The following is a 144179-nucleotide window of genomic DNA, read 5'->3' as shown; positions in this document are numbered from 1 at the left end:
TAAGATTTTTTTTATTTTATGAGACTGAGGGATTTAATTAGGCGTTTCTGGATAAATGTATGTACGGGGGGCACCAATGCTGTGTGTAGTATATGTGGGTCACGAATGCTGTCTGTAATATATGGGGTTCACTGATGTTATCTGTAGAATATGGGGGTCACTGATGCTGTGTGTAATATATGGGTATCACTAATGCTGTCTATAGTATATGTGGGTCACTAATGATATCTGTAGTATGCAGGGGTCACTAATGATGCCTGTAGTATATGGTGCTCGCCGATGCTCTCTTTAGTATATGGGGGTCACTGGTCCAGGCTATAGTATATGAGGGTCACTGATCTGGGCTAGAGTATACAGGGGTCACTGATGCTGTCTAGTATGTGATGTCAAGACATGACTATTTTTGGGGCGTGCGTAAATGCCCCATTTTGGGAAGGGGGTCCAAACCATATTGTCACACTTGGGCCACCAGTCACTAGTTCCGCCACTGCATAGAGAAGGTAGTAGGGAGCTTTCACTAGCTAAAAGGGAAAGCTATTGGATTTACACCCTTAATACTCTTGTTCCCAATGGGCTTAACGAAAATGTGGACATTGTTTCATTCCTTTGATAACCATCAGTTTTGCAATGTTATTGAATGCAAAAAACAGTAAGATCTTTATGGTTGTAAATGCTGAGGTGCCTATAGAGTAAGCAATTACTGGATATGAGCATCCAATGGTATAAGACCTATAGGCTATATAGCATGTATTTGCCCTATGGGCCACCTATACACCATCCTCTTTGTTCCTTTTTGATATTACTAAATTTGTGATATCATTATACAGTATGTTAACAATTATACTGTATGATATTGGATTCTTTAAACATAAGAGTCATTACAAATAGACAGATGTGTCATACCTGCTGATTATAACATGGTGGGCCAGATGCATCATCGCTTGGAAAGTGATAAAATGGAGAGTGAAAAAGTACCAGCCAATCAGCTCCTAGCTGCCATTTTTCAAACACAGCCTGTGACATGGTAGTTAGGAGCTGATTGGCTGTTACTTTTTCACTCTCCATTTTATCACTTTCCAAGTGATGATGCATCTAGCCGGGTATCTTATGCAGATACTGGATATGTATCTTGAATCAGACAGAAGAATTATATACTTCCTTTAATATTATATTATGAGCAGGCAATGCATATACACTTTGAACCAGTGTTATGTTACATGAGCTAGCTTTCAAGTTGCCACAGGTTAATCGGGACCCTCCCCTCCCCATAGCACAAGTGGAAGACATGGCGGAAGCCGTAAATACGTTCCACTGGTTTCAGGTGGAACGCACACCGGAAACCAGAAGTGCGTTCCACAAGCTAATGACGACCGCCCCGAGTGGAACGTACACTTCTTTAACAGATAGCTTTCATTATGCCACCCGATAAGGTTTGAGCCTTTCGGTCTAGTCTTTGGAACACATGGCACTACTGTTTGTTGTGTGTTCCTTTATTCCATACTTGCTTGTTCCATCAGTGGAGGAACAGCACTTCCACCTGGCGCCATGCATTCCATTATTATGGAGAGTACAGCACTTCCAGTTAGCATCTGTTGTGCGTTCCGTGTGGTTGATTTTTACAATTTTATGTGGGTTATGATTAGAGATGAGCGCCTGAAATTTTTCGGGTTTTGTGTTTTGGTTTTGGGTTCGGATCCGCGGCCGTGTTTTGGGTTCGACCGCGTTTTGGCAAAACCTCACCGAATTTTTTTTGTCGGATTCGGGTGTGTTTTGGATTCGGGTATTTTTTTCAAAAAACCCTAAAAAACAGCTTAAATCATAGAATTTGGGGGTCATTTTGATCCCATATTATTATTAACCTCAAAAACCATAATTTCCACTCATTTTCAGTCTATTCTGAATACCTCACACCTCACAATATTATTTTTAGTCCTAAAATTTGCACCGAGGTCGCTGGATGACTAAGCTAAGCGACCCTAGTGGCCGACACAAACACCTGGCCCATCTAGGAGTGGCACTGCAGTGTCACGCAGGATGGCCCTTCCAAAAAACCCTCCCCAAACAGCACATGACGCAAAGAAAAATAAAAGAAAAAAGAGGTGCAAGATGGAATTGTCCTTGGGCCCTCCCACCCACCCTTATGTTGTATAAACAGGACATGCACACTTTAACCAACCCATCATTTCAGTGACAGGGTCTGCCACACGACTGTGACTGATATGACGGGTTGGTTTGGACCCCCACCAAAAAAGAAGCAATCAATCTCTCCTTGCACAAACTGGCTCTACAGAGGCAAGATGTCCACCTCATCATCATCCTCCGATATATCACCGTGTACATCCCCCTCCTCACAGATTATCAATTCGTCCCCACTGGAATCCACCATCTCAGCTCCCTGTGTACTTTGTGGAGGCAATTGCTGCTGGTCAATGTCTCCGCGGAGGAATTGATTATAATTCATTTTAATGAACATCATCTTCTCCACATTTTCTGGATGTAACCTCGTACGCCGATTGCTGACAAGGTGAGCGGCGGCACTAAACACTCTTTCGGAGAACACACTTGTGGGAGGGCAACTTAGGTAGAATAAAGCCAGTTTGTGCAAGGGCCTCCAAATTGCCTCTTTTTCCTGCCAGTATAAGTACGGACTGTGTGACGTGCCTACTTGGATGCGGTCACTCATATAATCCTCCACCATTCTTTCAATGTTGAGAGAATCATATGCAGTGACAGTAGACGACATGTCCGTAATCGTTGTCAGGTCCTTCAGTCCGGACCAGATGTCAGCATCAGCAGTCGCTCCAGACTTCCCTGCATCACCGCCAGCGGGTGGGCTCGGAATTCTGAGCCTTTTCCTCGCACCCCCAGTTGCGGGAGAATGTGAAGGAGGAGATGTTGACAGGTCGCGTTCCGCTTGACTTGACAATTTTGTCACCAGCAGGTCTTTGCACCCCAGCAGACTTGTGTCTGCCGGAAAGAGAGATCCAAGGTAGGTTTTAAATCTAGGATCGAGCACGGTGGCCAAAATGTAGTGCTCTGATTTCAACAGATTGACCACCCGTGAATCCTTGTTAAGCGAATTAAGGGCTGCATCCACAAGTCCCACATGCCTAGCGGAATCGCTCCCTTTTAGCTCCTTCTTCAATGCCTCCAGCTTCTTCTGCAAAAGCCTGATGAGGGGAATGACCTGACTCAGGCTGGCAGTGTCTGAACTGACTTCACGTGTGGCAAGTTCAAAGGGCATCAGAACCTTGCACAACGTTGAAATCATTCTCCACTGCACTTGAGACAGGTGCATTCCACCTCCTATATCGTGCTCAATTGTATAGGCTTGAATGGCCTTTTGCTGCTCCTTCAACCTCTGAAGCATATAGAGGGTTGAATTCCACCTCGTTACCACCACTTCTTGCTTCATATGATGGCAGGGCAGGTTCAGTAGTTTTTGCTGGTGCTCCAGTCTTCTGTACGTGGTGCCTGTACGCCGCAAGTGTCCCGCAATTCTTCTGGCCACCGACAGCATCTCTTGCACGCCCCTGTCGTTTTTTAAAAAATTCTGCACCACCAAATTCAAGGTATGTGCAAAACATGGGACGTGCTGGAATTTGCCCATATTTAATGCACACACAATATTGCTGGCGTTGTCCGATGCCACAAATCCACAGGAGAGTCCAATTGGGGTAAGCCATTCTGCGATGATCTTCCTCAGTTGCCGTAAGAGGATTTTAGCTGTGTGCGTATTCTGGAAAGCGGTGATACAAAGCGTAGCCTGCCTAGGAAAGAGTTGGCGTTTGCGAGATGCTGCTACTGGTGCCGCCGCTGCTGTTCTTGCGGCGGGAGTCCATACATCTACCCAGTGGGCTGTCACAGTCATATAGTCCTGACCCTGCCCTGCTCCACTTGTCCACATGTCCGTGGTTAAGTGGACATTGGGTACAACTGCATTTTTTAGGACACTGGTGAGTCTTTTTCTGACGTCCGTGTACATTCTCGGTATCGCCTGCCTACAGAAGTGGAACCTAGATGGTATTTGGTAACGGGGGCACACTGCCTCAATAAATTGTCTAGTTCCCTGTGAACTAACGGCGGATACCGGACGCACGTCTAACACCAACATAGTTGTCAAGGACTCAGTTATCCGCTTTGCAACAGGATGACTGCTGTGATATTTCATCTTCCTCGCAAAGGACTGTTGGACAGTCAATTGCTTACTGGAAGTAGTACAAGTGGGCTTACGACTTCCCCTCTGGGATGACCATCGACTCCCAGCAGCAACAACAGCAGCGCCAGCAGCAGTAGGCGTTACACGCAAGGATGCATCGGAGGAATCCCAGGCAGGAGAGGACTCGTCAGAATTGCCAGTGACATGGCCTGCAGGACTATTGGCATTCCTGGGGAAGGAGGAAATTGACACTGAGGGAGTTGGTGGGGTGGTTTGCGTGAGCTTGGTTACAAGAGGAAGGGATTTACTGGTCAGTGGACTGCTTCCGCTGTCGGCCCAAGTTTTTGAACTTGTCACTGACTTATTATGAATGCGCTGCAGGTGACGTATAAGGGAGGATGTTCCGAGGTGGTTAACATCCTTACCCCTACTTATTACAGCTTGACAAAGGGAACACACGGCTTGACACCTGTTGTCCGCATTTCTGGTGAAATACTTCCACACCGAAGAGCTAATTTTTTTGGTATTTTCACCAGGCATGTCAACGGCCCTATTCCTCCCACGGACAACAGGTGTCTCCCCGGGTGCCTGACTTAAACAAACCACCTCACCATCAGAATCCTCCTGGTCAATTTCCTCCCCAGCGCCAGCAACACCCATATCCTCCTCATCCTGGTGTACTTCAACACTGACATCTTCAATCTGACTATCAGGAACTGGACTGCGGGTGCTCCTTCCAGCACTTGCAGGGGGCGTGCAAATGGTGGAAGGCGCATGCTCTTCACGTCCAGTGTTGGGAAGGTCAGGCATCGCAACCGACACAATTGGACTCTCCTTGTGGATTTGGGATTTCGAAGAACGCACAGTTCTTTGCGGTGCTACTGCTTTTGCCAGCTTGAGTCTTTTCATTTTTCTAGCGAGAGGCTGAGTGCCTCCATCCTCATGTGAAGCTGAACCACTAGCCATGAACATAGGCCAGGGCCTCAGCCGTTCCTTGCCACTCCGTGTGGTAAATGGCATATTGGCAAGTTTACGCTTCTCCTCCGACAATTTTATTTTAGGTTTTGGAGTCCTTTTTTTACTGATATTTGGTGTTTTGGATTTGACATGCTCTGTACTATGACATTGGGCATCGGCCTTGGCAGACGACGTTGCTGGCATTTCATCGTCTCGGCCATGACTAGTGGCAGCAGCTTCAGCACGAGGTGGAAGTGGATCTTGATCTTTCCCTAATTTTGGAACCTCAACATTTTTGTTCTCCATATTTTAATAGGCACAACTAAAAGGCACCTCAGGTAAACAATGGAGATGGATGGATACTAGTATACAATTATGGATGGACTGCCGAGTGCCGACACAGAGGTAGCTACAGCCATGGACTACCGTACTGTACTGTGTCTGCTGCTAATATAGACTGGTTGATAAAGAGATGTAGTAGTAGTATGTATGTATAAAGAAGAAAGAAAAAAAAACCACGGGTAGGTGGTATACAATTATGGACGGACTGCCGAGTGCCGACACAGAGGTAGCTACAGCCGTGGACTACCGTACTGTACTGTGTCTGCTGCTAATATAGACTGGTTGATAAAGAGATGTAGTAGTACGTATGTATAAAGAAGAAAGAAAAAAAAAACACGGGTAGATGGTATACAATTATGGACGGACTGCCCAGTGCCGACACAGAGGTAGCTACAGCCGTGGACTACCGTACTGTACTGTGTCTGCTGCTAATATAGACTGGTTGATAAAGAGATGTAGTAGTAGTATGTATGTATAAAGAAGAAAGAAAAAAAAACCACGGGTAGGTGGTATACAATTATGGACGGACTGCCCAGTGCTGACACAGAGGTAGCTACAGCCGTGGACTACCGTACTGTACTGTGTCTGCTGCTAATATAGACTGGTTGATAAAGAGATGTAGTAGTAGTAGTATGTATGTATAAAGAAGAAAGAAAAAAAAACCACGGGTAGGTGGTATACAATTATGGACGGACTGCCCAGTGCCGACACAGAGGTAGCTACAGCCGTGGACTACCGTACTGTACTGTGTCTGCTGCTAATATAGACTGGTTGATAAAGAGATGTAGTAGTAGTATGTATGTATAAAGAAGAAAGAAAAAAAAAACACGGGTAGGTGGTATACAATTATGGACGGACTGCCCAGTGCCGACACAGAGGTAGCTACAGCCGTGAACTACCGTACTGTACTGTGTCTGCTGCTAATATAGACTGGTTGATAAAGAGATGTAGTAGTAGTAGTATGTATGTATAAAGAAGAAAGAAAAAAAAACCACGGGTAGGTGGTATACAATTATGGACGGACTGCCGAGTGCCGACACAGAGGTAGCTACAGCCGTGGACTACCGTACTGTACTGTGTCTGCTGCTAATATAGACTGGTTGATAAAGAGATGTAGTAGTAGTATGTATGTATAAAGAAGAAAGAAAAAAAAACCACGGGTAGGTGGTATACAATTATGGACGGACTGCCGAGTGCCGACACAGAGGTAGCTACAGCCGTGAACTACCGTACTGTGTCTGCTGCGACTGGATGATAAATAATGATATAAAAAATATATATATATCACTACTGCAGCCGGACAGGTATATATTATATAATGACGGACCTGCTGGACACTGTCTGTCAGCAGAATGAGTTTTTTATAGAATAAAAAAAAAAACACCACACAAGTGAAGTCACACGACGAGTGTTTAACTTTTTCAGGCAATCACAATATAGTATGCTATACTACTAACTATACTGGTGGTCAGTGTGGTCAGGTCACTGGTCAGTCACACTGGCAGTGGCACTCCTGCAGCAAAAGTGTGCACTGTTTAATTTTAATAATAATATGTACTCCTGGCTCCTGCTATAACCTATAACTGGCACTGCAGTGCTCCCCAGTCTCCCCCACAATTATAAGATGTGTGAGCTGAGCACAGTCAGATACGAGTGTTTAACTTTTTCAGGCAATCACAATATAGTATACTATACTACTAACTATACTGGTGGTCAGTGTGGTCAGGTCACTGGTCAGTCACACTGGCAGTGGCACTCCTGCAGCAAAAGTGTGCACTGTTTAATTTTAATAATAATATGTACTCCTGGCTCCTGCTATAACCTATAACTGGCACTGCAGTGCTCCCCAGTCTCCCCCACAATTATAAGATGTGTGAGCTGAGCACAGTCAGATATATACATAGATGATGCAGCACACTGGGCTGAGCAGTGCACACAGATATGGTATGTGACTGAGTCACTGTGTATCGTTTTTTTCAGGCAGAGAACGGATATATTAAATAAAACTGCACTGTCTGGTGGTCACTGTGGTCAGTCACTAGTAAACTCTGCACTCTCTACAGTTCTACAGTACTCCTAAGCTCCAGTAAATCAGGTCAATCTCTCTCTCTCTCTCTTCTAATCTAAATGGAGAGGACGCCAGCCACGTCCTCTCCCTATCAATCTCAATGCACGTGTGAAAATGGCGGCGACGCGCGGCTCCTTATATAGAATCCGAGTCTCGCGAGAATCCGACAGCGTCATGATGACGTTCGGGCGCGCTCGGGTTAACCGAGCAAGGCGGGAAGATCCGAGTCGCTCGGACCCGTGAAAAAAAACATGAAGTTCGTGCGGGTTCGGATTCAGAGAAACCGAACCCGCTCATCTCTAGTTATGATGTCATTTTTTGGGGATTAAAATTCATAATACAGGTTGAGTATCCCATATCCAAATAATCCAAAATACGGAATATTCCGAAATACGGACTTTTTTGAGTGAGAGTGAGATAGTGAAACCTTTGTTTTTTGATGGCTCAATGTACACAAACTTTGTTTAATACACAAAGTTATTAAAAATATTGTATTAAATGACCATCAAGCTGTGTGTATAAGGTGTATATGAAACATAAATGAATTGTGTGAATGTACGCACACTTTGCTTAATGCACAAAGTTATAAAAAATATTGGCTAAAATGACCTTCAGGCTATCTAGGGTATACAATTAGCCGCAAATTCGCGGCAATTTTTAGCCCGAAAATTTTTCGCGGCAATCGGCCGAAAATTGCCGCGAAAACGCTCCGTTTTTCGACCTATTCAATTCCGACCGGGTTTCACGTGAAAATTCTTGCAGTGAAAAGTGCAGGTGAAAATGGGAAAATCAGCCTGTACCCCAAAAAAATGCTAAACTAACATAGGAAAACAGAAGAGAAGTGTGTTAGAGATCACATTAGAGAGTTTTTGGGGACTTAAATTGTGTGAAATGGCTGTTATATGCATTTTTTTTTAATGCAAAAAAATGATAGAAAGCAAGTTTTTTTGTGCAAAATAAATGCTCTCATTAAATTTGGGGTACATGAAAATGGGTATAAGTATATATTTGGGTAATTTTAGGGTACTTTAAAAAAAAGTGGAAACAGACCGATTACTCCCATCTGCAAGCCTAAAAAACACCTGTCCCACTCATAAAGCACCCCAATATACCTGTCCCATACCTTGAACCCCAATTTCCATCACTTTTTACTTTTTCACCCCAAAAATGACATGTCATTATTGGCCAATTAAAAATAATTAAAAACTTCAACATGCCTAATTAGTCATTAAGGGGGGTGTCCCAGGAGTTCTGTACCATATCCAAACATTTTTACCTTAAAATAGTGACTTTTCCCAACTTTTCACCTGCTTCAGAGAAGGTGAAGTGAAATAAGTGAAAAAATTATCACCGATACATTTTCCAGGATAATTGAATAGGCTGTAATTGCGTTTCACGTGAAAAGTCCGGTTTTTCACCCGAAAACCGGACTTTTCACGTGAAAAGTCCGTTATCACTGCTAATTGAATATACCCCTGTGTGTATAAGGGCCCTCATTCCGAGTCGTTCGCTCGGTAAATTTCTTCGCATCGCAGCGTTTTTCTGCTTAGTGCGCATGCGCAATGTTCGCACTGCGACTGCGCCAAGTAAATTTGCTATGAAGGTAGTAATTTTACTCACGGCTTTTTCTTCGCTCCGGCGATCGTAGTGTGATTGACAGGAAATGGGTGTTTCTGGGCGGAAACAGGCCGTTTTATGGGCGTGTGGGAAAAAACGCTACCGTTTCCGGAAAAAACGCGGGAGTGGCTGGAGAAACGGGGGAGTGTCTGGACGAACGCTGGGTGTGTTTGTAACGTCAAACCAGGAACGACAAGCACTAACTGATCGCAGATGCCGAGTAAGTGTGGAGCTACTCTGAAACTGCTAAGAAGTTTGTAATCGCAATATTGCGAATCTTTCGTTCGCAATTTTAAGAAGCTAAGATTCACTCCCAGTAGGCGGCGGCTTAGCGTGAGCAACTCTGCTAAAATCGCCTTGCGAGCGAACAACTCGGAATGACCACCAAGGTGTATATGAAACATAAATGCATTCTATGCTTAGATTTAGGTCCCATCACCATGATATCTCATTATGGTATGCAATTATTCCAAAATACGGAAAAATCCGATATCCAAAATTCCTCTGGTCCCAAGCATTTTGGATAAGGGATACTCAACCTGTATATGTATACACACACACACACACACACACACATGGAAACCCCACTGAGTAAATCCAGCGTTTGGCCCTGAGTCTATAAATTATAGCAAGAATAGGATTGGTTACTATGGACAAAACGTCCCATCTATAAAGTTTGATAAATCTCAACATAAGATTCTAGCCTATGGAATCCACCATCACTCTCATGAATTGATTTGATAAAATACTCCTATGAATTTTCCTCCACCACTTATCAAGGATCAAAAACTGATTCCATCTGAAATCTCTCCACAGGAGTTGTAGTTTCTTTATGGAACTTCTGCTACATAGCAATTTGAGAATACACTACTTAGTATCTTAGTATAACATTTCTTTTTGAGCATTGCCTTTGACATATACAGTACCTCTGACCAGGGGCTGGCAAGCTGGCAACTTTTAGCCTCTAGTGCTCCTACCAATGCACTGCAATTAAAAAAATGGTTATGCCAAAAATCCTGCAGGTGTAGTTTGTATAAAAAGTGTCAGTAGTTTTAATAGCCATAATTAAACTTCCACAATTTAGATCTGTCTGTAGATTGATCGAACAACCAGAATGTCACCAAATTCCATAGGCAAAAAAAAGTGTGCAAAAAGTAGCAATAGGGGAAATATGTGTAATGTGAATACAGAGTGAACAAGGACAAAACAAATGTTTATTGGAGGTATTATCATTAGTGTAACAATCACACATTTTAGTTTAGTATTGCTATTCATTTGTCTGGGATCACCGCCGGACGGAATATCGGCGGTCAGAATACCGACGCCGGGATACCGACTGGCACAATCCCGACAGGGGGGTGAGCGCAACGCAGCCCCTTGCGGGATCGCTGTGCTCTCCACGCTGCGGGCACACTCATTTATTCTCCCTCTATGGGTGTCGTGGACACCCACAGAGGGAGAATATGTTGGGATTGTGCCGGCAAGATCTTGACCGCATCCCATTTGTCTGTCCATTTTCACGCTGTTTTCACATTGTAAAGCGCAATATTCCACCTACAGTACTAGTGAATTTTTGCACTTAATTATTTTCTACTCAGTCTTGCTTTCCATATCCTAATTATGGCCTAATTCAGACCTGATCGCAGCAGCAAATTTGTTCTCTAATGTGCAAAACCATTGGCCTAATTCAGACCTGATCACAGCAGCAACATTGGCCCTCATTCCGAGTTGATCGCTCGCAAGGCGATTTTAGCAGAGTTACACACGCTAAGCCGCCGCCTACTGGGAGTGAATCTTAGCTTCTTAAAATTGCGACCGATGTATTCGCAATAATGCGATTACTAACTACTTAGCAGTTTCAGAGTAGCTCCAGACTTACTCTGCCTGTGCGATCATTTCAGTGCTTGTCGTTCCTGGTTGACGTCACAAACACACCCAGCGTTCGCCCAGGCACTCCCACCGTTTCTCCGGCCACTCCTGCGTTTTTCCCGGAAACGGTAGCGTTTTCAGCCACACGCCCCTGAAACGCCGTGTTTCCGCCCAGTAACACCCATTTCCTGTCAATCACATTACGATCGCCGGAGCGAAGAAAAAGCCGTGAGTAAAAATACTATCTTCATTGTTAAATTACTTGGCGCAGTCGCAGTGCGAATATTGCGCATGCGTACTAAGCGGAATTTTACTGCGATGCGATGAAATATACCGAGCGAACGACTCGGAATGAGGGCCATTGTTCTCTAATGGGCAAAACCATGTGCACTGCAGGAAGGGGGAGGGGGCAGATACAGTATAACATGTGCATAGAAATTTAGATTTGGGTGGGTTTTTTGTTTCTGTGCATGGTAAAAACTGGTTGCTTTATTTTTACACTGCAATTTAGATTTCAGTTTAAAGTTTAAACTAACTCTTTATGCCCATGTAATATTTGCCCCACATGCACATGTTATATTCGCACTGCGCTCTCCTCCCCTCAAATACCCAGCAGCAGCAGCCAGAGCAGCAGTAGCAGCACTGGGGGGGGGGGGGGAGGGGGGGGGGGGCATAGGTGTACCTTGCACTGTGGGGAGATGTGTGTACCTGGCACTGTGGGGGCATATGTGTACCTGCCATTGTGGGGGGCATATGTGTATCTGGCACTGTGGGGGCATATCTGGCACTGTGGGGGCATATTTGTGTCTGGCACTGTGGGGGCATATGTGTACCTGCCATTGTGGGGGGCATATGTGTATCTGGCACTGTGGGGGCATATCTGGCACTGTGGGGGCATATTTGTGTCTGGCACTGTGGGGGCATATGTGTATCAGGTACTGCGGGGGCATATTTACATCTGGCACTGTGAGGGCATATTTGTATCTGGCACTGTGGGGGCATATTTGTATCTGGCACTGTGGGAGCACATCTGGCACTGTGGAGGCATATGTGTATCGGGTACTGTGGGGGTATATTTGCATCTGGCACTGTGGTGGCATGTGTATCTGGCACTGTGGGGGCATATCTGGCACTGTGGGTGCATATGTGTATATGGCACTGTGGGGGCATATCTGGCACTGTGGGGGCATATGTGTATCTGGCACTGCAGGGGCATATTTGTATCTGGCACTGTGGGAGCATATCTGGCACTGTGGGGTCATATGTGTATCGGGTACTGTGGGGGTATATTTGCATCTGGCACTGTGGTGGCATATGTATCTGGCACTGTGGGGGCATATCTGGCACTGTGGGTGCATATGTATATCTGGCACTGTGGGGGCATATGTGTATATGGCACTGTGGGGTCATATCTGGCACTGTGGGGGCATATGTGTATCTGGCACTGCAGGGGCATATGTGTATCGGGTACTGTGGGGGTATATTTGCATCTGGCACTGTGGTGGCATATGTATCTGGCACTGTGGGGGCATATCTGGCACTGTGGGTGCATATGTATATCTGGCACTGTGGGGGCATATGTGTATATGGCACTGTGGGGTCATATCTGGCACTGTGGGGGCATATGTGTATCTGGCACTATGGGAGCATATCTGGCACTGTGGGGGCATATGTGTATCGGGTACTGTGGGGGCATACTTGCATCTGGCACTGTGTGGGCATATGTGTATCTGTCATTGTGGGGGCATGTGTATCCTGCACTGTGGGAGCATATCTGGCACTGCAGGGGCATATCTGGCACCATGGGGGCATATGTGTATCTGGCACCCCATATGTGTATCATGACCCTATTTTCATTGGCCATGCCCCATGTGGCATGTGGCCACATCCATTTTTTGGAACACACACACAGTACCAATAAGAATTTTTTTTTCTACTTTTACCACTTGTAAAGTGAGACATTGCACTGGCCCAGACTATGATGCATGCTACCCCAATTTTGGCAACTCTGCCATATCAAATCCAGTCAGCCTGTTATCTTCTTTATCTGTCACCAACAGCAGCACCAGTCACAAATCAGGGGGCGAACGCAGTTAGTCAAGTCAGCAAAGCATGCCTAGAAGTGCAGCCTGCCCTGACTCACTGCTACTGCTTTCTGATTAAATACAAATTGACAATTGATGTGAATGACCCACAGACCACCCTCTTGCAGACTACCCTGTCACAGCCCACATGTACTGAACCAGAGACATTGCAGCCTACAGAGATCCTTGCATAGCGTCAAGATTGTAAATATAAAGCTTTTTTTTTTAACCAAAAATACTACATTTATCTAAGAAAATTCACAATTTAATTCAGGCAAAAGAAACTCATATATAATTTTTCACTTAAACCAGTGTAAAACACACATAAAAATTCTTATCTAAAAATAACATTGCATCTGCTGCACAGTGTAGCAAGCATGCTGTTGGGAATAGGCCAAAAACACATGTATGCTACCTTTGCTATGTTAATTTAATTTCTCTGACGTCCTAGTGGATGCTGGGAACTCCGTAAGGACCATGGGGAATAGCGGGCTCCGAAGGAGGCTGGGCACTCTAGAAAGATTTATGACTACCTGGTGTGCACTGGCTCCTCCCACTATGACCCTCCTCCAAGCCTCAGTTAGATTTTGTGCCCGGCCGAGGTTGGATGCACACTAGGGGCTCTCCTGAGCCTGTAGAAAGAAAGTATAGAAATTAGGTTTTTTATTTTCAGTGAGACCTGCTGGCAACAGGCTCACTGCAGCGAGGGACTAAGGGGAGAAGAAGCGAACCTTCCTGCTTGCAGCCAGCTTGGGCTTCTTAGGCTACTGGACACCATTAGCTCCAGAGGGATCGACCGCAGGCCCAGTCCTTGGTGTTCGGTCCCGGAGCCGCGCCGCCGTCCCCCTTACAGAGCCAGAAGCAAGAAGAGGTCCGGAAAATCGGCGGCAGAAGACATCAGTCTTCACCAAGGTAGCGCACAGCACTGCAGCTGTGCGCCATTGCTCCTCACACACACTTCACACTCCGGACACTGAGGGTGCAGGGCGCTGGGGGGGGGGCGCCCTGAGAAGCAATAATAACACCTTGGCTGGCAAAAATACCACAATATATAGCCCCAGAGGCTATATATGTGGAAAATACCCCTGCCAGAATATAGAAAAAAGCGGGAGAATAGTCCGCGGAAAAGGGGCGGAGCTATCTCCCTCAGCACACTGGCGCCATTTCTCCCTCACAGCTCCGCTGGAAGGAAGCTCCCTGGCTCTCCCCTGCAGTCTACACTACAGAAAAGGGTAAAAAAAAGAGAGGGGGGGCACTAAATTTAGGCGCAGTATACATTATATAGAAAAAGCAGCTATAGGGGACATAACTCAGTTAGTCCCTGCATTATATAGCGCTCTGGTGTGTGCTGGCATACTCTCACTCTGTCCCCCCAAAGGGCTTTTGTGGGTCCTGTCCTCTGTTAGAGCATTCCCTGTGTGTGTGCGGTGTGTCGGTACGGCTGTGTCGACATGTTTGATGAGGATAATGATGTGGAGACGGAGCAGATGCCTTTAGGAGGGATGTCACCCCCTGCGGGGCAGACACCTGAGTGGATGTGCTTATGGAAAGAAATGAGTGCACGTATAGACTCTTTACATAAGAAATTTGACGACATGCCAAATGTGGGACAGCCGGCTTCTCAGCTCGTGCCTGTCCAGGTGTCTCAAAGGTCATCAGGGGCTCTGAAACGCCCACTACCTCAGACCGCAGACGCAGATGTTGACACTGATACTGACACCAGTGTCGACGACGATGAGTCTAACCTGATGCCCACTAAGGCCATTCACTGCATGATTGAGGCAATGAAAGAGGTGTTACACATTTCTGATGTAAATACAGGTACCACTAAAAAGGGTATTATGTTTGGGGAGAAAAAACTACCCGTAGTTTTTCCCCCGTCAGATGAATTAAATGAAGTGTGTGAAGAAGCGTGGGCTATCCCTGATAAAAAATTGGTAATTCCTAAGAAGGTACTAATGGCGTTCCCTTTCCCGCCAGAGGATAGGTCACGTTGGGAAACACCCCCTAGGGTGGATAAAGCGCTCACACGTTTGTCTAAAAAGGTGGCACTACCGTCTCCGGATACGGCCGCCCTCAAGGAACCTGCTGATAGAAAGCAGGAGGCGATCCTGAAGTCTGTATACACACACTCAGGCATTATACTTAGGCCAGCTATTGCGTCAGCATGGATGTGCAGTGCTGCCGCTGCATGGTCAGATAAACTGTCAGAAAATATTGACACACTAGACAGAGACACGATCCTGCTAACCATAGACCATATCAAAGACTCAGTCTTATATATGAGAGATGCACAGAGGGAAATCTGCTGGCTGGCATCAAAAGTAAGTGCATTGTCCATTTCTGCTAGGAGAGGCTTATGGACTCGCCAGTGGACAGGAGATGCAGATTCTAAAAGGCACATGGAAGTTTTGCCTTATAAGGGTGAGGAATTATTTGGGGATGGTCTCTCGGACCTAGTTTCCACAGCAACGTCTGGGAAGTCAGCATTTTTACCCCATGTCCCCTCACAACCTAAGAAGGCGCCGTTTTATCAGGTTCAGTCCTTTCGGACCCAGAAAAACAAGCGTGGAAAAGGCGGGTCTTTTCTGTCCAGAGGCAGAGGTAGGGGAAAAAGGCTGCAACAAACAGCAGGTTCCCAGGAGCAAAAGTCCTCCCCCGCTTCTTCTTCCAAGTCCGCCGCATGACGGTGGGGCTCCACAGGCGGAGCCAGGTACGGTGGGGGGCCGCCTCAAGAATTTCAGCGATCAGTGGGCTCGCTCACAGGTGGATCCCTGGATCCTTCAAATAGTATCTCAGGGGTACAAACTGGAATTCGAGGCGTCTCCACCCCACCGGTTCCTAAAATCTGCCTTGCCGATTGCTCCCTCAGACAGGGAGGCGGTGCTAGCGGCAATTCACAAGCTGTATTCCCAGCAGGTGATAATCAAGGTACCCCTACTTCAACAAGGCCGGGGTTACTATTCCACACTGTTTGTGGTGCTGAAACCGGACGGTTCGGTGAGACCCATTTTAAATTTGAAATCCTTGAACACATACATAAAAAAATTCAAGTTCAAGATGGAATCGCTCAGGGCGGTTATTGCAAGCCTGGACGAGGGGGATTACATGGTATCCCTGGACATCAAGGATGCTTACTTGCATGTCCCCATTTACCATCCTCACCAGGAGTACCTCAGATTTGTGGTACAGGATTGCCATTACCAATTCCAGATGCTGCCGTTTGGACTGTCCACGGCACCGAGGGTATTTACCAAGGTTATGGCGGAAATGATGATACTCCTTCGAAAAAAGGGAGTTTTAATTATCCCGTACTTGGACGATCTCCTAATAAAGGCGAGGTCCAAGGAACAGTTGTTGGTGGGAGTAGCACTATCTCAGGAAGTGCTGCACCAGCACGGCTGGATTCTGAATATCCCAAAGTCACAGCTGGTTCCGACGACACGTCTACTGTTCCTGGGTATGATTCTGGATACAGTCCAGAAAAAAGTGTTTCTCCCGGAGGAGAAAGCCAGGGAGTTGTCATCTCTTGTCAGAGACCTCCTGAAACCAAAACAGGTATCGGTGCATCACTGCACACGGGTCCTGGGAAAGATGGTAGCTTCTTACGAAGCAATTCCTTTCGGCAGGTTCCATGCCAGAATCTTTCAGTGGGACCTGTTGGACAAATGGTCCAGATCGCATCTTCAGATGCATCGCTTAATAACCCTGTCTCCAAGAACCAGGGTGTCTCTACTGTGGTGGCTGCAGAGGGCCCATCTTCTGGAGGGCCGCAGGTTCGGCATACAGGACTGGGTCCTGGTGACCACGGATGCCAGCCTTCGAGGCTGGGGGGCAGTCACACGGGGAAGAAACTTCCAAGGACTATGGTCGAGTCAGGAGACTTCCCTTCACATAAATATTCTGGAACTAAGGGCCATTTACAATGCCCTAAGTCAAGCAAAATCCCTGCTCCTACACCAGCCGGTGCTGATCCAGTCAGACAACATCACGGCAGTCGCCCATGTAAATCGACAGGGCGGCACAAGAAGCAGGATGGCAATGGCAGAAGCCACAAGAATTCTCCGATGGGCGGAGAATCATGTACTAGCACTGTCAGCAGTGTTCATTCCGGGAGTGGACAACTGGGAAGCAGACTTCCTCAGCAGACACGACCTCCACCCGGGAGAGTGGGGACTTCATCCAGAAGTCTTCCAGATGCTGGTAAACCGTTGGGAAAAACCACAGGTGGACATGATGGCGTCCCGCCTCAACAAAAAGTTAAAAAGATATTGCGCCAGGTCAAGGGACCCTCAGGCGATAGCTGTGGACGCCCTAGTGACACCGTGGGTGTACCAGTCGGTTTATGTGTTCCCTCCTCTGCCTCTCATACCAAAGGTATTGAGAATAATAAGAAAGCGAGGAGTAAACACAATTCTCGTGGTTCCGGATTGGCCAAGACGAGCGTGGTACCCGGAACTTCAAGAGATGATCTCAGAGGATCCGTGGCCTCTGCCGCTCAGACAAGACCTGCTACAGCAGGGGCCCTGTCTGTTACAAGACTTACCGCGGCTGCGTTTGACGGCATGGCAGTTGAACGCCGGATCCTGAAGGAAAAGGGCATTCCGGAGGAAGTCATTCCTACGCTTATTAAAGCCAGGAAAGATGTTACGGCAAATCATTATCACCGCATATGGCGGAAATATGTTGCATGGTGTGAGGCCGAAAAGGCCCCAAGAGAGGAATTTCAACTAGGTCGATTTCTGCATTTCCTGCAAGCAGGAGTAAATATGGGCCTAAAACTAGGCTCCATTAAAGTACAGATCTCGGCTCTGTCGATTTTCTTTCAAAAAGAACTAGCTTCAGTACCTGAAGTTCAGACATTTGTGAAAGGAGTGCTGCATATTCAGCCCCCGTTTGTGCCTCCTGTGGCACCTTGGGATCTCAACGTGGTGTTGAGTTTCTTAAAATCACATTGGTTTGAGCCACTAAAAACCGTGGATCTGAAATATCTCACGTGGAAAGTGGTCATGTTAATGGCCTTGGCTTCAGCCAGGCGAGTGTCAGAATTGGCGGCTTTATCATGTAAAAGCTCTTATCTGATTTTCCATATGGATAGGGCAGAATTGAGGACTCGTCCCCAGTTTCTCCCTAAGGTGGTGTCAGCGTTTCACCTGAACCAGCCTATTGTGGTGCCTGCGGCTACTAGGGACTTGGAGGACTCCAAGTTGCTAGACGTTGTCAGGGCCCTGAAAATATATGTTTCCAGGACGGCTGGAGTCAGAAAATCTGACTCGCTGTTTATCCTGTATGCACCCAACAAGCTGGGTGCTCCTGCTTCTAAGCAGACTATTGCTCGCTGGATTTGTAGTACAATTCAGCTTGCACATTCTGTGGCAGGCCTGCCACAGCCAAAATCTGTAAATGCCCATTCCACAAGGAAGGTGGGCTCATCTTGGGCGGCTGCCCGAGGGGTCTCGGCTTTACAACTTTGCCGAGCAGCTACTTGGTCAGGGGCAAACACGTTTGCAAAATTCTACAAATTTGATACCCTGGCTGAGGAGGACCTGGAGTTCTCTCATTCGGTGCTGCAGAGTCATCCGCACTCTCCCGCCCGTTTGGGAGCTTTGGTATAATCCCCATGGTCCTTACGGAGTTCCCAGCATCCACTAGGACGTCAGAGAAAATAAGAATTTACTCACCGGTAATTCTATTTCTCGTAGTCCGTAGTGGATGCTGGGCGCCCATCCCAAGTGCAGATTGTCTGCAATACTTGTAAATAGTTATTGCTAACTAAAGGGTTATTGTTGAGCCATCTGTTGAGAGGCTCAGTTGTTTTCATACTGTCAAACTGGATATAGTATCACGAGTTGTACGGTGTGATTGGTGTGGCTGGTATGAGTCTTACCCGGGATTCAAAATCCTTCCTTATTATGTCAGCTCGTCCGGGCACAGTGTCCTAACTGAGGCTTGGAGGAGGGTCATAGTGGGAGGAGCCAGTGCACACCAGGTAGTCATAAATCTTTCTAGAGTGCCCAGCCTCCTTCGGAGCCCGCTATTCCCCATGGTCCTTACGGAGTTCCCAGCATCCACTACGGACTACGAGAAATAGAATTACCGGTGAGTAAATTCTTATTATATGCTATGATCGTCTGTTCATTGAAAATGTAAATATCCATTGAACATATATACACCCACAGCATGGCAGCAAATAGGGAGACGGAGGGCTATGGTGTCCGGCTCCTAAGTTTGGCCAGCTGCTCCTTCAGAAGCTGGGTAACACCTAAGGAGACTTGGGAGCTGTGTCTTCTCGCAAGAACACCATTAGGAGTCGGGAATGGTCGCGTGCTTGCAGAGCTCCCATCTTGGCTCCAAGGTTCCCACTTTCCTCACCTGCAACCAGCCACCTGCTTCTCAGGACACTGCCATACCAGTGACCCACAGAGCCATCACCCAGATTTAATTAAAAGACCACACCTACATCTCGGACCCCCTAATCAGAAATGCCTGGTGCCTGCAGTGATGATGTGGGCTCAGGATCAGGAGTCCAGACAGCCTGGTGTGCACCCGCTACCTGTGGAGAGCCTGATGACCACAGGATGAGGGGAGCTGAGCAGTAAAGGTGCCAGGACAGGGTCGCTAGTCACGGGGGTGCCAACTTGCCACCGGCACGCTGCCCTCTTTTAACAGCTGGAGAGGCCACAAGCGCAGCTTCGGCAACACTTACACCATACATCTATTGCTGCATCCTGCTTTGACTGTGCCTGGCTAGGAGCAGTGAGTGCAGCTCACCATCTTGCCTCACATTGCACTGCCCTGCACTCTTTCACGCAGTAACACCAGACCAGCTAAAGATGGGTTAAATCCAAACCAGAGACCCTGAAAGGGACTTATCCTTTTTAAACCACCGCACCAGCCAAAGAATGATTACATTTACACTTGAGACCCTGAATGTGACCACCCTTTTAACTACCTACTGGTAAGGAACATAATCGGATGCCACCGATATATGTGTTTATTTTTACCCTTTCATATATATAAAAAAAAATTCTACTAACCAAAGAACTTCATCATCCTATTCGAGGGTTATATAGGATTGCATGTCACCCCTCTCTCTCTCATCTTTTATCTCTCCCTCACCTCTGTCTCCCCTTTCTTCCTCTCCTCTCTCCCATCTCTCCCTCACCCCTTTCTCTCTCCCATCTCTCTCCTCTCTCTCCCATCTCTCTCTCCTATCTCTCTATTTTCTCTATCTTTTCTCTCCTCCCCTCTATCCATCACCCCTTCATCTCTCCTCTCTCTAACATGGGGCAGCACTATGTTACTGAGGGATACACCGGTGCAGTGTAATGAGAATAAGGTTGCACTATTGCGTGGCATAGTTTGAAGTTGTTTGTCACTTTTTTTATTTTTAACCTTTAATTTTTCTTAATTTTCTATTGTTTTTTTGGGGGGCACCAAATTACTACCTTGCCCTGGGTACCAAAAATCATAGTTGCAGCCCTGCCTACAGGGAATGCAAAGGTCGGAGCAGCAAGTAATAAACAAAGCTAAATCCCTGCGCAAGATGTTTATCAAAGTTCAGAACCCACAACTTATATTAAAAAATAAAATGTATATATCGATTGCAGTGGGTAGCTTTTGTTCAGGTGGTATAATGCCACAAACACATGTATAGAGATGAGCGCCTGAAATTTTTCGGGTTTTGTGTTTTGGTTTTGGGTTCGGTTCCGCGGCCGTGTTTTGGGTTCGACCGCGTTTTGGCAAAACCTCACCGAATTTTTTTTGTCGGATTCGGGTGTGTTTTGGATTCGGGTGGTTTTTTCAAAAAACCCTAAAAAACATCTTAAAACATTGAATTTGGGGGTCATTTTGATCCCATAGTATTATTAACCTCAATAACCATAATTAACACTCATTTTCAGTCTATTCTGAACACCTTACACCTCACAATATTATTTTTAGTCCTAAAATTTGCACCGAGGTCGCTGGATGACTAAGCTCAGCGACCCTAGTGGCCGACACAAACACCGGGCCCATCTAGGAGTGGCACTGCAGTGTCACGCAGGATGTCCCTTCCAAAAAACCCTCCCCAAACAGCACATGACGCAAAGAAAAAAAGAGGCGCAATGAGGTAGCTGTGTGAGTAAGATTAGCGACCCTAGTGGCCGACACAAACACCGGGCCCATCTAGGAGTGGCACTGCAGTGTCACGCAGGATGTCCCTTCCAAAAAACCCTCCCCAAACAGCACATGACGCAAAGAAAAAAAGAGGCGCAATGAGGTAGCTGACTGTGTGAGAAAGATAAGCGACCCTAGTGGCCGACACAAACACCGGGCCCATCTAGGAGTGGCACTGCAGTGTCACGCAGGATGTCCCTTCCAAAAAACCCTCCCCAAACAGCACATGACGCAAAGAAAAAAAGAGGCGCAATGAGGTAGCTGTGTGAGTAAGATTAGCGACCCTAGTGGCCGACACAAACACCTGGCCCATCTAGGAGTGGCACTGCAGTGTCACGCAGGATGTCCCTTCCAAAAAACCCTCCCCAAACAGCACATGACGCAAAGAAAAAAAGAGGCGCAATGAGGTAGCTGACTGTGTGAGAAAGATAAGCGACCCTAGTGGCCGACACAAACACCGGGCCCATCTAGGAGTGGCACTGCAGTGTCACGCAGGATGTCCCTTCCAAAAAACCCTCCCCAAACAGCACATGACGCAAAGAAAAAAAGAGGCGCAATGAGGTAGCTGACTGTGTGAGAAAGATAAGCGACCCTAGTGGCCGACACAAACACCGGGCCCATCTAGGAGTGGCACTGCAGTGTCACGCAGGATGTCCCTTCCAAAAAACCCTCCCCAAACAGCACATGACGCAAAGAAAAATAAAAGAAAAAAGAGGTGCAAGATGGAATTGTCCTTGGGCCCTTCCCACCCACCCTTATGTTGTATAAACAAAACAGGACATGCACACTTTAACCAACCCATCATTTCAGTGACAGGGTCTGCCACACGACTGTGACTGAAATGACGGGTTGGTTTGGACCCCCACCAAAAAAGAAGCAATTAATCTCTCCTTGCACAAACTGGCTCTACAGAGGCAAGATGTCCACCTCATCATCATCCTCCGATATATCACCGTGTACATCCCCCTCCTCACAGATTATCAATTCGTCCCCACTGGAATCCACCATGTCAGCTCCCTGTGTACTTTGTGGAGGCAATTGCTGCTGGTCAATGTCTCCGCGGAGGAATTGATTATAATTCATTTTAATGAACATCATCTTCTCCACATTTTCTGGATGTAACCTCGTACGCCGATTGCTGACAAGGTGAGCGGCGGCACTAAACACTCTTTCGGAGTACACACTTGTGGGAGGGCAACTTAGGTAGAATAAAGCCAGTTTGTGCAAGGGCCTCCAAATTGCCTCTTTTTCCTGCCAGTATAAGTACGGACTGTGTGACGTGCCTACTTGGATGCGGTCACTCATATAATCCTCCACCATTCTATCAATGGTGAGAGAATCATATGCAGTGACAGTAGACGACATGTCCGTAATGGTTGTCAGGTCCTTCAGTCCGGACCAGATGTCAGCATCAGCAGTCGCTCCAGACTGCCCTGCATCACCGCCAGCGGGTGGGCTCGGAATTCGGATTTGGGATTTCGAAGAATGCACAGTTCTTTGCTGTGCTGCTTTTGCCAGCTTGAGTCTTTTCATTTTTCTAGCGAGAGGCTGAGTGCTTCCATCCTCATGTGAAGCTGAACCACTAGCCATGAACATAGGCCAGGGCCTCAGCCGTTCCTTGCCACTCCGTGTGGTAAATGGCATATTGGCAAGTTTACGCTTCTCCTCCGACAATTTTATTTTAGGTTTTGGAGTCCTTTTTTTTCTGATATTTGGTGTTTTGGATTTGACATGCTCTGTACTAGGACATTGGGCATCGGCCTTGGCAGACGACGTTGCTGGCATTTCATCGTCTCGGCCATGACTAGTGGCAGCAGCTTCAGCACGAGGTGGAAGTGGATCTTGATCTTTCCCTAATTTTGGAACCTCAACTTTTTTGTTCTCCATATTTTATAGGCAGAACTAAAAGGCACCTCAGGTAAACAATGGAGATGGATGGATTGGATACTAGTATACAATTATGGACGGACTGCCACGGTTAGGTGGTATAAAAAAACCACGGTTAGGTGGTATATAATACAATTATGGATGGACGGACTGCCTGCCGAGTTCCGACACAGAGGTAGCCACAGCCGTGTACTACCGCACTGTACACTGGTTGATAAAGAGATAGTAGTATACTCGTAACAACTAGTATGACACTATGACGACGGTATAAAGAATGAAAAAAAAACCACGGTTAGGTGGTATATATTATAATAATAATACAATTATGGATGGACGGACTGCCTGCCGACTGCCGACACAGAGGTAGCCACAGCCGTGAACTACCGCACTGTACACTGGTTGATAAAGAGATAGTAGTATACTCGTAACAACTAGTATGACACTATGACGACGGTATAAAGAATGAAAAAAAAACCACGGTTAGGTGGTATATATTATAATAATAATACAATTATGGATGGACGGACTGCCTGCCGAGTTCCGACACAGAGGTAGCCACAGCCGTGAACTACCGCACTGTACACTGGTTGATAAAGAGATAGTAGTATACTCGTAACAACTAGTATGACACTATGACGACGGTATAAAGAATGAAAAAAAAACCACGGTTAGGTGGTATATATTATAATAATAATACAATTATGGATGGACGGACTGCCTGCCGACTGCCGACACAGAGGTAGCCACAGCCGTGAACTACCGCACTGTACACTGGTTGATAAAGAGATAGTAGTATACTCGTAACAACTAGTATGACACTATGACGACGGTATAAAGAAAGAAAAAAAAATACCACAGTTAGGTGGTATATATTATAATAATAATACAATTATGGATGGACGGACTGCCTGCCGACTGCCGACACAGAGGTAGCCACAGCCGTGAACTACCGCACTGTACACTGGTTGATAAAGAGATAGTAGTATACTCGTAACAACTAGTATGACACTATGACGGTATAAAGAATGAAAAAAAAACCACGGTTAGGTGGTATATATTATAATAATAATACAATTATGGATGGACGGACTGCCTGCCGACTGCCGACACAGAGGTAGCCACAGCCGTGAACTACCGCACTGTACACTGGTTGATAAAGAGATAGTAGTATACTCGTAACAACTAGTATGACACTATGACGACGGTATAAAGAAAGAAAAAAAAATACCACGGTTAGGTGGTATATATTGTAATACAATTATGGATGGACGGACTGCCTGCCGAGTTCCGACTGCCGACACAGAGGTAGCCACAGCCGTGAACTACCGCACTGTACTGTGTCTGCTGCTAATATAGACTGGTTGATAAAGAGATAGTATACAATACATACAACAATATACTACTATACTGGTGGTCAGGCACTGGTCACCACTAGTCACACTGGCAGTGGCACTCCTGCAGCAAAAGTGTGCACTGTTTAATTTTAAATTAATATAATATTATGTACTCCTGGGGGCTCCTGCTATAACAACCTGCAGTGCTCCCCAGTCTCCCCCACAATTATTATAAGCTTTGCCTTTTATACATTGATGTGCAGCACACTGGGCTGAGCTGAGTGCACACAGACTGAGTCACACTGTGTGACTGGCTGCTGCTGTGTATCGTTTTTTTTCAGGCAGAGAACGGATATAGCAGAGAACGGATATATTATATTAAAATAAATAAAAGTTAACTAACAACAACTGCACTGGTCACTGTGGTAAACTCTGTCTGACTCTGCACAATCTCTCTCTCTCTTCTAATCTAATTTCTAATGGAGAGGACGCCAGCCACGTCCTCTCCCTATCAATCTCAATGCACGTGTGAAAATGGCGGCGACGCGCGGCTCCTTATATAGAATCCGAGTCTCGCGAGAATCCGACAGCGTCATGATGACGTTCGGGCGCGCTCGGGTTAACCGAGCAAGGCGGGAGGATCCGAGTCTGCTCGGACCCGTGAAAAAAACATGAAGTTCGTGCGGGTTCGGTTTCAGAGAAACCGAACCCGCTCATCTCTACACATGTATGCTTGCACCTCTTCTAGGTCTATATATGCTCAGTACAGATTCTAATGTTGTTGTTTTTTTTTTTGTTTACCCCCTTTGCAGTGTTCACTGTGTCAAAGCAAAAGAAAAAAAAAATAAGATTTTAAACCTACCGGTAAGTCTTTTTCTCCTAGCCCGTAGAGGATGCTGGGGACTCCGTAAGGACCATGGGGTATAGACGGGCTCCGCAGGAGACATGGGCACTATAAAGAACTTTTAGCATGGGTGTGCACTGGCTCCTCCCTCTATGCCCCTCCTCCAGACCTCAGTTAGAGAACTGTGCCCAGAGGAGATGGACAATATGAGGAAAGGATTTTGTTAATCTAAGGGCAAGATTCATACCAGCCCACAACAATCATACCATATAACCTGGAATATATGCAACCAGTTAACAGTATGAACAAAAAAAAACAGTATCAGTCAAAGACCGATTCCAACTGTAACATAACTCTTATGTAAGCAACAACTATATACAAGTCTTGCAGATTTAGTCCGCACTGGGACGGGCGCCCAGCATCCTCTACGGACTAGGAGAAAAAGATTTACCGGTAGGTTTAAAATCTTATTTTCTCTTATGTCCTAGAGGATGCCGGGGACTCCGCACTGGCTCCTCCCTCTATGCCCCTCCTCCAGACCTCAGTTAGAGAACTGTGCCCAGAGGAGATGGACAATATGAGGAAAGGATTTTGTTAATCTAAGGGCAAGATTCATACCAGCCCACAACAATCATACCATATAACCTGGAATATATGCAACCAGTTAACAGTATGAACAAAAAAAAAACAGTATCAGTCAAAGACCGATTCCAACTGTAACATAACTCTTATGTAAGCAACAACTATATACAAGTCTTGCAGATTTAGTCCGCACTGGGACGGGCGCCCAGCATCCTCTACGGACTAGGAGAAAAAGATTTACCGGCAGGTTTAAAATCTTATTTTCTCTTATGTCCTAGAGGATGCCGGGGACTCCGTAAGGACAATGGGGTTTATACCAAAGCTCCCAACCGGGCGGGAGAGTGTGGATGACTCTGCAACACCGACTGAGTAAACGCAAGGTCCTCATCAGCCAGGGTACTGGACTTGTAGAATTTAGCAAAAGTGTTTGAACCCAACCAAGTTGTAATGCCGAGACACCTTGGACAGCCGCCTAAGAAGAGCCCACCTTCCTAGTGGAATGGGCCTTTACCGAATTTGGTAACGGCAATCCAGCCGTAGAATGAACCTGCTGAATCGAGTTACAGAACCAGCGAGTAATAGTCTTCTTAGAATCAGGAGCGCCAACCTTGTTGGCTGCATACAGGACAAACAGAATCTCTGTTTTCCTAACCCTAGCCGTCCTCTTGGCTACATAAATATTTAAGGCCCTGACTACATCCAGGGACTTGGGGGTATATTTACTAAAATTCGTATTTTTCCGAAAAAGGTCAAAGATCAATCACGAATGACATCGACAGTGTAAAATTGCAACTTTTTGAATTGATTATGTCTAATTTACTAAGCTGCCGTATTTTGCCTTTTCGGGTTTTCCGATGTTGATGTCATTCGTGTTTTTTTTCTGTTTTTTACGGCAGTGATTAGCAAAACACTGCCGACTTTTTCAAAATGAATCTCGGCCGGATCTGTGTGATCCGTGCTGGGGTTCATTTTTTTTTTTTTTTTTTAAATAAACACTGTAAAACTTAAAATTAGAGATGAGCGCCTGAAATTTTTCGGGTTTTGTGTTTTGGTTTTGGGTTCGGTTCCGCGGCCGTGTTTTGGGTTCGAACGCGTTTTGGCAAAACCTCACCGAATTTTTTTTGTCGGATTCGGGTGTGTTTTGGATTCGGGTGTTTTTTTCAAAAAACACTAAAAAACAGCTTAAATCATAGAATTTGGGGGTCATTTTGATCCCAAAGTATTATTAACCTCAAAAACCACAATTTACACTCATTTTCAGTCTATTCTGAATACCTCACACCTCACAATATTATTTTTAGTCCTAAAATTTGCACCGAGGTCGCTGTGTGAGTAAGATAAGCGACCCTAGTGGCCGACACAAACACCGGGCCCATCTAGGAGTGGCACTGCAGTGTCACGCAGGATGTCCCTTCCAAAAAACCCTCCCCAAACAGCACATGACGCAAAGAAAAAAAGAGGCGCAATGAGGTAGCTGTGTGAGTAAGATTAGCGACCCTAGTGGCCGACACAAACGCCGGGCCCATCTAGGAGTGGCACTGCAGTGTCACGCAGGATGGCCCTTCCAAAAAACCCTCCCCAAACAGCACATGACGCAAAGAAAAAAAGAGGCGCAATGAGGTAGCTGTGTGAGTAAGATTAGCGACCCTAGTGGCCGACACAAACACCGGGCCCATCTAGGAGTGGCACTGCAGTGTCACACAGGATGTCCCTTCCAAAAAACCCTCCCCAAACAGCACATGACGCAAAGAAAAAAAGAGGCGCAATGAGGTAGCTGTGTGAGTAAGATTAGCGACCCTAGTGGCCGACACAAACACCGGGCCCATCTAGGAGTGGCACTGCAGTGTCACGCAGGATGTCCCTTCCAAAAAACCCTCCCCAAACAGCACATGACGCAAAGAAAAAAAGAGGCGCAATGAGGTAGCTGACTGTGTGAGTAAGATTAGCGACCCTAGTGGCCGACACAAACACCGGGCCCATTTAGGAGTGGCACTGCAGTGTCACGCAGGATGTCCCTTCCAAAAAACCCTCCCCAATCAGCACATGATGCAAAGAAAAAGAAAAGAAAAAAGAGGTGCAAGATGGAATTGTCCTTGGGCCCTCCCACCCACCCTTATGTTGTATAAACAAAACAGGACATGCACACTTTAACCAACCCATCATTTCAGTGACAGGGTCTGCCACACGACTGTGACTGATATGACGGGTTGGTTTGGACCCCCCCCAAAAAAGAAGCAATTAATCTCTCCTTGCACAAACTGGCTCTACAGAGGCAAGATGTCCACCTCATCATCACCCTCCGATATATCACCGTGTACATCCCCCTCCTCACAGATTATCAATTCGTCCCCACTGGAATCCACCATCTCAGCTCCCTGTGTACTTTGTGGAGGCAATTGCTGCTGGTCAATGTCTCCGCGGAGGAATTGATTATAATTCATTTTAATGAACATCATCTTCTCCACATTTTCTGGATGTAACCTCGTACGCCGATTGCTGACAAGGTGAGCGGCGGCACTAAACACTCTTTCGGAGTACACACTTGTGGGAGGGCAACTTAGGTAGAATAAAGCCAGTTTGTGCAAGGGCCTCCAAATTGCCTCTTTTTCCTGCCAGTATAAGTACGGACTGTGTGACGTGCCTACTTGGATGCGGTCACTCATATAATCCTCCACCATTCTATCAATGTTGAGAGAATCATATGCAGTGACAGTAGACGACATGTCCGTAATCGTTGTCAGGTCCTTCAGTCCGGACCAGATGTCAGCATCAGCAGTCGCTCCAGACTGCCCTGCATCACCGCCAGCGGGTGGGCTCGGAATTCTGAGCCTTTTCCTCGCACCCCCAGTTGCGGGAGAATGTGAAGGAGGAGATGTTGACAGGTCGCGTTCCGCTTGACTTGACAATTTTGTCACCAGCAGGTCTTTCAACCCCAGCAGACTTGTGTCTGCCGGAAAGAGAGATCCAAGGTAGGCTTTAAATCTAGGATCGAGCACGGTGGCCAAAATGTAGTGCTCTGATTTCAACAGATTGACCACCCGTGAATCCTTGTTAAGCGAATTAAGGGCTCCATCCACAAGTCCCACATGCCTAGCAGAATCGCTCCGTGTTAGCTCCTCCTTCAATGTCTCCAGCTTCTTCTGCAAAAGCCTGATGAGGGGAATGACCTGACTCAGGCTGGCAGTGTCTGAACTGACTTCACGTGTGGCAAGTTCAAAGGGCATCAGAACCTTGCACAACGTTGAAATCATTCTCCACTGCGCTTGAGACAGGTGCATTCCACCTACTATATCGTGCTCAATTGTATAGGCTTGAATGGCCTTTTGCTGCTCCTCCAACCTCTGAAGCATATAGAGGGTTGGATTCCACCTCGTTACCACTTCTTGCTTCAGATGATGGCAGGGCAGGTTCAGTAGTTTTTGGTGGTGCTCCAGTCTTCTGTACGTGGTGCCTGTACGCCGAAAGTGTCCCGCAATTCTTCTGGCCACCGACAGCATCTCTTGCACGCCCCTGTCGTTTTTTAAAAAATTCTGCACCACCAAATTCAAGGTATGTGCAAAACATGGGACGTGCTGGAATTTGCCCATATTTAATGCACACACAATATTGCTGGCGTTGTCCGATGCCACAAATCCACAGGAGAGTCCAATTGGGGTAAGCCATTCCGCGATGATCTTCCTCAGTTGCCGTAAGAGGTTTTCAGCTGTGTGCGTATTCTGGAAACCGGTGATACAAAGCGTAGCCTGCCTAGGAAAGAGTTGGCGTTTGCGAGATGCTGCTACTGGTGCCGCCGCTGCTGTTCTTGCGGCGGGAGTCCATACATCTGCCCAGTGGGCTGTCACAGTCATATAGTCCTGACCCTGCCCTGCTCCACTTGTCCACATGTCCGTGGTTAAGTGGACATTGGGTACAGCTGCATTTTTTAGGACACTGGTGACTCTTTTTCTGAGGTCTGTGTACATTTTCGGTATCGCCTGCCTAGAGAAATGGAACCTAGATGGTATTTGGTACCGGGGACACAGTACCTCCAACAAGTCTCTAGTTGGCTCTGCAGTAATGATGGATACCGGAACCACGTTTCTCACCACCCAGGATGCCAAGGCCTCAGTTATCCGCTTTGCAGTAGGATGACTGCTGTGATATTTCATCTTCCTCGCAAAGGACTGTTGAACAGTCAATTGCTTACTGGAAGTAGTACAAGTGGGCTTACGACTTCCCCTCTGGGATGACCATCGACTCCCAGCGGCAACAACAGCAGCGCCAGCAGCAGTAGGCGTTACACGCAAGGATGCATCGGAGGAATCCCAGGCAGGAGAGGACTCGTCAGAATTGCCAGTGACATGGCCTGCAGGACTATTGGCATTCCTGGGGAAGGAGGAAATTGACACTGAGGGAGTTGGTGGGGTGGTTTGCGTGAGCTTGGTTACAAGAGGAAGGGATTTACTGGTCAGTGGACTGCTTCCGCTGTCACCCAAAGTTTTTGAACTTGTCACTGACTTATTATGAATGCGCTGCAGGTGACGTATAAGGGAGGATGTTCCGAGGTGGTTAACGTCCTTACCCCTACTTATTACAGCTTGACAAAGGGAACACACGGCTTGACACCTGTTGTCCGCATTTCTGGTGAAATACCTCCACACCGAAGAGCTGATTTTTTTGGTATTTTCACCTGGCATGTCAACGGCCATATTCCTCCCACGGACAACAGGTGTCTCCCCGGGTGCCTGACTTAAACAAACCACCTCACCATCAGAATCCTCCTGGTCAATTTCCTCCCCAGCGCCAGCAACACCCATATCCTCCTCATCCTGGTGTACTTCAACACTGACATCTTCAATCTGACTATCAGGAACTGGACTGCGGGTGCTCCTTCCAGCACTTGCAGGGGGCGTGCAAATGGTGGAAGGCGCATGCTCTTCACGTCCAGTGTTGGGAAGGTCAGGCATCGCAACCGACACAATTGGACTCTCCTTGTGGATTTGGGATTTCGAAGAATGCACAGTTCTTTGCTGTGCTGCTTTTGCCAGCTTGAGTCTTTTCATTTTTCTAGCGAGAGGCTGAGTGCTTCCATCCTCATGTGAAGCTGAACCACTAGCCATGAACATAGGCCAGGGCCTCAGCCGTTCCTTGCCACTCCGTGTCGTAAATGGCATATTGGCAAGTTTACGCTTCTCCTCCGACAATTTTATTTTAGGTTTTGGAGTCCTTTTTTTTCTGATATTTGGTGTTTTGGATTTGACATGCTCTGTACTATGACATTGGGCATCGGCCTTGGCAGACGACGTTGCTGGCATTTCATCGTCTCGGCCATGACTAGTGGCAGCAGCTTCAGCACGAGGTGGAAGTGGATCTTGATCTTTCCCTAATTTTGGAACCTCAACATTTTTGTTCTCCATATTTTAATAGGCACAACTAAAAGACACCTCAGGTAAACAATGGAGATGGATACTAGTATACAATTATGGACTGCCTGCCGAGTGCAGACACAGAGGTAGCCACAGCCGTGAACTACCGTACTGTACTGTGTCTGCTGCTAATATAGACTGGTTGATAAAGAGATGTCTATGTAACTATGTATGTATAAAGAAGAAAGAAAAAAAAACCACGGTTAGGTGGTATACAATTATGGACGGACTGCCTGCCGAGTGCAGACACAGAGGTAGCCACAGCCGTGAACTACCGTACTGTACTGTGTCTGCTGCTAATAATATAGACTGGTTGATAAAGAGATGTCGTAGTAGTATGTATGTATAAAGAAGAAAGAAAAAAAAACCACGGTTAGGTGGTATACAATTATGGACGGACTGCCTGCCGAGTGCAGACACAGAGGTAGCCACAGCCGTGAACTACCGTACTGTACTGTGTCTGCTGCTAATATAGACTGGTTGATAAAGAGATGTCTATGTAACTATGTATGTATAAAGAAGAAAGAAAAAAAAACCACGGTTAGGTGGTATACAATTATGGACGGACTGCCTGCCGAGTGCAGACACAGAGGTAGCCACAGCCGTGAACTACCGTACTGTACTGTGTCTGCTGCTAATATAGACTGGTTGATAAAGAGATGTCTATGTAACTATGTATGTATAAAGAAGAAAGAAAAAAAAACCACGGTTAGGTGGTATACAATTATGGACGGACTGCCTGCCGAGTGCAGACACAGAGGTAGCCACAGCCGTGAACTACCGTACTGTACTGTGTCTGCTGCTAATATAGACTGGTTGATAAAGAGATGTCTATGTAACTATGTATGTATAAAGAAGAAAGAAAAAAAAACCACGGTTAGGTGGTATACAATTATGGACGGACTGCCTGCCGAGTGCAGACACAGAGGTAGCCACAGCCGTGAACTACCGTACTATACTGTGTCTGCTGCTAATATAGACTGGTTGATAAAGAGATGTCTATGTAACTATGTATGTATAAAGAAGAAAGAAAAAAAAACCACGGTTAGGTGGTATACAATTATGGACGGACTGCCTGCCGAGTGCAGACACAGAGGTAGCCACAGCCGTGAACTACCGTACTGTACTGTGTCTGCTGCTAATATAGACTGGTTGATAAAGAGATGTCTATGTAACTATGTATGTATAAAGAAGAAAGAAAAAAAAACCACGGTTAGGTGGTATACAATTATGGACGGACTGCCTGCCGAGTGCAGACACAGAGGTAGCCACAGCCGTGAACTACCGTACTGTACTGTGTCTGCTGCTAATATAGACTGGTTGATAAAGAGATGTCTATGTAACTATGTATGTATAAAGAAGAAAGAAAAAAAAACCACGGTTAGGTGGTATACAATTATGGACGGACTGCCTGCCGAGTGCAGACACAGAGGTAGCCACAGCCGTGAACTACCGTACTGTACTGTGTCTGCTGCTAATAATATAGACTGGTTGATAAAGAGATGTCGTAGTAGTATGTATGTATAAAGAAGAAAGAAAAAAAAACCACGGTTAGGTGGTATACAATTATGGACGGACTGCCTGCCGAGTGCAGACACAGAGGTAGCCACAGCCGTGAACTACCGTACTGTACTGTGTCTGCTGCTAATATAGACTGGTTGATAAAGAGATGTCTATGTAACTATGTATGTATAAAGAAGAAAGAAAAAAAAACCACGGTTAGGTGGTATACAATTATGGACGGACTGCCTGCCGAGTGCAGACACAGAGGTAGCCACAGCCGTGAACTACCGTACTGTACTGTGTCTGCTGCTAATATAGACTGGTTGATAAAGAGATGTCTATGTAACTATGTATGTATAAAGAAGAAAGAAAAAAAAACCACGGTTAGGTGGTATACAATTATGGACGGACTGCCTGCCGAGTGCAGACACAGAGGTAGCCACAGCCGTGAACTACCGTACTGTACTGTGTCTGCTGCTAATATAGACTGGTTGATAAAGAGATGTCTATGTAACTATGTATGTATAAAGAAGAAAGAAAAAAAAACCACGGTTAGGTGGTATACAATTATGGACGGACTGCCTGCCGAGTGCAGACACAGAGGTAGCCACAGCCGTGAACTACCGTACTATACTGTGTCTGCTGCTAATATAGACTGGTTGATAAAGAGATGTCTATGTAACTATGTATGTATAAAGAAGAAAGAAAAAAAAACCACGGTTAGGTGGTATACAATTATGGACGGACTGCCTGCCGAGTGCAGACACAGAGGTAGCCACAGCCGTGAACTACCGTACTGTACTGTGTCTGCTGCTAATATAGACTGGTTGATAAAGAGATGTCTATGTAACTATGTATGTATAAAGAAGAAAGAAAAAAAAACCACGGTTAGGTGGTATACAATTATGGACGGACTGCCTGCCGAGTGCAGACACAGAGGTAGCCACAGCCGTGAACTACCGTACTGTACTGTGTCTGCTGCTAATATAGACTGGTTGATAAAGAGATGTCTATGTAACTATGTATGTATAAAGAAGAAAGAAAAAAAAACCACGGTTAGGTGGTATACAATTATGGACGGACTGCCTGCCGAGTGCAGACACAGAGGTAGCCACAGCCGTGAACTACCGTACTGTACTGTGTCTGCTGCTAATATAGACTGGTTGATAAAGAGATGTCGTAGTAGTATGTATGTATAAAGAAGAAAAAAAAACCACGGTTAGGTGGTATACAATTATGGACGGACTGCCTGCCGAGTGCAGACACAGAGGTAGCCACAGCCGTGAACTACCGTACTGTGTCTGCTGCGACTGGATGATAAATGATATAAAAAATATATATATATCACTACTGCAGCCGGACAGGTATATATTATATATTATATAATGACGGACCTGCTGGACACTGTCTGTCAGCAGAATGAGTTTTATTTTTATAGAATAAAAAAAAAAACAACACACAAGTGAAGTCACACGACGAGTGTTTAACTTTTTCAGGCAATCACAATATAAGTATACTACTAACTATACTGGTGGTCAGTGTGGTCAGGTCACTGGTCAGTCACACTGGCAGTGGCACTCCTGCAGCAAAAGTGTGCACTGTTTAATTTTAATATAATATTATGTACTCCTGGCTCCTGCTATAACCTATAACTGGCACTGCAGTGCTCCCCAGTCTCCCCCACAATTATAAGCTGTGTGAGCTGAGCAGTCAGACAGATATATAATATATATAGATGATGCAGCACACTGGGCTGAGCCTGAGCAGTGCACACAGATATGGTATGTGACTGAGTCACTGTGTGTATCGCTTGTTTCAGGCAGAGAACGGATATATTAAATAAACTGCACTGTCTGGTGGTCACTCACTATATAATATTATGTACTCCTGGCTCCTGCTATAACCTATAACTGGCACTGCAGTGCTCCCCAGTCTCCCCCACAATTATAAGCTGTGTGAGCAGAGCAGTCAGACAGATATATAATATATATAGATGATGCAGCACACTGGGCTGAGCCTGAGCAGTGCACACAGATATGGTATGTGACTGAGTCACTGTGTGTATCGCTTTTTTCAGGCAGAGAACGGATATATTAAATAAACTGCACTGTCTGGTGGTCACTCACTAGTAAACTCTCTGCACTCTCTACACTTCTACAGTACTCCTCCTAGTCCTAAACTCCAGTAAATCTCTCTCTCTTATAATCTAAATGGAGAGGACGCCAGCCACGTCCTCTCCCTATCAATCTCAATGCACGTGTGAAAATGGCGGCGACGCGCGGCTCCTTATATAGAATCCGAGTCTCGCGATAGAATCCGAGCCTCGCGAGAATCCGACAGCGTCATGATGACGTTAGGGCGCGCTCGGGTTAACCGAGCAAGGCGGGAAGATCCGAGTCGCTCGGATCCGTGTAAAAAAAGCTGAAGTTCGGGCGGGTTCGGATTCCGAGGAACCGAACCCGCTCATCTCTACTTAAAATAAGAATTTACTTACCGATAATTCTATTTCTCGTAGTCCGTAGTGGATGCTGGGGACTCCGTAAGGACCATGGGGATAAGCGGCTCCGCAGGAGACTGGGCACATCTAAAGAAAGCTTTAGGACCATCTGGTGTGCACTGGCTCCTCCCCCCATGACCCTCCTCCAAGCCTCAGTTAGGATACTGTGCCCGGACGAGCGTACACAATAAGGAAGGATTTTGAATCCCGGGTAAGACTCATACCAGCCACACCAATCACACCGTATAACTTGTGATCTGAACCCAGTTAACAGTATGATAACAGATGAGCCTCTAGAAAAGATGGCTCACTACAACAATAACCCGATTTAGTTAACAATAACTATGTACAAGTATTGCAGACAATCCGCACTTGGGATGGGCGCCCAGCATCCACTACGGACTACGAGAAATAGAATTATCGGTAAGTAAATTCTTATTTTCTCTGACGTCCTAGTGGATGCTGGGGACTCCGTAAGGACCATGGGGATTATACCAAAGCTCCCAAAACGGGCGGGAGAGTGCGGATGACTCTGCAGCACCGAATGAGAGAACTCCAGGTCCTCCTCAGCCAGGGTATTAACTTTGTAGAAATTAGCAAACGTGTTTGCCCCTGACCAAGTAGCTGCTCGGCAAAGTTGTAAAGTCGAGACCCCTCGGGCAGCCGCCCAAGATGAGCCCACCTTCCTTGTGGAATGGGCTTTTACAGATTTTGGTTGTGGCAGGCCTGCCACAGAATGTGCAAGCTGAATTGTACTACAAATCCAACGAGCAATAGTCTGCTTAAAAGCAGGAGCCCCAGCTTGTTTGGTGCATACATGATAAACAGCGAGTCAGATTTTCTGACTCCAGCCATCCTGGAACATATATTTTCAGGGCCCTGACTACGTCCAGCAACTTGGAGTCCTTCATGTCCCTAGTAGCCGCAGGTACCACAACAGGGTGGTTCACATGAAAAACTGCTACCACCTTAGGAAGGAATTGGGAACGAGTCCTCAATTCCGCCTATCCATATAAAATACAGATAAGAGCTTTTGACAAAGCCGCCAATTCTGATACACGCCTGGCCGACGCCAAGGCTCACAGCATGAACACTTTCCTCGTGAGGTATTATAGCTCCACTGATTTAAGTGGCTCAACTCAATGCGACTTCAGGAAATCCAACCCTACGTTGAGATCCCACGGTGCCACTGGAGGCACACACGGGGGCTGACTATGCAGCACTCCCTTAACAAAAATCTGAACTTCAGGCAGTGAAGCCAGTTCTATTTTGGAAGAAAATTGATAGAGCCGAAATCAGGACCTTAATGGAACCCAATTTTAGGCCCATAGTCACCTCTGACTTGTAGGAAGTGCAGAAATTTACCTAGCTGAAATTCCTCCTTTTGGGGCCGTACTGGCCTCACAGCACGCAACATATTTTCGCCATATGCGGTGATAATGGTTTGCGTTCACTTCTGTCCCAGCTTTAAATAGCGTAGGGATAACTTCCTCCGGAATGCCTTTTCCTTCAGGATCCGGTGTTCAACCGCCATGCCATCAAATGCAGCCTGCGGTAAGTCTTGGAACAGACAGGACCCCTGCTTCAGCAGGTCCTGTCTGAGCTGCAGAGGCCATGGGTCCTCTGAGATCATTTCTTGGAGTTCTGGGTACCAAGCTCTTCTTGGCCCCCCGGAACAATGAGTATAATTCTTGTTCCTCTCCTTCTTCTTATTCTCATTACCCTGGGTATGAGAGGCAGAGAAAGGAATTCATACACCGACTGGTACACCCATGGTGTTACCAGAGCGTCCACAGCTATCGCCTGAGGGTCCCTTGACCTGGCGCAATATCATTGTAGCTTTTTGTTGAGGCGGGACGCCCTCCTGTCCACCTGTGGCCTTTCCCCCCGGTGTACAATCATTCGGAAAACTTCTGGATGAAGTCCCCACTCTCCCGGGTGGAGGTTATATCTGCTGAGAAAGTCTGCTTCTCAATTTCCCACTCCAGGAATGAACCCTGCTGACAGTGCTAACACATGATTTTCCGCCCATCGGCGAATCCTTGTGGCTTCTGTCATCGCCATCCTGCTTCTTGTGCCGCCCTGTCGGTTTACATGAGCGACCGCCGTGATGTTGTCTGACTGGATCAGCACCGGCCGGTGTTGAAGCAGGGGTCTAGCCTGACTTAGGGCATTGTAAATGGCCCATAGTTTCAGAACATTTATGTGTAGGGAAGTCTCCTGACTTTTCCATAGGCCTTGGAAGTTTCTTCCCTGTGTGACTGCCCCTGAGCACTCTGCAGTCACCACCACAGCGACACCCTGGCCCTTGGAGACAGGGTTATCCGCCGATGCATCTGAGGATGCGACCCGGACTACTTGTCCAACAGATCCCTTGTATGGGAATTGACGAATGGAAATTCTTCGTAAGAAGCTACCATCCTTTTCAAGGCTCGCGTGCATTGATGCACCGATACCTGTATTTGTATTAGGAGGTCTCCGTCTAGAGACGCCAACTCCTTGGACTTCTCCTCCAGGAGAAACCCATTTTAACCTGTTCTGTGTCCAGAACCATATCCAGGAACAGTAGACGCGTCGCAGGAACCAGCTGCGACTTTGGAATATTCAGAATCCAGCCGTGCTGTTGTAGCACTTCCCGAGATAGTGCTACTCCGACGAACAACTGCTCCCTGGACCTCGCCTTTATAAGGAGATCGTCCAAGTACGGAATAAGTACTTCGGCCATTACCTTGGTAAATACCCTCAGTGCCGGGGACAGACCAACGGCAACGTCTGGAATTGGTAATGACAATCCTGTACCACAATTTTGAGGTACACCTGGTGAAGAGGGTAAATAGGGACATGCAGGTAAGTATCCTTGATGTCCAGTGATACCCTGAAATTTTCCAGGCTTGCAATAATCGCCCTGAGCGATTCCATTTTGAACTTGAACCTTCGTATATAAGTGTTCAAAGATTTCAATTTTAGAATGGGTCTCACCGAACCGTCTGGTTTCGGTACCACAACATTTTGGAATAGTAACCCCGGCCTTGTTTAAGTAGGGGTACCTTGATTTCACCTGCTGGAAGTACAGCTTGTGAATTTCCGCCAGTACTACCTTTCCGAGGGCAGCAGGCAAGGCTGATGTGAAGGCAACGGCGAGGGGGAGTCGTCTCGAACTCCAGCCTGTATCCCTGTGATACTACTTGCAGAACCTAGGGATCCACCTGTGGGCAAGCCCACTGGTCCCTGCAGTTCCCGAGACGCGCCCCCACCGCACCTGTCTCCACCTGTGGAGCCCCAGCGTCATGCGGTGGACTCAGAGGAAGCGAGGGAAGAGATTTGATCCTGGGAACTGGCTGACTGGTGCAGCTTTTTCCTTCTTTCCTTGTCTCTGTGTCGAAAGGAAGCGCCTTTGACCCGCTTGCTTTTCTGAAGCCGAAAGGACTGTACCTGAAAATACGGTGCTTTCTTAGGCTTTTGTGAGGAAACTTGAGGTAAAAAATTTTTATTCCCAGCTGTTGCTGTGGATACGAGGTCCCAGAGACCATTTCCAAACAATTCCTCACCCTTATAAGGCAGAATCTCATGTGCCTTTTAAATGCAGCATCACCTGTCCACTGCCAGGTTTCTAATACCTTCCTGGCAGAATGGACATTGCATTAATTGTGGATGCCAGCCGGCAAATATCCCTCTGTGCATCCTTTATATATATGACAACGTCTTAAATATGCTCAATGTTAGCAAACATTATCCCTGTCTTAGCTATTATCTGACAGGGTATCAGACCACGCTGCAGCAGCACTATTTATGCTGAGGTAATAGCAGGCTTCAGTGTATAACCTGAGTGTGTAATTACAGACTTCAGGATCGCCTCCTGCTTTTTATCAGCAGGTTCCTTCAAGGTGACCGTATCCTAAGACGGTAGTGTCACCCTTTGACAATCGTGTGAGCGCCTCATCCACCCTAAGGGATATCTCCCCACGTGACCTATCCTCTGGCGGGAAAGGATATAATGCCAATAACATTTTAGCAATTATCAGTTGTTATCGGGGGAAACCCACGCATCATCACACACGTCATTTAATTTCTCAGATTCAGGAAAACTACAGGTAGTTTTTCCTCACCGAACATAATACCCCTTTTTTTGGTGGTTATTATCAGAAATGTGTAAAACATTTTTCATTGCCTCAATCATGTAACGTGTGGCCCTACTGGAAGTCACATTTGTCTCTTCACCGTCGACACTGGAGTCAGTATCTGTGTCGGCATCTATATCTGCCATCTGAGGTAACGGGCGCTTTAGAGCCCCTGACGGCCCATGAGACGTCTGGACAGGCACAAGCTGAGTAGCCGGCTGTCTCATGTCAACCACTGTCTTTTATACAGAGCTGACACTGTCACGTAATTCCTTCCAACAGTTCATCCACTCAGGTGTCGACCCCCTAGGGGGTGACATCACTATTACAGGCAATCTGCTCCGTCTCCACATCATTTTTCTCCTCATACATGTCGACACAACGTACCGACACACAGCACACACACAGGGAATGCTCTGATAGAGGACAGGACCCCACTAGCCCTTTGGGGAGACAGAGGGAGAGTTTGCCAGCACACACCAGAGCGCTATATATATACAGGGATAACCTTATATAAGTGTTTTTCCCCTTATAGCTGCTGTTTTATTAATACTGCGCCTAATTAGTGCCCCCCTCTCTTTTTTAACCCTTTCTGTAGTGTAGTGACTGCAGGGGAGAGCCAGGGAGCTTCCCTCCAACGGAGCTGTGAGGGAAAATGGCGCCAGTGTGCTGAGGAGATAGGCTCCGCCCCCTTCTCGGCGGCCTTATCTCCCGTTTTTCTGTGTATTCTGGCAGGGGTTAAATGCATCCATATAGCCCAGGAGCTATATGTGATGCATTTTTTTTGCCATCCAAGGTGTTTTTATTGCGTCTCAGGGCGCCCCCCCCCCCCCCCCCAGCGCCCTGCACCCTCAGTGACCGGAGTGTGAAGTGTGCTGAGAGCAATGGCGCACAGCTGCAGTGCTGTGCGCTACCTTGTTGAAGACAGGACGTCTTCTGCCGCCGATTTTCCGGACCTCTTCAGTCTTCTGGCTCTGTAAGGGGGCCGGCGGCGCGGCTCTGGGACCCATCCATGGCTGGGCCTGTGATCGTCCCTCTGGAGCTAATGTCCAGTAGCCTAAGAAGCCCAATCCACTCTGCACGCAGGTGAGTTCGCTTCTCTCCCCTTAGTCCCTCGATGCAGTGAGCCTGTAGCCAGCAGGTCTCACTGAAAATAAAAAACCTAAAACTAAACTTTTCACTGAGAAGCTCAGGAGAGCCCCTAGTGTGCACCCTTCTCGTTCGGGCACAGAAATCTAACTGAGGCTTGGAGGAGGGTCATGGGGGGAGGAGCCAGTGCACACCAGATGGTCCTAAAGCTTTCTTTAGATGTGCCCAGTCTCCTGCGGAGCCGCTTATCCCCATGGTCCTTACGGAGTCCCCAGCATCCACTAGGACGTCAGAGAAAAAAAAATTGCGTGGGGTCCCCCCTCCTAAGCATAACCAGCCTCGGGCTCTTTGAGCCGATCCTGGTTGCAGAAATATGGGGAAAAAAATGACATGGGTTCCCTCATATTTAAGCAACCAGCATCGGGCTCTGCGCCTGGTCCTGGTTCCAAAAATACGGGGGACAAAAAGCGTAGGGGTCCCCCGTATTTTTAAAACCAGCACCGGGCTCCACTAGCTGGACAGATAATGCCACAGCCGGGGGTCACTTTTATATAGTGCCCTGCGGCCGTGGCATCAAAAATCCAACTAGTCACCCCTGGCCGGGGTACCCTGGGGGAGTGGGGACCCCTTCAATCAAGGGGTTCCCCCCCCCAGCCACCCAAGGGCCAGGGGTGAAGCCCGAGGCTGTCCCCCCCATCCAATTGGCTGCGGATGGTGGGCTGATAGCCTTTTGTGAAAATGAAAAGATATTGTTATTAGTAGCAGTACTACAAGGCCCAGCAAGCCTCCCCCGCATGCTGGTACTTGGAGAACCACAAGTACCAGCATGCAGCGGAAAAACGGGCCCGCTGGTACCTGTAGTACTACTACTAAAAAAATACCCAAAAAAAGACAAGACACACACACCTTGAAAGTAAAGATTTATTACATACATCCACACAAACATACAAACATACTTACCTATGGCCCCACGCAGGTCGGTCCTCTTCTCCAGTAGAATCCAAGGGGTACCTGTTGAATAAATTATACTCACCAGTTCCAGGGTCCCAGGCTCCTCGTAGCATCCATTTGTAATCCACGTACTTGAATAAAATAAAAAAACGGACACCCGAGCCACGCACTGAAAGGGGACCCATGTTTGCACATGGGTCCCCTTTCCCCGACTGCCAGAAACCCACTCTGACTTCTGTCTAAGTGGGTTTCTTCAGCCAATCAGGGAGCGCCACGTTGTAGCACCCTCCTGATCGGCTGTGTGCTCCTGTACTGACTGACAGGCAGCACGCGGCAGTGTTACAATGTAGCGCCTATGCGCTCCATTGTAACCAATGGTGGGAACTTTCTGCCCTGCGGTTGACCGAAAGTGACCTCACCGCTGAGCAGAAAGTTCCCACCATTGGTTACAATGGAGCGCATAGGCGCTACATTGTAACACTGCCGTGTGCCGCCTGTCAGTCAGTACAGGAGCACACAGCCGATCAGGAGGGTGCTACAACGTGGCGCTCCCTGATTGGCTGAAGAAACCCACTTAGACAGAAGTCAGAGTGAGTTTCTGTCAGTCGGGGAAAGGGGACCCATGTGCAAACATGGGTCCCCTTTCAGTGCGTGGCTCGGGTGTCCGTTTTTTTATTTTATTCAAGTACGTGGATTACAAATGGATGCTACGAGGAGCCTGGGACCCTGGAGCTGGTGAGTATAATTTATTCAACAGGTACCCCTTGGATTCTACTGGAGAAGAGGACCGACCTGCGTGGGGCCATAGGTAAGTATGTTTGTATGTTTGTGTGGATGTATGTAATAAATCTTTACTTTCAAGGTGTGTGTGTCTTGTCTTTTTTTGGGTATTTTTTTTAGTAGTAGTACTACAGGTACCAGCGGGCCCGTTTTTCCGCCGCATGCTGGTACTTGTGGTTCTCCAAGTACCAGCATGCGGGGGAGGCTTGCTGGGCCTTGTAGTACTGCTACTAAAAACAATATCTTTTCATTTTCACAAAAGGCTATCAGCCCCCCATCCGCAGCCAATTGGATGGGGGGGGACAGCCTCGGGCTTCACCCCTGGTCCTTGGGTGGCTGGGGGGGACCCCTTGATTGAAGGGGTCCCCACTCCCCCAGGGTACCCCGGCCAGGGGTGACTAGTTGGATATTTGATGCCACGGCCGCAGGGCACTATATAAAAGTGACCCCCGGCTGTGGTATTATCTGTCCAGCTAGTGGAGCCCGGTGCTGGTTTTAAAAATACGGGGGACCCCTACTCTTTTTGTCCCCCGTATTTTTGGAACCAGGACCAGGCGCAGAGCCCGATGCTGGTTGCTTAAATATGGGGGAACCCCTGTCAATTTTTTCCCCATATTTCTGCAACCAGGATCGGCTCAAAGAGCCCGAGGCTGGTTATGCTTAGGAGGGGGGACCCCACGCAATTTTTTTAAAGAAAATAACCACTTTCCCACCCCTTCCCACTGATATACATGCACGGATCTCATGGATCCCTGCATGCCTATACAATCACGGATTAAAAAAGCAGGTCTGTTTTTTTTTAGCACTTTTTTACGAGTTGTAATTTTTCACGGCAGTGTTTTATTTTTTTTTTGCTTTGCACTTCTTAGTAAATGACCGAGATTCATACTTAAACAGCCGCGTTTTGACCGATGGTGTATTCATTCGTAATTATTTTCATGGACTACCCAAAAAATACGAATGCCCTCATCACTGCCGTGATTTGAGTTTAGTAAATTACCGAGATGACACTTTGATGAAAAAACGGCATCTCGGTCAAAATCGGGACCTTAGTAAATATACCCCTTGGAGTCCTCCAAGTCCCCCGTAGCCACAGGCACCACAATATCTTGGTTCATGCGACAAGACGAAACCACCTTAGGTAGAAATTGAGGACGAGTCCTCCATTCCACTCTATCCACCTGGAAAATCAGATAGGGGCTCTTGTGAGACAAAGCCGCCAATTGTCCTTACGGAGTCCCCGGCATCCTCTAGGACATAAGAGAAAATAAGATTTTAAACCTACAGGTAAATCTTTTTCTCCTAGTCCGTAGAGGATGCTGGGCACCCGTCCCAGTGCGGCCCAAGTGGAAACCTTCCGTAGGAGCATTCCTGGCTTCACACCAAGATACAAACTTTCTCCAGATACGGTGATAATGTTTCGACGTCACTTCCTTCCTAGCCTTTATCATAGTAGGAATGACTTTTTTCGGAATACCCTTCTCCGCTAGGATTCGGTGTTCAACCACCATGCCGTCAAACGTAACTGCGGTAAGTCTTGGAACATGCAGGGCCCCTGCTGAAACAGGTCCTCTCTGAGAGGAAGAGGCCACGGATCTTCTGTGGGGCATCCCCTGAAGATCTGAATACCAGGCCCTTCGAGGCCAATCTGGAACAATGAGTATTGTCTGCACTCTTGTTCACCTTATGATTCTCGATATTTTTGAGATGAGAGGCAGAGGAGGGAACACATAGACCAACTGAAATACCCATGGTGTCACCAGGGCGTCCACCGCTACTGCCTGAGGGTCTCTTGACCTGGCGCAATACCTCCAAAGCTTCTTATTGAGGCGTGATGCCAACATGTCTATTTGAGGAAGCTCCCAACAACTTGTTATCTCTGCAAAGACTTCTTGATGAAGTCCCCACTCTCCTGGATGGAGATCGTGTCTGCTGAGGAAGACTGCTTCCCAGTTGTCCACTCCCGGAATGAATATCGCTGACAGAGCGCTTACGTGATTTTCTGCCCACCGCAGAATCCTGGTGGCTTCCGCCATTGCCACTCTGCTCTTTGTACCGACTTGGCAGTTTACATGAGCCACAGCTGTGACGTTGTCTGATTGAATCAGAACCGGTAGGTCCCGAAGAAGATTCTCCGCTAGTCGTAGGCCGTTGTAAACGGTCCTTAATTCCAGTATGTAGATGTGTAGGCAAGCCTCCTGGCTTGACCACCGTCCCTGAAAATTCCTTCCTTGTGTGACTTCTCCCCCATCCTTGGAGGCTTGCATCCGTGGTCACCAGGACCCAGTCCTGAATGCCGAACCTGCGACCTTCTAGAAGATGAGCACTCTGCAGCCACCACAGGAGAAACACCCTGGCCCTGGGGGACAGGGTTATCTGATGTATTGGAAGGTGAGACCCAGACCACTTGTCCAGAAGGTCCCACTGAAAAGTTCTTGTCTGAAACCTGCCGAAGGGGATGACCTCGTAGGTCGCCACCATTTTCTCCAGTACTCGAGTGCATTGATGGACTGACACTCTTTTTTGTTTTAACAGGTCTCTGACCCATTTCTGTAGTTCCTGGGCTTTTTCCATTGGGAGAAAAACCCTCTTCTGTTCTGTGTCCAGAATCATGCCTAAGAAAGACAGCCGAGTTGTTGAAACCAACTGTGACTTTGGTAGATTTAGAATCCAGCCATGTTGCTGCAGCACTCTAAGAGAGAACGACACGCTTTTCTGCAACTGTTCCTTTGATCTCGCTTTTATCAGGAGATCGTCCAAGTATGGGATAATTGTGACTCCTTGCCTGCGCAGGAGTACCATCACTTCCACCATTACCTTGGTGAAAACCCCTGGGGCCGTGGAAAGCCCAAACGGCAACATCTGAAATTGGAAATGACAGGCCTGTACAGCGAATCTCAGGTACGCTTGATGAGGAGGATAAATGGGGACATGAAGGTATGCATCCTTTATGTCTAGTGACACCATAAAATCCCCCCCTTCCAGGCTGTAGATCACTGCCCTGAGCGATTCCATCTTGAACTTGAACCTTTTTAAGTACAGGTTCAGGGATTTTAAGTTAAGAATGGGTCCGACCGAGCCATCCGGTTTCGGTTGCCCCAAACAGGGTTGAATAGTACCCTTTTCCCTGTTGCATTAAGGGAACCCTAATAATCACTTGCTGTAGACACAGCTTTCGAATTGCAGCCCACACTATCTCCCTCTCTGAAGGATACGCTGGTAAAGCCGATTTGAAGAATCGGTGGGGAGGCACGTCTTTGAATTCCAGCTTGTAACCTTGGGACACAATTACCATCGCCCATGGATCCACATCCGACTGAACCCAGACGTGGCTGAAGAGTCGAAGATGTGCCCCCACCGGAGCGGACTCCCTCAGTGGAGCCCCAGCGTCATGCGGTGGATTTAGTAGAAGCCGGGGAGGACTTCTGTTCCAGGGAACTGTCCGTAGCAGGCATTCTTTTTCCCTCTACCCTCACCTCTGGCGAGGAAGGAAGAGCCCCAACCTCTCCTGGACTTATGCGACCGAGAGGACTGCATCTGATACTGCAGCATTTTCTTTTGCTATGGGGGAACATAAGGCAAAAAAAGGTAGATTTACCCGCGGTAGCTGTGGAAACCAGGTCCGCGAGACCTTCCCCAATTAAAAGCTCACCCTTGTAAGGCAAAATTTCCATATGCCTCTTTGAGTCGGCATCACCCGTCCATTGGCGGGTCCACAGCATATATAAGACTGCGTCTTTGATGTGACCTAAGGTCAATAAAATGGTATCCCTATCTAAGGTATCAATATCAGCTGACAAGGTATCTGTGCAAGCTGCTACCGCGCTACAAACCCAAGCCGATGCTATTGCCGGTCTGAGCAAAGCCCCCATATGTGTATAAATTGATTTTAAGGTAGTTTCATGCCTACGATCCGCAGGACCTTTTAGTGTCACTGTGTCCGGAGACGGTAGGGCCACCTTTTTGGACAAACGTGTTAAGGCCTTGTCGACCGTGAGTGATGATTCCCACCGTAACCTGTCCTTTGAGGGGAAAGGATACGCCATAATAATTCTTTTGGGAATCTGAAGTTTTTGTGTGGAGTTTCCCAAGCTTTCTTAAATAATGCGTTCAGCTCATAAGATGGGGGAACTGTTACCTCAGGTTTCTTTACCTTAAACCTGTGTACCCTCGTGTCAGGGACAGAGGAGTCATCTGTGATATGTAAAACATCTTTTATTGCAATAATCAAATAATGAATACTTTTTGCCAACCGTGGGTGTAACCTTGCATCATCATAGTCGACACTGGAGTCAGAATTCGTGTGTCGGTATCAGTGTCTACTATTTGGGACAGGGGACGTGTTTGAGACCCTGAAGGGCCCTGTGACACAGGCAAATCCTTGGACTCTACTTTGTCCAATCTCTTATGTAATAAATTTACATTTGCATTTAAAACATTCCACATGTCCAACCAATCAGGTGTCGGCGTTGCCGACGGAGACACCACAATCATCTGCTCCACCTCCTCCTTAGATGAGCCTTCCGCTTCAGACATACCGACATACACGTACCGACACAACCCCACACACACAGGGATATTTATATGGAGACAGATCCCCAATAAGGCCCTTTGGAGAGACAGAGAGAGAGTATGCCAGTACACACCCAGCGCCACTGACACCGGAAATAGAATTCACAGATAAAACAGCGCTTTTATATAATTATATATATAATCATATTATATACACTCACTGCTGCTAATAAGTGACCCCCCCCCCCCTCTGTTTTGCCCTGTGTCTTCAGCAGGGGAGAGTTCGGGGAGCAAGCTCCATGCTGTGGAGAAAATGGCGCTTTCCGTGCTGAGGGACCAAGCTCCGCCCCCTCACCGGCAGGCTTCGGTCCCGCTCCTTTTTACAATACTGGCGGGGGTTATGATATATAGTGCCTCTGCAGCCTATATATGTATGTTTGCCAGCCCTAGAGGTTTATTGCTGCCCAGGGCGCCCCCCCCCCCTGCACCCTGCACCCATCAGTGCCTTGTGTGTTGTGTGTGGGAGCAATGGCGAGCAGCGTTACCGCTGCGCGCTTACCTCAGTGAAGATCTGAAGTCTTCTGCCGCCTTGAAGTCTTCTTTTCTTCTTATACTCACCCGGCTTCTATCTTCCGGCTCTGTGAGGAGGACGGCGGCGCGGCTCTGGGACGAACAGCAGGGTGAGACCTGCGTTCCGACTCCCTCTGGCGCTAATGGTGTCCAGCAGCCTAAGAAGCAGAGCCTATCACTTAAGTAGGTCTGCGTCTCTCTCCTCAGTCCCACGATACAGGGAGCCTGTTGCCAGCAGTGCTCCCTGAAAATAAAAAACTTCACAAAATTATTTTTCAGAGAAACTCAAGAGAGCTCCCCTGTAATGCACCCTATCTCCTCTGGGCACAAGATCTAACTGAGGTCTGGAGGAGGGGCATAGAGGGAGGAGCCAGTGCACACCCATGCTAAAAGTTCTTTATAGTGCCAATGTCTCCTGCGGAGCCCATCTATACCCCATGGTCCTTACAGAGTCCCCAGCATCCTCTAGGACGTAAGAGAAAAAAGAACAAATCTGAAGAAATGGTGAAAGCAATATCTACCCTCCTGGTGGAACAGCTCTATGAAATAGACTGAGCAGTGCAGTCTCATGAGGGTGCAAGCAAATTACGCTCCCTTGCAGCAGAAAAAGAAATGCAGCATTCCATCATACAGATCACGTGTATGCGAGAACGCATAACTAGGAATTCACAGAACGTACATTTCTATTTCCATGAGCACTTAGTAAATAGGAACTCCACACAACCACTGTACCAAGCCCCACCACAGGTGCACCCTTATCTCCTATATAATAGAGGGCAAAGTTTATATGACCCTGCTGCCACACCATAACATTCAGTACACAAAGCCAATATTACTCAATCTACAGGCAACTGCCATAACTCTGTCTGAAAACATATTTGGCTAAAAATATAAGTTTACAGTTTTAAAATATAATATTAAAATATTTTGGTCTAAAGCTTATAATATTTATGTGGTTATTTTCTAAGTGCTATTTTTGATGCCCCATTGAAACCTATGGAGCGAATGCCAGCTGCGACCAGACACAGCCAGGCATGTTCGCACTATGCTGTGATGCGTATGCCCATGTATATGCATTGCGGCATAGATGAGCATGGCTATATCTGTATATCAATATGCCCTCCCCACTAATTTGGACACTACACCTACAGTGTACACTACAACACACTCACACTTATGTTTATAAAAACTTGCTATTCTGGTCCACTTGCATGCGAGTTAACTTGTTAAAAATGTTTCTGTGTATTTAAAAATTGTGGCTGAAGTACGCCTGTTTTTATGGCCTTTACAATAATGATGATCACTCATAGTGGCAGTATCCTGATTAGTAGGAATGGCTTATTGATAATGTCGGAGTGCCAGGTGTGATGTGTCAAGTGACCACAGCTCGCTACTTGCTACAGATTTTTAGAGATATATCATTATGCCCTCCCCACTAATTTGGACGCTGCACCTATAGTATACACTATTTCACACTGACACTTACGTCTAAAAAAACTTGGTATGAGTTGCCGGCAGCCGGATTCCCGGTGTCCAGCATACCGGCACCGGGATCCCGACCACCGGCTTGCCGACAGCAGGGCTAGCACAAATGAGCCCCTTGGGAGCTCGCTGCGCTCTCCACGCTGCAGGCACGGTAGCGTGCTACACCTGCCACGCTATCTATTCTTCCTCCAGGGGGGTTGTGGACCCCCAATAGGGAGAAAAGGTGTCGGTATGCCAGGTGTCGGGATTCCAGCGCCGGTATACTGTGCGCCGGAATCCCAACAACCAGTTTACTGAATACCACCCTCTGGTCCACTTGTGTGTGAGTAACTTGTAAAAAATGTTTATGTGTGTTTTAAAAATTTTGCCCAGACATTCTCTTTGAAACAACCAGTTTTTTTTTTAAAACAAATGAAACGACTTTGTGAACAAGAAGTGATTTGTGTCCTCTATAACATTGAGGGACGGTTTGTCACCAGGGTTTCCTGTATTATTTTTGCACTGCTGTGACCCCCTTTAGAGACCACAGAACCAGGGGGGTCATTCTGAGTTGTTCGCTCGCTAGCAGATTTTAGCAGCATTGCACACGCTAGGCCACCGCCCTCTGTGAGTGTATCTTAGCTTAGCAGAATTGCGAATGAAAGATTAGCAGAATTGCGAATAGAAAATTCTTAGCAGTTTCTGAGTAGCTCGAGACTTACTCCTACACTGCGATCAGCTCAGCCCGTTTCGTTCCTGGTTTGACGTCACATGCACGCCCTGCGTTCGGCCAGCCACTCCCGCATTTTATCCTGGCATGCCTGCGTTTTTCCGCACACTCCCAGAAAACGGTCAGTTTCCGCCCAGAAACACCCACTTCCTGTCAATCACACTACGATCACTTCAACGACGGAAATTCTTCATTCGGACTTGAGTAAATCTACTAAGTTTTGTGCTAAAATACTTAGCGCATGCGCACTGCGTACCATGCACATGCGCATATTCGCTTTAATCGCTCCGCTGCGAAAATCGGCAATGAGCGAACAACTCGGAATGACCCCCCAGGTGACCCCCAGGTGCAGTGTAGTGCTCTGCTGTGTCCTGCACAGTCCACTCAGGGAGAACATGCTACTTCTGTATCTCACAGATATTATGTAGAATACAGCAGACAGCTATAACTTTCGGCATTAGTTTTAGGTCCACATCATTACGCTATATGAAGCAGCACCAACATCCCTTTAAATGCCCAAAGGAATTCTTCACAACTATCCTGGCAAAACGGAGGGTAAGAGTAAAAGTAATTTTCTCCGGCAACAGGTGGTCACATTGAGTGAAACCTTTCATAAGCCACCGCCTCAAAGGGTATGCACTAGTATCCCCAATCAGGGGTACTGGGATCTTCACGCCATACATAAGCTTCGACTTCTGTAAAGAAAAAGGAAAAGTGTTACTTTTTGGCAGAGGTAGAACATTATTTCACATAGCTGTATTTACAAAGTTAGGATTACAAGTGACCGCATGAACACTGGATGTCACGGTGATTATGTTCAAACTGGTGGTAAGTATGACTTGCAGTAACAGTAAAAATATAAAGTGGTAAATTTGAGTAATGCTGACCATCACACCAACCATGCTGCCACATTTACTCACAGGGTAAAAAAAAAAAACAAAGTAAGCTGGACACATTTTGCCTACTATAATCATTCTTACCACAATAATCTATAGTAATGTACAACAAAAATTATTACAATTTGTAAAGTCTTCCATAACTTTTCACATTTATAAAAACAATTTAAATAAACATAAAGTACAGCTATGAAAATAAGAACAAGGACCAGATATTCTTACCTCCTTAGGAAACAGTCAGCCATCCTGCTGGGAGGCAGTCAATTTACCGGCTGTTAGGATACCGACGCTGGAATTCTGACACCTGATAAAATACCGGCAGTCGGAATACAGACTGCCGGCCGGTATCCCCATTCGGGTGATGGTTCATATCATCACCCGAGGGGAAATATAACCAAAGTTAGCAAGTGGGCAAAACGATGCTACGCTGCAGGTGGGGCAGATCAGAATCAGAATAAGTTTTATTGGCCAGGTATACTTGGGTATACTAGGATTTTGTCTTCGGTTTGCTATACAACAGCCAAGTAGGTAACAAATAAGCAGGTGGGGGGGCAAGTAAAGTCAGACAGATAGATATACCATAGGGACACACCTTTGCCTTGTGTGGGGTGTCCAACCTACTAATTCTGGTCTCTTGCAAAAACAAAAAATCAAACTGAATCGTATTGAAAAAAATAAAAGACCATAAAACGAGTTCGTTCAGAAACTACGGAAGCCACATTAATAGTGGTGCATTTTATGGGTTGGGGATCCATGTTTCTTTGATTATAAAAGCAGGACCTTGTTCACTTTTACTTAACACACTTTGAAACCTCTATAGAAGATCAATACTCTTGATATACTACCTCCCCATTCCATCACTGTCCTCCCCTTCCTGTCTAGAACCATCCTCTAGAGGAGGATCCATATCAGGTGGCTTATGGGCAAACCTAATTACCTGGCATTGGTCACCCACTTTAATACTTCACAAAGAGGATAATATATTATCAGAGAGCGCATATAGTTTTATATCCAATTTATTACATATAAAATAAAAATAAATATAATTATAAACTAGGGATGAGCGGGTTCGGTTCCTCGGAATCCGAACCCGCCCGAACTTCATGTTTTTTTACACGGGGCCGAGCGACTCGGATCTTCCCGCCTTGCTCGGTTAACCCGAGCGCGCCCGAACGTCATCATCCCGCTGTCGGATTCTCGCGAGGCTCGGATTCTATCGCGAGACTCGGATTCTATATAAGGAGCCGCGCGTCGCCGCCATTTTCACACGTGCATTGAGATTCATAGGGAGAGGACGTGGCTGGCGTCCTCTCCGTTTATAGAGAAGAGAGTGAGACAGTAGAGAGAGACACAGTAGCAATTTTGGGGAGCATTAGGAGGAGTACTAGTTACTTGCTGAAGTGATAGATAGTGTGACTGTATATTATCTGACTTGTGGGGGAGACACTGACAGTGGGGAGCAGTTAGAGTCTGAGAGCAGGACTCAGGAGTACATATAACGTACAGTGCACACTTTTGCTGCCAGAGTGCCACACTGCCATTGTGACCACACTGACCACCAGTATAATATATATTGTGATTGTCTGCTTAGGAGTACTACTTGCAAGTTGCTGATAGTGTGACCAGTGACCTGACCACCAGTCACCACCAGTTTAATATATATATATATATATATAATTGTATATAATATATATATAATATTGTATACCACCTACCCGTGGTTTTTTTTTTTTTTCTTTCTTCTTTATACATACTACTATAGTAGCTTACTGTAGCAGTCTGCGGTGCTGCTGAGCTGACAGTGTCCAGCAGGTCCGTCATCAGTCATTACATAATAAATATATATACCTGTCCGGCTGCAGTACTAGTGATATTATATATATATATATATATATATATTGATTTCATCTCATTATCATCCAGTCTATATTAGCAGCAGACACAGTACGGTAGTCCACGGCTGTAGCTACCTCTGTGTCGGCAGTCGCTCGTCCATCCATAATTGTATACCACCTACCCGTGGTTTTTTTTTTTCTTTCTTCTTTATACATACTACTATAGTAGCTTACTGTAGCAGTCTGCGGTGCTGCTGAGCTGACAGTGTCCAGCAGGTCCGTCATCAGTCATTACATAATAAATATATCTACCTGTCCGGCTGCAGTACTAGTGTGATATAATATATATTGATTTCATCTCATTATCATCCAGTCTATATTAGCAGCAGACACAGTACGGTAGTCCACGGCTGTAGCTACCTCTGTGTCGGCAGTCGCTCGTCCATCCATAATTGTATACCACCTACCCGTGTTTTTTTTTTTTCTTTCTTCTTTATACATACTACTATAGTAGCTTACTGTAGCAGTCTGCGGTGCTGTTGAGCTGACAGTGTCCAGCAGGTCCGTCATCAGTCATTACATAATAAATATATATACCTGTCCGGCTGCAGTACTAGTGATATTATATATATATATTGATTTCATCTCATTATCATCCAGTCTATATTAGCAGCAGACACAGTACGGTAGTCCACGGCTGTAGCTACCTCTGTGTCAGCAGTCGCTCGTCCATCCATAATTGTATACCACCTACCCGTGTTTTTTTTTTTCTTTCTTCTTTATACATACTACTATAGTAGCTTACTGTAGCAGTCTGCGGTGCTGCTGAGCTGACAGTGTCCAGCAGGTCCGTCATCAGTCATTACATAATAAATATATCTACCTGTCCGGCTGCAGTACTAGTGTGATATAATATATATTGATTTCATCTCATTATCATCCAGTCTATATTAGCAGCAGACACAGTACGGTAGTCCACGGCTGTAGCTACCTCTGTGTCGGCAGTCGCTCGTCCATCCATAATTGTATACCACCTACCCGTGGTTTTTTTTTTTTCTTTCTTCTTTATACATACTACTATAGTAGCTTACTGTAGCAGTCTGCGGTGCTGCTGAGCTGACAGTGTCCAGCAGGTCCGTCATCAGTCATTACATAATAAATATATATACCTGTCCGGCTGCAGTACTAGTGATATTATATATATATATATATATTAATTTCATCTCCTTATCATCCAGTCTATATTAGCAGCAGACACAGTACGGTAGTCCACGGCTGTAGCTGCCTCTGTGTCGTCAGTCGCTCGTCCATCCATAATTGTATACCACCTACCCGTGGTTTTTTTTTTCTTTCTTCTTTATACATACTACTATAGTAGCTTACTGTAGCAGTCTGCGGTGCTGCTGAGCTGACAGTGTCCAGCAGGTCCGTCATCAGTCATTACATAATAAATATATATACCTGTCCGGCTGCAGTACTAGTGATATTATATATATATATATTAATTTCATCTCCTTATCATCCAGTCTATATTAGCAGCAGACACAGTACGGTAGTCCACGGCTGTAGCTACCTCTGTGTCGGCAGTCGCTCGTCCATCCTTAAGTATACTAGTATCCATCCATCTCCATTGTTTACCTGAGGTGCCTTTTAGTTGTGCCTATTAAAATATGGAGAACAAAAATGTTGAGGTTCCAAAATTAGGGAAAGATCAAGATCCACTTCCACCTCGTGCTGAAGCTGCTGCCACTAGTCATGGCCGAGACGATGAAATGCCAGCAACGTCGTCTGCCAAGGCCGATGCCCAATGTCATAGTACAGAGCATGTAAAATCCAAAACACCAAATATCAGTAAAAAAAGGACTCCAAAATCTAAAATAAAATTGTCGGAGGAGAAGCGTAAACTTGCCAATATGCCATTTACCACACGGAGTGGCAAGGAACGGCTGAGGCCCTGGCCTATGTTCATGGCTAGTGGTTCAGCTTCACATGAGGATGGAAGCACTCAGCCTCTCGCTAGAAAAATGAAAAGACTCAAGCTGGCAAAAGCACAGCAAAGAACTGTGCGTTCTTCGAAATCACAAATCCACAAGGAGAGTCCAATTGTGTCGTTTGCGATGCCTGACCTTCCCAACACTGGACGTGAAGAGCATGCGCCTTCCACCATTTGCACGCCCCCTGCAAGTGCTGGAAGTAGCACCCGCAGTCCAGTTCCTGATAGTCAGATTGAAGATGTCAGTGTTGAAGTACACCAGGATGAGGAGGATATGGGTGTTGCTGGCGCTGGGGAGGAAATTGACAAGGAGGATTTTGATGGTGAGGTGGTTTGTTTAAGTCAGGCACCCGGGGAGACACCTGTTGTCCGTGGGAGGAATAGGGCCGTTGACATGCCTGGTGAAAATACCAAAAAAAATCAGCTCTTCGGTGTGGAAGTATTTCACCAGAAATGCGGACAACATTTGTCAAGCCGTGTGTTGCCTTTGTCAAGCTGTAATAAGTAGGGGTAAGGACGTTAACCACCTCGGAACATCCTCCCTTATACGTCACCTGCAGCGCATTCATAATAAGTCAGTGACAAGTTCAAAAACTTTGGGCGACAGCGGAAGCAGTCCACTGACCAGTAAATCCCTTCCTCTTGTAACCAAGCTCACGCAAACCACCCCACCAACTCCCTCAGTGTCAATTTCCTCCTTCCCCAGGAATGCCAATAGTCCTGCATGCCATGTCACTGGCAATTCTGACGAGTCCTCTCCTGCCTGGGATTCCTCCGATGCATCCTTGCGTGTAACGCCTACTGCTGCTGGCACTGCTGTTGTTGCTGCTGGGAGTCGATGGTCATCCCAGAGGGGAAGTCGTAAGCCCACTTTTACTACTTCCACCAAGCAATTGACTGTCCAACAGTCCTTTGCGAGGCAGATGAAATATCACAGCAGTCATCCTGTTGCAAAGCGGATAACTGAGGCCTTGACAACTATGTTGGTGTTAGACGTGCGTCCGGTATCCGCCGTTAGTTCACAGGGAACTAGACAATTTCTTGAGGCAGTGTGCCCCCGTTACCAAATACCATCTAGGTTCCACTTCTCTAGGCAGGCGATACCGAGAATGTACACAGACGTCAGAAAAAGACTCACCAGTGTCCTAAAAAATGCAGTTGTACCCAATGTCCACTTAACCACGGACATGTGGACAAGTGGAGCAGGGCAGGGTCAGGACTATATGACTGTGACAGCCCACTGGGTAGATGTATGGACTCCCGCCGCAAGAACAGCAGCGGCGGCACCAGTAGCAGCATCTCGCAAACGCCAACTCTTTCCTAGGCAGGCTACGCTTTGTATCACCGGTTTCCAGAATACGCACACAGCTGAAAACCTCTTACGGCAACTGAGGAAGATCATCGCGGAATGGCTTACCCCAATTGGACTCTCCTGTGGATTTGTGGCATCGGACAACGCCAGCAATATTGTGTTTGCATTAAATATGGGCAAATTCCAGCACGTCCCATGTTTTGCACATACCTTGAATTTGGTGGTGCAGAATTTTTTAAAAAACGACAGGGGCGTGCAAGAGATGCTGTCGGTGGCCAGAAGAATTGCGGGACACTTTCGGCGTACAGGCACCACGTACAGAAGACTGGAGCACCACCAAAAACGCCTGAACCTGCCCTGCCATCATCTGAAGCAAGAAGTGGTAACGAGGTGGAATTCAACCCTCTATATGCTTCAGAGGTTGGAGGAGCAGCAAAAGGCCATTCAAGCCTATACAATTGAGCACGATATAGGAGGTGGAATGTACCTGTCTCAAGTGCAGTGGAGAATGATTTCAACGTTGTGCAAGGTTCTGCAACCTTTTGAACTTGCCACACGTGAAGTCAGTTCAGACACTGCCAGCCTGAGTCAGGTCATTCCCCTCATCAGGCTTTTGCAGAAGAAGCTGGAGGCATTGAAGGAGGAGCTAAAAGGGAGCGATTCCGCTAGGCATGTGGGACTTGTGGATGGAGCCCTTAATTCGCTTAACAAGGATTCACGGGTGGTCAATCTGTTGAAATCAGAGCACTACATTTTGGCCACCGTGCTCGATCCTAGATTTAAAACCTACCTTGGATCTCTCTTTCCGGCAGACACAAGTCTGCTGGGGTTCAAAGACCTGCTGGTGACAAAATTGTCAAGTCAAGCGGAACGCGACCTGTCAACATCTCCTCCTTCACATTCTCCCGCAACTGGGGGTGCGAGGATGCAGGGCAGTCTGGAGCGACTGCTGATGCTGACATCTGGTCCGGACTGAAAGACCTGACAACGATTACGGACATGTCGTCTACTGTCACTGCATATGATTCTGTCACCATTGAAAGAATGGTGGAGGATTATATGAGTGACCGCATCCAAGTAGGCACGTCAGACAGTCCGTACTTATACTGGCAGGAAAAAGAGGCAATTTGGAGGCCCTTGCACAAACTGGCTTTATTCTACCTAAGTTGCCCTCCCACAAGTGTGTACTCCGAAAGAGTGTTTAGTGCCGCCGCTCACCTTGTCAGCAATCTGCGTACGAGGTTACTTCCAGAAAATGTGGAGAAGATGATGTTCATTAAAATGAATTATAATCAATTCCTCCGTGGAGACATTGACCAGCAGCAATTGCCTCCACAAAGTACACAGGGAGCTGAGATGGTGGATTCCAGTGGGGACGAATTGATAATCTGTGAGGAGCGGAATGTACACGGTGATATATCGGAGGATGATGATGAGGTGGACATCTTGCCTCTGTAGAGCCAGTTTGTGCAAGGAGAGATTAATTGCTTCTTTTTCGGTGGGGGTCCAAACCAACCCATCATTTCAGTCACAGTCGTGTGGCAGACCCTGTCACTGAAATGATGGGTTGGTTAAAGTGTGCATGTCCTGTTTATACAACATAAGGGTGGGTGGGAGGGCCCAAGGACAATTCCATCTTGCACCTCTTTTTTCTTTCATTTTTATTTGCGTCATGTGCTGTTTGGGGAGTGTTTTTTGGAAGGGCCATCCTGCGTGACACTGCAGTGCCACTCCTAGATGGGCCAGGTGTTTGTGTCGGCCACTAGGGTCGCTTATCTTACTCACACAGCTACCTCATTGCGCCTCTTTTTTTCTTCTTTGCGTCATGTGCTGTTTGGGGAGTGTTTTTTGGAAGGGCCATCCTGCGTGACACTGCAGTGCCACTCCTAGATGGGCCAGGTGTTTGTGTCGGCCACTAGGGTCGCTTAGCTTAGTCATCCAGCGACCTCGGTGCAAATTTTAGGACTAAAAATAATATTGTGAGGTGTGAGGTATTCAGAATAGACTGAAAATGAGTGGAAATTATGGTTTTTGAGGTTAATAATACTTTGGGATCAAAATGACCCCCAAATTCTATAATTTAAGCTGTTTTTTAGGGTTTTTTGAAAAAAACACCCGAATCCAAAACACACCCGAATCCGACAAAAAAAATTCGGTGAGGTTTTGCCAAAACGCGGTCGAACCCAAAACACGGCCGCGGAACCGAACCCAAAACCAAAACACAAAACCCGAAAAATTTCAAGTGCACATCCCTATTATAAACACATGTACACATATAAAAATAAAAATAAAGGTAAAAACTCCCCCTACTGCAGCAGGTAAAACCTTAATAAATGGACACTTCCACCACATCCAGATTAATAATTCGCAGTAAGGAATACTCCTGTAGTAAAGTCCAGATCAAGGTGTCAGTCCTGGAATAAAGGAACAACTAATGGATTTAAACGTTTTGGTGCAGCTGTGAGCATTTGCACATGCTCTCTGAGATCCCTGTATATAAGGGCCGGGTGGCCGGCTTTCAACTCCCGCTAATTAGAGCCGCAAAGCGGCCAGGTGTATTTGCTGTTGAACTTTAGTGTCCGTGCATACATACAAGGCTTGTATGTCTACTCCCGCTGTGCTTAGGGCCAAATAGCAAAATGTCCACTTTACTCACGGCCAGTAGTGTGCTTGCTTGTCATCTGTGGACGGCCTCCGTTATCGATAGCTGTCACAGTCGGGAGATGGCACTTTTCCTTTCCTTAGTGCGGGATACACCGGAGGATCTCATAAGATGATCAGCTTCCAAAAAGCAGTTGTTGTAAGGATGTTGGTAAATAGGTACCACTGAAATGTAGGAGGGCATCAGTGAAGAATAAGCCCCAGTCCTTACGCGTTTCTCCGCTATTGTAAGTATGCGGTTTCGTCAGAGGATGAAGAGGGGCTGTCCTGCATGATATTTAAACTCCTGGGGACCAATCGCATTGTGAATTACTTGCACAGTCACACCTGAGTAATCACTAATTACATCTCACATGTGTTTAGATAGCTTTTACAGTGACCAACATAATAAAAATCATAATCTTACATTATAAATATAAATAGACATGGTGGACTTACTATGTAACAGAAATATAATCAAAAATTGGTTACAACGATTTCTAAATCTTCTAAAAGTCGGAAGACAAAGGTGATGGCACACACACAATAATTATAATCAAGGATAGCAAATCCATAAAACCTCCTAACCCTTGCATAGCTTCCACTATAGTCTAGTGGTATAATGCTCTGCACCACCACACACACGGTCCCAGGTTCAATTCCCATCACATCCACACTAAACCCCAACCTCTAATAATAATCTTTGTAATTATCGTTATTGTTAGTATTATTATTATTATTCATCAATGTATATAAATTACTTTAAAAATATGTATACATATAACAAATGTAATATAGTCAAATTACATATATCAAATGTGTCTAAGTGGCAATGATGAATTATAATGGGGATAATTCTCATTTCACATTACACTTCTAAATATTAGATTAGATTCTCAAAGCAGGTGGGGGGGCAAGTAAAGTCAGACAGATAGATATACCATAGGGACACACCTTTGCCTTGTGTGGGGTGTCCAACCTACTAATTCTGGTCTCTTGCAAAAACAAAAAATCAAACTGAATCGTATTGAAAAAAATAAAAGGCCATAAAACGAGTTCGTTCAGAAACTACGGAAGCCACATTAATAGTGGTGCATCTTATGGGTTGGGGATCCATGTTTCTTTGATTATAAAAGCAGGACCTTGTTCACTTTTACTTAACACACTTTGAAACCTCCATAGAAGATCAATACTCTTGATATACTACCTCCCCAGAGGTATTATCACCCTCCTCAATGACTGAGGTCATTCCATCACTCTCCTCCCCCTCCTGTCTAGAACCATCCTCTAGAGGAGGCTCCATATCAGGTGGCTTATGGGCAAACCTAATTACCTGGCATTGGTCACCCACTTTAATACTTTGTAATGTACCACTTGGTATTGTATGGAACATGGGTTATGATTCTGTACCACTTGGTGTCAGCATCCAGAGTCTTACCTCTGGTTCTGGTCTTTGCGGCCTTCCTGTAAGCTTGCTGTTGTGGTTGCGGCAGATAGTAGCTGTGGCAGCAAAGTCTTCCCATGCGGCTGCTTTGCATCTGGAGGCTGGGGTCTGGGTCCTAGGAGCAGAGCATGGCATCTGGAGGTGTCTGCTTCCAAGTGTCCTGTTGCTGGAGTGTGGCGTCTGGGAGGCTGAGGCCAGAGGTAGTGGCTGTGTTCTGGTTCCACATGTGTCCTCTGTACAGGGAGCCGCCATGTTGGAGACCAATCCAAGCCAATAGGTATCCTAGTTTGTGTCTAGCCAATCCGGTGCAGTCTTCATTTTAAAAAGGGGTTGATGCATAGCTATGGTGCCATTGCTTTAAGTTACTTGCTGCTGCAAGGTGCTCAAGTCACTTCTCCAATTAGTATTCTTCAGCACCATCTACAAGTCACGAACATTTCGTTCTTCAGTACTCACTCACTTATCTCCTAGTTGTGGTGTATTATTGAAGTCTCATTAAAACTGAATTAATCTTTCTTCAGTGTATTGTTCTCAGTCATTGTCCTCAGTGCCTACCCCTCTTCGGGCCATCTCTTCAATCCATGAGTAAGGACTATATTCAGCCACCCCATTTCCTTCCTTTGCCGAAAGCTCCTCCCTCAGTCAATCGTCAGTCGTCAGATCCTCTACTCAAGCCGAATGTGACAGTAAGCACTGGCCATATGGATCTGACGAGTGATTAGGTTTCTGGGGGTGACGCAGCCTCAGACATCCTGTCACGTTTAAATAAGCAGGAAGCTATGCAAACTCAAATCGTGCAGTTTATGCAAACTATGTCAGCTCATCTAGACTCTCTCCGTGCACTCCTATCCGTACCTCAAGTGCCAGCTCCCATTCCTGCACTCCAGTTCTAACAGCTCCTGGGCCAGTTCCACTTCCACGGTTGCAATTACCTTCACCTAGTAAATTTGATGGTACTCCAAAGCAATGCCGCGGTTTCCTTGACCAATGTGAGATTCAGTTTGAGTTGCAGTTGGTGAATTTCCCAACTGCCCAGACCAGGATAGCTTACAGTATATTATTTCTCTGCTGACCGGTCAGGCGTTAGAATGGGCATCTCCTCTGTGGGAGAGAGCGGATCCCATTCTTTCAAATTACTCTGAATTTGTATCAACTTTCTGAAAGATTTTCGAGGAACCAGGCAGGACTTCTTCAGCTACTTTGGAGATTCTGCGTTTGTGACAGAGAACTCGAACCATCAGTCAATATGTTAACCAGTTTTATACCCTCCTTCCGAACTTGGTTGGAATGAAGAAGCTCTCATAGCAGCTTTCTGGAATGGTCTTTCAGACAAGATTAAGGATGAACTAGCCACCCTAGACATTCCAGACAAGTTAGACAAACTAATCTCAACAAGCTGGATCTGAGGTATAGAGAGCGTTGCCTGGAGAGATCAAAGTCGGACCGTCCGAGACCTCGGGTTGCTCCTCTTCCTAGACCATCTTCCCCATCCACAGAGGAACCCATGCAGGTTAACCAGTCCCATCTCACTGAAGAAGAACAACAAAGGCAGAGACGAGGTAACCTCTGTATGTATTGCGGAGCGGCTGATCACTTTGTCAAGTCCTGCAGTCATCGGCTGGGAAACTCCCACTCCTAACTTACGCAGGAGAGATTAAGTTAGGAGTCTCCTCAGAATTACCTTTCAGGAAAGAATCTGTGCTTACCACTTGTCTAGAGCTCCCCTCTTCTTCTCTTTTTGTTTCTGCACTACTCGACTCTGGAGCAGCTGAGAGTTTTATCACCTTGGCACTAGTCAAGTGAACAAGAATTCAGACGGTGAAGTTGGATCATCCTATTTCAATCACTGCAGTTGATGGAAGTTACATCCCTGAAAGAATCATTACTCACCGCACTGTTACTCTCAAATTAAAGATTGGAGCTCTTCATTCAGAAAACATCTCTTTCCTAGTAATTCCTAAAGCATCTCAAGAATTAATTCTCGGATTCCCTTGGCTACAAAGACATAATCCCTGCATCGATTGGCAGACTATGGATGTGCTCACTTGGGTGAGTCTTGCTTCCTTTAGTGCTTGGCATCTGTGAAACCACTTTGTAATTCGAATCCTGCTGAACGCCCAGTAGTCTATCAGGACTTTCAAGATGTCTTTAGCAAACAGGGAGCTGACACTCTGCCTCCCCATCGTAGTTGGGACTGTCGCATTGATTTGATACCTAGCAAGAATCCTCCAAGAGGTCGAATATACCCGTTATCCCTTCCAGAGACCCAGGCCATGTCAGATTACATTTTGGAAAACCTCAGTAAAGGTTTTATTCGCCCCTCTTCCTCTCCGGCTGGGGCAGGTTTCTATTTCAGAAAAAAGAAGGATGGGAGTCTGAGGCCATGCATAGAAAATCAGGGGTTAAATGAGATCACTGTGAAGAACAGATATCCTCTGCCCCTGATTCCTGAGTTATTTGATCGTGTGAAAGGGGCCACCATTTTCACTAAGCTAGACCTTCAAGGGGCTTATAACATGATATGCATTAATTCTGGAGATGAATGGAAGACCGCCTTTAACACCCGGAATGAGCATTATGAGTATCTAGGGATGACCTTCGGTCTCTGCAATGCTCCGGCCGTCTTCCAGAACTTCATGAACGAGATATTCATAGATCTTCTTTACAGTTGTCTAGTGTTATACTTGGATGATATTCTAATTTTTTCTAAAGATTTGAAGGTCCATCGTGAGCAAGTCAAAGAGGTCTTAAGCCATTTTAGGAAGAATCGTCTTTTTGCAAGTTAGAAAAGTGCACCTTTGATGTACCCTCAATCGCCTTTCTCGGTTATGTCATTTCCGGACAGGAGATACAGATGGATTCAACCAAGGTCCAAGCGATTCGTGATTGGACTCTTCCTACCACTCTAAAAGGGATCCAAAAATTTCTTGGATTTGCCAACTTTTACAGAAAATTAATGAAGAACGACTCCACTATTATCGCCCCAATTACCATGTTAACCAGGAATGGAGCCAATCCTTCAATTTGGCCACCCGAGGCTCTGATGAAAACCTTCATGTACTTAAAAGAGGCCTTCATGTCATCCTAGTGCATATTTTTCTCAAAGATTCTCGCAAACAGAGCAAAATTATCCTATTGGGGAACAAGAACTGTTGTCCATAAAATTAGCTTTTGAAGAGTGGCGATATTTATTAGACACCCTATCTCTGTTATTACAAGAATCTTCTGTACCTCCAGACAGCTGATTGTTTAAACCCACGGCAAGCCAGGTGGGCTCTCGTCTTCTCTCGGTTCTCCTTCAAACTCTCTTACAGCCCAGGAACCTTAAATCGAAAAGCAGATGCAGTTTCTCATTCCTTTCAAATGGATGATTCACTCGACTCCTCTGAGAAATAATTTATTCTGAATACGGCTTCATTTGCTTCAACTCATACTGTTTCTCTTCCAGGGAGAACTTTTGTGGCACCAAAACTTTGCACTAAATTTCTTATGTGGGCTCATTCTTCGCCTTTTATGGGTCATGCCGGTGGTCTTCAGACTCTCAAGTTCATTCAATGATTCTACTGGTGGCCTCATCTTAGAATTGATGTCTTTGAATTTGTAGCAGCCTGTATCAAGTGTGGTCAACATAAAAGTCCACAAACATCTCATTCAGGTCTTCTTCATCCACTTCCAACACCTCAAAAGCCTTGGACTCACATCTCTATGGATTCCATAACCGATTTTCCAGCCTCCAGAGGGCACAACACCCTTTGGGTCATTGTGGACCGATTTTCAATGATGGCTCACTTCATACCCCTCACCGGTTTTCCCTCTGCTCCTCAGCTATCCAAACTGTTTTTCTAAGAGATTTTCTGTTTGCATGGTCTCCCACAGGAAATAGTTTCTGATTGGGGTTCTCAATTAATGGTCTGGAAAGCCCTCAGCTCTGTTCAAGGAATCAAGTTGAACTTCTCTTCAGCCAATCATCCCCAAACTGACTGACAGACTGAAAGAGTCAACCAAGATCTGGAAACTTTCTTACGGATGTTCATATCCCCTGCTCAGGATGACTGGATGGATTACATCTCATTTGCTGAGTTCGCACATAATAACCTGTAACATTCTTCTACCAATTCCACTCCTTTCTTCATTAACTATGGTTTTCATTCATGAGTTCTTTCCTTTGAATCTCTCCCAGCTCTTGAGGTTCCTGCTGCTGAATTTGCTCTTCGTCAGTTCACTAAGATTTGGGGACAAATTCATAAGGCGCTACTTAAGACTTCCCAGAAATATAAGACCTACGCCGATCGGAAACAGAGGGCTGTTCCTAGTCTCAAAGTGGGAGATCATGTTTGGATATCCACCAGAAACCTCAGACTCAAAGTTCCTACCAAATAGTTTGATCCAAGATTCATCGGTCCTTATCCTATTGAAAGAGTGTTGAATCCTGTTTCTTACAAGGTGAAACTTTGAAAATTCCCAATGCTTTTCACATTTCTCTGCTAAAACCTCTTGTACTAAATCATTTTCGGGCAGCTTTCCCTAAACGTCCCAAGGTTCAAGCCACTCAAAATGAGGAATTCAATATTCATAAGATTCTTGACTCCCGCAAGCAGTATGGTCATCTCCAGTATCTCATAGATTGGAAAGGATATGGTCCAGAGGAAAGATCTTGGGTGGCTGCAGAGGATGTTCATGCTCCAAGACTGATTCTTGCCTTTCATGCCAAGAATCCCACTAAGCAGTGTGGGTGTTCAGAGACCACCCTAACAAGGGGTGATACTGTCAGCATCCGGAGTCTTACCTCCAGTTCTGGTCCCTGCATCCTTCCTGTAATCTGGCTGGTGTGGCTGCGGTGGATAGGAGTTTTGGAAGTGAGGTCCTCCTGTGCAGCTGCTGGGCCTCTGGAGGCTGGGGTCCATGTCCTGGGGAGTGGAGCATGGCAGCCGGAGGTGTCTGTTTTCAAGTTTCCGGTTGCTGGAGTGTGGCGTCTGGAAGGCTGAGGCCAGAGGTAGTGGCTGTGTGCTGGTTCCACATGTGTCCTCTGTGCAGGGAGCCACCATGTTGGAGACCAAGCCAATAGTATCCCAGTCCCAGTTTGCATCCAGCCGAATCTTCCCTTATAAAAAGGGGTTGATGCTTAGCTATGGTGCCAGTGCTTCAAGTTACTTGCTGCTGTAAGGTGCTCAAGCTCTGTGCACCAGGTTAACCCCTGGTATCCTGGTTCTGTGGAGGCCGCCCAGTGGTCAGTTCTGTTATTGCAGTCCTTTGCTTCCAGTCCACCTGCCCTTGCGGTTTAACTGCTGGGTCCTCTAACTGATAGAGGGTCTCTGTTTGCTATCAGTGCTAGCAGTGATCCTCTCTTCAACATCGGTCTTCAAGTCATCTCTTCATTCAGTGTATTTCAGCATCATTTACAAATCACAAGTCATCTCCTCATTCAGTGTTCTTCAGCATCGTTTACAAATTAAGTCATCTCCTCATTCATTGTTCTACAGCATTGTTCACAAATGACAAGTCATCTCTTCATTCAGTGTATTTCAGCATTGTTTACAAATCACAAGTCACTTCTTCATTCAGTATTCTTCAGCACCGTCTACAAGTCACGAACATTTCGTTCTTCAGAACTCACTCGGACTTATCTCCTAGTTGTTGTGTATTATTGAAGTCTCATTAAAACTGAATTAATATTTCTTCAGTGTATCGTTCTCAGTCATTGTCCTCATTGCCTACCCCTCTTCATCTTTGGGCCAACTCTTCAATCCATGAGTAAGAACTATATTCAGCCACCCAGTTTCCTTCCTTTTTGCCAAAAGCTGCTCCCTCAGTCAATTGTCCTTCGTCAGATCCTCAACTCAAGCTGAGCGTGACACTCGGGCCAACCACAGACCCTGAGGATACAACTTTCTCCAAATTTTGGGTTTCTTCCACCACTATGGCCTCTGCTCCCTACTCTACCAAATCTGTCCCTACTGGGTCCCACTCTAGGCTCTCCTGTCTGTCCTCCTCTGTATGACCCTCTTCTCTCTCTTGTCTCAACTTTTTTTTCATCTTTTTTTTACTCTTTTTCCCTGGGACTCCAACTTCAATTACACTTTTTGTAAATGTTCTTGTTTTTATTGTGTTGACCCTGGGCACAAAAGAGAGGTCACCACCATTTCTTACAACTTCACTCTGTAGTAAGAGCATTGAACCAATTGCTAAGTACTACTTTTATTTTCTCTCCTTTCCTTTTCTTTTTATTCACTCTTCTTACCTCTTTACCTACTTAACCTTGTGGTACCATCACCTCACAGGCCTCCTTCTGACTTTCCACCCTCTGAATCTTTATCTGGTTTTCTTTCTCCTGACCATCTTCTTTCTGACCTTCCATTCTCCCTTTGGATAACTCATCTCCCTGATCTTGCTCTTCTCCCAAATTGTGGTTGGCCCATTGACAATGAGTATATGGGTGGCCATCTCCCCCACATAAATTGCAAGTAACTTTATTACAATTATTGGAAATATGACCCACCTTCTCACATAGTGTGCATTTGATCACATTGCAGTCACTATTTAGGTGTCTAAAATCACAGCACCTGAAACAAGTTCTTGGTTGTCCTTGGTAAAAACACTGCACACTATCCCTTCCTATGTATGCAGCTGAAGGAATGTGGAGGAAACCTCTATCAGTGTTTCTTAGTTTCACCATGGTAGCCCATGCACTGTCCCATACTTTTATGGTAAATCCAACTTTAATTAGGTCAGACTGCACATCACAAAACCTAGAAAGCCAATACAGAATATCTTGCTGTGGGATAGATACATTTCTGACAAAGATTGTTACCTTCACTTTATCCTGTTTGGTAACTAAGACAGCTTTAAATGCATCATATGGTTTAGATGATCTGTATGCCTGCCACTTCACCCAGAAATCATGAAGTTCCTGATAAGAAATAAAGCTTAAATTAAAAGCTGGTGTTTTAACTGGGTGAATGCAGGCATACAGATCTGAGGCATGGAATACTAAACCGAAAATCATCTGTAAAAAAACTTTCTTTAGTCGTGTCTCGACTACACCAACCCACTTAAACTGAATCAAGTTCCTTCTCTTCCCTACTTTCCCTGACCCTACATTCATTTGAGGCATACTGGAACTTGTACTGGGTCTATTTACCATACTGGCATAACTCATAACACCTGAGACAGGCTGTCTGTTCACATCAGATGCTGTATTTTCTGTACATTGTTGCACATTTCTACTTTCACCAGAAACAGTCAAATTTTCTCTTCTTTCTCTTTCCATATTTAGCAGTTTAGCAGCCACCTTTGCTCTGCTAGGAGCACCCATCTGACCATACACAATATTAATCACTTCCTGCTGACCTGTTGACAGTGTACTTTTGTCCAGAGCCAACATTCCCTGCATGGTGTCTCAGATCCTGCTGCACAGGAGAGGTAACACACTTCTCCTCCCCTTCCTCCACCTGCTGCAGAACTTATATTAACCCCTGCAGTACTGGTAGAAGGGCCAGCAACAGTACCTTTATCTTCGTTCTCTGCTTTGGCCTTCAGAAGGAGTTTGGCTTTAATTATTTGCATCTCCAATTGGAAATCTTACAATTCGTCCTTTTCACATCTCACAGATGTTTATACTTGTGGGACAGGTTTATGCAGATTGGCTGTTCGGCAGGTACAGCATCAGCCACCATAGCTCCTGCTGCACCTGCAGTGCCCTGCACACTCTCCACAGCCTGCAGCATAGCTGGATAATGGGGAGACGCCTCCCCAACCAAAAACTCTGCAACAGAATCACCTCTGTCTGACTGACAGACCTCAGGGTCCTGGGCTTCCATCACTGCAGCCACCTCCAGCAGCTGATCACAGGATATAGTAGATGCAGTTCTTTCACTTTCAGCTTTAACTTTCCTCCAGCACCTATAGCCATGCTTTAACCCTATCCAGAGCGAAAGCACGTGACATGATCTCCTCTCTCAGAACTGGTCTCTCCAATTTGTAGCATCTGTTTCTCTTCTTTTTTTTTGTGGTTATTCTTTGGTTAAGTCGCTGGGCTTCAGTTCTTTTATGCTGTAATGCTGGTATGTCTTCTCTGTCTCTTCTTCATCCTCAGTCCCTCCTGGGAATACTGGATCATTTTCCCTAGTATCTAATGGACAGGACACCCCCACTTCACTGATAGTCGGGCACGCAGCTTCTGCTGCCGCTCTACCTGGAGTTGATTCACTCAAGGGAGCACCCTCATTCAGTTTGAGGTTGTCTGCTTGCAGCTCTGATTGCCTTGGAGCACCATTAGAACAGTTGATCCCCACTGCCTCTGGCTGGTCACCTGCCGATATTGCCATGGCTCCATGGTTAGTTATAGCAGCAAATTCAGTGCTCTGATCAATGTCCATACACAGGGAGCTTTCTCCCCTGGGGGAATCCATCCCACCAGAGGAAGCCAACAAGGAAGCCCCCTGTAAAATGGATCTGCAGCAGCAGCTGGAGCTTGACACCAAACAACTTGTTCACAGCACATCCAGCTCCTTCTGCAAAGTCTCCACCCCAAGAGAATTACCTCCATGTGAGACCCAGGCACATACACTACTGTTCTTTTCAGAAGAATCACAGGCACATACAATACTGTTCTTCCCAGTAGTAATACAGGTACATACACTACAGTAACACAGGCACATACAATACTGTTCTTCCCAGTAGTAATACAGGTACATACACTACAGTAACAGAGGCACATACAATACTGTTCTCTCCAGAAGTAAAACAGGCACATGCACTGCATATACACTACTGATCTCTCTAGGAGTAACACAAGAACATACACTACTGATCTCTCCAGGCATAACATATTAGCATAAACAACTATTCTTTCCAGGAGTAACCCAGGCACATACACTACTGTTCTCTCCAGGAGTAACACAGGCACATACACTACAGTAACACAGGCACATACACTACTGTTCTCTCCAGGAGTAACACAGTCACATACACTACAGTAACACAGGCACATACACTACTGTTCTCTCCAGGAGTAACACAGGCACATACACTACTGTTCTCTCCAGGAGTAACACAGGCACATACACTACAGTAACACAGGCACATACACTACTGTTCTCTCCAGGAGTAACACAGGCACATACACTACAGTAACACAGGCACATACACTACTGTTCTCTCCAGAAGTAACACAGGGGAAGATTTATTAACCTTCTTTGATGTATGTACCTGGTGATGCGCTCTTCTTAGCTGCAACGGTATCCAGTCACACCTGTTTCGGCGCCTCTATGTTTCAGATAGATCCCCACTGACATACCTGACTTACTACCATTCGTTCTGTCCGAACGTTAGTGTCTCCTGCCTTCTTCCAGTTCCCCGGCCAGACCCGGTGCTGCGGATGGCTTTTGGCAGCTACTGTACTTTTTTTTTTGCTTTGCGATCTCAAATAACTTTAATGATATCTTTACAGTGGGTCACGCGCCACAGTTCACCTCACACACACCGCACACAGCACATTCCTGGCGTCCACACATTCATTCCACGTATGCGCCAGCCTAACTCCCGAACTGCATGCTGGGAGTCACTGGACAGGGCATGCATGGAAGAACGGACTGCAGCCGAACGTTATGGGGGACAAGTATCACCAGAGGGGTGTGATAAGGCGCTCCCATAATGTGCAAGCTTAGGATTGTAAATTCACCGGAAAGAAGGTCCCGCTTCACCCCGAAAATACGGTGAAGCGGAACCCTGTAAATAAAGAACCTTTAGCACGTTTTAATAAATCTACCCCACAGGCACATACACTACAGTAACACAGGTACATACACTACTGTTCTCTCCAGGAGTGACATAGGCACATAAACAACCGTTCTCTAGATACTAATTTTCCTTAGAAGGCCGTGCTTTGCACCACAATATCATCATACCAGTATACCTCCCGGTGCTGCTTAATTATTTTCATAATGTACAGATTTGTATGTATATTATCTGAGTGTTCAGTGGTCTTCTACCCATTATCTACAAATCATCTAATAACCACACAATTACTATTAACGCAATATAAATGATCAATATTTTAACATTATGGCTGTTCACATTACAGACTGCTCTTTTATGCACAATTGTTGTATAATTGATGCATAAGAGAACATTTTTGTAGTGATCAGGCAATAGTGCTTCTGAGTTTGATAAATGAGCCTTTTCATTCTGAGCTTCTCACATGCATGATTTATCTACTTGCCATACAAGCACTGATTACAATTTACTCATTTTGTCAGATTTGTTTGTTACAGTGGTATTAACCTTCTGTTACAATGGCATTAACCAATTGATGTAATGAACATGTTATCTCTTAAATAAATATAACACTGATAATTTATCACAAATGTTTACACTGTAAAAAGGTCAGATCAACAGTCCTAATGCTTCCAAGGAATCTGTGTGCCAAACTCTGTCGGGATTATGCTGAGATAGATTTCTTCCTTGTCACACTTACACAATGGTGGCATTCATTTTGTTAAAGCTAGCAGTATACAGCAAGCCAATTTTTGAGGAGACAGCTAAAATCCATATTCCTTGTCTAGTCTTAATTAGATACTGTACAATACAGTTCCTAGTAAACTGGCAGGTGACAATCTTGTGAATATTATATAAGCCAACAAAATGGACACCTCCAAGCTTTAATTGTCGCAAGGATCACTTTAATTGTCGCAACTTGTGCAACAGAATTGTTGGCCTTTTTATTGGGACAAAACTGGTTGATTTTTATGCATCTGTGACATAATTTACCTTTAATTGTCGCGTGTGCAAAAAATTATAATGACTCTGCTGTGGTACCCACAAAGTATTTGGTACCCCACCAAAGCTAGAGATAAATTATAAGGGGTATATTCAATTGAAGTCGAAAGCTGCCATCTGTCGAAAAGACGGCAGTTTTTTACTTTTTAAGGTTGAATCATGATTCGACCTGTTCAATATAACCCCATATTTTTCGACAAGCCGATCCACGTGCTTGTGTCTAAAACAGGGCCAAAACCAACAGGTTTTGGCCCCCTTTTCGACCATCTCAGTTCGACTTTAAAAAAAGTCGAGTGAGATGGGGAGAACAGTGCCGGAGATGGGGAGAGCTGAGGCGGGGATGGGGAGAGCCAAGGCGGGGACGGGGTGAGCAGCGCTGGAGGAAGTCACAGCCGCCGCTCACAGCAGTATTCATCCAGCTCCAGCAAGCGAGACCTCACTTGCTGGAGCCTGGTAGACGCTGCCGTGAACGGCAACTGTGAAAGAGGGGGAGACGGGGAGCAGCGGCTGACGGGGAGCGGCGGATGTGAGAGGAGGGACGGGGAGCGGCGGCTGTGAGAGAGGAGGGATGGGGAGAGGGGGAGATGGGAAGCGGCAGCTGATGGGGAGCAGCGGCTGTGACAGGGGAGACAGGGAGTGGCGGGTGTGAGAGGGGGATGGGGAGCGGCAGCTGTGAGAGAGGAGGGACTGGGGAGGAGACGGGGGAGAGCCATGGGCAGACGGTGGAGAGCAGCGCTACAGCAGCGGCTATATAGCCACTGCTGTAGCGCTGCTCATCCCCGTCTGCCCGCGGCTCTACCCCGTCTCCCCTCCCGCATCTCAATTCCACTTTTTTAAAAGTCAAATTGAGATGTCCATTGAATAGCCCAGGTTGGATCCATTCCGACAAATGAATGTCGGAATGGATCCGACTTCAATTGAATATACCCCTAAGTCTATAAACATGTAAATGTATGTCATCAGTGTATACAAGTTATCTATGGTATAGTTCATCTATTTACATACTGCTGTGAAAAAGCTCTAGACACATCATTTGTGTATTTTTCAAGATTGCACCTTCACGGTGGACTATTTATTGTTGTATCTATTGTTTTATCTATTTGTATGGTATTACTGGATTGATTCCCCTGCAGGGACAATTTTAGTTAAATCTACAATTGAACCTCTACTATAGGCTCATTTATTCTGGAGATTTACACCTCAAATCATTTATACCTCTGGTCATCACAGCTTTGTGATATACCCCTGAGGAATTCATTCTGATGAAACGCATGGGTATTTTCTGAATTCCATCTGTATCGACATGAGCCAATAACAAAGAGCAAATCCGGATTTCTCCATGAATATATGAGTATACAGTAATCATCTGATGTTCTTTACGTCTGTATTGCATATGGATGTTTTTGATGTATTCTAATACTTGGCATGGAATATTTTAAAAGACTTTTAATTAATTAAAAATGTCTTATTTTACATTGTCTCTGAACCGATAATATCTAAGGTGGTATCACACTTCACTAATTATTGCTGGGATAACAATATATAAAAAAAATTCTAAAATGTGCAGAAGGTCTTTTTGTAACCAAACCAATCATTTTACTGAGTGTGGCATCATCATGACCAATCAAATATAATGGCCTATTTATCAAATAGGGAAGAGCCCTAAATAAATCTTATCATATAATTTAGAGATTCTCCCTAATTGCCATTACTCACAGAATGCAATGGCTATTGCCATGTATTGCCTGCCATAACCATCAAATGGGCTCTACTGCAATAGCTTTGCTATGCATGGGGAAGATCATTGCTGAGGTACTTAAGACAGGGGGGCCCGGGGGATTATATTGTGTATACCTCCCAACATGACCCATTCCAGGATGGACAAAATGCTCTCTACTTGGCCTTCCCTCTTAATATATGATTGGCATCACCTGTGTTGAACTAACTAACTGACAAGAAGCGTATTTCAACACAGGTGGTTGCAATCGTAAATTAAGAGGGAAGCCCAGGTAGAGAGCATTTTGTCCTTCCTGGAATGGGTCTGTTGGGAGGTATGGATTGTTTATATTAAATTTAAACCAATAGTGTATACTAGATTTAAACTAATAGTTTAATAATGCCTGAGTACTGTTTATAGCTCCACCTAATTAAAAGAAAAATATTTTATAACGTTTTATTGTTGTGGTACAAAGACAACTTAAACAACCTTAAGATAAACATAGAAAGATACATTCTATAATTTATCATGCAAAATGAAATAGCAGCAGCCCCTGTACTACTTAAACACTGGAAAAGGACTGGAGGAGGACAAATGCTCTCATTAAATAACAGGTTATACAGGACCATGGGTGGATTTATGGGTGAGAGCACCCCTAGGCACAACAATAACAGCCACAACCCACCTGCCTAATTTCATTATTTTTATTAATTGGTTTATAAGCCCTCATTTTAGGATAGCCAATTTAATAGAATAACAAAAAGCCACCATGGCATTTTTTATTTCGATTATGTATACATATATACTAAGTAGGATAGCTTACAGTGGCAGTTTGTGCATGTTCTACCCATTTACACTCCATTCAAGATGGAATATGGTACAGTACAGTAGAAATATTTTGCAGTTACTGGTACTTTTTGGGCTGACAGTACCAACTCAAGCAAGCAAGTGCTACCGCCAAACAAGTGTTGCCCCTAGGCACACGCCCCCCGTGCCTAATGGGAAATTCACCACTGCACAGGACCCATACACCCAGGTGGGGAGAAGAAGAAGCTGTGTTCCCTCAGTTACTTGCAGCTCTCTTCCCCCTCCAATTTCTCCTCTTGTTGGGAAGTTTCATTGGTAGATCATGCAAGCTGATACTCCTGTGTCTCTTCCTGCACTGCTTACTTTCCTGCTCACATTCTGGCTGCATGGTTCTGCTGCTGCACAAGAGGGAGAGTTAATGATTTCACTGTCTGCGGTCGGGGGGCCCCCTAACAGAGGGGAGCTTGGGGTACAGTATCCCCTGTGCCCCCACATTAATCTGGCTATGGAGAAGATGTTTAACACATATTTATGAAGGACAACAGGAGTAACTGTAAGCTAACTGTCTTTCTAGGTTATTGCCATCTCAGGATGGAGGAAGCAGACACAGTAAAATTTAAGAAAAATGCTTTATAAATAAAAAGTTGTCCTTATTTTTATTTAAAAAATGATTTTAAATTGTAGCTTAATTTTTGATATTTTTTTTACAATTTGTTCTTATTTTTGTTTTTACATTTAACCAATCTGTACCTGGAAGCCAAAGATAAGCCTTCCAGTCTGGTCATCTGTGTGCAATTCATCTGTGTGACCTGGCAATGCTGGGTTACATATGAACAGGTGAGGAGAGTGAGAAACCAACTGGCTGTTGTGTTTATGTGATAAGTCATTGTTTACTGCTGTAAGCCAGGATTGCCACTGTCCCAGATACATCTACTATCAATTGCCGTGATGAGTAGCAGGAGAAAATTGGACTTTTCAGGGCTATTTGATAAATAGACCCCAACATCTGATTGTAGATGAATAATCGTTTCAAACAAATAAATCCCTCCAACTGAAGTTAATAATGAAATACCTCAAATTAAACATGTGTGAGACTGTCCTTCAATGAGATGAAAGTTTAGTAGTCAACAACTTCATTGGATTTAGGTTTATTGGCATGGTATTTTTAGAAAATGGATCAGTGGGCAAGTATAAAGAAGTATCTTACTAATAATTTGAGTGCAGTGTATTATGAAGGTGGCACCTGTGTACGGTTTTCTTATCTAATTCAAATATTTATTTTAGACTTGCAGCATTAATGAGGACACTGATTTTGGCAACTCTCAAAGTCTTTGATCCTGTGCAATGACAGTGTCCTCTAACAGTATAAAACAGGAGCTGATCCCAGGTATTGTCCATAGATTGAGGTGAACCCAACAATCTGCACAATGAAGAGCATCATTTTCTTTATGCTGGTTGGTCTCAGCCTTGGCAATGAAGGTAAGAAACTCCTTGGTTCTAGTAAATAGTTGTTGCATTATGTGTAGTATATTTTCATTTCTGCAATACTTTGAAGTTCAATATTGATGAGTCATAGCCAAAGTTGGTATTATAAAGTAGGGATCTGCATCGATATCTGATATTTCAGAAATACTGTAGAAATTTTTCTGACTGGAGGGTCATGATATTTCAACCAATATGGTGCAGTCTATATATCATGCAGATCGATCCTATTGCTATGATATACTACATCTTTCCTATCCCAACACTCTCCTACATTGGTTTTTGTCTGTCCTGAGATTCTCTGAGAGGCTAAGAACTTCATGGTGTCTCCTTATAGGCGCTCTCTACCTCTCAGAGACTTTCAGAGCTGCAGCCGAGTGCTGCAGATCTGCTGTAGACAGCAGTTGCTCATGTGCAGCACCTAACATTGATATTTAGTAATACAGTACCAATATTATTCTGAACATACCTGTATTATGTATCATTCCAAATATGGCGATCCCATATCAGCCCAGAATATCGATAAAGGAACACTGATTGGTCATCCTTAGTATCAAGATATACCGTACTTACCATATAAAGCGTAAGATGGACATAGGAGTGATTTTAGAGGTCTTATTGAGATGGTAATTTACATCTATATGTTTAAAAACAAAACCATTTTATAATGATTATTTTATGTCAGTATTTATTATCAAATGAAATTTTACATAATTATCAAGGCTTAACTTTTAGATTTTACAACCTTTGCTGTTGTATAAATTAAGGCATAACGTAATAAAGGCAACAAATGTTAAAAAATATTGTCTTTAATTATTGGTCTGGAATCGATGTATAATAAAACATTTTTAAATTGTTTCCTAAAATACATCAGGAGTATCAGTGGAGGTGGAGGAGGGGGCGACTGAGCAAATGCCCTCTAAATGTTTAATGACAGCAATACAGGTATTATTGGTTTTTTTATGTCATTTGTAGTTAAAAGAAATTGAAGGAAGTTAACACATTTCATTTATACATATAGTAGCTGAGTTGGGCAAAAATTAAAAAAAGATCAAATGTACACCTTAGCAAAGTCATCTTGACCCTGAAGAGAGACAGAATTAAACATTGTAGAGGTATATAGGATAGGGAAGGGGGGAGGGGTGATGTCCTGTAAATTGGGCTGTAAATTACAGTGTAAAAATAAATGTGTTCGTTATGGCATTTATAATGTTGACAGTCATAATGTGGACTACAACAAATCAATAGGTACTGCACGTCGACATGTTCATAATGACAACATGCACGATGTTGACTTGGAACATGTTAACACTGCCGCAACATTGACAGTTTGAAATGAGAACAGCTAACCCTAATGTATATTGCCAACATTCTGACAATGTACATGTCATATATACAGTAAACATTTTAACCATGTTGACATTTTGCAGATGTCGGCATGTTCAATGTCATCATTTTAGCCGTGGTGACATGATAAAATTCAACATTTTGTTGTTGACATAATGACTGTCTATATTGTGAATGCAGACATGCTGACTGCACAGCAGAATAAAGCTGTCCAGTATTTAGAGGCTACATGTAAAAGTAGTCAGTTTTTATCTCACATGCAAAAAAAATAAAAAATAAATGTATTTGCACCCTTTACATTAATATGGTTTGTCTAGGTGCACAGCTGTACTTTTTTTTCTTCCCTTTAGTGCCATTTAGCTCCATAGGGTTCTAAACTGACCCCAACAAAGACACATAGATACAGTACAGTAGCAACATGATCATATAGCTGACTGACAGCATGAATATCAAGCTAATCTGGTATAGGATTAAATACAACAGATAAAAGTACAAAAAATGCAAGATAATATTATCGTATATATATATGTATATATATATATATATATATACATAGCAAGTGGAAGGAGGCGGCGCTCAGAGACTTTCCAATTTCAAACGTGAACAAGTTTAATGGCTTAGTGATGCACCATTAAACTTGTTCACGTTTGAAATTGGAAAGTCTCTGAGTGCCGCCTTCTTCCGCTTGATACATTGGGGGCTGTTCAGTCCATGAGGAAGGCACTGTGAGCATATTACCACTGCAGCCGAGGGCCTGCTGGAGTGCTGGATCTCTCTGTATGTATACATATATATATATATATATATATATATATATATAGTGAGGTGGATGCCCGGCACTCTGGACTCAGTAAATGTAGTAAATGATAGGCCCAACGGTACTGTCAACGTTTCAATTTATTGTAAATTTTCCTCAAGACATATGAACAAAATAGACAAACACTCACCTTATATCCCCACCATTGTGCTCAGTGCGCGGGCCGTTGCGGGGGACCGCCTCCCGGCGAGGTCCGTCGGGCCGGAAGTCTCCCGTCAGCTGTTGCGCAGTAAAAAGACGTCATCACGTATAGCGTGATGCACGTCCAGTGCTGGGTTACCATGACATCGCTAGAAACAACAACAATGATTGCATAAGCTTAGCAATGATCGCTATAAAAGACAGATTAAATACTGTGCTGCAAATCTGTAAAACTATACACTGTTATCCACTGGTATCTGATATGCATTTCTTAAAAGTGGCAGTATAAGAAAGTCAAGGAAGTAAAAGAGAGAGAGAGAAAGAAAGACGAGGAGAGGGACACAGAAGAAGAAAGGGGAAAAAAGACTTATGATAGCCATATTGAAATTAAAGAAAACAAGATAGAGGTACCATATCATTAAGGCCCCGAGGGGTTACAGTGTCCAGTTTGTGAATCCACCTTGATTCACATCTCAGAAGGGCCTTGCCCCGGTCACCACCCGACGGACCTCGCCGGGAGGCGGTCCCCCGCAACGGCCCGCGCACTGAGCACAATGGTGGGGATATAAGGTGAGTGTTTGTCTATTTTGTTCATATGTCTTGAGGAAAATTTACAATAAATTGAAACGTTGACAGTACCGTAGGGCCTATCATTTACTACATTTACTGAGTCCAGAGTGCCGGGCATCCACCTCACTGCAAACACGTGAAAACGTCAGCACGGGCACCGGACCAAGTTACCCTTCCTTCCAAAGAGTGCCGGACCATCACATACCTATATATATATATATATATATATATATATATATATATATATATATATATATATATATATATATATATATATATATATATATATATATAATAAAACACAAATTCCCAAGTGCGCTAAGATGGAATGTATTTACACACTTCTTCAGGCGATAATTTCGTCAGAATGTAGACTGGAGGATATTTAAAACTGCGGACCTGTAACTGACACCCCTCACCAAAATAGTCACCCAAACAAGAGGCCAATCGGCCAATTAGTAAAAAGTTGTTTTAATAACATGTAATTGAACATATGAGTTTTTACACAGTTCACAATATAAAATTATATGAATAAAATACAACCAAAAGAATACACAGCCAACACGTTTGTGAGATGAATCCTAGATACCCCTCACCTTTTGATAGGTGCGAGCTCAACAGGGAGTATCTTCACAAACTAGATTGTGATCCTTTGACTGACAAAGCCAACGCGTTTCGTCTTATCGACTTCATCAGGGGTAACGAGTATAGAAAAAGGACTAATTTGCTCTCGATGGATTTGTATAAATGATCCTATCCTCAAAAAAGGATTATTCGAAATATATCGGGACTTAATAAGTGGAGCTCTTATATCCGGACTCCTAATGGATGTTTCTTCTAAAAAGTATAATCAATTAAGTGATGATGTTTTATATTGACTACCTTAAAGCTAATTTAGGCATGAAATCTTTATCAAACCGCCTAGAGGAATTATTGATTCTAGCCTTCTAGGAGTGCTGACAACCGAATATCGGTTTACTCTGTGACTTCCACATGCAGCTAAAGTTTTCCCAGGATCCATTCTGTGAGACCCATGGAGGAAGCCACATCATTTATACCTTTGAGATTGTCAAACCAGCCATTTAATTCTGGAGTTTTCTACTGTATGAAGGTCAATACTTGAATTAGAAGTAGTCTCGGTTCTTAAAAGTGGATACCATTTTTTAGGTAGTTTACAAAAATGCCGATATTCGGTTGTCAGCACTCCTAGGAGGCTAGAATCAATAATTCCTCTAGGCGGTTTGATAAAGATTTTACGCCTAAATTAGCTTTAAGGTAGTCCATATAAAACATCATCACTTAATTGATTATACTTTTTAGAAGAAACATCCATTAGGAGTCCGGATATAAGAGCTCCACTTATTAAGTCCCAATATATTTCGAATAATCCTTTTTTGAGGATAGGATCATTTATACAAATCCATCGAGAGCAAATTAGTCCTTTTTCTATACTCGTTACCCCTGATGAAGTCGATAAGACGAAACGCGTTGGGTTTGTCAGTCAAAGGATCACAATCTAGTTTGTGAAGATACTCCCTGTTGAGCTCGCACCTTGCAAAAGGTGAGGGGTATCTAGGATCCATCTCACAAACGTGTTGGCTGTGTATTCTTTTGGTTGTATTTTATTCATATAATTTTATATTGTGAACTGTGTAAAAACTCATATGTTCAATTACATGTTATTAAAACAACTTTTTACTAATTGGCCGATTGGCCTCTTGTTTGGGTGACTATTTTGGTGAGGGGTGTCGGTTACAGGTCCCCAGTTTTAAATATCCTCCAGTCTACATTCTGACGAAATTATCGCCTGAAGAAGTGTGTAAATACATTCCATCCTAGCGCACTTGGGAATTTGTGTTTTATTCTGTATGTTTTGAGGTCTCCCAACAAAGATCTCTCCCGAAGTGCTGCTCCCAGGTTGGCGCGAGATAAAGATACTATTGTGTTTTATATATATATATATATACTGTATATAGTTCAGTTTAATGACAAGGTGCAAAGAACAATTCTAAGGGGGTTATTCTTCAGAGTTGTTAGCAAACCAAAAAAGTTAGCAATTGTGGCAGAGCCATGCTGCACTGCAGGTGGGGCAGATATAACATGTGCAGAGAGAGTTAGATTTGGGTGGGGTGTGTTCAAATCTAAATCTGAATTGTAGTGTAAAAATAATGCAGCCAGTATTTACCATGCACAGAAAAAATATAGCCCACCCATTCTAAATCTTTCTGCACATGTTACATCTGCCCCACCTGCAGTGCAACATGGTTTTGCCCAATTGCTAACTTTCTTGGTTTGCTAACAACACTGAATAACATCCTAAATCCATAGTAACCATAAAGATATCAGCTTTCATTAGTCTTAAGGCCCGTATTCACGGGGAGATGTGGGGAGAGATGTGCGCTGAGCGAATCGCTCAGCACACATCTCTTCCCCCGCTCAGCACACAGTGCGATGTGTGCTGAGCGTGCAGGGAGGGGACGGGGGTCCGCTCATTTCACCCAGCAGGTGAAATGAGTGACATGCCAATCATGCCAATCTAGCACCAGCGATTGCCCCGCGCATCACTATCGCTGTGGGGGTACACACGGAGGGATCATGCTTAAAATCTAAGCAATGTAGTCAGATCGCTTAGATTTTATGCCGGGATCGCTCTGTGAGTACCCCCCTTAAGTACTGTACAATAGATCGGTTAAGTTCATAGCTTGTTGCTTGCTTTCAGTCACAACATGTATTGTTCCTGGCATTGTTTTATTGATTATAATGCTATGGCCACATAATTATACTGAAATGCTATGGCTTCCTTAGCTGTGATGTTGGGACTGTGTTTGTGATTCACTTCACTGTAATTAACCTGAGTTCTGCATATCACATATTTCATGAATAGTATTATTGTATTTACTATTATTTTCTTTTGTTCAATAGCATTGCTCACCTGACTTGCTGACTAAACTTGCCAAAACCCTTTGTATGCATAGAAATGAGGTAACTATATATGTTGCTTTTGATGCTCTTATATGTATATTGCAAGTGAAAGATGTAAGTGTATATGAAACAGAACAAAAGTAGAATACAACTTAAGTGATGAGACAGAAAGCATGTAAAATATCATTTTGGATCTATTATAAATGATATATTTAGCAAACAGATATTTTTATTGGTTTGCATACCAAGCGATAAATAGCCATGGCATATCATTAGCTGGAATACCTATAGCCCAATAAATATTTTTTATATGTGAGAACATTTTTGTTCATACTGTATCCACATATTTAGTATACAAGAAAACCAGAGCACTCCCTATTGAAACATATGTCCTTACTAAGCCCTGCTATTATACGAGAAATATTCTAAAATAAAAATATCAAGCAGCTGTATTGTAATCCTAATTTACAGCAACAGCACTGAAATAAAAAATATATAAACATAAAATTCATATTTATATATATATATATATATATATATATATATATATATATATATATTCACTATGGGTTCAGTACCAAGTAGTTGCTTTCTGTCTAATAATAATAATAATTAATATTTTGTATATTTCCAAACCCTCATGGTGAAACTCTGCTTTCAAAAATGAACACACTCTAGAGATCCTGATAGACATATAACTTTAGGTGGCACTGCAATAATTATTACCAATAATTATTGCAATAATTGGGGCACTGCAGTAATTATTACCAGTCAGTATCACAATGGATATTTTCATTTTGGGAGGCCCATTTATCATATAATATTTTCAGGTGTTTTCAAGGTGGATCCCCTAAAAGTATTAAGTAGGGATCGCAGAAGATATCTCCATATCTGTCTCAGTCAGAAACGGAGGGACCATAGCAGCTGCAGGCCCCATAGGTTTCTATGGGGCCTGCGACACAGTCAGGTTTACCAAGCTCCAGAATGTTAAGCATTCTAGAGTTTGACCCATTAGTCAACTCTATCTGAAAATGGCATTAGCTGCTGTAGCCTGTGAGCTACATTCCACAGAAATTACCGAGATTTGTTGCCTCTGGTATCCCTCCCATGCAATAACAGACATGTAGACTGTGCATGGGCAGGGGGACCCCAGATCCCGAAGGACAACTGAAATTATCGCTTTTGTAATCATTTAATTTCTTACACATCATATGGAAAGGTACCCAGTCTCAGGTGATTAATAGCACATCTGGGTGATCTGTAATCACCATAGCATATGATAATAAATTATAGTTATCCAGTTTAAAGTTAAATCACAGGATCAGTGGTAGCCAGGGGTGTAACCAGAACTTTGTGTGCCAAATAGCAACATATTTTAGGGGCCCCTCTACCAATGATTTTTGAGAGACACCTCTCCAAAGCAGTTGATATTTTTACGCCCCATAATAGTGCCCTGGTTCATTTTCTGAACCATAATAGTGCCCTAAATAATGTAATGTCCTATAGTAGTGGCCTAGTTAATATAGTAGTGTCCCTTTATTTTATGAACCATCATAGTTCTCTAGTTTGCATTATGTCACATTGTAGGGCTGCCAGGACACATAATTCCACACTGTGTCCCCAATTCACATTATAACATATAGTACCCCCAATTCACATTATGACATACAGTGGCCCCCTATTCATACTGTGCCACCTTAGTGCCCCAATTCTTATCATGTAACATTCTAGTGCTCTCTACATTACAATGAACTGATGAGAGTATGACACATTACAGTGCCCTCCAGTTCATATTGTGCCACATTACAGTGCCACCTTACCATTATAACATCCACTACACACTCCTGTCACTGAAAATGTGATGTTCCACAATTCAGGATAAACAATAGATCAGCCTGAATTGCTTAGCAGGCAAATCTGGGAAATTGGTATGCAACTTTATAACCTGAGCCGAGGCTTCCCTAACATCTGGGCCCCTTAGCAATGGCATCCCTTGCACCCACTGTAATCACGCCCATGGCAGTAGTGAAAACTGCTGTCCTTGCAAATTACATCCCTGGCATATTGGAGGAGTCTTTCACATGCCTTGAAAAATACACAAAAGACTACAGAGTATACAGAGCCGGCAACAGGGGAGGTCAAAGGGGACACCTGTACCAGGCCCCAAGGATCAGAGGGGCCACAAGGATATGGCCCTTAGTGCCCGACAGGGATGTGACCGGTCTTGTCTAAATAAGGCAGCGATCTGTAGGCAGTGTGGGCGTAGTCTCAGAGTGACAGGAGCCTCTCAAACACAGTGACTGTGCTGCGCGAGTGTGCGCCCACTCTTCTGGGTCCAGTTCTGTTGCAGGCAGTTACAGGACATGGCAGCAGCTTTGTGATGGCCTTTTCTGGTGGGGTGTGAGGGCCACATGGTACATGCTGTGCGCTGTTTGGGTCTGGATACTGGGGAGTGCAGCACAGGTGAGTCTTTCCCCAGGGTTAGAGTGGTTTGGTGAGGGGATTCAGGGCTTTAGGACAGGGTGGGGGAGCTGGGAATACAGCATGGAGTAATTGGGAAGAGACAGACTGTGGGGTGTGTGGGAGGAAGGAGATATACATTATATACAAAACAGTGTAGATCGCACACACTTTCAGTCATAAATGGATGGGTGCACGGTGATCAATAGTGCATATCAAAAACTGTGGAAAATCCACATAAACCAGCACACCTAAAGTAGCAGCAAAATCCATTGAATTTAATTCATATATTTCTTTTGAAAAAAAGTGCATCGTGCAGACATAAGCATAAGCAGCAATAGAGATGAAAAAATGATACTTAGCAGGTCAGTGCATCGTGGCAAGTGACAGCTCCTACAGCTGTTTCTGTGCAACAGCACCTTCGTCAGGGAAAGCCATCAGTAAGTCTAGCCATCACCAGAGATCACATATATACAAACTCTGATTACAACACAAAACAAACACCTGTTTAATCTGCTGGTATGATGTCCCAGTGCTCACCTATCAGATGCACATGGTGTACTGCGCTCACTCCTTCCCCGTCACTGCATAATGCCCTGATCACTTAGAGCCAGTCGTGCAGGGTTTATGGGCCGCCACTTCTAGATGTCGAAACAAACTCCTCGGACGGATGCAGCATGGGACGGACCAACGTGACGCGAAACTTGCTCCAACGTCACCAGCATCAACATCCGGGCGTCCCTGTCTCTGTAGATGTTGCCAGGCAACTCGTGGCAACGCTCCCCTCATCATGGTTGGCCAATGGTGCACTTGCAGAGGCAGGGGGAAATACTAGTGAGCCATGTGTAAACAATCAAAAATATAAGACTACATCAATAAATGCAGTCTCTGAACAATGAAAGGGACATGTAAACAAACCAGAACAGATTGTGGGGACCAAAGATCATTTCTCACTAAGGACAGGATGAAGTGTGAATTTACATGACTAACAAAGGGGAGTATATAATATTAACCCTATTTTAGTAAATATAAATTATTGGGTCCATCAGATAAACCAGCTTGATCTTCCTCATCCATACTCAGAAAAAAGGGGTAAACGACAACTCCTCGTTTAGTCCATTTGGTGCCATTGTCCCCATATTATAAATGCATTTACACTCCTTTTGTAGTAGGCTTGTGTTCCTGTCACCTCCTCTACGGGAGGGGGGAACTTGTTCAATTGGCATTAATTGCAGTGTCATTGGCATTACTTGGAGAGTCCTTGATCATGTGCTTTGCTGCCTTAAAATGACGTGCTACTGGTGGTGTGGTGGCATCTAATTTAATAAGAGCTTTCTTAATTGAGCTTACGATGCATATATCAGGGTCAGGCGGTGAGCTAAATGACTCAGGAGGCACTGGCTAGCACCAGAGCCAGATTTACACACAATATATGCGTTGAAGGGTACATCTGGGCATTATGCAGTGGTACAGCACTATAAACTACTGGAAATTTAGTGAGATTTGTTTAGAGATGTGTGGAGAAGATAGGCAGGGGAGGCACTGCCTCACATGCCATATACATTTTACTCCACAGTTTTGGCAATAAAAATGATTAGAATAATACAAATAAGATATTTCAAACATATTCTTTGTGTTTTTAATATACTTTATACAGTCAAAACTCTGGCACAACGTTACTATGACAGGAAAGACTCTGCCTCACCTGCCTCACCCCACTGCACGTCACATTTATATATAGATATAGATCGGACGGAGAATCTTCTCCGAAACATGTCGGCCCACGGTCAATAAATGACACTTGCTTAAATTCTTGACTCAAGTCTGCTGAGTGTCGCCTGAAATTTTCTTGCTGTACAGTGGAGCTCCAATACCCCACGAGGAGGGCACCGCAGCATTTATACCAGTATTGATATGAGTGCCGGACTTCTACTGGACACATATATATTTATATATATATATATATTCTGAGGGGGCCCCAGGGATATCACTGTACCGGGCCCCAAGACTTCTGTTGCTGGCCCTGAGCATACTGTATATTCAACTTTTCAGAACTCTATTAATGGTTCTTTCATTGGGAACAAGCATCATATACAGTAGGCTTACCTTGTAAGCAGTTTACGACGTGTAGGACGTTGTGAGCCCATCACAGACCTGGCTACTCTAGTTATCTGTTTAACGGTCCATCAAATATCCACCTCCATTAATAGTTTGTGACATGTATATTTTATTAAATAAATAATTTAATTACATTTTATTAAACTGTTTAATACACATTTTAATTATGATGGCCTTTTGGGCAATTAACAATGACACGCATTTGGTACAGCATGCATAACCTTTATTAAGTAATTGCCAAAATAACAATGTGCACTCTATTGATTTTCTTTAACCTTTGACTCTACAGAAAGAAACATACAGTCAACAATTAATTGAAGAAGTAAAAAGTGTTCTGGTAAGTTTTGTTTATTTCCTCTAACTATACAGTAAATATATAAATATTTATTAATAAATATATTTTTTAAATTCACTTATTTAAATATCTCATTTGGTATAACTAGATGAGCTTGGTGTAGATGATGAATACTGTACATTGATGGGCCAGAGATCAAGCAATGTTTCTTCAAGTAAAAGGGGTCTATGCATGAAGCAGTGAAAAGAGTGGGCAAGTGAGCCAATGAAGAAGATGCCCAAAGCAACCAATCACCTGCTTCGTCTAACTATATAGAATGCACTTGAGAAATGTTACTTCAATGCTGTTTGGTTACCATGGGCAACTTCTCCACTGGCTCATTTCCCCACTAAACTGCTTCATGAATAGACTCCATAGACTTAATAAAATACAATATATTTATAACAATGTTCTAATAATTAAAAAATTGGGACAAAAGCAATGATTTTAAGCTGTCAGTAAAATGCAGGAATAAATAATTTATAAACAGGTATCAGTTAAGCTTCTATGTCATGCTGTAGAATAGTTTTGCCCATCCCTACATTCAGTTGATGTTCTGCATCAAAAAATGTCATTAGGGATGTTCTGCTGGGCATTCTGGCAATGCTTGGCTGCGCACATATTAGACATGTACAGTAGTGCCAAGAAATCACCGGCATCACAAAAAATGTGATGCCGGTGGATGCAATGTACTTACTGTTCCAAAACTGCAACCAATACCCAGAATTAAATTACCCCCTTACATATCCAACTCTTATTCAGCTAACTTTATATTGCGAGCAGAGGCATCAGAACGGGGAGGGAAAGGGGGCAGCACGCCCTCCAAACATGAGAGAGGCGCCACTGTACAGGAAGAGCAATGTGTGGTCAGGTGAAAGACCGCACACTGCATCCTCTTTGCAGTGTGGGAGAGGCGCTGATGTACTGGAGGAGCAATGTGTGGTCAGGTGGAAGACCGCACACTGCATCCTCTGTGCAGTGTGAGAGAGGTGCCGATGTACTGGAGGAGCAATGTGCGGTCAGGTGGAAGACCGCACACTGCATCCTCTTTGCAGTGTGGGAGAGGCGCTGATGTACTGGAGGAGCAATGTGTGGTCAGGTGGAAGACCGCACACTGCATCCTCTGTGCAGTGTGAGAGAGGTGCCGATGTACTGGAGGAGCAATGTGCGGTCAGGTGGAAGACCGCACACTGCATCCTCCGTGCAGTGCAGGGAGAGACAGAGCAGCGGCAGCCTTTTCATGATGTATAGTGTGCTCCCAGGCGCCAAGCTGGCAGGGCACTGCACAGCTACTGCGGTCCTACAGTCTTTCTACTCCTTGTAGTGCCTCCATCCCTGGTACTACAGGCCACGTACTCACAAGAGGCTCCACCTCCTTCCAATGGTACCACCTCCTCACTAGTGGCTCCAGGGGTGAAAAATTGGGATTAAATGTTGCCCCCCCCCCCCCCCCCCCCAACATAAAACGTTCTGACGCCCCTGATTGCTAGGTTTCATGAACATTCTATGAGCAGCTTAATCCATATCATACACTAATGAGGTCTTACTATATATATGCCTTAAATGATGGCTCTATGGGGCTATTAAAAAAAACAGCCTTTAACCTGTACTGTAAACACAGGGATGATATCCGCTAACCCATACATTCTGCATAAATTGCAGAATGTATGGGTTTCCCCATGTGTTATATCCCCAGAGAGTGCCTTTTCCCACAGACATTTCCTCACAGCTCCTGAAGCTGTGAGAGAAAGTCCTCCTCTGTGCTTTAACATATGGGGTAAAGTCGCTAATTGAATTGGAGGCTGCGGGTAATGAGCTGCGGGGTATATCTCACAGTATGCTTGAAATAGATAGAGCATAAAGGTAAATAGTGGTAATTTACATGACTTATAGGACGTCCCTGCATTCATTTTAGAGTAGAAAAATGCATTTCTACCTTGCTGAGATATATGTAAATGCATTCTTAGTAGATCTTGACTTAAAATGATTTGATAAATATGGGGTGGTCACAAACCATTTAAGTCTGATAACAAAAATATTGTATATTGCATCAGTGACATGCTGCCGCAGAATGTCCTATGGGATGCTCTAGGACAGTATATTATTTATTTATGTATTAGCAGTTTATTATATAGTGCAGCATATTCTGTTGTGTTTTACAATTAAAACAACAGTTATAGAATAAAACTGGGCAAAGACAGACAGACATAGAGGTAGGAAGGCCCTAGGAACATTTCTGCGCAAGGAATGTTCACGCCCTGCCTGCACAGCTGGGAAGACACAAGACTAGCACTGCTACTTCAGAGGACATCAGCAATAATCAAGGACATGCTTAAAAACAGCTTAACTTTTTTTTTAAATGTTCGCTATACAAAAATAATAACAAGTAACATTCATAGACATATATGCAAATGTTTCAGGAGCTGGTGGCAGGCAAAGCATCAGTGTGCAGTAACCTAATTTAAAATAGGTCAGTGTGTAGAAATTGTAATTTTAGCCCCAAAAGTGATAGAATATTAGTCCAGTTTGGCTGTTTCACGTGAAATTGGACTGAAAACATCAAATACCATCAGTCAGAATCTAATTAGATGATTTTAGTGCTAGAGAGTATCACTGACCAATGATCCCAGGTGTTATATGCATACAGACATTGACTGACAGAGCCAATTGTTTGTCTTCATTCACCCATACACATTTGTAACACCAGTATCCCGTACCACGATGCGAAGAAGGTTGAGGTATCTAATGTATTCCTTACATAAGACTGAAGGTAGGCTCGGTAAAATATGCTCCTTTATCTCAAAACTGATATACAGTATGTGCATGTATTCTAAGTTTCCTATTTAAGCTTTGACTGCTCTGAAGTCAACACTCTAAACTGCTGTCATCTCACAACATGATCATTTTATATACAATATAAATATTTTAATGTCATTTCATTTTTGATACTCAACAGAAACCATATGAATGTACCATCCAGGAAGTTACTGGACTTAACTTGGTAAGTTTAAAAATATACTAGTAATTTGCACCTGTTTTTGACCATGGATGGAAACTAATTATAGAAGAGCATGAAGGGTGGAGAGGAGATTTGCACATGCACCAGCAGGTGGCGCTTTCGCCCGGGCATGTCCAGGAAGTAGAAGCATGTGGTGAATTCACTGCTGCTTCCCAGGCTCTATGCACAGACAGCAGCACTGCAGAAGCACCCAGTACAGAGGGACAGCTCCTCCTGATGGGATGGTGAATGGAGGACTCATTCACCCTCCTCCATGTACTACCATACTAGCAGCATATCCTGTAAGGGCAATGCGAGCACCTCTAAGCCATGATCACATATAGTGGGGATGGAGGAAGTTGGGGGATTTCTGAGTACAGGCTCTGCAGGCTGTTTCTGCACCGTAACCTTCCCTCAGCATCCATGTATATACATGGCTGATAAAGTCTATAGGATGCATATGCAGTTATGCATGTGACTGCTGTATAGTGTGGTGCAGCTATGGCTATGCGCTGTGCTCTGACCTTCTTGGCATGAGCTGGACAGTAGAAGGGACCCACCCTTAAGCCTTGATTGTTGATTAAGGGGTTCACAGAGCCTGCAAATCTCTGATTATGTCTAATGAACTGCGGAGTGTCCATAGTGCATCCACAACAACACCAATACAGAGAATTTTTATTTTTCACACAAGCATATTTGCATAACAGCAGCTGTGTATTTTCTGCTTCCTGGTGTGATGCCTTCATGTCTGCCTGACATAGAGGCCTGGATGTACTAAAGGAAAAATGCGGTAAAAAAAAACTAACTAACTGCCGGCCGCCTGCTTAATGATGTGGAGGGTAATGCCAGCTTTTCTGGCATAACCCTATAGAAGCCTATGGGCTACTTTCCGCATCCTGCCGTCTCTCTGCCACCCAGCGCTGCTCAGACAGGCCCTCCTCACCTGCGTGCTGGCAGGCTCCCGGTGTGCTCCCGGTCCCCCCACCACCCACCTCTTCCTTCCCCACAACACAGCCAGCTGTCCTTCCAGCTGCAGGGAGGAGGAGCCCCGCGACTACGTGCAGACGTCTCCTCCTAGTGCTAGGAGATGCAGGACACCCCGCACACCTTCTTACCTGGTGGTGCAGGTATAACAAGGGGCAGCTCTTACCGCATTGTGATATTAATCGTACATATGCGTAGACAGCTGGGATACCCTAAATCTATTGGCCAAGCGCCTGCTACCTTCTGCCTCCTTTTGTAAGCCCCTTCTCTTATTGCCCCGGCGGCGTCTATCAATACTCATGGGCATGCACACCTTGATGGTCCAGAGCACCATGAGGCAGAGCACTGCAGAGATGGAGTGGACAGTGCAGTTTGGTAAACAAACAACTGGCGGGATGACAATCCACCGGGTAGTACATTGCCCTGGCCCGCAGCGCCTCCTCTGCCAGGTCTGCCACAGTGCCAGGTCTGCCACAAGCCCCTCTCACCCTGTCATGTGATTAAAAGAAGAGTCTATAGGGTATTTGTAGTGGCATTGCCGACATCCTGGCAATGCTTTAAAGTGGCTGGTGTTTTAAGGTGGCAATCATTGAAAAGGCAAAACCTTGCATTTTAAATGATTGCTACTTTTAAACATCAGCCTAACTTGCTGGGATATTGACAATGCCTGCAATTCATAGGCTATTACATTCACCCCTATATGTTCAGCACACAGAAAATAAACGTAATTAAAAGTCAAAACAATATTGTACATATAAAGTGCTTATCCTTAGCATGATGGTACAATTAAGAATGAGAGAACTTGTGTAATCAGATTAAACGTGTCTAGTCTGTATGCTTCTTAAATCAGTCTGTAAATGTGGTGTGTAAAATGTGGGAAATGCATTGAAGTAATGCTATTTTACTGAAGCTATATACAGGGGTGTAGTATGGTATGCCGGCGGTCGGGCTCCCGGCGACCAGCATACCGGCGCCGGGAGCCCGACCGCCGGCATACCGACAGTGTGGCAAGCGCAAATGAGCCCCTTGCGGACTCGCTGCGCTCGCCACGCTGCGGGCACGGGGGCGCGCTACGCGCGCCACACTATTTAATTCTCCTTCCAGGGGGGTCGTGGACCCCCACGAGGGAGAATAAGTGTCGGCAGGGCTGTTTCTAGCCAATTTGGCTCCCAGTGCGAGATTTAAAAATGCGCCCCATGACATAAAAAAATGTGACACCCCCCCTACAGGCACACACCTAGATTATAAAAAAACTTCCGCGCGCACCCGACAAGGGGGCGTGGCCTCATATAAATGGGCGTGGCCTCATCTAAATGGGCATGACCTCGTCTGAAAAGACTACCTCACAATCCCGTTTTTGACCCTGCTCCAACAGATCACGACCACCACAGGAAAAAAAATTCTACCATATTAAGCCCCACACAGTAATGCCCCCTGCACCATATTATACCACACACTGCAATGCCCTTGATACATTAAATCCCCACACTACGGCAGGCAAGAGTCCCCATTTCACACATTACGGCAGGTGCCTCCATTTTACACATTGAGAGAGAGAGAGAGAGAGAGAGAGAATACTTACAGAGGCGATTACCGCTCTTCGGCCCACCTCACCAGTCGCTCCTCGCGCCGGCCTTTCCCTCTTCCTAACTTGGATCCCACTCCGTATTCCGCTCGGGGGGGGGGGGGGGGGGGTTCGCGGAGTGACGGGGTTGCGTCATGACGTAACGACGCAACCGTGTCATTCCGTGAAACTCCGCCCCCCGAGCGGGTTACTCAGGGGGAAATAGGAGGGGGAAACAGGGATCCACAGTTAGTTGCACTGCTCGCCTGCCCCAAGAAACGGCCCTGAGTGTCGGCATGCCGGCTGTCGGGATCCCGGCACCGGTATAATGTGCACCGGGATCCCGACAGCCGGCATACTGGAGACCACCCATATACAGTATGTAATTTACTACACTTATTTTCAGAACCCATAATGCAACTACTTGTATTGTGTCTCTGTTAGAGAGATGCATCAAAGCTTGGAGAGAAATACACTGGAGGAAGGTTTTCAAACACAGCCTGTAAAACGACAGAAGCTGATTGTTAGTACGTTATCTCTCTCCATTTTATCACTCTCTAGACTTTGATACGCATCCCCCTATATCACATCTCTCCTTACACCTTCATCTCTAGAACACTGAACAAAATATGGCAGATTTGTATTGAGAAATTAAATGAAAGTTGCTTACTCAGTAACAAATATGAATATGTTGTTTGTTTGTTTGTTTGTTTGTTTGTTTGTTTGTTTTCTAGGAAGACACTGCAGATAATGTTTTAGAAATCGCAGATCATGTTTCTTCATGCTTGGAGAAAGCTCTTGTAAGTTATATTTACATTATTTTCATTTATAGACTAAAGTTAATAAGTCATTAGTGCTTTTTACACAAATAATGTTGTAATTAGTCTAAATGGTAAAATAAATTAAGAAATATACAGTATATAAAACATCCATTAACTATATAGGAAATACAGTTGTTCTAATAACTGCCCGGTGATTGGTTTAGCCTAGCAAATCAAGGGTCTGCTCCTGATTGGCTGATTTTTGTTAGCCAGGCCAACTGGATCTATCACCATGACCATTATAATATATAAGTTTTTTATGTATATGGAAGATTATGTAATTGGTGGAGAATATGGTGGATGCTGTCTAATCAACAATTCCAAATTCCTAGGAACACCTTGCCAGTATCTGGTGCTATTAAATGCTCAATGCATAAATTGTTAGATGTTAGCAATACTGTGGCTAGGGTGATATTAATTAACACATTGTATATAAGTATACACCTAAGTAAACTGTTTTAACTATTTGTAGACTGATTTATTAACAATCTCATTTTAATATTTAAATTTCTAACTCTGAAGTAACAATAAACATACTCTTTTCTGATACTGGGATCTCACAAGACATGGTGGATATCTGCAGACAGTTCTGTGCTGCACTTATGATGAACCTGCCCAAACATATGTGTGAAATTTGTATAGGTTGCTGGATCTCAGAGTTTTCTCTAACCCCTTTCAACTGTCAGTTAATGTATTGTGCCCTAGTTCTGGATGGACTTCAAAACTTTTCCAGTCTGACATATCAGACAAAGCAACCATTACAATATCTGTCAGTAGTATCTCCCTAATGAAGGGGTTCCAGTATACGTCCCTTTAGTTCTACACAGGGCAACAGAGAAGGATGGTGGCTTTAAAGTACCCAGGCAAAGACTTCTCTGGGGGAGGGGGGTGCAGTCAGGATGCCGGAGATCGGGATGCGGGCACTCGAAAAACCGGTGCCAGAATCCTGACACGCGGCCAAAATGCTGACATCACTCTGGAATGCTGACACTGGAATCCTGACCGGCTACATCTCGAATTCTAGAGTTTAGCAATGGGTGGGGGTTAGGATTAGGCTGCAGGAAAGGAAGGGTTAGGGTTAGGCTGTAGGGAGGGGGGGTAGGGTTAGGCACCCACAAGGAGGGTTAGGGTTAGAATGCAGGGAGTGGGGGTTAGGTTCAGTCAGCACAGGGAGTTGTGGGGGAGAAGATTAGGTTTATGTTGCGGGAAGGGATGGTTAGGGTAAGAGGGTAAGGATAAGCTTACTTACCTGACCCTAGTTGGGATTCTGAGCATCGACATGCTGGTGTCGGTCGCCGGGATCCCATACACTGGTATTTCATATTACATCCCTCTGGGGGCCTGCAAGTGAATAGAAGGCAGTACCATGCCCACAAGAATGTTTTAGACATACCCCCCTCAGTCTGCTGCTTGTACTTTGTGACCACCATGGGGTATTGGCAACTCCCACTTCTCACACTTGGGTTTAGACCTGCTATTGATGATCCTGTCTCTCTTTCTTTACTAAATAAAAGTATTTTAAAAATGAATTAATTATATTTCATTGTTCTCTAGAACTCAGGCGAATTCATTACAAATGTTGTTGATGCTGTTTGCAACCTGGTAAGAATGATGTACTGATTTTTTTTAAATACTGTACTTACTATTTTTTGTACAAAATATTTATTTTCTTTCTCTGCATAATGTAAATTGATGCTACTGATTGCACTTAAACACGTAACTTTGTTTCTGCATGCCTATTACAAGTCGTTGGAATAAAATGATCTTCCACTGTGTTATGGCTTCACTGGCTGTTACTGATCATGGATAATGTCCAAAATTAACCATGTGCCCAAATTTTTGTGCAAATGCTTAATGGTTGTGACAAAATACAACTAACAGTAATTAGCAAATATTTAAAGATACAGAATATATATTGTGTTTCTGTGTAATTGTTACTTTACTACAAATTTTTAACAATTGTTATCTTATGATATGTTTTTCCTCCTAATATGTGATCTTTTACAGCTAAACCCCCTTCTACAAGATCAATGCTTGAAAAACATCCAGGTATGCAAATCTTTTCTATAGTCATGTGACCACCAGCAATACAGCAATACACCTGTTACACAAACTTACCTAGATTTGAAGTTTCCTCTCGGAGGAGCCTGGAGAGGAGATGGGGTGGGATGGACCAGTCGCGTCATTAAACCCTGTGTGGTAAAATGCCACAATTCATGCATATTTCAAAAGGGGTAGGGCAAAAATGATACAATTGCCATAGAATTGCATCATTAGGCCATCTGGTGTTGACAGAACCTGAGGGAATTGAACCTGTGGTGAGTGCAGTGAGCCACTGAGCCCACTACATGGAGAGTGCAGCGAGCCCACAAGAGGCTTCATTGCGCTTCCCCACCCCCCACTGACATTCTGTTGGCTGGGATCCCAAGGCTGGTGTGCTGACCTCTGGGATCCTGACCGCTGGCATTATAGTCCCAACCTATAATAACATATTCGTTTCTCAGTGGTGATGGGTCACTATAGCAATTCTCCTTGTCAGACCTTCACATTCTGCCTGATTCTGCAGCCTAGACGCCCACGCACTGTTATTCTGCTGTGTTGAGGCAGTGGCAGATGGGTGAGGGGAAGAGAGAGGGAGGGAAGAATATAGGAAAATTGGAGTGGTGGGAGGGGTGAGGATGTGGAGTCTGACATTGTGGTTTGTTAATTGGCAGAGGAAAGCAGATGTTTACTGGGAATTAGAGGTATTTGAGAAGTTTCTCCTCTACGGCATCCTGGGCCTGATTCAGATGTGGAAGGAGGTGCTATCACTGCAGCTTACATGGAAGCAGCAGCGATAGCACTAATATGGTAATGCAGCAGGAGACATCATGCTCCTACTTGCATTAGTGATACAAGCTGTGTCCTAGGAAGCAGCATCAGATCATCTGCACCACCATCGGCTATGTGACCCATGGGGTCGTGCCAGGCGTCCGCTACAGATAAAACAAAAAGCACAGAAAATATCTTCTCTTCCAACGGAGATCCTGACCTTGCCACTCCCCCACAACGGTGGAGACACACCTCCATTTTGGGAAACAGAGGCCTACGTTGCCGCCCCCTTTTTTCCCCTAAACAACATTAGACTGTCAATCACTGACTGTCTGATGCAGTACCGCATCCTACGATGCAGACCAGTACTGCACATGCACATTATATGTCTGGCGCATGTGCAAAGTACCAAACATCAGTATTTTGCAATATGCGCAGCAACTCCATCCACGTCTGAATAAGGCCCCCTGTCAATTTAGTGCCCTCTATAACATTTTTTTTAAGAGATTTAACTTTCAGTATCTCTTGCGTTGATGATGCCAATAAATGTAGCTTTTGCTATTGCTCAGATTAAGCTTCATTGAGATGAAACAAAGTGCATGTTATTTCTAGGAGTTTCCATTACAAAATGATGCAGTTTTCATGAACATATGTTTTTGTGACTTGAAAAAAACAGACAGACACAACGACAGAGAAGAGGATGCCGCACCCACAACTATTAATTAAGTGGCAAGGGCACAATACAAGAGTTTTGAAAGCACAACACAAGATTGTCTAAATGTATCCACTAGTCTTCTGCTGGAGCCTGTTCTATGACAACACCTAACTCAGTACCTAAGACCTATGGCAGAGCCATAACTAGGGTTGTGCACCTATACAAAGAGTACATGCCCTTTGGGTGGACCCACCTCCACCCCACGATCACCGATGTGTATGCACTGCCAGCCCGCCACTATTTGCTGACTACTGCCCGCTGCAATTTATAACAGTAGTGGTGCACCCTGCTCCTTCTCTGCTGGGTGCACTGCTACTATTATAAGCTACAGCGGGCAGCGCTGCAGCAGCATGCCCCTTGTGCTCCGTACCATCCCCCATCTCCTGCACTGTCTTCAATTCTTGTTCCGGAAACCCTGGCTGAGCAGCTGTAGCCTAACTCACTAGGATCACCACCGCAGCTTTCCCCAGCTCCCATCATTAGGGAGCTCTCCATCCTCCCACAGTGACCTGCTCCTCAGAGTGAGGAGCTCTATAAGGCAGGATAGCATCAGTGAATGGGTAAGTGCAGTATTTAGGTGAGAGAGATCTGGAGGGGGATTTGTATTGTGTGGCAATATGGCATAATGTGTAAGAGGGGGATTTATACTGTGTGGCAATGTGGCATATTGTGTAAGGAGGGGGTCAGTATTGTGCAGCAAAATGTGTAAGGGGGGATTTGTACTAGGTGGCACAATGTGGGGAATGTAATTGGGTGTGAGAATTAGGAAATTAGAGATTTCGTTAGAGTTCTCCTGTTTTTTTAAAGTGGCAATCATTTACATGGCAAAACCAGGTTGATTTTGCCATGTAAATGATTGCCACTTTCAAAAAAAAAAAAAACAGGAGAACACTCCTAAATTCTCTCACTTCTTGATTCTCACACCATATTACATTTTCCCCAACGTGTAAGGGGGGATTTGTACTGTGCGGCAATCTGTCATACTGTGAAGGGGGGAATTGAACTGTGTAGCATAATGTGTAGTAGGAGTTGTACCATGTGGCATAATGTGTAAGGAGCATTACTACTATATGGCATATTGTGTAAGGGGCATCACTTCTGTGGCATAATGTGTAATGTGCACTACTACTGTGTGGTATAATTTCTAAGTGGCACTACTAGTGTATGGGGTAACCTGTATAAGGGACACTACTGTGTAGTGTAATGTGTATAAGGGGCACTACTGTATGGCATAATGTGAATTGAGGGTACTGTAGTGTGGCCATGCCCCTTCCCCATGAGATCATGACCCTTTTTGGGGGGTAAGCGCCTTCGGCACACACTGTCCCTATTTAAAATATTGTGGGGCAACAAAACTCTTTCTGGCACAGGACACTGAAATGTTTAGTTACAACTCTGGACCTAAGTATCACTTAATTTTCAGTGTTCTATATGAACTAAGGTTGTTTGAAACCTATGTTGTCAGCTGGTGCATAATAGTACGCAGAAGATAGTCTATGCTACTTATGCTATAACCTCACTGTGTCTACCCTCTCACCTACAACATGCTGTATATGGATATATGGGGATGAATTTAGGTCAAACTACTAGATCACAATGTTTTATGTTGCTTAACCCTGCTCCACCTTTATATACTGTACATTCTAATTATTTTATGGTTATTGAAATTACAGTTTACTGCAGAGGTTCCCAAACGCGGTCCTCAAGGCACCTCAACAGTCGTTTTTAGGTTTTAGGTATAACCATGGCTCAGCACAGATGGTTAAATCAAATTGAGGTGTTAACTAAGTCACCTGTGGCCAAGCATGGATACATTTAAAACCAGGACCGTTGGGGTGCCTTGAGGACCGCATTTGGGAACCTCTGGTTTACTGACATTTCCCATAAATGTGTGTAGTTTCTATGAACATCTGCATTTAATCACTTTTTATTTGTTTCATTTTAGGCCGTGGTTACAAAGACAACTGACAGCGTGGTAAATATTCATACATGTTTGTAGTATGCTTACTCACCATACATAGGTGACATAACATAGAGGCATTCAGAAAGACAGTGCTTTTCCATGAGTCTGATTGATAGAATACAGGGTTGAACATGGCCTCTTCAGTCCCCTACCTGGCTAGTGATAGCAGTTAGCACTAGTGTCATCTCCCTGCTGGGACTTCAACTCTGAACCATGTAGGGGTGACACAGTACAACAGGGCTATGTGTCACTAGTACTGTATAGTTGTCTATGTATACATGAAGATAATGCATGTCTGAGCAGTCCCCACCGTCCTTATTTCTCATTTCGATACCAGTTGAAATGATCCAAATGTTCATACATAACCAGCACGTATATTCACTGTGCTAACAATAACAAAGGGGCTCTTCAATTTGAAAGGATCTCATATTATAACAAATAAACAACTATAGTCAGTGGTGGAAGAGGGAATTTAGTGGCGGTATAGTAATTGTACCTGAATGGCTGGGGGCCACCTAGTCTCCGAAGTTCTAAAGAACTTAAAAGGTTTAACATTAATTTAAGCAGTAATTTGAGATGTTTTTCACTTTATTATTATTATTATTATTATTATTTTAGGAAGATGAAATCTTGCACACACATACAGACTAAAGCATTGTTCCTGTACAGTTCACATCAATCTGTCACGGTAACCGGGTATGGACTTTTCCATTAATACCCTATAGAAGGACTCCAGTGGCAGGGTACCATATGTCTCCATCTTCCATATTCAACTCAGCACAATCTCTCCAGCAACATACACCTCATCCAGTTCCTGAATATTCTATTCCCAGTATCTCTCCAACTTCTGTAATCACATCCAATGTAATGGTAAACCTTTGTTCCTAGGGAAATACAGTTAACGCAATCCCTAGAGGCCAGTTTGTTTTTTTGTGTGCACAGTGCATACACAAGTTGTGTCCACCTATCCTACATAAAATGGTAGACTCTGACCCTGTATATAATACACTATTTCTATATTACTATAGTCAAGAGAACAATTTTACATCTGCCAGATACCACATGGATTAAAGCTGTTGTTGCAATGAACAACTAAAAAGGAAATTTATAAAGTAACACATCATAAGTCCAGGAAAATGCATGCACATGACATAAGCACATATGCATATAGTCCAAGTTGAAGCAAGGTTAGAAGCAGTGGTGTATATATAATGGTTGCAAGGTGTGCGGTACACACACTGCACACAATGCACCCATTTTTTAAAATACATATCCTTCTGGAGTCCCGCATCAGCACCAGTAGTGGTGCGCTGGTCTCCAGGAAACTTATGCAGCATCTATTTTCCCTGAGACCTGTGCATATGCACTGTACTCTGGTACAGGGCTACAGTCTCTAGTGACCCTAGTGTTCAGAGTTTCGCTGCACTGCCGGCTAGGCAGCTAGAATGGAGGGGGCCCAGATGGAGACTGCACATTGGCCTCCTCCTCTCTTAAGACGCCCCTGATTTGTAGTAACTTCCACTCTGTGGATAACTGTGCAGACACTTATTTTATTCATGTCTAAAATGATTTCAATGATTTTGTCCTGTTTATGAAACTAGTTATAAGAATGAAAAATGACACAAAAAATAAGTGCTGCCCGGTACTGCGTACCCCCCGGGCACCGCCAGAAAAAAAAGCAGTGCTACTAACAGAACATTTGAATTGTGTTCTCGAAGCTGCCCTTCAATACCTCATACACCTAGCATCTGTATACCATAGAGCGCAAGATGCCCAACATGACTGAGATGCATTTTGTTATGTTACATCCTTATTCCAAAATGGAATAAATGCATTTTTTCCCTCAAAATTCTACACACAATGGGGGTCATTCCGAGTTGTTCGCTCGTAAGTTTATTTCGCAACGGAGCGATTAGTATCAAACTGCGCATGCGCAATGTTCGCAGTGCGCCTGCGCCAAGTAAATTAGCACAAAAGTTTGTTATTTTACTCACGGCCTAACAAAGTTTTTTCATCGTTCTGGTGATCGTAGTGTGATTGACAGGAAGTGGGTGTTTCTGGGCGAAAACTGGCCGTTTTATGGGAGTGTGCGGAAAAACGCTGGCGTTTCTGGGAAAAACGCGGGAGTGTCTGAAGAAACGGGGGAGTGTCTGGGTGAACGCTGGGTGTGTTTGCGACGTCAAACCAGGAACGAAACTGACTGAACTGATCGCAGTGTAGGAGTAAGTCTCGAGCTACTCAGAAACCGCTAAGAAATTTCTAATCGCAATTCTGCAAATTTTTCGTTCGCAATTCTGCTATGCTAATATACACTCCCAGAGGGCGGCGGCTTAGCGTGTGCAATGCTGCTAAAAGCAGCTAGCGAGCGAACAACTCGGAATGAGGGCCAATACCCCACAATGACACTGTGAAAAAAAAATTTTTTTTCTTGCACATTTATTAAGAATAAAAAAACTAAGAAATTACATGTACATAAGTATTCACAGCCTGTGCCTTGAAGCTCAAATTGAGCTCAGGTGCATCCTGTTTGCAGTGTTCATCCTTGAGTTGTTCCTACAGTTTAATTGGAGTCAACCTGTGGTAAATTCAGTTTATTGGACATGATTCGGAAAGGCACACACCTGTCTGTATAAGGTCCCACACTTGACAGTGCATGTCTGAGCACAAACTAAGCATGAAGTCAAAGGAATTTGTCTGTAGACCTCCAAGACAGGATTGCTCGAGGGACAAATCTGGGGAAGGGTACAGAAAAATATCTGTTACTTTGAATGTCCCAATGAGCACAGTGGCCTCCATCATCCGTAAATGGAAGAAGTGTGGAACCACCAGGACTCTTCCTAGAACTGGCCGGCCATCTAAACTGAGCAAGAGGGGGAGAAGGGCCCTAGTCAGGGAGGTGACCAAGAACCCGATGGTCAATTTTTCAGAGCTACAGCATTCCTCTGTGGAGAGGGGAGAACCTTCCAGAAGGACGACCATCTCTGCAGCAATCCACCAACCAGGCCTGTACGGTAGAGTGGCCAGACCGAAGCCACTCCTTAGTAAAAAGCACATGGCAGCCCTCCTGAAGTTAGCCAAAATGCACCTGAAGGACTCTCAGACCATGAGAAACAAAATCCTCTGGTCTGATGAGACAAAGATTGAATTCTTTGGCGTTAATGCCAGGCGTCATGTTGGAGGAAACCAGGCACCGCTCATCACCAGGCCAATACCATACTTACAGGCTGTAATTGCTGCCAAAGGTGCATCAACAAAGTATTGAACAAAGGCTGTGAATACTTATGTACATGTGATTTCTTAGGGGGGGGGGGGGGGGTTCAATAAATTTGCAAAAATCTCAAAAAACTTTTTTCACGTTGTTAATATGGGGTATTGTGTGTAGAATTTTGAGCGGAAAATTGAATTTATTCCATTTTTTAATAAGGCTGTAACATAACAAAATGTGGAAAAAGTGAAGCGCTGTGAATACTTTCCGGATGCACTGTATGCATATTAACCTTTGAATAGTATTTAGCTTTTTTTGTTAAATATGTGTAATTACTTCTCTGAGGTGTCATATTAAGTTAAACTATAACTTTTTTCTCTCTTTGTCTTACAGTTAAACGGCGGCGTAAAAAAACTCTTATGTGGTGTAAGGAACAGTAACATTTTTTCCATATGTTGCCAAACTAGTTAACTTCATGTCATTCACAGTTAAAGATCTAAATGGCTATTACCAGATCATGTATAGTTTTCTCTATCAGAGACCGGGCCGGACTGCTCAGCTGGCACTTATGCCAGAATGGCCGATGGCCTGATGGGCCTGGTCTGCCCACACAGAGAGACCAGGACAGGCCAAGCAGCTCGGCTTCTTGGCGCTCTGCTCAGCTGCCTGGCTCACAGAGACAGGGGCTGTATGAGCAGCTCCACCTCCTGGTGCACAGCTGTGCCGCCCAGCATACAGAGAGATAGGGGCGTACTGCAAGGCCAAGCCACAGTGACTCGTGGCGTGCCCACATGAGCCATGACCATGCCTGGCTGGTCATGCATGTGCACTGTACTTAGCCAGTGATGTTACTGTACTATATTCTACGGTGATGTGTGCAGCAAAACATTGTGATGATACATCGAGATATCCCTGATCAGAGATATTGATTTATCGATGTATCATCACAATGTTCGGATGCACACATCACCGTACAATATAGTACAGTAACATTAATATATTTCCTGTGTGCCTCCATGGGGTGCCAAACAGAATTAGCAATTATCCTGCCCACAAAGTGCCTTTGCCCTACCATTGCAAATCACTGTAGCCATTTCTCAGCATTGAATCTCACCTTTTAAACCTGCTTATTCTGTTTACATAGAGATATGGGGCCAGATGTAATGATGTGGATGTAGTTATGTGACCGGTGGTCACATTACCGGCTGATCCCGTGGTCAGTATGCTGACCGCTGGGATCCCCATCGGCGGTAACGCATACTCAACCCAAATGATGCCCGAGTTCTGACGATTTCTTAAAGGGGCAATCACCTTCAAGGCATGGTTTTGCCTTGTACGTGATTGCCCTTTTAAAAAACGTCCAAGTTCAGCTGGCATCCCGCACGGCTGCCCAACTCAGGCGTCATTACATCTGGCTCATGACATTTACTGTAAATGTAAAAAATACTTTGAACAGAAAAAAGTCCTGTCTCATTTATACTACAAAATGTGTAATGGAGAATTTCACTTTGAAGAGTGGTGATTTTATATTCATGTTGTAAGATTTATTTATTTCTTTGCACAGAGTGAAGATCAGCTGGATGTGTCTTCAGTTAAAACAACCCTGGTTAGATTTAATCTTTATCTACAGTTTATGTTGTAATATTGCAATTATGTATAACATTCACAAGAGAAACTAAAATTGCTTTCAATATCAAATGGTTTGTCTGGAATGAATTACAATACCTACATATACTTCTATAACACAGGATTATATTTTAGTCTGCAAATTATGGGACTGGTGCACATTAGGTTGCAAAATGGTAGTAAATTACACCTAAAAATACTGCAGAAAAAAATGGGCGTACTGTCGTCCATATGCAGAGGTTGAACTACAATCAATATGCTTTCTGCCTGGCTACAACAGTGTACACAATGGCGTTGAGAGGGATGGGGGCGTGGGTACAAACTACCCGGGCTCAAACTGCTGGAAGGGCTTGGATCCGATATCCCCCCAGTATACTTGTGCTGTTGTCGGCATCAGCAGCGCCATCTTCCCGGTGATCACTTAAAGGAAGATGGTGCCGCACATAGAAAGCAAAGACTCTGGCACTGTGCCAGAGTCTTTGATCTCCAGTGGTCAAATATCACTGGGAAGGTGGTGCTGGCCGAACAGGAGGGACCCGCTTCCTGATAAAGTAAGGAGCAGGTGCCCTCCACTGTGTAACCCCCCCCCCCCCCCCCCCCAGTGTTAAGGGTGTCATCATGCCCCCTTTTTTAAGCCTGTAACGTGACCCAGCATGGCTCTCTACAGTCCTGAGTGTACATGCACCTACTTTATGCTAGGTACACTTTAGAACACTATAACCCACTTGCGTCCATGCTATCTTTTCCTTTATGTGCAACAAGCCCATTTGCTATTAGGCTAAAAATATTCCAGTTCAACGGAGCCAACTACCCCTCTTGTACACTCTTAAACAAAAGTTAAAAAACAAAATCGTTTAAGGAAGCTCTCAAAAACAGATTCTATATCTGAGCAATGGAGAAGGCTGGCTTGAAAAGGGCTTTGGCCTAAACGTGTTGCCTATTTAAAACTAAACTAAAGTTTTTTTACTAATACTGTTTATATGTCAATTTATTGTGGCTTATAAATAAACACCTGCATATTTCACGTGAAAAATTATAAACACATACAGCTAGAGATAGATCTCAAACTGTATATATATCTGGCGCTGAAATACAATATATGGTGATAATTTACCAGATGGTAATCAATAAAAATCGTGACCTAATGGGCTGCTGAGCAAAACAGCTGGTTAGGCTGAACAACTAATTGAAGCACAAGAAAAGGGAAAAAATGCTCTGCGCACCAAAAATCACTTAGAATTAATTAATTGATTAAGTGCAGTCTAGCAAGTAGAATGATTGACTCAATGATGCTTGACCTTTTTTAAATAAAAAATATTTTATCAAACAATAAATGACACAAAACAAAATATATAGAACAAACAATACATATATATATATATATATATATATATATATATATATATATATGGCAGTTTAAAAACCAGAGGTTTTCACCTCTTGTATATATAAACAGAAACACTGTATTATGCTTTATAAACGTGCTGTTTAAACAGCATACAATGTATCTAAAATGCAGATCAGATATCTTAAGTAAAAGAAGCTCTCTACAGAGAACAACAATTGATTCTGACACTGGCGTCCCAGTGTGGAATCATATATAATGTCCACAGATGGCTCCACAATATGAAATTATTAAAAGCAAAGCAAACCTGCATATTTCAACCTAAATTGTGCATTTTGGGAGATCTCACTCTACTACCTAGCACCTCCTTTTCTATTTTCCACTTTTTATCTTTTTAATTCCCCTTTTTATATGGGCCCCCAAACTGCTGCTATCATTGCCCCGACCTGGCCCACTCTGTACATTCCCTGGCAGGCTCACCTCAACATTGCTCAGATGGATCTGTTGCGCGCTCCATTCTCGTGCCTGGCTCCCCACTCTCCCAGTCCAGGCTGCTGATGATGATGTTCGGTGAACGTCCAGTAACAGACAGCAGCTCTAACAGAAGGAGGATGGTGGCCAAGGACATTATCCTCCCCAATCACAACAAAAAAATACCTGTCAGGGTACAAACAGGTAATGCACTAGTGCCTGGTTCCTGGCCCTCTACATTGTGTTTGTGTGTTCACACTTTGCCCTTCCCCTGCTCATTGCAATTAAGCTGTAATGGGGTACTCCAGCCAGCAACCTGCCACTTCAAGATGGCACCTGGCTGCCCAGAGCCACCCTCACTGGCCCCAGTGCCCACCAATATACCCCATAATTGCCACCTGCCATGTGTTTATATCTGTATTATTATTATTATTATTATTATTATTATTATTATTACAGTAATGCAGAGCCATACTAAAGACATCAAAAGGGGGAGAGGCTGTGCCAATTGTATTGGTGGGCCCCCCACAATTAACAGTAGTTGCACCAGGAGCCAACAAGGCTTAATCTGGCCCTTTTTATATGTCTCTCCTGGCTGCAAATAAAAGGTTAGTTTTTATTAGAGATGAGCGGGTTTGGTTTTACTCAGATTTACTCGGATTTACCCGAAATTCCTTATTGACTCATGGACGTCACGTGTTTTGGTTAGCCAATAAGAAAAATCCAGAAAAAAAGAATTTGCGCTAATTCTGGCGTTAAGAACCGAGTAAATCCGAACCCCCTCATCTCTAATTTTTATGCACTTCCCTTGACTACTTTGTACAGTTTATACTATATTAACAAACTATAGACAACTTGCTACTGAATACTGAGGTTCACACAGCAATCTGTTCACTTCTACTTTTATTACCTTAAGGGACTGGAGCTAATCTAGCCAATGATCAATTGCTTATATGTGGTTAATCCACTGTGAAAGGTGTCTTTATCACAATTTTTATTGTTAACTCTGTCTTATTATCAATTACATTTATTTGTATTTACTTGATGTTTCACTATACTTAATTAGGTTACACCAACGCAGTTTATTTATTTATTCTACGTGTTCATTCACTATCAATTTTTTAAAACTATAAACAAAAATGTTTATGCAAAGTAATCTTTTCTTTTCTCATTTCTTTTCAAGGATTCAGTCACTTGCACTATACTTGAACCACTTAAAAAGGGACCATTGGTAAGATATGTTTAAGACTATTGGACGTCTTTAAGAAAAAAATGTATTTTGTTTTAGGAAAACAGATCTGACATAATAGGGGGAATGTAATAGGGTGTGAGAATCAGATAGTAAGAGATTTTGTAAGAGTTCTCCTGTTGTTTTTTTGGCAATCATTTACATGGCAAAATCAACATGCCATGTTAAAAAACAAGAGAACTCACACAAAGGGGGTAATTCCAAGTTGATCGCAGCAGGAATTTTGTTAGCAGTTGGGCAAAACCATGGAGGTGATTCCGAGTTGTTCGCTCGCTAGCTGCTTTTAGCAGCATTGCACACGCTAAGCCGCCGCCCTCTGGGAGTGTATCTTAGCTTAGCAGAATTGCGAACGAAAAATTAGCAGAATTGCGAATAGAAAATTCTTAGCAGTTTCTGAGTAGCTCGAGACTTACTCACAAATAGCGATCTGTTCAGTCAGTTTCGTTCCTGATTTGACGTCACACACACGCCCAGCGTTCGGCCAGCCACTCCCCCGTTTCTCCAGACACACCCGCGTTTTTCCCTGGCACGCCTGCGTTTTTCCGCACACTCCCATAAAACGGCCAGTTTCCGCCCAGAAACATCCACTTCCTGTCAATCACACTACGATCACTTCAACGATGAAAAATCTTTGTTCGGGCGTGAGTAAATCTCCTAAGTTTTGTGTTAAAATACAAACCGCATGCGCACTGCGAACCATGCGCATGCACATTTTTGCCTTAATCGCTCCGTTGCGAAAATCGGCAACGAGCGAACAACTCAGAATGACCCCCCATGTGCACTGCAGGGGAGGCAGATAACATGTGCAGAGACAGTTAGATTTGGGTGTGGTGTGTTCAATCTGCAATCTAATTTGCAGTGTAAAAATAAAGCAGCCAGTATTTACCCTGCACAGAAACAAAATAACCCACCCAAATCTAACTCTTTCTGCACATGTTATATCTGCCTCCCCTGCAGTGCACATGGTATTGCCCAACTGCTAACAAAGTTCCTGCTGAGATCACCTCAGAATTACCCCCAAAATCTCTCACTTTCTGATTCTCATACCCTATTATGTCCTCCCCATTCACTGGTAACTGGTGATTTAATATATCTTGCTTGTACAGTTGATACCTCCCTGCAATTCTTACAAAATATTGCCGTCTCTTTCTGCTGTGTTTACCAGCTGAGTATTTACATCAGTAAGCAGAATCGTTTATGTCTGCTATCTTGATCCAAGACAAAAGGGGGGTATCCAATTGTCTGCAATGCCATTTTGGCAGATGAAAATGTCAGGATATCGCAATTAATGACCGATGGTCATTATCGCGGTATCCTATTACAAACCGTTTTAATCAGCCAAATACGGACCCGTTATCGCACGCAACACGCGGAATCAGGGGTAAGCCCACAGCTACTATCTGGATACAACAATATCTAATGTAAATAGCAGAGAGATGCTATTTTATAATGCAAAACAACTAAACAATAATAACTCTGCCTGAAGATACAGTATAAATAAAGCTAAATAGCACAGATGGAAGCCATAAAGATGAAGCAATATATTAGGTGTGAGTTGCATCAAATATAGTTATAAAGTCATCCGAATGTGGACAAATCCTCGATAGTGCAATTAAACCAAATCCACCTTGTGACATTTATAAATATATTATGTAAAAGTTCTTATGTCATTATTTGACATGTATGTAACCGGCTACATTATCATTTAGTACTACACAATATTGGCCTCTCTAATCAACACTATTAAGCACCAAAAGGTTTCTTGCAGACATTCGGACATGTTGATCGAAACCATATCTAAATTATATATAATAATAATAATTTTATTTATATAGCGCTCTTTCTCCAACAGGACTCAAGTCGCTTTACAGATATCAAAAGCAATGCACACAATACAGCGGATCTAAGTAATACAGCAATAGATAAGCAACACGGACATAAAAGAAAACCTTAAGCACACAGAAAGCATAATGCATGATTGGTGTAGGCATTTTGGGTAATAACTTCCAAGGGTTGTGTATTCCACCCTCACAAGGTACCAGGTGCGGCAGCCATCTTGGGCGCACAGCGTAGGATTACTCAGAGTGGAATAGTCTACCCCTATAGTGCTTATAACCTGAAACTTTATCATATACATTTGGGACTGATAGGAGCTATTGCACATAAAGCAAAGTCAGTTACACTGTAGGTTTAGTAGTTCTAGGAGTCACATGATTGGATTCACTTAACTGTTGTCAACACACAATGGGGTAAATTTACTAAGGTGGGAGATTTTTAGAACTGGTGATGTTGCCTATAGCAACCAATCAGATTATATCTATTATCTGCTAGAAGCAGCTAGATAAATGGTAAGTAGAATCTGATTGGTTGCCATGGGCAACATCACCAGTTCTAAAAAATCTCCCACCTTAGTAAATTTACCCCCATGTATGTTGTTTGTATCATTTCTAAATATCTATATTGGAGCTATTTAAATTGTTGTCATGTTAAGCCTGAACATTGTATCCATTCTGTATAATTCAGAAAGTAGTTAACATAGTGATATTTTCCAGAATCAAGTCGCTAATTCAGTTGACAACTTGCTTAAGGACCTAATACAGAAATTGCTTGGAACCATTAAGGTAATTATTTCTTATGAATGTTTAGGACTTTCTTTGTTTATTTTTTAACACTCTTATACAGGTCAGAGAAGTTAAAAAGAAGTCTACTTAAACTGACTACCCTAATCATGGACACCCCATAAGTACTTATCCCTGTCTCACCTGATTAATTATTCAGTAATACTCCTTTCAGACCTTAGTAAGAAATAATAATTACCTAGTAACTAGCACATCTTTAAAGAAAAATGTATTTAAATAGGAAATAAAACCATATATTTGCCATTAAAAAAATAGCAAAGGCTGAATAATATTCATGAAAGTGTCACCTTCAAATACACTTCAAATTCCAGGACACAACTGGGTTCAGTGTGAACGGGTGGTATTTCCCAGGTATTTGATGTAGTGTGAATAAGGGACTCAAACGGAGACCTGGGAAATTCCAGGGTTGATAGACCCGGGTCTTATGTCTGAAAGGGGTATTAGTGACAATAAATACAAGTAAAATACAACAATTAATATGCAGCTGTGTCATCAGAAAAAGGCTTTTGACAGGGATGTAGTTATGTGACCAACGTTCAGAAGACTACCGGTCACAGTACCAACACCTGCATCCCGACCCCTCAAAATTCCGAGAGTCAGCATGCCAACTAATAGGGATTATTCCCAATCATGGGTATCCACGAAGCTGTGGCAAGGGCTTTGTTACGCTAACCACCACCCCACCCCCCCCCCCACCACCTTCCTCGCCAGCATTCTAAACCCCCGGAATCCCGGCGTCGGTATGGATCCCAAACACCTGTCACCCATACTCAACTCTTTTGATACACTTGTACTGCTAGTCATATACTTATTAAGGTAAAGATATAGAAATGTAAATGGCACAGTTATGAATTTGTTAACAATAGTTTTGAATATTAGTTTTTAGGCTAATAAAGAGGACACAAAGTTGTAATGAAACAATCAGCCATGTTTTACTATGTTTACAAAGATGTATTTGCCCTAAAATTATAAAGTAACAATTTTTACAGCGACGTTAGTTCATCCTTGAAACAGAGATGATTCATAAAAATAATTTTAGCCTGAAGGTTACAAGACTTGACATAAGGTCCTAGGGACTTAAATGAATGTGAAATGATATGACTACTGCAGATTGAAAGATAGCTGCTTAGAACATCAGTTCTTAGAATTTGACTATTCTACCTTTCATTGGGAATATTAATGTGAGCAGATCATCATTTTGTTAATTTGTATAAAATGTCATCTTGCATATCTGTTTTTCTAACATAAAAAAACATAAATAAACCAAATATTGATATTCACAGTCTTGCGCCTACCCTCCTATTCCACACTGTACCATCTTGAAGAATGTAGACTTTGGCAATAAGCAGATTGCATTTTGTATTGTGCAAAAGTGTATATACTTCTATCACTCAGGGATAAAACTGTGATAGAAGAAAATAGTCTGAAGCAATTCAAAATGATTTACATGAATGTGGTGTAAACAAAGAGAACAAATAGGGTTTGTTGGCGCTGTGTGGGTGCGTGTGGGTATCGGTATGCAAATCAGCAGCCACCTGGTGAAGAGGTTGCCAACCTCTTCTCAATGTTATACAAAGAAGAAATAGATTGTGGCGCTTAATAATGCAGAATTATTTATAAAAAAGGGATTTATTCAAAAATCAAAAAACATTAATATAACCAACACATAAACATTTAAAATCACAATAGACCAACAAGTACTTCACAATATAGAATTGTGAATGATAATCAGAGCAACTAGTGTGCAACTAGTTAAATCTAATTTTCTTATAAGGAACAGTGGTGTACTTGGGTAATCAAAACAGATATAGCACTATGTAGATGCTGGGGTGTAATTACCAGTTTCTCCTATTAGCAAGCGGAGACTCTCAGTTCACAGTCTACGACGGCTTGCTATTCAGTTATCCGCATCAATGCTCCATTCCACACAGTTGGATGTGACACTCTTGTGGGACCAAGATTTCACAGCCTGCAATGTTGAATAGGCCACTGCATGTTTGACCACCGTCTGTGGGCTCAGCCGGGATAATCCTCAACTCTATATCATGCTCTTGTATAGGCGGCAGCCCGGTCCCGGAGAGACTCCATTTTACAAGTGCAGATTAGCAGTAGCGGATCTTGCTACGGGCAAGCAGGACTTTTGCCCGGGGTGCCGCCTTCTGGAGGGCGCCGCACCATGGCAAGATCCTCTACTGTGCCCCCCGCTGTGTCCACCGCTGTGAAGGGAACTAGACGCTACGCGTCTAGTTTCCCTTCGTGGAGAGGACCTTAGCTGTGCGGTGCGCAATGACGTCATCGCGCACCGCACAGCATTGTGGGACTGACACAGATGCAAGGGGTCATATTTGACCTCTAGTGTCTGTCTGTGCTGCGCTATGGAAGAGACGTCATGACGTCTCTCCCATAGATCCGAGGAGAGAAGCGGTGCCGGCGGAAGTCTGCAGTGGTCGGGAATCAGGAGCGGGGATTGTAAGTATTATTTTTTTTGTGTGTGTGTGTGTAAGCGGCGCTACTCTACAGGGGGCACAAATGGGGGCACAACTCTACAGGAGTCGTAACTGACCATGCCCCCTGTATGAAGCCACGCCCCTATTTTCTGCCCGGGGTGCCAAAAGGGCTAGAACCGGCCCTGCAGATTAGTGTCAGTTATAGCGATAGGAGAATCCGGTATAAATTATAGTTAAGCCAGTGCTATTCCATATCGCCACTGTACCCAAGCGATTGATCCTCTATATGCTTAAAGCATTTCCCCCGCACTTGGAGCGGCTTTGTCAAGAGCCAGGACTGTGACGCATAATTCAATATTTTTGATTAAATACCAGAATTCCAAGGAAAAAGTCACTTTTATCTCTCAAAGACAGAAAAGATGAGAATGGGCTAAAAAGCATATTAATTGGTCATCTGGAGTGACAAATCCAGAATATCCATATTTGGTAGTGGCGGCATGAAATATGTCCGCAGAAGAACTGGAGCAAATGTGGTACCTGAGTGCACAACATCTACTATGAAGCATCCATTTAGTGTTATGCTGTGGGAATGTATGACAGCAAAAGGTGTGGGATGAATTTATATGATCAATGGCACTTCAAATAGCAGCACATACATCAGTGTCCAGCAGTGGGGAGGGGGGAGCACAGAGGCGTTTCTATAATGATTGCAGTGTGTGCGGTGCACACAGGCTACTGGGTCCAGGGGGGCCCACACAGCACACACTGCACCTATATATTATACTTACCCCTCCGGAGTCCCTGGTCGGCAGGCCTGCACCAAAGACAGAAATCACTTGGAAAATGGGTGCTGCTGCCATTTCCGAGTGATTTGCACATGCGCACTGGAGATGTTCCCGGGAACAAGATGTGGGCGCCATGTTCCCGGAGACCTGCGCATGCGCAGTAGACTCTGCCTTATTCCAGAGTCTACTGCAGCCGGAGAGGAGGGGGCCTTGGTTAGGGGGAGCACAAACTATGCAGAGCAGTGGGTAATCAGTGGGAGAATAGACACTGTGTGCATGCGCACAGCATCTATTCACAGTGCAGAGAGAGCCTGGGGCAACCCAGCATAACACGCCCCCACAGTGACGGAAATGGGAGTAACATGAGGCTCAGCCCCTTTCCCCTAGGAGCCACCCCTTTTCTGGTGCGGGCGCGCTTTCAGCACATCAAAGGTCCTGACCCACTGGCCACCAATTTTGGGAGGTATGTAATTGCAGCAAAAGGCTTCCCAACGAAGTACTAATGAATATTGTGCAAAACTATGACATGTACTTTCCCACAGTTCAGTACGTAAAACTGTTTTCAAAATGTAAAATGTTTTTATAAAGTTCTCCTGATCGCCAGGATCCCGACCGCCAGGATCTCATACTGATTCCACTAAAACTTATTAGTGCTATAAGCTATTAAACTTCAAAAATGCACATTTTCCAAAAGGAAATCTATCTATCTATCTATCTATCTATCTATCTATCTATCTTTCTATCTATCAAAAATGGTATTTCTATTCAAGTGCTACTGTGATGGTTTTACAAGGCAGCTGTTAATAGGGAGATAGTCTCCACAAACAACAGAGTGCAACAAAATGTAAACAGCGCTTTACAAATAAAAGTGAAATGCATAGATAGGTGCCATATAAAAATGTAAGAATAATCAGTTAATAATACAAATAGCAACAATTCATATAAGCATTGAAATGAAGGCCTTAAAACCAATATCTGCTCAGTTCATGTATAATCAGTCTTTAGGCATAAAGGTAATAATCCCAAACTTGGGAAGTAGGGGACAGTTGAAAAATCTAGAGGTGTCTGACCCTATATGGATATATATCCAGTTTATGGTAAATAATTAGCGATCCTGTGACAGTTCTTTGGGGTTTCCACTTACCGATGGTTCAAATGACGACAATGGGGTGCCACTGTATTTGAACTGTCCGCTACTTCCCAAATTTGGGGTTATCATCTTTATGTCCAAAGACTGATTATATATGAACTGAGCATATATTGGTTATAAGGCCTTCATTTTAATGTTTATATGAATTGTTTTTGTATTATTAAACTGTGATTATTCTTTTTTTTTTAATATGGCAATAGCACTTATCTGTGTATTTCACTTTGATTTGTAGATTGCAGTATGTAATTTCATGTTAAGACATGTAATGGCCCAATTATCCAGTGTCTGTCCATGATTTGGGGAGTGTATGTTCTACCTTTTTTTACCAGCTTTTGTATGTGAAATTAGATGCTATTAATTGAGACTGATATGATTGATCTGACAATGCCACCCATCCATAGCAGTCAGAGTATTGGTCAAAGAGACAGGTTAAATTATTCATATAAAAAAGTTAACTCCAATAGTGATTAAGTAACTTCTTGCTGTTGTTTTCATTACAGAATGACCCCATCATTGCCAACGTGGGGAAAATTCTATGTGGAGCGGTAAGTTAAGAAAAAACTGGGATTTTCATGTTTGCAGTTTTACATTTTTGGAAGATGTCATACAAAAAATACATATAAAGACACACAATTTTATGCTTCTGTGCTTCTAGTGCTCTTTGGTCCGTATTAATTTGTAAATCATTTTTAATGATTTCTAATAGTTAATGTACTGTCATTAAATGTCAAGGGCTTGAACTCACCTAACAAATAGAAGCTGGCCCTATCTCATTTTGCTAAGTGTAAAGCCAACATAATTCCCTCATCCTTCATGGTGTTAGATTTTAATATGGTCCTAGACCCAGGTCTTGACAGATCCTCAGCTCCCCTACCCAGTGAAGTTCGGCCAGTCTGTGAATGCTCCCAGTCTGTGAATGCTCCCAGGATGTGTCTTTAGACACATCCTCCATAAACAAGATTTATATGATATTTGGAGATCCAAGAACCCAGCCTGTAGGGACTATACCTTTTATTCCCAAGTCCAAGGTTCCTACTCTAGAATTGATCTTGCGGTCTCAGACAAATGGACTCTTCAAACAGTGTGAAGGGCTTCTATCTAGCCAGTATCTTGGTTGGATAACTCAGCACTTTCAATACGTTGGGACCTTAATTCTGTCAAAAAAAAACCCTAGACCCTGGCGCCTTGGTGGGTATCTTCTTTCCAGGCACTATCCATGTATCTAGACACTAATGACCCAGTAGATACATCTCACTTTACTCACTGGTGTGCTCTCAAAGCAGTAGTTAGAGGCTCAGCAATTCAAGCTGCAGCTCGTCTCCGAAGAGCATCCTGTAAACACCAAGCAGATGTTGAGAGGCATTTGGTGGATTTGGAAAGTCAACTTAAAGCCTCTCCTTCCAACAAGACAATTTATGGGAACTACTTAAAGTGTGGGACGAATAGAACCTCCTGGCCCTAACAGAGGTCCATAGGAACCTCTTCAAATTAAAAGAGAGGTTTTACGTTCAAGGGAACAGGGTGGGAAGGATGTTGGCCAGGAAACTCACAGGAAAAATTGCTAAAGAATGGGGGGAGATGATTACTAACTCTAGAAACATTTAAATTACTGACCCCTCGGCTATAGCTGACGCCTTTGCGAACTATTATGCCTTCCTATATAATTTGAGGAATCCATCAAATCCACAACCCACACACGTAGATATTGAGGACTTTTTAAGTGACATTGATGTCCCTTCCTTTGATTCAGAAACCTGTCAGTTCCTTGAGAGACCATTGTCTCTTGAGGAAATCGGCAGTGTTATAGATTCCCTGCCACTGGATAAGGCACCTGGTCCTGATGTTACACCAATTTATTCTATAAATACTTAAAGGACTCCCTAGTGCCAGTACTGGAGTCGATTTTTAATGCGGCTTCATCCCGTGGGACTGTTCTGGCAGAGATGCTGGAAGCCTGCATAGTAACCTTCCCCAAACCTGGTAAAAATCCGGCCCTTATGTCTAACTACCACCCTATAGCTTTACTTAATACGGATGGGAAACTTTAAGCAAAGCTTAGAGCAAATAGACTTAACCCTTTGCTCCCATCCCTTATCCATCAGGACCAGGTGAGATTTGTCCCCAGTCAGCAATCCCTGGATAACACTAGGTGGGTTATTAATATCTTGGATGCCTTCTCCGCCTCGGATGTACCCCTGTTATTACTGTCATTGGATGTGGAGAAGGCATTTGATCGATTGTACTGGGGTTATCTCTATGCAGTTCTCTGGAAATTTGGAATAGATGGGAGGGCTCTTTCTTCTATATCGGCACTTTATTCTAACCCGTCCGCCCAAGTGCTTGTGAATGGGATGCTTTCTTCAATCTTTCAGATTTCCAATGGTACTCGCCAAGGCTGCCCCTTATCTCCTTTGGTGTTTGCTCTTGCAATCAAGCCTTTAGCCGAGAAAATAAGATCCACTGATTCCATTAAGGGCCCGACTCTCTTTGGCAGGTCCTATAAGGTCTGCTTATTTGTGGCTGATGTTCTCCTTATCCTGACTGAGTCGGAAAAATATCTGCAGGCACTGCATGCTTTATTGGGAGAATATTCTAAGGTCTCCTATTATAAGTTAAATTATTTTAAAACAGAGGCGCTTCCGGTTGGTTTCCCTCCTACTCTATTACAGTCCCTAAAAGCCCACTATGCATATTAGAGATGAGCGGGTTCGGTTCCTCGGAAACCGAACCCCCCCGAACTTCACGCTTTTTACACGGGTCCGAGGCAGACTCGGACCTTCCCGCCTTGCTCGGCTAACCCGAGCGCGCCCGAACGTCATCATCCCGCTGTCGGATTCTCGCGAGGCTCGTATTCTATCGCGAGACTCGGATTCTATATAAGGAGCCGCGCGTCGCCGCCATTTTCACACGTGCATTGAGATTGATAGGGAGAGGACGTGGCTGGCGTCCTCTCCGTTTAGATAGAGAGTGAGACAGAGACACTTGATTTACTGGAGCATTAGGAGTACTCAGAGAGTGCAGAGTTTTGCTGATAGTTATACTAGTGGTGACCACCAGTTTTATTTATCATTTAATATAATCCGTTCTCTGCCTGAAAAAAAACGATACACAGTCACATACCATATCTGTGCTCAGCCTCAGTGTGCTGCATGATAATATCATCTATGTGTATCTGACTGTGCTGAGTAGTGCTCACTGCTCACACAGCTTAATTGTGGGGGAGACTGGGGAGCAGTTAATGCCAGTTATAGCAGGAGTACATATTTAACAGTGTACACGTTTGCTGCCAGAGTACCAGTGTGACTGACCAGCAGTGACCACCAGTATATTGTCTGCCTGAAAAAGTTAAACACTCGTGTGGTGTTTTTTTTTTTTATTCTATAAACGCATTCTGCTGACAGTGTCCAGCAGGTCCGTCATTCATTATATTTCTATCTTCTTCATACTAGTAGTTTAGGAGTCTGCAGTGCTGACAGTGTCCAGCAGGTCCGTCATTATACAATATATACCTGTCCTGCAGTAGTGATATATATATATTTTTTATATCATTATCATCCAGTCTATACTAGCAGACGCAGTACGGTAGTCCACGGCTGTAGCTACCTCTGTGTCGGCAGTCGCTCGTCCATAATTGTATACCTACCTGTGGTGGGTTTTTTTTTCTATCTTCTTCATACTAGTAGTTTAGGAGTCTGCAGTGCTGACAGTGTCCAGCAGGTCCGTCATTATACAATATATACCTGTCCTGCAGTAGTGATATATATATATTTTTTATATCATTATCATCCAGTCTATACTAGCAGACGCAGTACGGTAGTCCACGGCTATAGCTACCTCTGTGTCGGCAGTCGCTCGTCCATAATTGTATACCTACCTGTGGTGGTTTTTTTTTTTTCTATCTTCTTCATACTAGTAGTTTAGGAGTCTGCAGTGCTGACAGTGTCCAGCAGGTCCGTCATTATACAATATATACCTGTCCTGCAGTAGTGATATATATATATTTTTTATATCATTATCATCCAGTCTATACTAGCAGACGCAGTACGGTAGTCCACGGCTGTAGCTACCTCTGTGTCGGCAGTCGCTCGTCCATAATTGTATACCTACCTGTGGTGGGTTTTTTTTTCTATCTTCTTCATACTAGTAGTTTAGGAGTCTGCAGTGCTGACAGTGTCCAGCAGGTCCGTCATTATACAATATATACCTGTCCTGCAGTAGTGATATATATATATTTTTTATATCATTATCATCCAGTCTATACTAGCAGACGCAGTACGGTAGTCCACGGCTGTAGCTACCTCTGTGTCGGCAGTCGCTCGTCCATAATTGTATACCTACCTGTGGTGGGTTTTTTTTTTCTATCTTCTTCATACTAGTAGTTTAGGAGTCTGCAGTGCTGACAGTGTCCAGCAGGTCCGTCATTATACAATATATACCTGTCCTGCAGTAGTGATATATATATATTTTTTATATCATTATCATCCAGTCTAAACTAGCAGACGCAGTACGGTAGTCCACGGCTGTAGCTACCTCTGTGTCAGCAGTCGCTCGTCCATAATTGTATACCTACCTGTGGTGTTTGTTTTTTTTTTTTCTATCTTCTTCATACTAGTATAGTAGTTTAGGAGTCTGCAGTGCTGACAGTGTCCAGCAGGTCCGTCATTATACAATATATACCTGTCCTGCAGTAGTGATATATATATATTTTTTATATCATTATCATCCAGTCTATACTAGCAGACGCAGTACGGTAGTCCACGGCTGTAGCTACCTCTGTGTCGGCAGTCGCTCGTCCATAATTGTATACCTACCTGTGGTGGGTTTTTTTTTCTATCTTCTTCATACTAGTAGTTTAGGAGTCTGCAGTGCTGACAGTGTCCAGCAGGTCCGTCATTATACAATATATACCTGTCCTGCAGTAGTGATATATATATATATTTTATATCATTATCATCCAGTCTATACTAGCAGACGCAGTACGGTAGTCCACGGCTGTAGCTACCTCTGTGTCGGCAGTCGCTCGTCATCCATAAGTATACTAGTATCCATCCATCTCCATTGTTTACCTGAGGTGCCTTTTAGTTGTGCCTATTAAAATATGGAGAACAAAAATGTTGAGGTTCCAAAAATAGGGAAAGATCAAGATCCACTTCCACCTCGTGCTGAAGCTGCTGCCACTAGTCATGGCCGAGACGATGAAATGCCATCAACGTCGTCTGCCAAGGCCGATGCCCAATGTCATAGTACAGAGCATGTAAAATCCAAAACACCAAATATCAGTAAAAAAAGGACTCAAAAATCTAAAATAAAATCGTCGGAGGAGAAGTGTAAACTTGCCAATATGCCATTTACCACACGGAGTGGCAAGGAACGGCTGAGGCCCTGGCCTATGTTCATGGCTAGTGGTTCAGCTTCACATGAGGATGGAAGCACTCAGCCTCTCGCTAGAAAAATGAAAAGACTTAAGCTGGCAAAAGCACAGCAAAGAACTGTGCGTTCTTCGAAATCACAAATCCACAAGGAGAGTCCAATTGTGTCGGTTGCGATGCCTGACCTTCCCAACACTGGACGTGAAGAGCATGCGCCTTCCACCATTTGCACGCCCCCTGCAAGTGCTGGAAGGAGCACCCGCAGTCCAGTTCCTGATAGTCAGATTGAAGATGTCAGTGTTGAAGTACACCAGGATGAGGAGGATATGGGTGTTGCTGGCGCTGGGGAGGAAATTGACCAGGAGGATTCTGATGGTGAGGTGGTTTGTTTAAGTCAGGCACCCGGGGAGACACCTGTTGTCCGTGGGAGGAATATGGCCATTGACATGCCTGGTGAAAATACCAAAAAAATCAGCTCTTCAGTGTGGAAGTATTTCAACAGAAATGCGGACAACATTTGTCAAGCCGTGTGTTGCCTTTGTCAAGCTGTAATAAGTAGGGGTAAGGACGTTAACCACCTCGGAACATCCTCCCTTATACGTCACCTGCAGCGCATTCATCATAAGTCAGTGACAAGTTCAAAAACTTTGGGCGACAGCGGAAGCAGTCCACTGACCAGTAAATCCCTTCCTCTTGTAGCCAAGCTCACGCAAACCACCCCACCAACTCCCTCAGTGTCAATTTCCTCCTTCCCCAGGAATGCCAATAGTCCTGCAGGCCATGTCACTGGCAATTCTGACGAGTCCTCTCCTGCCTGGGATTCCTCCGATGCATCCTTGCGTGTAATGCCTACTGCTGCTGGCGCTGCTGTTGTTGCTGCTGGGAGTCGATGGTCATCCCAGAGGGGAAGTCGTAAGACCACTTTTACTACTTCCACCAAGCAATTGACTGTCCAACAGTCCTTTGCGAGGAAGATGAAATATCACAGCAGTCATCCTGCTGCAAAGCGGATAACTGAGGCCTTGGCATCCTGGGCGGTGAGAAACGTGGTTCCGGTATCCATCATTACTGCAGAGGCAACTAGAAACTTGTTGGAGGTACTGTGTCCCCGGTACCAAATACCATCTAGGTTCCATTTCTCTAGGCAGGCGATACCGAAAATGTACACAGACCTCAGAAAAAGACTCACCAGTGTCCTAAAAAATGCAGTTGTACCCAATGTCCACTTAACCACGGACATGTGGACAAGTGGAGCAGGGCAGACTCAGGACTATATGACTGTGACAGCCCACTGGGTAGATGTATGGACTCCCGCCGCAAGAACAGCAGCGGCGGCACCAGTAGCAGCATCTCGCAAACGCCAACTCTTTCCTAGGCAGGCTACGCTTTGTATCACCGCTTTCCAGAATACGCACACAGCTAAAAACCTCTTACGGCAACTGAGGAAGATCATCGCAGAATGGCTTACCCCAATTGGACTCTCCTGTGGATTTGTGGCATCGGATAACGCCAGCAATATTGTGTGTGCATTAAATCTGGGCAAATTCCAGCACGTCCCATGTTTTGCACATACCTTGAATTTGGTGGTGCAGAATTATTTAAAAAACGAGAGGGGCGTGCAAGAGATGCTGTCGGTGGCCAGAAGAATTGCGGGACACTTTCGGCGTACAGGCACCACGTACAGAAGACTGGAGCAACACCAAAAACGCCTGAACCTGCCCTGCCATCATCTGAAGCAAGAAGTGGTAACGAGGTGGAATTCAACCCTCTATATGCTTCAGAGGTTGGAGGAGCAGCAAAAGGCCATTCAAGCCTATACAACTGAGCACGATATAGGAGGTGGAATGCACCTGTCTCAAGCGCAGTGGAAAATGATTTCAACGTTGTGCAAGGTTCTGCAACCTTTTGAACTTGCCACACGTGAAGTCAGTTCAGACACTGCCAGCCTGAGTCAGGTCATTCCCCTCATCAGGCTTTTGCAGAAGAAGCTGGAGACATTGAAGGAGGAGCTAACACAGAGCGATTCCGCTAGGCATGTGGGACTTGTGGATGGAGCCCTTAATTCGCTTAACAAGGTTTCACGGGTGGTCAATCTGTTGAAATCAGAGCACTACATTTTGGCCACCGTGCTCGATCCTAGATTTAAAACCTACCTTGGATCTCTCTTTCCAGCAGACACAAGTCTGCAGGGGTTCAAAGAACTGCTGGTAAGAAAATTGTCAAGTCAAGCGGAACGCGACCTGTCAACATCTCCTCCTTCACATTCTCCTGCAACTGGGGGTGCGAGGAAAAGGCTCAGAATTCCGAGCCCACCCGCTGGCGGTGATGCAGGGCAGTCTGCAGCGACTGCTGATGCTGACATCTGGTCCGGACTGAAGGACCTGCCAACGATTACGGACATGTCGTCTACTGTCACTGCATATGATTCTCTCCCCATTGAAAGAATGGTGGAGGATTATATGAGTGACCGCATCCAAGTAGGCACGTCAGACAGTCCGTACGTATACTGGCAGGAAAAAGAGGCAATTTGGAGGCCCTTGCACAAACTGGCTTTATTCTACCTAAGTTGCCCTCCCACAAGTGTGTACTCCGAAAGAGTGTTTAGTGCCGCCGCTCACCTTGTCAGCAATCGGCGTACGAGGTTACTTCCAGAAAATGTGGAGAAGATGATGTTCATTAAAATGAATTATAATCAATTCCTCCATGGAGACATTCACCAGCAGCAATTGCCTCCACAAAGTACACAGGGAGCTGTGATGGTGGATTCCAGTGGGGACGAATTGATAATCTGTGAGGAGGGGGATGTACACGGTGATGAATCGGAGGATGATGATGAGGTGGACATCTTGCCTCTGTAGAGCCAGTTTGTGCAAGGAGAGATTAATTGCTTCTTTTTTGGTGGGGGTCCAAACCAACCCGTCATTTCAGTCACAGTCGTGTGGCAGACCCTGTCACTGAAATGATGGGTTGGTTAAAGTGTGCATGTCCTGTTTATACAACATAAGGGTGGGTGGGAGGGCCCAAGGACAATTCCATCTTGCACCTCTTTTTTCTTTCATTTTTCTTTGCGTCATGTGCTGTTTGGGGAGTGTTTTTTGGAAGGGCCATCCTGCGTGACACTGCAGTGACACTCCTAGATGGGCCAGGTGTTTGTGTCGGCCACTAGGGTCGCTGAGCTTAGTCACACAGCTACCTCATTGCGCCTCTTTTTTTTTCTTCTTTGCGTCATGTGCTGTTTGGGGAGTGTTTTTTGGAAGGGCCATCCTGCCTGACACTGCAGTGCCACTCCTAGATGGGCCAGGTGTTTGTGTCGGCCACTAGGGTCGCTGAGCTTAGTCACACAGCTACCTCATTGCGCCTCTTTTTTTTCTTCTTTGCGTCATGTGCTGTTTGGGGAGTATTTTTTGGAAGGGCCATCCTGCCTGACACTGCAGTGCCACTCCTAGATGGGCCAGGTGTTTGTGTCGGCCACTTGGGTCGCTGAGCTTAGTCACACAGCTACCTCATTGCGCCTCTTTTTTTTCTTCTTTGCGTCATGTGCTGTTTGGGGAGTGTTTTTTGGAAGGGCCATCCTGCCTGACACTGCAGTGCCACTCCTAGATGGGCCAGGTGTTTGTGTCGGCCACTAGGGTCGCTGAGCTTAGTCACACAGCTACCTCATTGCGCCTCTTTTTTTCTTTGCGTCATGTGCTGTTTGGGGAGTGTTTTTTGGAAGGGCCATCCTGCGTGACACTGCAGTGCCACTCCTAGAAGGGCCAGGTGTTTGTGTCGGCCACTTGGGTCGCTGAGCTTAGTCATCCAGCGACCTCGGTGCAAATTTTAGGACTAAAAATAATATTGTGAGGTGTGAGGTGTTCAGAATAGACTGAAAATGAGTGGAAATTATGGTTATTGAGGTTAATAATACTTTGGGATCAAAATGACCCCCAAATTCTATGATTTAAGCTGTTTTTTAGGGTTTTTTGAAAAAAACACCAGAATCCAAAACACACCCGAATCCGACAAAAAAAATTCGGTGAGGTTTTGCCAAAACGCGTTCGAACACAAAACACGGCCGCGGAACCGAACCCAAAACCAAAACACAAAACGCGAAAAATTTCCGGTGCACATCTCTAATGCATATGTCTGGCAGGAGAGAAGCCTCAAATACTTGGCGGTCCAGATCACCCCGAGAGTGGCCAATCTAATTTCAGCTAATTATTCATCACTTCTACGTATAATTTTTGCTTACGGAATGGATGATGCAACATGTGTCTTGGATAAGTTTTGAAAATGATGATTCTGACAAAGTTACTTTATTTATCTAGGACTATCCCTATCTTAAGGGGGGAACATACGGAGAGATCCGTGTTTAAAATCTAAGCAAGCTGACTAGAATGCTTAGATTTTAAGCACGGATCTGCAGTGTGCATGCCCCCCAGCATGTGAAGTGAGCGAACCCCCGTCCGTCCCCCCTCTCGCTCAGCACATCGCACTGTGCTGAGCGGGTGGAGAGATGTGTGCTGAGCGGTCTGTGTTAAGATCGCTCAGCACACATCTCTCTCGTCAATACCCCCCTTTACTCCCTAATCACTTACTATATACTTTAATTCTCTTTTTATTAAATACTTGGTTATTCTTCGCACCCTACAGGCGCTCTTCACACCATCGCAAGGGGACGCCCCCTTATCCCTTGCATGCCCTTAGGGCGTGCAATATTTTTATTGCTGCAGGTGGGGCAGGGGAGGGTGCAGGGGAGCCGGAGGAGGGAGAGGGACGGGTGTACACACATATAAATACACACACATATATATATATATACACACACACGTACATTAATTATATAGATGCACATGGTAATGACAGATGACAGACAGGGGGTGTGCAGTTTAATATAGTGCCATAAGGCATTAGCCGCTGAAGTGTGGCAATGAAGAGAGCAATGTGAGCGAGGAGTACGGGGAGCCGTGTCCTCTCGATCCCAGTGATCGCTGCTATGTTAGTGCTGTTGGTGCTGCCGCTGGGCCGCTCCCCCCTCCATGGCTGGAGCTGCTGTCTGGCCCCCAGGCTGCTGAGAGGCTGTTATCTTGTGGCTAATGCCTGAGCCTGCCATGGGGAGGAGAGACCGGTGCTGGATTTCCGAGAAGTCCCCGGGCCTGCGGGATGGCAGCCGGAGTCCAGCACTCACGTGGCCCGCTTCCTGCACCGCAGCCCCGGCCAGCCACGCTCCTGAGCCGCATGCCCAGAACATAATACAGGAGGGGCCGGCTCTGGTCGAATAAGGCCAGTGACCTTTCCTCCAGCACGAGGCTGGGAGAGGACGATCCAGCTAACACACCGCTGTCTGTGCTGGTGAGAATTCTACTTATACCCATCAGCAGTGCCGTAACTATACATTTTACCACTGTGTGCAAGAACCAGCATCAGCGCCCCCCTGCATATGTAAAACAGGGCCAGTGAGGGTTAAAAATATAGGGATGTGGCTTTATGGGGAAGGGGCGTGGCCACAAAATAATACCAATTCATATTACGCTGCACAGCAGTCCCCATTATTCAAATGACGTCGCACAGTAGCGCCATCTACACACATTACACCAGGTAGAGTCCCCTTTTACATATACCTCCGGGTAGAGTCTGTCACACATTGTGCCAGGTAGAGCCCCTTTTACACATTATGGCAGGTAGAGTCCCTGTCACACATTATGCCAGGTAGAGCCAGTCACACATTATGCCAGGTAGAGCCCCTTTTACACATTACTCCAGGTAGAGCCCCTATCACACATATTACACCAGGTAGATCCCCCTTTTACACGTTACGTCAGGCAGTGTCTCCTTTTACAGATTACAGAAGGTAGAGTCACAAAAGAGAGAGGGAGGGAGAGATAGGGTAGAAAGGAAAGAAAGGTGGCAGGTAGAGAGACAGAGAGAGTGGTAGGGAGGAGAGAGAGAGAGAGAGAGAGAGAGACTAACACATACGCAGCAGTACCTATGTGATGATTGCGCAGGCCAGAGCCGTAACTACGTGTGTGCCAAGGGGGCTTGGCACAAAGCGCAGTTGCCCTGGGGGCGCACGGCCAGCGGCATGTAATGAGTCAAATTGACTCATTACATGCCGCCTCTAAGTCTCTGCGCCGTGCGCCGCGCTGTGAAGCTAGAAGACATCAGCGCCAGAGGCAGCGGAGAAGGAGGAGGGAGGGGGAGCAGGGAGCCGCAGCAGCGCTATGTTATTGGTAGTAAGCGCCGCTGCAGCATCCCCCTCTCCTTCCGTATTGGCTACCCGGCAGCCAATACAGAAGGAGAGGGGGATGCTGCAGCGGCGCTTACTACCAATAACATAGCGCTGCTGCGGCTCCCTGCTCCCCCTCCCTCCTCCTCCTTCTCATCTCACTGCCTGCACCGAGGGAGCAGCACGAGGAGCCTGTCAGCGGGGAGAAGGTAAGTATACCCCCCCCCCTCTCTCTCTCTCTCTCTCTCTCTCTCTCTCTCTATCTCTCTCTCTCTGTCTCTCTCTCTCTGTCTCTCTCTCGGACACCGCCTGCCGCAATGTGTAAAAAATGGGACTGGCTGCCGCAATGTGTAAAATGGGACTGGCTGCCGCAATGTGTAAAAAATGGGACTGGCTGCCGCAATGTGTAAAAAATGGGACTGGCTGCCGCAATGTGTAAAAAATGGGACTGGCTGCCGCAATGTGTAAAAAAGGGGGATGGCTGCCGCAATGTGTAAAATGGGACTGGCTGCCGCAATGTGTAAAATGGGACTGGCTGCCGCAATGTGTAAAAAATGGGGACTGGCTGCCGCAATGTGTAAAATGGGGTCCTGGCTGCCGCAATGTGTAAAATGGGGCTGGCTGCCGCAATGTGTAAAAAGGGTCTATCTGCCGCAATGTGTAAAAAGGGGGACTGGCTGCCGTAATGTGTAAAAAGGGGGACTGGCTGCCGCAATGTGTATAAAGGGGGACACCGTCTGCCGTAATGTGTAAAAACGGGGACGCTGTCTGCTGTAATTGTAAAAAAGGGACGCTGTCTGCCGCAATGTGTAAAAAGAAGGACCGGCTGCCGCAATGTGTTAAAAGGGAGACTGGCTGCTGTAATGTGTAAAAAGGGGGACTGGCTGCCGCAATGTGTAAAAAGGGTCTATCTGCCGCAATGTATAAAAAGGGGGACTGGCTGCCGCAATGTGTAAAAAAAGGGTCTATCTGCCACAATGTGTAAAAAGGGGGCCTGGCTGCCGCAATGTGTAAGAAAGGGCCCTGGCTGCCGCAATGTGTAAAAAGGGAGACTGGCTGCCGCAATGTGTAAAAAGGGGGACTGGCTGCCGCAATGTGTAAAAAGGGGGACACTGTCTGCTGTAATGTATAAAAGGGGCTCTACCTGGTGTAGTGGCGCTACTGTGCAGCGTAATTTGAATAATGTAGACTACTGTGCACCGTAGTATGAATTGCTATTATTTTGTGGCCACGCCCCTTCCCCGTGAAGCCACGCCCCTATAATTTTTTTGCACGCCTCCGGCGCGCACTGCCCCTATCTTACATGGGGTGGGGGGGCGCCACTGTCGTTTCTTGCACACAGCGCTAAAATGCCTAGTTACGGCACTGGCGCAGGCAGCTAGAATATATATCAGCGGGCACCTGCTGTGCGTCCGGCAGACAAGCCGGGCACAATGTTACTTTATATGTTATAGTGGGCAGAGCTGCAGCTGTCGGTGGCCAATTGGGTTGGATGCAGATGGTGTGTAGCACCATCAGCCCACAGGTAGTTAAGGTCCTGTGCAGACTGTCCCCTTTCCCTACACATGCACTGAATGCAAATTGCTCCCTCCCTCACACACACACTTAGACTGCACATCACACAAACACAAAAAGAGGAAAAGGGATCTGTTTCCGGTGCACTATAGATTTAAAATATGACTTTTAGTCAGTTATTAAAATAAATTGTGTTTATTATTTCATCTGAAATCTTGCAATCGCATACAATTCATCTGTAAGATTTCAGATGAAATAATAAACATAATTTATTTTAATAACTGATTAAAAGTTATGTTTTAAATCTATAGTGCACCGGAAACAGATCCTCCTCCTTTTGTGTTTTTTCTCAACAATTACATGATCTGTGGTAGCAACTAGAGATGAGCGCCTGAAATTTTTCGGGTTTTGTGTTTTGGTTTTGGGTTCGGTTCCGCGGCCGTGTTTTGGGTTCGAACGCGTTTTGGCAAAACCTCACCGAATTTTTTTTGTCGGATTCGGGTGTGTTTTGGATTCGGGTGTTTTTTTCAAAAAACACTAAAAAACAGCTTAAATCATAGAATTTGGGGGTCATTTTGATCCCAAAGTATTATTAACCTCAAAAACCATAATTTACACTCATTTTCAGTCTATTCTGAATACCTCACACCTCACAATATTATTTTTAGTCCTAAAATTTGCACCGAGGTCGCTGTGTGAGTAAGATAAGCGACCCTAGTGGCCGACACAAACACCGGGCCCATCTAGGAGTGGCACTGCAGTGTCACGCAGGATGTCCCTTCCAAAAAACCCTCCCCAAACAGCACATGACGCAAAGAAAAAAAGAGGCGCAATGAGGTAGCTGTGTGAGTAAGATTAGCGACCCTAGTGGCCGACACAAACACCGGGCCCATCTAGGAGTGGCACTGCAGTGTCACGCAGGATGGCCCTTCCAAAAAACCCTCCCCAAACAGCACATGACGCAAAGAAAAAAAGAGGCGCAATGAGGTAGCTGACTGTGTGAGTAAGATTAGCGACCCTAGTGGCCGACACAAACACCGGGCACATCTAGGAGTGGCACTGCAGTGTCACGCAGGATGTCCCTTCCAAAAAACCCTCCCCAAACAGCACATGACGCAAAGAAAAAAAGAGGCGCAATGAGGTAGCTGTGTGAGTAAGATTAGCGACCCTAGTGGCCGACACAAACACCGGGCCCATCTAGGAGTGGCACTGCAGTGTCACGCAGGGTGTCCCTTCCAAAAAACCCACCCCAATCAGCACATGATGCAAAGAAAAAGAAAAGAAAAAAGAGGTGCAAGATGGAATTATCCTTGGGCCCTCCCACCCACCCTTATGTTGTATAAACAAAACAGGACATGCACACTTTAACCAACCCATCATTTCAGTGACAGGGTCTGCCACACGACTGTGACTGATATGACGGGTTGGTTTGGACCCCCCCCAAAAAAGAAGCAATTAATCTCTCCTTGCACAAACTGGCTCTACAGAGGCAAGATGTCCACCTCATCTTCACCCTCCGATATATCACCGTGTACATCCCCCTCCTCACAGATTATCAATTCGTCCCCACTGGAATCCACCATCTCAGCTCCCTGTGTACTTTGTGGAGGCAATTGCTGCTGGTCAATGTCTCCGCGGAGGAATTGATTATAATTCATTTTAATGAACATCATCTTCTCCACATTTTCTGGATGTAACCTCGTACGCCGATTGCTGACAAGGTGAGCGGCGGCACTAAACACTCTTTCGGAGTACACACTTGTGGGAGGGCAACTTAGGTAGAATAAAGCCAGTTTGTGCAAGGGCCTCCAAATTGCCTCTTTTTCCTGCCAGTATAAGTACGGACTGTGTGACGTGCCTACTTGGATGCGGTCACTCATATAATCCTCCACCATTCTATCAATGTTGAGAGAATCATATGCAGTGACAGTAGACGACATGTCCGTAATCGTTGTCAGGTCCTTCAGTCCGGACCAGATGTCAGCATCAGCAGTCGCTCCAGACTGCCCTGCATCACCGCCAGCGGGTGGGCTCGGAATTCTGAGCCTTTTCCTCGCACCCCCAGTTGCGGGAGAATGTGAAGGAGGAGATGTTGACAGGTCGCGTTCCGCTTGACTTGACAATTTTGTCACCAGCAGGTCTTTCAACCCCAGCAGACCTGTGTCTGCCGGAAAGAGAGATCCAAGGTAGGCTTTAAATCTAGGATCGAGCACGGTGGCCAAAATGTAGTGCTCTGATTTCAACAGATTGACCACCCGTGAATCCTTGTTAAGCGAATTGAGGGCTGCATCCACAAGTCCCACATGCCTAGCGGAATCGCTCCGTGTTAGCTCCTCCTTCAATGCCTCCAGCTTCTTCTGCAAAAGCCTGATGAGGGGAATGACCTGACTCAGGCTGGCAGTGTCTGAACTGACTTCACGTGTGGCAAGTTCAAAGGGCATCAGAACCTTGCACAACGTTGAAATCATTCTCCACTGCACTTGAGACAGGTGCATTCCACCTACTATATCGTGCTCAATTGTATAGGCTTGAATGGCCTTTTGCTGCTCCTCCAACCTCTGAAGCATATAGAGGGTTGAATTCCACCTCGTTACCACTTCTTGCTTCAGATGATGGCAGGGCAGGTTCAGTAGTTTTTGGTGGTGCTCCAGTTTTCTGTACGTGGTGCCTGTACGCCGAAAGTGTCCCGCAATTCTTCTGGCCACCGACAGCATCTCTTGCACGGCCCTGTCGTTTTTTAAAAAATTCTGCACCACCAAATTCAAGGTATGTGCAAAACATGGGACGTGCTGGAATTGGCCCAGATTTAATGCACACACAATATTGCTGGCGTTGTCCGATGCCACAAATCCACAGGAGAGTCCAATTGGGGTAAGCCATTCCGCGATGATCTTCCTCAGTTGCCGTAAGAGGTTTTCAGCTGTGTGCGTATTCTGGAAAGCGGTGATACAAAGCGTAGCCTGCCTAGGAAAGAGTTGGCGTTTGCGAGATGCTGCTACTGGTGCCGCCGCTGCTGTTCTTGCGGCGGGAGTCCATACATCTACCCAGTGGGCTGTCACAGTCATATAGTCCTGACCCTGCCCTGCTCCACTTGTCCACATGTCCGTGGTTAAGTGGACATTGGGTACAGCTGCATTTTTTAGGACACTGGTGACTCTTTTTCTGAGGTCTGTGTACATTTTCGGTATCGCCTGCCTAGAGAAATGGAACCTAGATGGTATTTGGTACCGGGGACACAGTACCTCCAACAAGTCTCTAGTTGGCTCTGCAGTAATGATGGATACCGGAACCACGTTTCTCACCACCCAGGATGCCAAGGCCTCAGTTATCCGCTTTGCAGTAGGATGACTGCTGTGATATTTCATCTTCCTCGCAAAGGACTGTTGAACAGTCAATTGCTTACTGGAAGTAGTACAAGTGGGCTTACGACTTCCCCTCTGGGATGACCATCGACTCCCAGCGGCAACAACAGCAGCGCCAGCAGCAGTAGGCGTTACACGCAAGGATGCATCGGAGGAATCCCAGGCAGGAGAGGACTCGTCAGACTTGCCAGTGACATGGCCTGCAGGACTATTGGCATTCCTGGGGAAGGAGGAAATTGACACTGAGGGAGTTGGTGGGGTGGTTTGCGTGAGCTTGGTTACAAGAGGAAGGGATTTACTGGTCAGTGGACTGCTTCCGCTGTCACCCAAAGTTTTTGAACTTGTCACTGACTTATTATGAATGCGCTGCAGGTGACGTATAAGGGAGGATGTTCCGAGGTGGTTAACGTCCTTACCCCTACTTATTACAGCTTGACAAAGGGAACACACGGCTTGACACCTGTTGTCCGCATTTGTGGTGAAATACCTCCACACCGAAGAGCTGATTTTTTTGGTATTTTCACCTGGCATGTCAACGGCCATATTCCTCCCACGGACAACAGGTGTCTCCCCGGGTGCCTGACTTAAACAAACCACCTCACCATCAGAATCCTCCTGGTCAATTTCCTCCCCAGCGCCAGCAACACCCATATCCTCCTCATCCTGGTGTACTTCAACACTGACATCTTCAATCTGACTATCAGGAACTGGACTGCGGGTGCTCCTTCCAGCACTTGCAGGGGGCATGCAAATAGTGGAAGGCGCATGCTCTTCACGTCCAGTGTTGGGAAGGTCAGGCATCGCAAACGACACAATTGGACTCTCCTTGTGGATTTGGGATTTCAAAGAACGCACAGTTCTTTGCGGTGCTTTTGCCAGCTTGAGTCTTTTCAGTTTTCTAGCGAGAGGCTGAGTGCTTCCATCCTCATGTGAAGCTGAACCACTAGCCATGAACATAGGCCAGGGCCTCAGCCGTTCCTTGCCACTCCGTGTGGTAAATGGCATATTGGCAAGTTTACGCTTCTCCTCCGACAATTTTATTTTAGGTTTTGGAGTCCTTTTTTTTCTGATATTTGGTGTTTTGGATTTGACATGCTCTGTACTATGACATTGGGCATCGGCCTTGGCAGACGACGTTGCTGGCATTTCATCGTCTCGGCCATGACTAGTGGCAGCAGCTTCAGCACGAGGTGGAAGTGGATCTTGATCTTTCCCTAATTTTGGAACCTCAACTTTTTTGTTCTCCATATTTTATAGGCAGAACTAAAAGGCACCTCAGGTAAACAATGGAGATGGATGGATTGGATACTAGTATACAATTATGGACGGACTGCCACGGTTAGGTGGTATAAAAAAACCACGGTTAGGTGGTATATATTATAATAATAATACAATTATGGATGGACGGACTGCCTGCCGACTGCCGACACAGAGGTAGCCACAGCCGTGAACTACCGCACTGTACACTGGTTGATAAAGAGATAGTAGTATACTCGTAACAATTAGGATGACACTATGACGGTATAAAGAATGAAAAAAAAACCACGGTTAGGTGGTAGGTATATAATAATAAATAATACAATTCTGGTCGGACGGACTGCCTGCCGTGTGCCGACACAGAGGTAGCCACAGCCGTGAACTACCGCACTGTACACTGGTTGATAAAGAGATAGTAGTATACTCGTAACAATTAGGATGACACTATGACAGTATAAAGAATGAAAAAAAAAACCACGGTTAGGTGGTAGGTATATAATAATAAATAATACAATTCTGGTCGGACGGACTGCCTGCCGTGTGCCGACACAGAGGTAGCCACAGCCGTGAACTACCGCACTGTACACTGGTTGATAAAGAGATAGTAGTATACTCGTAACAATTAGGATGACACTATGACGGTATAAAGAATGAAAAAAAAACCACGGTTAGGTGGTAGGTATATAATAATAAATAATACAATTCTGGTCGGACGGACTGCCTGCCGTGTGCCGACACAGAGGTAGCCACAGCCGTGAACTACCGCACTGTACACTGGTTGATAAAGAGATAGTAGTATACTCGTAACAATTAGGATGACACTATGACGGTATAAAGAATGAAAAAAAAACCACGGTTAGGTGGTAGGTATATAATAATAAATAATACAATTCTGGTCGGACGGACTGCCTGCCGTGTGCCGACACAGAGGTAGCCACAGCCGTGAACTACCGCACTGTACACTGGTTGATAAAGAGATAGTAGTATACTCGTAACAATTAGGATGACACTATGACGGTATAAAGAATGAAAAAAAAACCACGGTTAGGTGGTAGGTATATAATAATAAATAATAAAATTCTGGTCGGACGGACTGCCTGCCGTGTGCCGACACAGAGGTAGCCACAGCCGTGAACTACCGCACTGTACACTGGTTGATAAAGAGATAGTAGTATACTCGTAACAATTAGGATGACACTATGACGGTATAAAGAATGAAAAAAAAAACCACGGTTAGGTGGTAGGTATATAATAATAAATAATACAATTCTGGTCGGACGGACTGCCTGCCGTGTGCCGACACAGAGGTAGCCACAGCCGTGAACTACCGCACTGTACACTGGTTGATAAAGAGATAGTAGTATACTCGTAACAATTAGGATGACACTATGACGGTATAAAGAATGAAAAAAAAAACCACGGTTAGGTGGTAGGTATATAATAATAAATAATACAATTCTGGTCGGACGGACTGCCTGCCGTGTGCCGACACAGAGGTAGCCACAGCCGTGAACTACCGCACTGTACACTGGTTGATAAAGAGATAGTAGTATACTCGTAACAATTAGGATGACACTATGACGGTATAAAGAATGAAAAAAAAACCACGGTTAGGTGGTAGGTATATAATAATAAATAATACAATTCTGGTCGGACGGACTGCCTGCCGTGTGCCGACACAGAGGTAGCCACAGCCGTGAACTACCGCACTGTACACTGGTTGATAAAGAGATAGTAGTATACTCGTAACAATTAGGATGACACTATGACGGTATAAAGAATGAAAAAAAAACCACGGTTAGGTGGTAGGTATATAATAATAAATAATACAATTCTGGTCGGACGGACTGCCTGCCGTGTGCCGACACAGAGGTAGCCACAGCCGTGAACTACCGCACTGTACTGTGTCTGCTGCTAATATAGACTGGTTGATATTTAAAGAGATATTAGTAGTATACAACAATACTATACTGGTGGTCAGGCACTGGTCACCACTCCTGCAGCAAAAGTGTGCACTGTTAATTAATATAATTGTACTCCTGGCTCCTGCTAACAACCTGCAGTGCTCCCCAGTCTCCCCCACAATTAATTATAAGCTTTTAATTTATACATTGATGACTGTGCAGCACACTGGGCTGAGCTGAGTGCACACAGACTGAGTCACACTGTGTGACTGACTGTGCTGTGTATCGTTTTTTTTTTCAGGCAGAGAACGGATATAGCAGAGAGAAGTGAACGGATATATTATATTAAATAAAAGTTAACTAGCAACTGCACTGGTCACTGACTGTGGTAAACTAACTCTGTCTGCGACTCTGCACAATCTCTCTCTCTCTATCTAATCTATCTCTATTCTAATGGAGAGGACGCCAGACACGTCCTCTCCCTATCAATCTCAATGCACGAGTGAAAATGGCGGCGACGCGCGGCTCCTTATATAGAATCCGAGTCTCGCGATAGAATCCGAGCCTCGCGAGAATCCGACAGCGTCATGATGACGTTCGGGCGCGCTCGGGTTAACCGAGCAAGGCGGGAAGATCCGAGTCGCTCGGACCCGTGAAAAAAAACATGAAGTTCGGGCGGGTTCGGATTCCGAGGAACCGAACCCGCTCATCTCTAGTAGCAACCCCAACAACGGATATCAAATGTTATAAACAATTGACATTAGGGGTTTTAAATACTCAAATACATAACAAAGAAACATAGAGACAGTGAGGGTCATTCCGAGTTGATCGCTAGCTGCCGTTGTTCGCAGCGATCAGGCTAAAAATCTGCATTTCTGCAATGCGCAATACGCGTCGTACAGGTACAATGAGCATCGTGGGTTTGCACAGTCTAAAGAACATTCCTGTTGCACGGCTGAACGCAGGAAGATTGACATGAAGTGGGCGTTTCTGGGTGTCAACTGACCGTTTTCAGTGAGTGTTTGGAAAAACACAGGCGTGGCTGGGCGTTCGCTGGGCGGGTGTGTGACGTCAAAAGCCGTCCCTCCATCATTAGAATCAAAGCACACAAGGAATAACTACAGGACTGGTCTTGTTTTGCACAAAAAGATTTTGCAGGCGCTCTGCTGCACAAGCGTTCGCACATCTGCAAAGCAAAAATACACTCCCCAGTGGGCGGCGACAATGCGTTTGCACAGCTGCTAAAAACTGCTAGTGAACGATCAACTCGAAATGACCTCCATTGTTTCCTGTGCAACAACAATCCCTTCCCCTTTTCCTTTCAGCACATCACACAAACACACATGGACTGCAGAATGCCCCCCCCCCCCACACACACACACACACAGATTTGTGGTCTTATCCTCTAGCTTGTGTCCTTGCCCAGATGGGAGCGTGGACTGATCATGATGAACCTAAATTTTGGGAGTACCTGGAGCAAGGATTATTATCCCAATTCCCTTTGGATGATGTGCTGTGGGTTCCAGCAACTGAAGGGAAATGTGGCCATTGGGTCCAGTGTGGTACAATCCACGTGCAGGGCGTGGCTAGAACTTGTATCCAAAATGACTGAGGTCTCCCTCCCTTCCACTGACCTTTCACTAAGGGGTCTGGCCTGTCATACTGGATCTTCTGTTTGACACATGGATGTCCAGAGGGGTGGTGTCTCCGTGAGGTGACCGTGGCGGGCCCTTTACTGCCTTTTAATCAAATACAATCACAATTCTCCTTGTCTCATAAGGACTTTTACAAATTTCTCCAATTAAGAAATTGGTTGTCAGGACCCACACGGTCTCCCGGTGGAGTATCCACCATAACTAAATATGTGCATGATTTACTTATTAAAAAGGATAGTAGGGGGTGTATCACGCGGTGGTATAATCTTGCGACTGGATCTCAATCCCTCAAGAAATTCATGTCCCAGGTTGATTGGGAAGCTGATTTAGCCTGTACTATTTCAGATGAGGACTGGAAATCAATATTTCAAACCAGTTTTGACTGTGGAGATGCTTGTCCCATGCTGAATTATTTTACAAACTTCTTACCTGTTTATATTTAACACCTGCACGCCTACACGCCATGCAACCCTCTATCTCCAACCTATGTTGGCGAAATTGTGGCAATGTGTGAACGTTAACTTGTTACATATTTCTTGGTCATGCCCCACAATTACTAGCCTATGGAACTTGGTGTTTACACTTATCTCAAGAGTCCTAGGATTTCCGGTATCCCCTCATCCGAAGTTAGCTCTGCGCCATGTATATTTTGGTGACCTTTACGCCGAACGACTGATACATAATGGGCCATACACAGTACTTATTGCAGCAAAACTTCTGTTAGCCCATCACTGGCATACACAAACTGTCCCCACTATTGAAGCTATCGGAAATATGACCCAATCCCATTATGAGTTTGAAACAGCAGGGGCTACTTATTACTCTTCAGCCACTTGTCACTGGCTGCGCTGGTTCCTGTGGAGCAATTATTGGTTAATGAGAGCCCCTGGGCTGGCCGGTAGACCGTTCTCACTGGATATGAACCAGTAATTGTATATTCTTCTGTGTATGCATATGATCAAGCCGGTAACTTGACATTTTCTTCTTCTACTATATTATTATATCATTATATTACTATGTACATTGATTCGTATGTATTTCCATGTGATTTTTATCTTGGACCTAGATGCATTTTGTATGCTCTTTGCTCATTTGTGTGTACCGTCAACCCCTTCCCCCTGTCTCCACTTTTTTTCTGTACCTGCCTATATCCATTACTATTAAAACTCAATATAAATATGGTATGAAAAAAAATACATTTAAAGACAAAAGGTAAATTGAACTAAATAAAAATAAATGAATATGTTGTAGTGGAAGGTAACTGTATTGCCCTCCCTTTTCTTAAATGTTGGTACTGGTACCAACAGCACCCTGCCCTATTTCCAAAACATTAATTCTCAAATTACAATCCTACTTATTATCGGAGATGTAACCTGCACTCATTGGCAAAAAATTAGAATTACAGTAGGAATAGTATGAAGTTCTAGAGATGTGCTGTGGACACTTTTCAGGTTTTGCGTTTTGGTTTTGCGTTTTGGTTTTGGATCTGGATCTCCATTCGTGTTTTGGATCTGGATTGGTTTTGCCAAAACCACCCTTTTGGATTTTGGTTTTGGATCTAAATGTTTTTTTTAAAAAGATACATAAAAACAGCTAAAATCACAGAGTTTGGGGGTAATTGTGATCCTACGGTATTATTAATCTCAATAACATTCATTTCTACTCATTTCCAGTCTATTCTGAACACCTCACAATATTGTTTTTAGGCCAAAAGGTTGCACCGAGGTAGCTGGATGACTAAGCTAAGTGACACAAGTAGGCGGCAAAAACACCATGCCCATCTAGGAGTGGCACTGCATTGCAGACAGTATAGCAGTTTTACAAACTAGGCCCCAAAGAGCACATATTGCAAAGATAAAAAAGAGGCGCACTATGGAATTGTCCTTGGCCCTCCCACCCACCCTTATGTTATTTAAACAGGACATGCACAGTTTAATAAACCCATCATTTCAGAAAACAGGTGGTCCCCCTGGAAAAAGCTCATCAAATGCTCCAAATCATAGATAGCTAAAAACATACCACCTACATATTTGATGACTTTTCACATTATGAGAAGAGGCAAGGATCAAGGTTGGATATTTTCCCCTCCATGCAGTCTGGAGACTTATTTTGTTAAAATCTTGTGGGTTTCTTTTTATCAATTTTTTATTGCATTTTTATTTACATATTTTGTGGCAGATGCCTTATTTTTGTTTTTCACAGCTCCCAGTTACACGCATGTGAGCATACCTGTGTGTCCCAGTTACACGCATGTGAGCAAACCTGTCTGTCTTCTTATTTTTTTCATATTTAATTTTTAAATAAAGCAGCCTTAGATGTTTTAGCAGCCCCTCCTGAGCCCCCACAGCAGCCCCAGATGGGACAAGTTGAGTTCGGGTGGGTTCTGTACAGTACTAAGGAGGACTGTGCAGTGAATGTTTTGCTATTGAGCCCGTGCCTAGTGGATCTTACCACTCAACAGTCAAAAATCATTTCATACTATAAGCAGGACTGTGGGAGGAACAATGCTAACCTCTGTGCCCACAGCATGCCACAGTCTGGCAAGCGAGACATCTTCCTGGCTGTAAGCCACCATGAGATTCCATACTGGGCCTTATTCAGTAACTGTTTGTGCCTCACAGCAGCTCCTGGCCCATCTAGTGCTGCAGTGCAATGGAAAGCTGATGCAATGCAGGATCACTGAAATTCTGTTTAACACCGCAAGGTCTTGCGACAGCCCTATGCAGCCCATAGGAAAAGAACCCTGTACAACAAATGCGCATCCTGTAAATAAATAATCCCAAAATGTGGAACATTAATAATAAATCAAAATTAAGGTTGACTAATGGAGCCATTCATTTGAGTGAATCCCTAACATGAAATAATTGATAAGAACCTCTCTCTAATACTCCAGCTGAAAATCTCTCTTCTACCTCTCCTGCAGTTGCGCTGGATTATGATTCTGTCTCTTCTGAGATTGACTGATTTTGGCCACAAATGTGGTCTCATTGGGAAACACTTCATCAAAATTGCAATTTCCATTACCACCTTTGTGGCTATGTTTTCAAAAATATGTTTGTGTTGTTTAAGCTTGTTTCATATGTGTTCTAGGCTTTCATTTAAACCAAGTACAGCAGCACCACTAGAATTATACGGCAGCACATCTGTATTTATACAGCATAGGAAGCACACTTTTACAAACATCAATTATATCGACAGGGTGTGCCACACAACTGTGGCTGAAATGATTGGTTTGTTTGGGGCCCCAACAAAAAAGAAGCAATTAATCTCTCCTTGTGCAAACTGGCTCTACAGTGGCAATATGTCATCCTCATCCTCAGATTCCCCCTTTCAGTGTTTACATCCTCACAGAGAAATAATATTCAAACATACCACATCATTTAGGTGTCAGTGGACTGCTTATGCTATTACCCAAAGTTTCTGAACTTGACAATGACTTATGATGAATGCACTACAGGTATCGTATAAGGAAGGATGTTCCTAAGTGGTTAACGTCCTTACCCCTACTTATTATGGATTGACAAAGGCAATCAATGGCGTGACACCTGTGGAGAAATAATTCCACACCAAAGGGGTGGCTTTTTTTGGTATTTTGCCCAGGCATGACAATGGACTTTTTCATCCCATGGCCAACAACTGTCTCCACTGGTGCCTTATTCACACAAACCACATCACCATCAGAATCCTCATTGTCAACTTCCTCCTCAGCGCCAGCTACACTAATATCCTCCTCATCCTGGTGTACTTCTACAGTGACAGCCTCAATATCAATATCAGCAACTGGACTGGAGGTGCTCCTCCCAGTACTTGCAGAGGGCGTGCAAATGGTGGTAGGAGCCTCCTCTTCCCATACAGTGTTGTGAAGACCAGGCCTAGATATCGCAGCCATGGACAGTACCAGCACCCCTGTATTTTCACAACACCCCTGTAATTTTACAGCTCAAAAGGCAAGGCCAGTGTACATTTACTTTCACTGTACCCCTGTATTTTACAGCATGCAGGTGCAGTGTACTTTTATTTTAACAGCCGCACCCCAGTATTTTTACAGTATACAGGACCAGTGTACTTTTATTGTAACAGCAGCACCCCTGAATTTTTAAAGCATACAGGACAAGTGTACTTTCATTTTAACAGCACCACCCCGTATTTTTACAGCATACAGGGCCAGTGTACTTTTATTTTAATAGCAACACCCCTGTATTTTTACTACAGCACACAGAACCAGTGTACTTTTATTTTAACAGCAGCACCCCTGTATTTTTACAGTATATAGGACCAGTGTACTTTCATTAAAACAGCAGCAACCCTGTATTTTACAGCATACAGGACCAATGTACTTTTATTTTAACAGCAGCACCCTGTATTTTCACAGCATACAGGGCCAGTGTACTTTCATTTTAACAGCAGCACCCCTGTATTTTTACTACAGCATACAGGACCAGTGTACTTTTATTTTAACAGCAGCACCCCTGTATTTTGAAAGCATACAGAACCAGTGTACTTTTATTTTAACAGCATCACTCCTGTATTTTTACTACAGCATATAGGACCAGTGTACTTTTATTATAACAGCAGCACCCCTGTATTTTTAAAGCATACAGGACCAGTGTACTTTTATTTTAACAGCATCACACCTGTATTTTTACTACAGCATACAGGACCAGTGTAATATTATTTCAACAGCAGCACCCCTAAATCTTTAGTAAAGCATACAGGACCAGTGTATGTTTATTTTAACAGCAGCAACCCTGTGTTTTTACAGCATACAGGACTAGTGTACTTTTATTGTAACAGCAGCACCCCTGAATTTTTAAAGCATACAGGACAAGTGTACTTTTATTTTAACAGCACCACCCTGTATTTTTACAGCATACAGGGCCAGTGAACTTTTATTTTAACAGCAACACCCCTGTATTTTTACAGTATATAGGACCAGTGTACTTTCATTAAAACAGCAGCGCCCCTGTATTTCACAGCATACAGGACCAGTGTACTTTTATTTTAACAGCAGCACCCTGTATTTTCACCGCATACAGGGCCAGTGTACTTTCATTTTAACAGCAGCACCCCTGTATTTTTACTACAGCATACAGGACCAGTGTACTTTTATTTTAACAGCAGCACCCCTGTATTTTGAAAGCATACAGGACCAGTGTACTTTTATTTTAACAACATCACCCCTGTATCTTTCAGCATACAGAACCAGTGTACTTTTATTTTAACAGCATCACTCCTGTATTTTTACTACAGCATACAGGACCAGTGTACTTTTATTATAACAGCAGCACCCCTGTATTTTTAAAACATACAGGACCAGTGTACTTTTATTTTAACAGCATCACACCTGTATTTTTACTACAGCATACAGGACCAGTGTAATTTTGTTTCAACAGCAGCACCCCTAAATCTTTAGTAAAGCATATAGGACCAGTGTATGTTTATTTTAACAGCAGCAACCCTGTATTTTTACAGCACACAGGACCAGTGTACTTTTATTGTAACAGCAGCACCCCTGAATTTTTAAAGCATACAGGACAAGTGTACTTTTATTTTAACAGCACCACCCTGTATTTTTAAAGCATACAGGGCCAGTGTACTTTTATTTTAACAGCAACACCCCTATATTTTTACTGCAGCACACAGAACCAGTGTACTTTTATTTTAACAGCAGCATCCCTGTATTTTTACAGTATACAGGACCAGTGTACTGTTATTTTAACAGCCGCACCCCTGTATTTTTACAACATACAGGACCAGTGTACTTTCATTTTAACAGCAGAACCCCTGTATTTTACATCATACAGGACCAGTGTACTTTTATTTTAACAGCAGCAACCCTGTATTTTTACAGCATACAGGGCCAGTGTACTTTCATTTTAACAGCAGCACCCCTGTATTTTTACTACAGCATACAGGACCAGTGTACTTTTATTTTAACAGCAGCACCCCTGTATTTTGAAAGCATACAGGACCAGTGTACTTTTATTTTAACAACATCACCCCTGTATCTTTCAGCATACAGAGCCAGTGTACTTTTATTTTAACAGCATCACTCCTGTATTTTTACTACAGCATACAGGACCAGTGTACTTTTATTATAACAGCAGCACCCCTGTATTTTTAAAGCATACAGGACCAGTGTACTTTTATTTTAACTGCATCACCCCTGTGTTTTTACTACAGCATACAGGACCAGTGTAATTTTATTATAACAGCAGCACCCCTATATTTTTAGTACAGCATACAGGACCAGTGTATGTTTATTTTAACAGCAGCACCCCTGTGTTTTTACAGCATACAGGACCCATGTACATTTATTTTCACAGCAGCACCCCAGATTATTTACAGCATACAAGACAAGGCCAGTGTACATTTATTTTCACTGCACCCCAGAATTTGTACAGCATACAAGAAAGGGCCAGTGTACATTTATTTTAACTGCACCCCAGAATTTGTACAGCATAAAAGACAGGGTCAGTGTACATTTATTTACACTGTACCCCTGAATTTTTACAGGCAGCACCCCTGTATTTTAACTGCATACAGGAGGACAGTGCCCCTGCCCCCTGTACAACACAGTGACAGCCAGGACAACAACACCCATGTACAGCTGCAGCACCCATAACAGCACATGAAACACTAGTGACAGCCAGGACAGCACCCCTAACAGCACATTGACACCACAGTGACAGGAACTGGAACAGCACCCCTACAGAGAACACACTGACCCTACCCGATGCCACCACCCACAGAGAGAGACAGAGGTCTGTCTCCCTCACTCTCCAAGTCCAGAGTTAAAATGGCAGTGACGTGCAGCTGTTTATATGGAATCCAAAAGAGTCCGACAGTTGGATGATGACGTTTTGCCTTGTTTTGGTTTCCGAGTCCAGTGGGAAGTTCCAAGCTGGGCTCGGATTCTGGCTTGGAATGTGATGTTTGGGGGGGTTCGGTTCTCTGAGAACTGAACCCGCTCATCTCTAGTATTAACTACTCCGAGATCATGGGCTCAGTGAATCTGATTTGAAACTTAAAGAATATAACTAGGTGATGATCATCTGCCTTAGTGATACTAGCCCAGAGCAGTAAGAGTTCATTTACCGGAGTCAGAATGATATACCGGTGGCCTGGATGGCGTCTGTCAGTATACCATCAGCAGCATCCCAGCCACCAGTATGCCGGCATCGAGGCGAGTTATAGAAAGCTCCTTACGGGCTCGCTGCACTCACCGTGATGCAGGCAAGATGGCTCGCTGCGCTCGCCACAGGTTATGTTCTCCCTCTATTGATGTTGTGGACACCCATAGAGGGAGAATAGCCTGTGCTGCCAGGATTCCGGCATCGGCATTTCACTGCTTGTCAGGATTCCAGTATCTGTATTGTGATTGCCGGGATCCCGACTAGCGGTATGTTAACCGCTTCCCCATTTACCACTTTACTGAACCAGTCTCTGTAGACACTTGAGACAGTTTACCCAGATTTCAGCTATTCAAAACTTATTTCAAAATATTTTTTTCTAAAGTATAAAAACATTAAATATGAAAAAATAATATAGTCTAAGAATACAGCGTTTTTTAAGTGATTTTGATCAGTTTTTGCCATCCTGAAATGGAGGTATTGTAACATAACAAGTATTGTGGTGGTACACATAAATATCTGTACCATCTGTAGGGGTTTTCACCAGCAGCGACCCTTTTCTCTATAGTGTAAAGGAAAATTAAAAAAAACCTACCACCAGCAAAAACACCTGCATTTGCAGATAATAGAACATTTCACTCTTTGATAAATCTGTGCAAACAGTGTTTTTTTTTATTTGTATGAGATTACAATCCACTGGATTGGGGATTCCTGTTACACAGGAAATGCCCCTCTTTTACCTGTGCGATATGTGGGATTCACAAAGGAGTACATGGTTTTACTAATGGGACAGCTAAACCATGGCTGTTCTGGTAATTATGGTGATATTTATTAAGAACACAATCCTTTCTTTCATCATTGAAACTTTTTCCATGTTTACAAAGCATTGTTGATTTTGCTGTTTATAGAAATATTCTATCTTTATAGACTTTTCATTTTTATTCAGTTATAATATATATTGATTAAATGTAAAATTAATTTTAAATGTATACAATTATTCTGGTTACAGAATTATCAATACAATAATGTAATATAGCAAACAGATTTACTGAGATCATTTCTATTAAATAAAAGAGCTACTGTATGAAAACAAAATTGGGGAGTTTGGCGAAGCAAGTTAACTAATTTATTGAGTAAGCAAATGTTTTATGATGCCAAGGGTCCCATGTTTAATAAAAGCTCAACATTTTAACTTATGTTTTAACTAAGGGTTTGCTACTTATTTTTGAAATATCAATGAATATTGGCCAAATACAGTATATTATGGCAGTTGTCAATAATAATAATAATAAATGTAATTTTATTTATTCATAACCAGGCAAAAGCTATTGATGACCTTCTTGGTAAGAAGCCAGGTGGTGGAGGACTTTTGGGGAATTTATTGTGAAGAATAATACAAGTTTATGTAAGTTCCATGTTATGAAGCAAAAAAAAAAAAGGTTCCTTAAATGCAACATATTTAGGTTTGCTAGCGATTTCTAGTAAGATTTTTTTGGGATAAACTTTATTTACCGCCTTAAGGACCAAATGTATTGCACACATCAATGAACAGCCCAGCATTGTGATTTTCTACTGGAGTATTACAAGCAGATTTTTTTCTTTTTCTTTTGTGGTAGCGTATGGAGTAATAATCACATGCAAAAAATAAAAAGAGAGAGAAACATGCAAATGTACACTTTCTAAGGTGTAGATTTACTAAACTTCTAAATTTAAAAAGTGGAGTGGAGGTGTTGCCAATCAGATCGATCGCTCTCTTTCTCTCTCCCTCTCTCCATCTCACCCTCTCCCTTTGTCTCTCTCTTGCTCTCTTTCTCTCCCTCTCCTTTTCTTTTGCTCACTGTTACACATAATGGACATGGGTATATACATTTTTTGCATTAATACGAGGTACAAAAGCATAGATCTTACAGTATGCATAAAATACGTTCACTACTTATACCCCTTACAGATTCCCAGAGCAAGTTTGCAACCGGGAATTTGTACACGGGTGCTTCCCAGATGCAACCTGGCTTGAGACCCCTTTCAGACTTGCGGCCCCACCCGGCATATTGCTGGGTTTGTGAGGTCACTGCTGGCACTACAGGAGGCAGCACTTGGAGATGATTATTTCCAAGAGTCGCCTCCTCCTATGCAGAGAACAGGTGTTAGGTCACCTTGACCCGGCTTACCCGTTCACACTGCACTGCATCCGGGTCGGTTCCTGCTTCTACCCAGGTCACGACCTGGGATGAAATGCCGGGACGCTTTACCTGGGATATTCCTTCAAGACCCTTTCAGACTAAGCAAAGTCCCTGGTTAATGCACATTCACATGCAATAACCCAGGAAGTTTATACAAGTCTAAAAGGGGTATAAATGGTTGCAGAGTGTATCTATTTACGGTGCTGCAAAATAATCTAATGAACATTTAGTTTATAATGATGCTTATATGAACGTACCCAAAACATCCCTTTAAGGATCATTGGGAAACCTCAGTCTAATTACGTTGTGGGGAAATAAATGATTCATATGGCAAATAAAAAGACACCAGATTATGTTGTACCAGAATCATACATTGTACCCTCAAATTGCAGAGATAAATACCATAACATAAACCGTAGTTTGAATTATAAAAGCTGGTATCCGATTTGTTGCAATGGGTTATCGCTCCAGTGTGTCCTGTTTTAGATTTGCTTGTTAATGGATTTTAAATAAAGCATTATACGATGTTAGCACTCTGATAAAATTAGTGATGGGCGGATTCGGTTTTACTCGGTTTTACTCGGTTCTCAAAACCGAATCTTATTGACTCACTGATGTCACGTGTTTTGGATAGCCAATAAGATTCGGTTTTGAGAACCGAGTAAAACCGAGTAAAACCGAATCCGCTCATCACTAGATAAAATAGAGGCTTAAAACCTTGCAATTTCAGAGGGGTGTACTACGTTTTAACGATGCTCGGGATCCCAGCGCCCAGCATACTAGCACTGGGATCCCAACCGCCGGAATTCCGGCAGCATGGCGAGCGCAAAAGAACCCCTTGTGGGCATGGTGGCGTGCTACGCGCATCACGCTATTTATTCTCTCTCCAGGGGTGTCGTGGACGCCACAAGGGGGAGAATAGTTGTCAGTATGCTGGCTGACGGAATCCCGGCGCTGGTATGCTGAGCGATGGGATCCCAACTGCCGACATATCGAATGTCTCCCATTTTAGAGGTCTTTTGATTCCCATGCTTGTTCATACATCTAACATATTTTCCTTTATATACAATTAAAGCCACAGAGCCAAATCTGTCATTCAGCCTTTCAACAATGTCAGAAATGTGGTTATAGAAGCTGCCCGCTTTGTGACAAAAGGACCAAATTACCTCTTTGGCTCACACCAGTTTACAAAGCTCCCACAATACTTGATTATTGAGTATTATCTCATTGAGTACTCAGTTTAATAACAATTTTATCTTTTACAGATTCACCGACTGTCAACAATGAAATTCGTCAACTTCTAATGAAATCAATAATTGCCAAGAAATCTTTTTTTCAGTGTCAAGGAAATTTACATTTATTATCTCTCTGTATTACATTATAATCAAAATCTGCATTCACTCTTCTATTCCTGAGATGAATACCTAATAAATTCATTGCAAACCAATATAAAGTATGTGAGATTATATTCTTTCAAAGAATTGTCCAGTGAAGAAGTAAATGATGGGACTGAGCAATGGCTGGATGGGAATTGTTGGTAAATATGCTGCAGGTTCGATGAAGGGTCAGATGTAGTAACATCCGAATTCAGCGGCTGTGCATGATTCTTGGTGAGCACAGACATTTTTTAAAAGGACAATCACTTACAAGGCATGGTTGTGCCTTGCAAGTGATTGCTCCTTTAAAAAAAAGT

The 144179-nt window shown here is 44.5% G+C and overlaps 1 protein-coding gene across 1 annotated transcript; it reads left to right on the top strand.

Moving 5' to 3' along the window:
- The first annotated feature begins 74348 nt into the window (after nt 1-74348).
- Nucleotides 74349-143925, top strand: LOC134956769 (uncharacterized). The gene is made up of 16 exons (XM_063938731.1): nt 74349-74421; nt 75299-75369; nt 80222-80281; nt 85089-85136; nt 88090-88134; nt 91414-91479; nt 93055-93102; nt 93508-93549; nt 96972-97001; nt 100588-100620; nt 101759-101800; nt 104820-104867; nt 107438-107506; nt 112407-112451; nt 141625-141711; nt 143752-143925. Exons 1-15 carry the CDS (start codon nt 74370-74372, stop codon nt 141691-141693), a joined length of 768 nt encoding a protein of 255 aa, XP_063794801.1. The 5' UTR covers nt 74349-74369; the 3' UTR covers nt 141694-141711; nt 143752-143925.
- Nucleotides 143926-144179: the final 254 nt, after the last annotated feature.

Source organism: Pseudophryne corroboree, chromosome 9 (genome assembly GCF_028390025.1).
Source record: "Pseudophryne corroboree isolate aPseCor3 chromosome 9, aPseCor3.hap2, whole genome shotgun sequence".
NCBI lineage: Eukaryota > Metazoa > Chordata > Amphibia > Anura > Myobatrachidae > Pseudophryne > Pseudophryne corroboree.
The sequence above is the reverse complement of the archived record's forward strand: the minus strand, read 5'-3'. Positions and strand labels throughout refer to the sequence as shown.

Coding starts and splice junctions, on each gene's coding strand:
- LOC134956769 (XM_063938731.1), top strand. CDS start 74,370: ATGAAGAGCATCATTTTCTTTATGCTGGTTGGTCTCAGCCTTGGCAAT. Junction 104,868..107,437: donor CACTTAAAAAGGGACCATTG/GTAAGATATGTT, acceptor GATATTTTCCAG/AATCAAGTCGCTAATTCAGT. Junction 107,507..112,406: donor AATTGCTTGGAACCATTAAG/GTAATTATTTCT, acceptor TTTTCATTACAG/AATGACCCCATCATTGCCAA.